The sequence below is a fragment of the Pollicipes pollicipes genome, unplaced genomic scaffold (genome assembly GCF_011947565.3).
Source record: "Pollicipes pollicipes isolate AB1234 unplaced genomic scaffold, Ppol_2.1 Scaffold_3087;HRSCAF=3621_pilon_pilon_pilon, whole genome shotgun sequence".
NCBI lineage: Eukaryota > Metazoa > Arthropoda > Thecostraca > Pollicipedomorpha > Pollicipedidae > Pollicipes > Pollicipes pollicipes.
The window spans coordinates 32,139,122-32,241,943 of NW_023596225.1; the positions used below are offsets into that span (position 1 = coordinate 32,139,122).

The 102,822-nt window shown below is 59.2% G+C and overlaps 3 protein-coding genes across 4 annotated transcripts; 1 reads left to right on the plus strand and 2 right to left on the minus strand.

Moving 5' to 3' along the window:
- Positions 1-39,748: 39,748 nt before the first annotated feature.
- On the minus strand, positions 39,749-48,908 carry LOC119090045 (2-amino-3-ketobutyrate coenzyme A ligase, mitochondrial-like). The gene is made up of 8 exons (XM_037212840.1): positions 48,893-48,908; positions 47,609-47,799; positions 45,112-45,213; positions 44,496-44,703; positions 43,626-43,809; positions 43,010-43,202; positions 42,212-42,389; positions 39,749-40,691 (listed from the first exon to the last, which is right to left on the minus strand). The coding sequence occupies exons 1-8, from the start codon at positions 48,906-48,908 to the stop codon at positions 40,534-40,536; spliced, it is 1,230 nt and encodes a 409-aa protein (XP_037068735.1). The 3' UTR covers positions 39,749-40,533.
- Positions 48,909-51,207: 2,299 nt separating this feature from the next.
- On the minus strand, positions 51,208-80,413 carry Madm (MLF1-adaptor molecule). The gene is made up of 12 exons (XM_037238929.1): positions 80,148-80,413; positions 67,306-67,389; positions 63,670-63,816; positions 60,829-60,959; positions 60,199-60,293; positions 59,903-60,004; positions 58,199-58,299; positions 57,540-57,729; positions 54,569-54,719; positions 54,014-54,206; positions 52,836-52,955; positions 51,208-52,284 (listed from the first exon to the last, which is right to left on the minus strand). Exons 1-12 carry the CDS (start codon positions 80,268-80,270, stop codon positions 52,201-52,203), a joined length of 1,521 nt encoding a protein of 506 aa, XP_037094824.1. The 5' UTR covers positions 80,271-80,413; the 3' UTR covers positions 51,208-52,200.
- A 5,719-nt stretch (positions 80,414-86,132) lies between these two features.
- On the plus strand, positions 86,133-89,412 carry ND-B12 (NADH dehydrogenase [ubiquinone] 1 beta subcomplex subunit 3). Of its 2 annotated transcripts, none has more exons than XM_037213551.1 (3): positions 86,133-86,338; positions 88,436-88,560; positions 89,100-89,412. In XM_037213551.1, the coding sequence occupies exons 2-3, from the start codon at positions 88,436-88,438 to the stop codon at positions 89,269-89,271; spliced, it is 297 nt and encodes a 98-aa protein (XP_037069446.1). In that variant the 5' UTR covers positions 86,133-86,338; the 3' UTR covers positions 89,272-89,412. The 2 variants fall into 2 exon arrangements, with proteins under 2 accessions (XP_037069446.1, XP_037069447.1); XM_037213552.1 differs by having other exon boundaries at positions 86,135-86,218.
- Positions 89,413-102,822: the final 13,410 nt, after the last annotated feature.

Here is a 102,822-nt window from a genome sequence, read left to right on the forward strand (position 1 = left end):
CAGTGAGTAGCGCCGGCGGTAACAGGGCGTTTCACAGCCGGTAACGGCCGCGTCAGCATCAAGGACCGCCTTGCGCCTCCAGTGAGTAGCACCGGCGGTAACAGGACGCCTCACAGCCGGTAACGGCCGCGTACAGCGCCGCCGGTAACAGGGCGGCGCTCCGCCGCGTAATGGCCGCATAATGAGCGGGCGAGGCGGCGGCGGCGGCGCCGCGAGGGCGGGCGGGAGTGTCCGGGACGAGTGGCCCGCCACCGGACGGCACATGGCCCGCCCGCACCCGCGCACGCACGCTCACAAAGAGACGGCTGCGCGCCGACGCAGCACCAGCCGGCGCAGAGCCGGACAGCCGCAGTGAAGGGAAGAGCGGTGCAAGAGCGGCGGAGTGGCGATGCGCGGGCCGCGACGCCGGCGCAGGCGGCGATGCAGTCAGCGCCGCCCGGGCGGGAGATTGCCTCATTACGTAGCGCTCCCGGCCGGCGACGGGCGGCGTCTTCATCGGGGGCGGCGTCCGCGGACGTCCCGGCGCCGCGGCCGGCCGTCGGCGTCCCGCCGCGTCGCGAGCGGCGGCGGCGGCGCGCGTGGCGCTCGGCGGGGCGGAGCGAGGGCGGGACGCTGACGCCCGTCCGGTGGCACCCCCGGCAGTCAGGCACGACTCGGGCCGCGCGCCGGCACCGGCGGCGGCGCGCGGACTCCGCGTCGGACCCTGGCATGGACTGACGGAGGAGTACGGGCTGCGTCAGGCTGACTCACAGAGCTTGGCCAGCAGCCCATCCCAGCTCATCCGTCCACGACGGCGATCTACTGTACGATGGATCGGACGCTGCGACCGCGTTATTTCCCACCCAACCAGGCATTTGGCCGCTGCAGGGCGCTACAGACGTGGCGACGTGTCACAGCTGGCCGCTGTCGTAACGGGGGCGTCACGATCGGCCCCAGCACAGCTCGCACCCCACACGCCACAGTGTTGTTCAGCGTTATATTCCGATGATCGCCATCCAGAGCGCCATGGCTACGAACCCACGGGGCCTAAGTCAAACCTCATGCCTCTGCCTAAGCCTAAGCCTGAGCCTGAGCCTGAGTCTAAGCCTAAGCCTAAACCCATGGCAATGCTCAAACCTGAGCTCATCAACCCGGACGGGCTGCCTCCGCAGGTACCTCACCAGCCACGTCTTTCAGATAATACGCAATAAGCAGGACTTGTTCCGGGTTGGAAGCCGAGTTAAGTCATGTTTTATCTTCTTTTTTTACCCACTTTGCAAAATGTTTCACACCAGCAGGTCAGTTGGGAGGTGGCTCCTTCCGACCTGGCCCCTACCCACCATTGCTAACCGTGAATTAACTTGCCGGTTGCGAATGACGTTTGCGAATCACTTTAATTCGATGGTGTGCGGTCAGCAGCCCTCGGACAAGCTGGCAACCGTACATTGCACCAGCACCATGACAAAAGCAAACACTTCCTGATAGTTCAGCACGGACAACGCCCGTTATCCTATCCAACTGAAGACCAGACAAAGCCGGTGCTATCGTTAGTGGCCGATCGGGGCGTTACCGCGTCCTCATGCTATCAGCATCGACACCGGACAATCGACCGCTATGAGCGAGCGCGCCACAGGTCACGGGTCGCAATACGCCGCATAGTCCGCCGCCGCGACGAACACACCGCGACTACCTCTCGGAAAGACCGAGGTCCCCCGACGGGCCCACGGGTCCCCGACGGGCCCATGGGACGGGTCCCCCAGGTCCAAAGGCCAGCGCAGAGAGCGCCGTGAAAGCGGGGACGCCTACCCAGCCGCGAAGCTGCCTCAGTAGAGCGGCCTCTCCGTCCGGAGCTGCCCGCCGCCCCGCACCGGCACCGGCGCCGGCATGGTTACAATCGTCCCCACCGGTGAGTGGATCGGTTACATTCCCTCCAGTCGATGACCGGGCTGGCGACGCGTGCCCCGGCCGGAAGCAGGCTGCTCGCACTCGCCCCAGCGGCGACCGAATTGGTGACCCCTCGCCGGCCGGTGACCGGCACCGTTCCGCTCGCCCCGGCCGGTGACGACAGCGGCGATCCCGGCCGAGAGAAACGGGCCGCGCTCGCCGCCGTGAGATCTCGCCGATCGATTGTTCACGAGCGACATAAACTGGCCAGGAGAACGGGCGGCCCCGCTGCCGGCCTCGCCGCTCCCAGCGGGCGCCGGGCCGGCCGGCCGGGCGGCGCGTGGCGACGCCGCGCCCGCCGACGGCCGATCGCCGATAACCAAGTCCAACTTCAGCTCCGACGATCAAGCTCTCGTGATCAGGGGGGCTCCAATTACGGAGATCGTCTGCGTCCAGGCCGAAGTGGCGACGTTCTGTGTCACAGAACGCGACCCTGTGAACGCGCGACATTCTGCGTCGCTGACATGAAAACTGTCTCCCCTGCACGCACGCCCCATTGTGCAGTTACTACCTGCCTCTGAACAGAGCCATTATTTCCCCAACAAAGCGCACCTTCACAGCGATCCCGCACGGAGCGCGTCCTCGGGCGGCGCTCGCCACGGCGACGGCATGCGTGCGCGAGCGTCGCCGCCCGCCGCGCCGCCGGCCTCCGGGACGCCGCGAGTCCCAGTGACCCCGAGGTCAGCGGCGGGTCGGCGGTGGACGCGGGTGGCGGGCCCGCTCCTGCCGCCGGCGCTAATTGCGCGCTGCGGCGAAGCGTGGGAGCCGCGGCGACCGGAACCGATCGCTCGTCCGCCAGTGGGACGCGCGATCGGTCCAGAGCGGGCCGCAGCCGCGGGAGCAGGTCACACGACACAGGGTAACGCGAGATCGGTCCAGAGCGGCCGCGGAGGTCACGTGACAGAGCGTAACGCTACGGGACGCGCGATCGGTCCAGAGCGAGCCGCGGGAGCAGGTCGCGTGACAAGGGGTAAAGTTGCGGAACGCGCGATCGGTCCGGAGCAGGGCCGCGGGAGCAGGTCCGTGGCGGGGGCAACGCTGCGGGACGCGCGATCGGCCCACAAGATTAAGGGACGTGATGCGGACACGGCACGCAGCACACCTCTCGGGTGGTCCATCGAACACGGGCCATGTGAGAGGTCAGGAGAACGCACAGACGTGCTGCAGGGTTGCGGGACGCGGTTTCGAAACACAGGTTACTGGACACCGACCCGGGTCACGTGACACGTGCCAAAACATCCGCGAGAAGTCCGGAGAAGTACACGAAAAAATCGCTCAACAATGGGGAAGCCGGTATCAATCGCGCGTAAACAGACACCAGGTCAACACGCCACCCTCTGATATCATACGCAAGCGCAGGTGGGGGCACCCCCAACCGCGCCCGCCGTCGCCCAGCCCCCGGACGCCCCCGCCTGCCGTCGCCTTCCGCACTGGAGGAGGGCCGTCGCCGGCCGGCGCCGGCTGACACGGTCGGCGACACGGCCTGGACGCGGTCGGCCGGCGGGCGGCCGACGAGCCCGCTAGCCGGGCCGTTCCGAGCCCGACCGGGCGCGCTCGGACGTGCATAACGTGCGCCAATTGGTTCCGGCCGGTGGCGTCCCCGGCGCCGGCGGCGCGCGCCCGAGCCGCCGTCACCGCGCTGCTGGCGTGTCAGCGCCGCCGCCGCCGCCGCCGCCACGATCGCGCCGGCAGCGCACCACATCCAGCCGCGCGGCGGCGTTCCGGCGCGCCGCGCCTCATTTGCACCCACGTCACAGCGGTGACGATCGGTCCGGGCAACACCTCCTCACTCCCTGGCCACACAGCGCGCGTGAGCCACATGTCGATGGCGCCCGTGAGGACTGTGGAGCGCCGCGACTGCACAGTCACGCGCTGCGCCCCGCCGGTGCCGGGCGGGGGCGGGGTGAGCGCGGCGCCGCCACCGGGCCGCGGCTGGGCCGGCGCGCCGGGGCCCCGCTTCGACGGCATTAGTGACGTCTCAGACAGCGCGGTCGGCTGATGTATTATGCAGCCGGCCGGCCGGCGGACCCGGCAGCGCAGGGGTCGGCGTCACTGGGAGCGGCCGGCGCCACCTGCACCGTCGACAAGGCCGGGTCGGCGGCACGGCACGGCCGAGGCCCGGTCCTGGCAGGGTGGAGCGCAGTGCTACGCCGGGCGCACGCGCGGCGCGGTCGCCTGACCGGGTCGGGAGGTGTCCCGTGCCAGACGGGACTCCGGACGGGCCGCCGACCGAGGCGCGACTGGCGGAGCCCTACTGCTGCCCCTCGAGCGACATCGACCGATCTCAGGCGACCGTCACTGACCTGTAACAACCTCGGATGACACTACAAGCTGTCCATCCTGGATGACTTCGATAACATTTACCAACATTTGGTCAGTGCCGACTGCGCTCTGCCGACCTTACCCGACCTGAGCTGACCACCCTCGACCTTGGCTGACCTCTGCCGACCTCTGTCAGGGTTGGCAAGCCTTGGTTCACCTCCATAAGCTGTAGCCGACCTTGGCCGACCTACGGCAGCATCAGAGGTGACGCCGCGCCGGCCCCGTGACGCCGACGCAGCGCCGTCCGCCGCTGCGCCGGCGGCGGCGGGCGGAAGCCGCGCCGGTTATCAACCCCGGCGCGCGCACGGCCGGCCGTCCACCGCGGCGCGTTCACACCGGCGACGGCGGGCCGCTGGGAAGGGCCGGCCGCGGCCGTGACGCCCGGCCGGCCGGCGTGACGGTGCCCCGCGCCAAGAGCGGCGCGCGCCGGCTCGGCCGCGGCCGCGGCGCCGGTCCGGCCGCGGCGCGGCCTTATACGGCGGCGTTCGCGGCGCCGCCCCGGAGCCGCCGCGGCGGATCGGTGCCCGGCGGCGACGCGCCCGCCCGGCAGTCGGCATTCCATCGAGCACGGAGTCGAGAGGGCTTTGGCACTGTCGGCTTTGAAGCTGTCCGCTTTTGCAGTGGTCGGCGCCCGCGGATTACCGCCGCGAGGTCTGCAGAGGCCGGTCACGGTCGGTTCCGCTGCGCACCGACGGCGGTCCGCCAGAGGACAAAGCGACAAATCTGCAAACGAGCGCCGTGATCTTGTCGGGGTGCCAGGACGTATCGGTCCTTTCTTCTCTAATGAAGCCTTGCGCGGAGCTCGGCTACCTCGCTGCAACAATGGAGCGCGCCGGGGTCGCTGTGGCCTCTATCGCGTATCTGGGACCGATATCGCGGCAACTGGGACCGATAAAAAGTAACCCAGCCGATTGCTACCACAGACAACGATCAAACCGAGACAGCCCTGAAAGCTGGGTCGGCGCGTTGTGGACGGTTCCCGTTGCCGGCCAGAAGCAACAACTGTTAACTGTTGTGGCGGCGGGGAGCGTGGCCAACACATTATCACCCGACCGTTATGCTGGGTCGGGTCTGAACCGCCGCTGCTGGCCGGCCGCGAGCTGTCCCCCCCCCCCCCCCCCCATCCACATCCGCGGCATGCGGCGATCCAACAGCACGCCACAGAGCTCGCCGCGCCAGGACCGCCGCCTCTGAGTCGTCTGCCGGTCGCCGTCTCTGATGACGCCGCCTGATGGGGCTCGATCCGGCCTGACCTGACCCCGAGGCGCCCGGTCCTGGTCACCGCCCGAAGACAGGCGCAGGGCTGACGAGTCTGACCTGACCTGACCTGACCTGACCTGGCCGGACCCGGACGCCGAGCATCTGCCAGCGACTCACACCAAGCTCTCGCCGCCGGGGCGCGGCCTGACCTGGCCCAGACGTCCGCCAGAGGTCGCCGTGTCAGCCGGAGCTCCGGAGGCTGGGCGCGGCCACACACCGATGACCCGCAGCGTCACGCGGCCATGACAGCCGCGACGGGCGCTGTGACAGCTGTGACGGGTGCGGCACCAGCGGAGCGCGCCGTCCGTCTCCATCCGTCAGCGGCGCGGATGGGGCGCCTCCCGCCGGGCGCCTCGGCGCACCTGCTCCGTGTCGGCCGACCGCCGCCTCCGCGGATCACCAGCCCCGTCCAGGGGTGAGCCGCGGCGCCCCTCCCCGCCCCGCCCCGGCGCGGCTTGCGCTCCGGGAGGTGGGCCGGGGTGGAGCCCCGCTCAGGGATCGGTCGCGGTCGCCGCGGCCACCAGCCGCCGCCGCAGCGAGCCAACCGGAAGGTGACCTCCGTCACCAGAGGTCGGCGCACCAGCCGGGGAGGTGACCTACGAGGCGAGCTCTGCCAGGCCGCCCAGCCTGCTGATGTCACTCACGTCTCCCGACGGAGCGAGTCGGCCCACCATTCAGCCGAGATCAGGGCTCAATCCCCGCCGCAGCCAACTTTCACTGGCCACGGCTTCCACTGGGAGGCAGCACCGCCACTGACCTTGCAGTTGCATGCGCCGGTAAATAACCAAGCACCGACAGCCGGCGCCCTCGCGCGGCGGGCCGCGGCGGGCCGCGGCGGGGTCAGGCTGTGGTCACCTGACCCGCACTGCCGCCGCAGTTTGCCAGGTCACGGACGCGTCGCCGATACCCGGGCCGGACAAGCCGCTGAGACGAGCCTCCGCGCCCCAGCCATGACGAGACGGGAGGCGCCGGCGGCCGCGCGTCGTTCATCGGATCTGGAGCGTTCCGCCGCGACGCGCTCTCTCGCGCGCCGCCGCCGGGCGGAGGTGACGCAGCGCCCGGCGGGAGCGGCACCGCCTCCGCCGAGCGCGGCACGCCGGCGGACGGCACCCTGGGCTGCCGCGCGCCGCGGCGGGGCGGGCGCGGTGCTCTCTCGCGAACGCCCGCGCCCCGCGCGGCAGGCCGAAAGTTCCAGTCATCGCTGCTGACGAGGGCGCTCGCCTGACGGCCGACGGGACGCCTGGGACCCGGTCACATATCACCCGCCGATTCTGTCACGCCGCAGTCGGCACGCGGTCGCAACACGCCGCGCGCGCGTGTCGCGACATGAGATATGTGACGCCCGATCACATTTCACCGCGTGTGCGATGCCACCGAATTTGTGGCCCCGGTCTCATGTCTCACGCGGCCGTGCGCCCGAAAGCCATGAGGCATGAGCGGCGCCGGGTCGCCTTTCACCAAAACGCGCGCCATGAGGAAAACATCGGGCCGGCGAGCCGGGCCCGGCCAGACGTCCGGGATTACAATCGAATTACTGTCAGCGGGCGCACGAACATCGCCCTGCAATCCAGCTGCCAGATAAGCATAAATGCTCCGTCAGTGGGCTTGCGTGCGGCTGGGCAGGCATTCATGGCGGATTGGGCCGGAGGTGAAACAAAACAGATCGGTCTGATCCGACGAACCAGTCCCAGACATCTGCATTAGGTGCCCTCTCATTGCGCATGCCGCACGAATTCATTGCAACTGCAACAATCCCACGGTATGGACGTTGCACGAATCGACGCCTATGTCTTGCTTCTCACACCAGGAAAAATCGTCTGGAGAAATCTGCGGCAGAAATCGCTGGCGGAAACTGTCCCCCTGGGAAAGCGGTCCGCTTGTTACCAAATCTCCATTGCGAAACGGGGCATCATTGCGAGATTCTCAGGTCCACAGCACAACCTAATGAACGGATTCTTACTGGGGTCCCCCAGAAACAACCTCCCCCCACCCCGACCAATGAATGTTTCTCGTATATACAGTCCCCATGAGCAGGCGACGTCCTTCACACCAACGGCACCGCATCGGCGCCCCCACATCCACGGCTTCGCGGTGCATCGATGCCCCACTCCCACTCTCCCCCCCCCCCCCTGGAACACTGGCCCAGCTGTACATTTTTGCCTGTGCGCCGCCCTCCAGCTGACAGGCGGCGCACCTGTGCATTTTTGGCGGTAGCAGCGGTTCGGTCTGTCTGTACCCACGGTGCCGCGCGGCAGCCCCGCCGCGTCCGCGCCGGCGACTCCGCCTGCAGAACGGCCCCGCGCAGCGCGGCCCGTCCAAAAATGAACACTCGACATGGGAGCGCGGCGCCGGCCGAGTTTTGCCGGGTCGGTGCGGCCTTGGGGTGGGTCCGGGCCGTACCTGGCCGTGGCCGGGCCGGCAGCAGCACCGGCGGGCGGAGCAGCACCGCCCGGCTAGGGCGGGGTCAGCCGCCCACCGACGACATCGGGCGAGGTCACACTGGGTCGGCTGGCGCCGGGTCACGAGGTCGGCTGGCGCCGGGTCCAGACGCGGCGGCGTCGCACTGGGCAGGTGTGAGGTCTAGGTTCGGTTGGACAGCACCATACGGACCTGGACGCTACAGGTCTGACACGTCCGGACACCGGTCCGACGCCGCTGGGCCACACGCGGCACGGGCACCGCCCACCGCCCGGCGGCCACACCAGGCCCCAAAGCGCCCCGCCTGGCGTCCGGACCAGGGGGGCGCAGGCCGCACCGCGACAGATAGCGCAGCGAAAAACGGCAGCCGGTGCCGGTGCCGGTCCTGGGCGGCGGCCCGCTGGTGACCCCGACCCGGCTTCGGCGTGTCCCTGCCGCAGAGCAAAAAACACGGCGAAAGCGACAACCAGGCCGGCGGGTTGATAGCTATCGGCCGAACACCCAACCGGCTCGAGCCAGGACCGGCATCCGGCTGGTTGCCGCGGGCGCGCTGCGCGCCTCCGCCGCACAGGTGCACCGTTCAGAAGCGAGCCGCCGTGGGAGCCGCGTCTCGCCGCATGGGAACGAGTACGCCGTGAAGGGCTCGTCGATACCGGCCAGGACTGCGATCTTGCGCCGCGGTACCGGTCTTCCTGGCAAAACACGACAGCCTCTAGAACCGTTTCAGCGATTTGTGTGAAGGCCGCGCGATTTTTGCGCGCACCTGATAACGTCGCAAAAATAAGCATCCCGTCTGTCTAAACATAGGCGCTAAGTGCCCAAAACGGCTTGCGGTATCAGCTGCGCCTTTGTGAAGGCCCCTCAGCGCCACAAATGCTCCGCCAGACGAAAAATGAGCTAAATCGTGTCACAGCCGAATCACGCCTCGAACCGAAAGTGATGTGGCTGGTTTCCACCGGCGGGCGATTGCCAGCACGCGAGCGCTTCCGCCGCCCCGTCAGATCCAGTCAGCAGCGGCGCCGGTGTGCGGTCGCTCAGGAGGGGGGAGGGGGGGGGGGGAAGAGGCTGCCGGGGCGGCCATCGGCAGCGCGCAAGTCCAGTCCGTACATTCCATTCTGCACACGCAGCGACGCAAAAGATCTGGCAGTCGGCGGCCTGCGGTGACGGGCGGGTGCTGCACGGGCAAGACAGACGGGAGGTCTTGACGCTGGCTCGCCCGAGGGGGGGGGGGGGGGCGTGGGGGATAAACGAACGTGAGGAAAGATTCCCCACCAACCGCCCGGGGAAAGCACAACACGCCCGCCCGCGCCCATGTCTATGGTAATCTGTTCGTGGCAGTCCGCAGTACAAGGTGACTCTCACAGTGAAGGCACACCGGGGCGATCGGAAATATTGGCAGCAATCCCTGAATGCGACTATAAGGCCCACAAGAGCCTGCCCAGCGGCCAGTGAAACAGAACAGAAAATACAGCTGCGTTACCCGAGAAGAGAACCCCGCTGGGTGGCCGGGGGCCAAACTCCCACATGATCTGCCTCGCCAACGTCGGGGTTTCTCCCACACGTCGCGCTGCGGCCACGGCCCGCGGAGGCGGCGTGGGCGCTCCTCATCGGCGCGCGCGGAGTGACCCGCCGCCGGGCACCGGTCAGCTGGGAGGATGACGCTGGCAGGGCCCGTCATCACCAGAGGCGCCGAGGTCACTTTCGCCGGCCTCCGCACGTGCCGATGCTGTATTAATCACGAGTGGAAACGCACGTCGGGAGAGCAGCAAACTAAACCGTGGGGTCGCATTAATCAAACGGCGCGCGGACCGGGCGCGGGCCCGCTCCCGCCGCCCGGGTCAGGTCAGGTCAGGTCAGCGCCGCCGCCGGCGCCCGCTCCCGTCGTGAAAGCGCGGTCCACGACAGCCGGGCGCGCTGCGCACCGCGCCGAGAGTGATGCTTCCGCAATCGCCGCCACTGCGTCGGACACGGCGCGTTTCATTTCCGGCGCGGCGTCGGCGCGGCTCGCCGCCTTTTCTAATGGTGAATTAATTACCGTCCGCGCGCTGCCGCCGACAGCGGCCGGCGCCGCGGGGTCGCCCTCGGCCGGTGACGGACGGCACAGGCGCCGCTGCCGAAGCGGGCGGATGACCGGCGACGGCGTGCTGCGAGCGGCGGGCACAACACACGCGCGCACGGGGCCGCCGCCAGGTCCGTCTCGCGCCCGGGGACAGCGGTCGGAGCCGTCGGCCGGTCCGCGTTCCCACCATGCGAACCGGCCGTGCTGAGACACTCCACGCGGCAGACGTTTGGAGCGAACGCCAGGCGGCCGACTGAGAACGACGCCCGACAGCAAGGTGAACAGGACTGAGACCGGAGACTGAGACTGTTGTCAAACGCCAGCAGTTGTGGCGGGGATTCAGCGAGCTGCCATGGTCAAACGAGCTTGTGAGTCTGAGCACCCACTCCTCTGCTGCAAAGTGATGGAACAGATGACCATGGTGTAGACAAAGACACTGAGGATGCACGTGGCGAGCGTGGAGACCGCCCCCACGCCGGAGATCCCTCTCCGAGATGTCGCCATATACGCCTGGTTCTCCGCGTCGCACGCCACGTACACGAGGGATTATCACTCGATCACGCCGACATCAGCGAGACGAGCTCTGGTGCGATCGAGCCACACCGACGGCAGGTCACAGTTCCTGGAAGCCCGCACCCAGCCGGCGGCGACTGCAACAACAAGGTCAGGATAGCGCCGTACCAACAGATAACGGACCTCCCGCGCCGCCTGCGCTGGTCGAGTGAAGGGCTCTCCAGCGGCCGCGGTCCGCTGGCGGAGGCCCGGGACTTGCCCGACGAGGGCCCTCGGGACCGACGCCGCTCGCCGCCGCCTCGGAATGCGAGCGGACGAGAAGGCGGCGCGGCCCAACCCGGCGACGGCTCGGACATCCGAGGGGCGCGCGCCCGTTAGACGAAAATGCCGCACGGCGCCGCGGCGGCGGCGAAAATATGTCGGCGACTCTTGAAGTCTGCTTGTGGCCGCGAGCGGCGCCCGCTGCGCTGACCGGGGTCGCACCGCTGACCGCAGCCCTCGCCACCGGGCGGCGACAGCCCGGCAGTGCCGACCGCGCGCGGGTGACGCCACCGGAGCCGTGTCCTCTCACTCCGCCGGGACACCGGAGCCGGGTCACGTGAGCTGACCGCCGCCGGAGCATCACCCGACCAGCGTCACAGGGCTGGAGCAGGGTGCGGCTAAACGAAAGGGTCGAAAGGGTCGAAAGTTCCGGAACAACACCCTGGCGGCGTCACGTTTGCTGCCGCGCCTAGACGCGCCCGTGGTGAGCGTCAAAAGCAACACTACAACTCGCACCCGTTTCAGATCGCATCGTGAAGGCATGTGAGCAGGACATGAGTCAGTTTTACACAAGCTTTTTATGCCATGCCATTGATGAATAGGAACGGCGGGCCAACACCGCTGGCTGACGCTCAGTACGTCCGCACCGCGCGAATGACTACTACGAGCATAACCCGTCGCTCTGTGTTACCCCACCCCGAGGGCATCGAGGCGAGCCTGGGCCAGACCGCTCCCCTGGCAGCGGACGGTCCGGGTCGCCCCGCCCGGGCGCCTCCGACCGTGACGTCCGGTCGGCCGGCCCAACAATGGGCGCGGCCGCGCACGCAGCCCGTCCGACCGCGCAGGCGTGCGTGCATATCGGCCGGGAGGATCTGGCGGCGGCGAGCGGGCCGCCGCCGCGTCGCTGCGGGATAATGTGCGCCACGCACGCGGTCACAGCGCGAGCGCCAAGGCCGCGCCGCCTCGGAGGCCTACCTCCGGACAGCTGGGAAAGGTAGCGACGGCGGTCCGCTGCGTGGATGGATGATGGAGGGGCCCTGAGGAGGTCTCCGGCGCGGCGGGAGGCCGCCGGCACAGATCGCATCGCGGGACGATGCCGGCAGATGTACTCGCGCGCGCGCGCGGGTGGCGGCCCATGGCGCACGCGGCCAGCGCGGGGTGGGTGGCAGCGAGCGCCAGCGGCCCGAGGCCACGCCAAGGCCACCCAATTTCCGTGAACGGGCGGGCACGGCCGCTTGGACTCCCCGCGCGGGGTCAGGAAGTGGAGTCACGCCCCCGTCGGTCCGCTGGCCGCTCCCGCAGCAGCGGGCCGTCCGCCTCGCAGGCATGGGACGGGTGCCGCCGCTGACTCCGTCTCCGCTCGGACACGGTCGAGCGGCCAGCGTTGCGGCATCGACGCTCGCTCCCCACCTGACCGGGCGCAGCCCAGCTCGCGCGGGGGCAGGGGTCGCGCCGCCCGCCGGCCGCGTCTCGGCCTGTTTATCCCGCTCGGTCCCAGGGTCGAGCGGGGCGCCGCGCCATCGCCAGCGCGCTGCAGACACACCACCGCCCGGCACTGTTTGTCAATTGAGCTGTTGAGAGCGTTCAATGTCAACACGGCAGCCGGCTGGAGGCCGCGGCGGCAGCAGCGGCGTGACGTCAGCGCCACTGGAGCCGGGCTGGCGGCGCCCGCAGCGCGACGCCACCTCTCCCGCGACCTTGTCGCCGGCGGCGTGTTGTTGCGGCCGGGGGCGGCGCCGGCCTGGCCCGTCCCGTGTTACCGAGCCGAGCCGGACCTGACCGGCCGGGTTACCGGCCGCGCGATGTGCCACCAGCGGCCGGCGGCCCGGCTCGCGCACAATGGACCGTTTTCCCAGACAATGGATTCCAGTATACGCTCACCTACTTTCTGGCGGGTGGCCGGACGCCATCGCCGGTTTTTGCGCGCCCGATGCGCCGCAGGGCGCGGCCGGGGTCGCGGGTCAGGTCAAGTCAGGTCAGCCGGCCCGGCAGCGGCCACACCGCGGTCTGCCGAGCGAGCCAGGACCATGAGAAGCATCACAGTAGCCGGTCCGCAGCCCTGCTCATGACACGGCCCCGGCCCATGAACGAGCGGCGTCCAATCCTAGCCACCACGCCCGTCCCCCGAACCGAAAGCCCATCCGTCCAACGAGCCCACTCGCCTCTCAGCAACCGTCCATTCCGCAAATCCGCTGGTGGATGCGCTGGGGCCGCCCGGCCGGCTGCGCCGTGGTCCGGCGCGGCGTCGACAGCTCCAGCGCGAGCGTTCCCCGGCTCGCGTCTGCAGCGGCAGCGGAGGGCGGCGCTCGGCACCCGGCCGCAGATACACATCGACACGTGCACGAGGAAGGCGCGACAGACGGCGGCGACCCTGAACCGCCGCTGCCGCGTAGTTGTCAGTCAAATGCGACGCTCGCCGCCTGCAAAGCGGGCCCGATTGGTAGCTGCATGCCACTGCAGGCGACAGATCACGGGGGTCGGATTGTCGTTGCCGACCGCCGCGGCCGCGGCCGGCCCGGCGGCGAGCAGCTGCTGGCGCTGGCGTCGCGGCGGCAGCTGCCGGAGCGCGGCGGGCCGTGTGCAGCCGGCTCGGCGAAGCAGCGGCCGTTCAGCCTCGCGCCGCCGCGCTCTCTCTGCGGCCAGCCGAGACGAACGCCAGGCGGCGGCGCGCGAGCAGTATCCGCCGCCGTGCCCGCGACGGCGGCGGCGGCGGCGGCGGCCCAGAGCCGGCCGGCGTCGGCGGCGCCGCTCATTGCTCCTCTCGATCTGACGGACCGGCGATAGGCGCGGCCCACCCCGTCCGAGGCGTCGCCGGAGGCCGCCGCGTGTCCGGACCGCCGCTAACGGGGCCGCCGTGCGCGGCGCGGTGCCAATCAGCCGACCCGCCCGACGCGGCCAGGCGACATGCCGGCCGCGCCGGCCCGACCCGGGCCGGGCGTGCCCACGTTCCCGGGCCCGGAGTCCGCGGACGGGTCTCTGAGACACGGACGCTTTGGAAGCCGGTCGGCCGGGTGATTACACGCGGAAGTCTGGCCCAGACGCCCCGGGCGGAGTCCATCTTATACGACACGCGACGGCGATTTGGCGAGGGGGCGGGGGGGGGGGGGGGCGAGGCGAGCAAATCGACCACAGTTGTCGCCGCGCCCTTAATCCCCGCGAAGGCAGCGGGCGATGCGGCCCTCGAGCGGAGAGCCGTCGCGTGGGCGCCGCCCGGACCGGACTGCCGCGGCCGTTCTCACCGCGGCGTGACATCGGGTTACGATCCCCCGGCAAGACCGCAACCGCCGCGCCGAGCACGCCGCTCGGAGACATTAGAGCCGACGGGCGAGATTCCAATTAACGGTACAGCCGACAGGACAACTGAGGCACTTCCGGCGTTACATACCGCCGGCGCGCGCAAACACGGGTCGGGCCGGGCGCACGCGCCGGAAGCGGGGTCGAAGGTGCGCCGGCCCGGCTCTCCACCGGAGCCCGACGGCGCCCCGACGCGCGCTGGGATTGATGCCGGCGAGCGACGGCGGCGCCGAAGCTCAGCGTCGCAGGCAGAAGGCTGACTCATGAGCAGGAGGCCGCGGGTCCCGGTTTTACTGCCCAGATGTGATTAGTTTCCCCGATGTAATCGTATGGCGTTGTCGTGCAAGACCACAGCCGTTACCGGCAGGTGCACGTGAAACCAGCTCGCAGCCACAAAGACCACGGCGCTCGAAACTTCGTCAAATCACAGAACCAGACGAGGCCATTTGAGCTTCTGGATGGGTCACACGCCACCTCGTGTCGCCCCATCCGCGCACCATCGGCCGCTGGTCGCTGCTCAGTCTCCTGAGACTGTGCAGCGCCCGGCGCCGGCGCCGTCGCCGTCTGCCGGGCTCAGCACCGGCAGCTGAGCGGCTGCGGGCCGGCAGACGAGCCGCCAGGGGACGGCGTCCGGACGTGCCGACCGGGCCTGCTCTCCGGGCCGGGGCCGGCCGGCGTCCCCCGCAGCGCCGCTGCAAATCACCGGGACACGCCCCGCCCCGCCTGGCTGCAGCGGCCGGCGCGGGGCGCCCTCGGCCGGTTGTCGACAGCCGGCGCGCCGCCGCCGCCGCTGAAGCCCCGCCAGCCGCTGCAGACCCGCGGCGCCCCGGCGTCCGCCGCGAACACGCCGGGTCCGCCGGAGCCGTCTCTGCGCACGGGCTGTGTCCGGTGCGGCCACGAGAAGCGGCGCCGCTCGCGCCGCCCGCCTGTGAGGTCCGATCGGCGTCTGACCTAACCCGACCTGGCTGACCGGGCGGCACCGCGCAGGGACGTCAGCGCAGCCTCGCTGAGTCAGCCAGATCACGACGCCACGGTGCCGCATCGCCATCGGTGCTGGTTCAGCGCGCCGGCCGGCCCATCTGTGGCACGTCTGATGGCGTCCACCTGGCCGCCTCGGACGCGGCCGTCACCGCGGCCAGAAGCGGCCGCCGGCGGATATCCGGCCACGCGTCGCTGACACGCGTCTGTCGGCCTTGCAAGGCTGCGTGAGCCGCGGTGGCCAGCTGGCCGGCGAACAGATGGGCGCCCGCTGTCGACGGCCGTGCCGCGTCACTTTCAATTTCCTCCGCCCACCCGCTGCGCGCGTCGACGCCGGGCCTGTTCACGGCGCCCCTCCCGCCCCACCTCAGCAGAGACTGTCAGGGTCGCGCGTCAGGTCATGTCAGGACAAGTCAGGTCGGGTCAGGTCACGGGGTCACGTCCACAGCGTCCGGTCCGGCCGGGACAGGGGAGGCCGCCGAGCCGGTCCGCCGCCCGGACCCGCCGCCCGCGCCGCGGCATGCGGGCGTGCATGCCGCCAGCTCGCGAGGCTCGGGGCAGCCGGGCGGTTCGAACCGGTCTCAGCCGGCCAGCTGATCCCAAGGCGACAAGGCGGGCGGCCGGCCGTCCCGCCGCGCCGCCCGCGCCGCGGTGCCTCGCCATGGCAGGCATCGCGTGTAGTCAAAAGGGGTGTCAAACCCCGTGAGCCGCGCCGGCGGAGGCAGATCGCTCCGACCGGCCCTGACCGGGGCGGGGCGGCGCCGCTGCCTCCCTGAGCGCGCGTCTCTCTCGGCGCCGCCGTCGGTCGCGGCTGCCACAGCGGGCCGGCCATGCCGCACGACTCCGGTACCGCAGTACCCGACGGCGCTGGCCGGTCGGCCGTGGCGGTGACGAGGTGGCATCCGCGGCGTGTCGCGTGGTGCCGCGCGACGCCCGCCGGGCGAGCCGTGACAAATGTGTCCAGCAGCTTCAAGGTGGGGCTCGAGTCATCAATCCCGCGCGTAGCGACGTTTTCACGGAAACTCTGTCACGCACATCGGATGCCATTGATAAACATGGAACGGGGCTTTCTGGAGAGCAAAAAAAAAAAATGGCCCGCGTCTCTACACTGTGAAATATTAACGTTTTTACAACCTGAAGAGGTTTATGCGGAGTTTGTGACACGATTCATCATTTGGATTCTAACAAAGATTGAAACCTGGGTCTTGCCGAAAACATCAAACACCAGAGGGAGCCGCGCCGTCATGGCGTGGCAGGGTGATGGGTCCGACTCATTTGAAACCGTTGAATAATGCATGTGTTCTTAGAAATCGTTTAAAAGTCAATTACATGACAAGCAGCGAAATCATGAGTGATCGGCGGCGAACAATGTTACCGGGCTTAACTTCGCTAAGGGCTCCTGTTTAACGTACACATAGGTCTCTGTTTAAGTCTTGGCTGATTGCTCGCCATCTAGGTGGCAAAATAGGAAAGATGTGGTTATATGTACCAGGCGTTTTAAATAATCCCGCAATATGTGAATTCCACGAGCACGGTTGCAATATTAAAACCATTTTACCATGGACAAGCTGTCCACCACGCCGTAACCAGCTACAGCACGGGTTGGTATGGATCATTGGCTAGCGACCACGACTGCCGTTATCCCTCTCATATTGCCAACATGCTGCCCCGTGCTTCCACATGAACCCACCACGCCACTTCTGATTCGCTGAAAGCGCCCGGGTGAGGCTGAAGCCCCGGCGAGCCTCCCAAAGCGAACAGCACGGTCGGCGCCCGGCACCGTCGCCTCCCTCCCGCAGCGGCCGGCCGCAAAGTATGATTCGTCACGCACGCGTCCATTTCGGTCCTTTCAGGGCCCGTCCGTATCAATCGGACCCATCGGGCGCCGCCATCCGTCGCCGGCGGAGATCCGATCTGACAACAACAGGTGTTCCGCGCCGGGCGACGCGGCGAGCGGCGGCGCCACTCATGCCGGCCACAAGTGTGGCTGGCCCGGCCAGGGCCGCGGCCGGCCGGCCGGCCGGGCCGCGTGCGGCGCCGGCGCCGTCCGCCCTGCCGCCGCGCGCACGCACACAGACAGACTGAGCTCGCCAGGCCAGGCGCCCGGCGCGTTTTATTAAAGCCATCGCGCGTTCGGCCGCCGTCCGACTATCACAAACGGCAAGGCCGCGATCTCGGCCGCCAGCGACACACACGGCACACACGTCTACACACACACCCACAAACAGGCGGTTCATCGCCGGTCACGGCGGCGACGACGGCGCACGCGTCCCGCTCACGAGCGTCCGCCGGCGTCGCGGCGCGCCGCCCGATCCGCCACGCACCGGCCGGCGCTGCGACAAAAAGGTTGCGCGACTAACGGTCGGACGGCGCGGGCCGCGACCCCGCCGCCGCCGCCGCTGCCGCCGCCGCCGAGGCGTCTACGCGCGGCCGCGCCGCCTTCAGCTTGCGGCGCAGGCTCTTGCGCGAGGGCGTGCGCGCACGCGCAGCGCGCTTGGTCGCCTTGCTGGGACGTCTGGCGCGCTCGGGCGGCGGCGGCGGCGGCGCGTTCACCAGCTCGGACCAGAGCGGCCGGTCCGTGTCGCTGATGAGCGGCCGCCGACTCTGACGCTCCGACTCCTCCAGCCAGCGCGTGATCGGGTTCTGGCGGCTGAAGGCGAACGGCACGCGCGGCGTCGCGGCCGGCGTCGCCGCCTCCTCGGCCGGCTCGGCCTCGGCCCCAGCCTCGGCCAGCGGCAGCCGCGCCAGCCGCTGGCACAGCTCGTCGTCGGGCGCGGCCGACGCGGCCGGGTCCAGCCGGCGCGCCGCCTTCTTGGCTTTCTTGCCGGACAGCCGGCGCAGGCTGCGGCGCAGGTTGTCGCGCGTGGCGACGACGGTGGGTGGGCGGCGGCGCGCGGCGGCGCGCGCCCACCGACCCTCCGCCTCCGCTCCGTCCAGCCGCGACGGCTTCTCCATCGAGTGCACGCCCGACGTGCACGACGAGCCGAACGTGGAGGTGACGGGCAGGGCGGGCTCGTCGGCCGGCGGCGTGGCCGGCTCGCCGCTCCAGCGGCGCGGCGCCGGCTCCGGCTTGGCGCCCGGCAGCGGCGAGTCGAACGGCACCGACTTGCCCTCGAGCGAGAAGTTGCGCGAGCCGCGCTTGTCGGCGCGGCCGGTCGCTGGCTTGTCGAGGGTGTCGTCGTCGCTGATCTGGATCCAGTCCGTGTACGAGATAGTTCCCTGAGATTGGGTCGACTGGCTGCCGAGCGTGCCGGCAGGATCGCCCTCCGCCGGCGCCGCCTCCTCGGCGCCCTCCTCCGCGTCCACATAGTAGATGCCGCGGTTGGTCACCACGGCCTTCTGGCGCGCCGCCCGCCGGCCCGAGCGGCGCATCGACGCCTTCTTGAAGGAGGTGCTGCGCGCGAAGCGCGAGAGTGTGACGTCATCCTCAGGCCGCTTCCTGCCCGAGAACATGCGGCGCAGCTTCTCCAGGGTGCCCTTCATGGCGGTGGTGGCAGCATGCCGACCCGCACGGCGCAGCGGCCCGCGCGCGCGCCCCTCACTCGCACAAGTCCCCGGCCGCTCTCGCCCGCCGGCAGCGCGCCGCCAGCACTGCGGCCCGACAGCAGCGGCGCGGCGGCCGCGGCGGCGGCGGCGACGGTGCTGCCGCCACGCGGCGGCCGCCGCGGACGTTACCCCCGGCAGGCCGCGGCGGCGACGCCGCGACCTTGGTGGGAACGGCAGAGTCCCCCTGAGAACGGCCGTCTGTTTACGCTGGAGGTGGCGCCACCACCACCGGGACGTCCGTGCCGGCCGGTGGGGGCGCCGCGGGTATTTCTGGCCCCGCTGGGCGAGCGATGGGCAGGGTGTAATCCCCGCATGCCTGTGGACCCTTGGAGGGCTGGCACAATGGGCGCCCCTCGCGGAGAAAGGATTGAAGGGCTATACGGCTGTCAAGAGATTGAAGCTGGAGAGGAGATCGGAGTTGCCACAGTAATAAAGAGGCTTATACTTAAAGAAACAAAGCACAACGTTGCAGCAGGCGTTCAATGCTCCTGCGCTTTTAGGACAGCAACGGATCGGAGGCAACAGCTGTAAAGCCGAACATAAGGAACAGGCTGGAAGGCCGGGGCCATGACCGAGCCTCGCACCTGCTCCATAGACCACGAACCCGCCCCCCGTCCACCGGCATCCAGCAGTGAGTTGGTCCTGTCGCGTGACGCTGGCTATTCCCCGGTGCAAACGGCCCGCCGCCGCAGCAGGTCAGCTGCGGCGTCTGCGGGGCACGGCGAGCCCAGGCTGAAGTGGCCGCGCATCGCGCTCCGCTCGTCGGCGTGGCACGCTGCCAGGAAGCCTTTGTCCCGGCAATCCCGGCACATCGCTTGACCCGACGAACACACGGGCGCACACTGCCCTGGAGGAACCGACGAAGCGACCAATGACGTCATTCCAGCGAAGCCATCCACGTCAACTTCTGCCACGGCTGACTTTAATGAAGATTTCAAGGATCACCAGCATCCTTCCGAAACTACATGAGCGATGCTTAGTTGAGATCGACCAAGCGCAAGGCGTTATCTGCGGAATATTAAGCAGACTGAGCCCCGCCGCGCTGACCGGTCCAAGCTGCGGCGCGTCATATCATTACTCAACCCCATGCATGAAGTACAGCCGGTTTAGATGAGCGGAAGTCCAAAGGCCCACTCTCCGCCCGCGTTGTTCGCGCTGATGGCGCATTTCCACACCCACACCCACACCAGTGCCTTCCTTTGTCCTACGCCCGGCGGACAGCGCCTCTGCCGTAAATTGCACCCCCTGCCTGGGAAACAGCACTAAATGCTCCCTTCATCACCAGAATTACGGTCGGTCCGCCTCTCGACATCAATCTAAATCCCACGCGGTGCATTCCGAGTAGTGCCGGCAGATACGGCGGTCGTGATTGGCGCGCCACCTGTTAATCGCGTCGCGTATTACAGGTTACCAAAAACGGCACCAGTGGCAGACTCCGAGCGCACGTAAAAGTAGTTACTAGACACAAATACCCTGGCAAATGAAAGTTAATATTCAGCATCATAAGCACACGTGCTTGTCGTTGCCATAAGAAACACCGCGAGTCGCTAAGATCCCGCATTCCGGAACACATTCGCCAGCATACGGCGAAGAACAGATCTAAATCCGTACAGTAACGATTCCCGCGTGCACCAACGGGCGTCGCACACAACCGCTGTCCAACATGACAGCTTGCCGTAATCACATCGACGGACAGCGCAGACGCACCATACGTGTCCTGAAGGCTAATCGATCAAGCGGCGCACAAAGAAACATTAATGGCTTATCTGCCAGCCTGCCAAACCAATCAGCAGCGGGCTGTCGCCCTGGCCGTTAGACCGGAGTGTCCGGGATCGGCGGCTAGCAAAAACTGCTCCGTAAGGCCGGACAGACCGGTACGCCCGGCCAGGCTCGGCGCCGGGCCCGCACCACAACACCCGTGTCCAGGTCCGGCCGCCGCAGACGTGGCGCGGTCGGTCGGCTCCGCTCGCCGCTCCCCTCCCCTCGGCCCCCCAGGAGTCGGTGCCGACGGGCGGGCCGCGCCGACGAGCGAGCCGCCCGGCCCGCTCCGCCGGCACCGGCCGGATTGGCCGGCGGCGCGCAGAGAGCGGGCGGCCCGGGTCACCCGCGGGCGGCAGTGGGTCCCCGGAGGAGGGAGAGCGGGGAGCGCGGATGGAGCTCGGCCGTGCGCACACGGCCGCAGTTCGCCGGAGACGTCCGTTGCCGCCGGGCTCGCGGGACCGCACCGCGGCCGGCGGCGGTCACCGGCGGGCGGCGGTGGGCGGGAGCGGGGGCGGGGGCGGGGCACCGCAGTCGGCCGGCTATCGACGGCGGAAGCGGCGGCGCCGGCCGATCGATGGCGGCACCTCGGCGCCGCCGCCGCACGCAGCCGGGCCGCGCCACGGCGCCACGCACACCGCCCCCGGCCCGGCCCCGTGCACCGACGGCCGCCCGACGCCCACCGGGCTGGGAGGGGGAGGGCGGGGGAGGGGGGGGGGGGGGGGGGTCGCCAACACTGGGCGGACAGCTGACGGAGCAGCCGTGCCGCACATGCAATAACATGCGTCACATATGCTCTGTTTTTTGCTCCTATGACAGGCGTTGAATAGGGTGAGGGCTTGCCCGGTTAAGTCAAGCTGCGTCAAAAGCCACTGGAAATGAATTGTGAAGTTGAATTCATTCGGAAGATTTCCCCTATGCCTCGAGCACGCGATGACGTACATCCGGCTCCTCTCCTCTTTCCTCCGACAAGGACAGGCAGAGGAAATCACCGGAAGAATGTATAGCAGTCTGAATATACATGAGCTAGAAGGAGGACGCGGTCGCCGACCGAAACAAGCTAATCTTCAACGGAGGGCAAGGCTGTCGCGGGGGACAGAGCTGAACAAAGCGATGTGTGGACTGGACGTGAGGCAAACACTTATAGCTGCCACGATTTGTGTTTTTGTGGAAGGAGGTGCTTCGAACGTGAGGTCGTTACAGGCACGAGAGGTTGTTAAAATGAAGCAGGCCCAAGCTGTGTTTCGTGTGCTTTGAAGATGTTCAAACGAATAGCAGATCAAAGCAAAAGAGACTACAGGACGAAGTAGATTTGATGATTCTCCGATTCGTTGGTAAGACAAAGGGTGGGACTGCGGTGAATCATTTTTGCGTGCACATGCACATATGTCAGCTGGCACCTAGCCAACCACGCGGCAATGGACGCGACTGCGGGGGGGGGGGGAGGCATAAATACATCATGACGGACACACGGTTACCACCGATTGTGTTCCCTTCCGTGAGCGCACTCGTTAGTGGTGTTCTAATGAGGCCGGAATGAAGGGCGGGGTTAGAATGGGTTGAATACCGTCGCCGCCAGCCAGTGCTCAAGCCCATTTCTTTATGAACACGACTCGTTTATGAGACAACGAGAAAAGGATCCGCTGCTCCCTCGAAACTGGAGGACTGATGGCAAAACTAGGAGAATGGAGCCCCTATAACTGCAAAAGGCCACCCCAACCGTGGTTGATGATATGGAGCGGGGGCACCAGGGGGCGCGTTAAGTAAGCGGCGGGAGTCACGGCCGGCCCTGACCTCCAGCGGCGGCGGCGGCGACCCGCCCGCGGCGCCCTCGCACGCGCCCGACACCAGAAGCCGTCCGCGGCCCGCGGCGGCGGCAGGTGCCGCAGCACAGCACCAAGGCCGGTCGGGGCGCAGCTGGCGCGGCGGCCGTGCCGGCCCGCTCCACAGCAGACGCAGCCGCCGCCGCCGCCCGACGGCCGTAACGATGATCGGTAGCGGGCCGCTGAGCAGACGCCAAGGTCGCCGCTCAGATCTGAACAGCCGCGTCTCACAGCTTCATCTGGTCGCGTTCCGTGTTGCTGGGTGTCTGAGGGGCGCTGCCGGGTCCGAGTGGCCGACGAGCAGCGGCGGGTGGCAAGGCAGGGCTATGAGGTCGTGACCTCTTCTTAGGAGTAAAGCGAAGATACCGCGAGGAGTAACAGTTGTGCGGGCTCCACAAAATTCGTCAGCGCCCAAAAATCACGGGCGGTTCTGTACGCCACCGGGACGCCCAACAGCATCAGAGCTCTAAATGTATCACCCCCCAAAAACGTCGGAGCCTCAAGAACACCGAGGGCTCCAGACCTCCGAGGACGGAAAAACCACAGTGGCCCCGGGAAGAGGCGGGGCCGGTATCGCACAGATGTCTGTACAAGCGTTGCAGACCACTTCGCACCTCATTCCACCGCATTCAACCGCCGACGACTGTTTCGGACCCGTGGCATAATGCATGACAGATCACAAAACAGAGCACATGCAGTCGCACCGCATGCCATTCTAGGCCCACTTTAAGTCTTCCGACCAGAACTTGAGAAGGTTAAAAAGTATTTGCGGCGATCACCATCCAGCTTTGTAGGGCACTTGTGCAGCGCCCACAAACTACGTCACCCTGACGTCATCCCGGATGCGCGTCTGCAGCCCGGCGCCGGCCGGCCGGCCACTCCGGAGTGTCCACGGAGTGCCGCCGAGCCTGAGCGTCCGGGCACGGGGCGCGTCGGCGTGGCCACTGCACCGTCAGCGGCCCCGGCCGGCGCCGACACCGGGCCGCCGCCGCAGCCGGACCGGCTCCCGCTGACGCCCGCCCCGCCGCGGCCCACCGACCCGGCCGCCCGCGCGCGCTCAGCGGCGGGCAGGCCCGACGGTCGGCCAGACGGGCGGTGCGGAACCACGCGGATGGGCGGGCGGCCGTGGCACGGACAATCGAGGACCGGTCGGCGGTGACCGCCGGCGAGCGGGACGGCGATGACCTGTGGCGCTTGTTATTGACGCGGCAGCACGGCGCCATCTGTGACGGTGGCGTCCGTCTGCCAGCGCTCGGGAGGAATAACTGCTCCAATGTTGACAGCAAAGGCTTTGCCACATCAGGAGAGGCTTTGTCACAAGCTGGCTTAGCTTGGCCACAAGCTACATGTGCTAGTTATGCATTAGGAGAGCTCACTTGTAAGCTACCAGCAGAAGTGAAAGGATATGGGCAATGCCGTTTTTAAAATGGTGTATCTTGAGCATGCCAGTCAGTCCAGAGCATGTTTATCATGATTGACGGACACAAATTACGTGCACATGAATAGGACCAGCTAGCGCGACAGCCGACTAATCTCACCGTGTCGCCCGGCGCCCAGCAACACCGCCACACCCCGTGCTGCCCCACTTCCCGGCGGTGGCCGGACCCAGAGGGTCGGCCACTGGACACCTCCCACCCCTCGTCCCCATAGCACGCCCGCCCCGGAGCACCAGCCGACCGGGCACGCCCCTCCCCTCTCTCCCGGCGGTGGCCGGACCCAGAGGGTCGGCAACCGGACACCCTCCACCCCTCGACCCCGCAGCACGCCCGCCCCGGAGCACCAGCCCACCGGGCGCACCCTCTCCCCTCCCCAGCGGTGCCCACACACCGACTCTGGAGGATGACGGCAAGCAGATGACGCTGGGCAAACATGACCGAACGAGGCAAGAGCTCGTCCGACACCAACCCTCAAGCACAGAAACGCTGATGGTTCCTCTCATGGTTGACATCTCAGATTGTCACGTAGGCAGAGGCACGCTTATATGCACACGCAGAAGGGGCTCCACTAGGGCAAGGAGGTGAAGTTGACGCACTGGGCCAAAGGGCACCGTTCTGAGATCGGGCAGGGAGCCCGCGCGAGCAGAGTACTCTTAGTACGGCGAAATATGTCCTCGTAAGCAGGATTCGACCATTCAAAAACAAGGAAATTTGCACGGCTGTTACGGTTCCCAAAACCACGATCACAAAGTTACACTGAACTGGTCTTAACATTGCCTTGAAATTGCAAAGTGACGATACAACTAGTGTTAAAATATTGCCCTGGAATTCCAACGAGCTCTGACTACCCTTATCCCAAATTTGTACAATTGACCGCAAGCTTATCATCCTGGAGGTCTACTGCATGCCGAGCAGGCTGCCGACATGTTTTCCACGGGATTCGCGTTGAGAGTTCAGCTCGTTACTGCCTAGCGCTGCTACCGCGCTACGCTGGCCGCTCGAGCGCCGCACGCCACACGCCATTGAGCTGATCTGAACCGACGTCCCAGCGCAGACAAACACAAGGTTTATGGAAAACGGGCCGGTTCCAACCTCAAGCTACTTGTCGTCGGTTTCGTCAGGCCCCGTGCGCTAACATGACTCTCTCCTAAGGACGTGGGGGGGGGGGGGGGGAGCGGGGCGGTGGCGGACAGAGGCAGCTGTGCACCAGCCCGCCCCGCCCCCCTCCGCACAGCACTCTACTGATGCCAGTCACGCGGCGTCGCGGGGCGGTCCGGAACAGACTGCGGCCGGCGGGCGCCCAGACCGGCCGCGGCGCCCGTCTCGGCGGCATGTGAGCGGGCAGTTACGGTGTGTACGTGACACGGTGGGGCAAGATGGGGAAGCATGCAGTAACTCAAACACAGCTCAGTCAGCTTTGAAACTGCAAACGTGAAACCGGAATTCCAGACGCTGTATCATGTTGAATTGCAGACCGGTCCCAGCATTGGTGTCATCGCATCCGTCCCACACAACTTACGTGATCGCAGTTGAGTCATGATTTTAGGCCCGTCACCCGCGTCACCGTGTCCGCATTGTCACCATAGGTAAGTCCATGGAGACACAGACATACAGACATACAGACATACAGCACAAGCTTTCTCAGCGCCAGGAACTGCTTCAGTGACGCTCGCCAGCCTTCGTTCCCGCGCCATCCCCGGAGGACAGCACTCGGAACAGTCGCATCTCGCCGGTGCGGCCCGGGGGAGCCACGCCGACGCCGGGCCGGGCCGGGGCCGAGCAAGCGCGAGGCCCGAGCAGCGAGCCCGAGCCCGAGCCCGAGCCCGAGCCCGAGCCCGAGCCCGAGCCCGAGCCCGAGCCCGAGCCCGAGCCCGAGCCGAGCCGAGCCGAGCCGAGCCGAGCCGAGCCGAGCCGAGCCGGGTCCGGGTCGGTCCGCTAAGCAAACAGCTCCGTTTCGGCGGGCGGCGGCGGCGGGCGGCGGTGGCGGCGGCGGCGGAGGGCCGTGTTTACGCTGAGGGCCGGCTGCCAGCGCCGGTCGGGCGCGGAGCCGGCCGGCCGGCCGTCTGTCGGCACCTGATGGTCGCCCCGCCGGGCAGCCCGACCCCCGGGCGGGGAGCGTCGCCCGCACCGCGCCCTCTCAGCGGAGCGCAGGCGCAGCGCGGCAGCACTGCCAGAATCTGGCACTAGCGCCCGAGTACAGCCTTCTCTCCGAGACGCCCGGGTCCGTGGGTGTAGCCGGAGCCATCGCGCCGCGCCGCACCGCCGCTGAGGAGCCGCACACCTCTGGCCGAGTGGACGCCAGACTGTGGCCGGCCGGCCGGCGGCTCCCGGCGGCAGGCATCACCTTGTTGGGGCTGGCAGGTCGCGGGGTGGGGTCCGCGCCGGTCACGTGACCGGGCGCATCAGCTGCACTTGCAGCGGGGCGGGGCGCGCCCGGCCCGGCGAGCCCCGTCACCCGAGGTCTGCCGCCGGATCGGGCCCAGCTCGGCAATGGCGGCGAGCGCTGCGTATTCGATTGCAAATATGAGTCGGTGGAGATGCAATGTGGTCGGAGCACCACTAAATCAGCACTTGTGCGCGGAATGTGGGTGTGTGCAAGTATGTTCTTCGGCACATTGTGATCAAAGGATTGCAACAGCAGATCGCCTCGTGATTTATTTCAGACAGATCCTCTTGGCATCTGGTCTGCATGCTAACGGCCTTAAAACCAATAAGACCCTGTCAGCATGCGAAATGTTTGGGTTATCTTAAATATTTGTTCCACCCCATCACAGTCACAAACATAATAAAGAGAGTTGTATATCAACGCTACAACAGCTTTGAGCTAACTGGGTGGTGTCGTTTTGGAAAATCTAGTGGAGAAACATATTTTTACAGTAAATTTATTTCATAATCTCAATTTCTCAATGCCCTCAATCTTATGCATTTCGCTATCACTTACCCACACAACTGCACTTGAAACGTCCAGCAAAATCCTCTCATCACAAAAAATACGCATCATCTCACCAAACACACCCCATGCCAGCAAGACACAAGCCTTACTTTACGTTACACAGACTTCTTGTCTCCCTGCTTCCAGTCATTTGAGTCGCAATGCATGTAATCCGGCTTTAGATGAAACGTGGTTTCGAAGGGAATGCAACAAGCGTATTCGTAAAATCAATAATTTTCTGTTGGGAGTAGTGGGAACGGGTTAATCGCACAGCCTTCTTCACTCTGCATCTTCCAATGCTGTATGGAAGACGGTTTGAAAACATGCTCTTTAAAGCCACACCTCAGGAAGGCCTGTTCCAAAATACCTTGTGTGCTGAACTCGTTCTGATTCCACCAATACTTCTTTTGGACAGTTATCAGTGCACAGTTATTTAAAGTACTTCTGATGATGACCGAGTCTCACAAATACCCACGCGTGCATACACCGATCGTGCCTTTCGCTGGGAACTATCCGATCGCTTTCATCTTGAACGTCACGCCCGGTCTCTCAGCCACTTGGAAACGGAGCATCGGTAAACACGCCTTCGTGACTGGCCGCTGACATGTGCCACACACGCCCACCAGTATATACAGCTGCAGGGTTAACAACGTATCGTATCGCAGCCCCATTGACTGGCGTGGCACGCGATAACAAAAACTTTTCGTCGAAGGGCTCGCTTATCTTGATCACATGCGTTTTGCATAGTATTCGCCGAAAACGAGAGAAACAGCGCAAATAGCTATGACAGATACTAAGGCCGCATGCGAGCAACGAAGGCATTCTTCTTTGGCTTGTTCCAAACTCCTAGACTTGTGAAATGCATTGACATTCACAGCACCAAGTCATAGTCAAAGCTAGCTGCAAATATTTTACTAGCAGTCAGACCAAACATAATTAGCAACACTCGGCAAGATCTGCGCGTCACTTGAGCTGGCTAATTGGCTCGCTCAGCGCGTCCAGGGACGGCACGGCTAAACAAGGTCGTCAGGCGGCAACACGGTTGCCAAGCACTGAAAATGGCAACCTGAATGGTCTTCCAGACAGCCGTCCCCGTGCTTGGAACAGTACACGGAACGTTTAATAGCCCTCGTGGCAAATTAGTACTCATGTAACGAGGCGAAGGTTTACACTGTCTCGCTGCCGCATGAACCCCCCCCCCCCCCCCGAACACATCCACGTCCACACGCTTCTCTTCCGCGCACCGTCGCTCTACGCGAGCGTTCAGTGCCAGGCGGGCGCGCTCGCCACTGGCAGCCATCGAACGGTTATACTTTCGACGGCGCTCTGACCTCTAACAGGTCGGGCCACCACCACTGGTTTGCCGTGCACGGGTCTTCAGCCCAGCCAGGACGTGCCCGGAGTAATGCGGTGGCTACACCTACCAATGCACACGGAAACCTTCGAAACTCTACACAAGGAGCTGGGAGCCGCACGGCAGGGCTATCAGGACACGATATCTCGCCCAGGAGCATATCAGGACCTGGAACCAGCCCAGCAAAAACTACAAAAACCCCACGTAGGCAAGCGTTATCGATAGAACCTTCAGCACTAGTAACAAAGTAAGCGTGGTACGCCCAGCCTGCTGCTACAGCTGTCGGCACTGCCACCCAACGGAGCGCTTCCAGCGTTCGGGCGTGAGCTGAAATGGCCGCCGGCGTGCCCCAGTCGTGATGCACGAGACCCGAGCGAGCCGAGCGATTCAGCGCTCGTCGGTGCCGCTGGCGTGACCGGCGGCCGGCCGCGGGGTCGGCAGCGCGTCACCAGCAGTCGCGCCCCGGCCGCCGCGCCCGTCCGCAAACTGATGTGAATTAATGACGGAGCGATACGCCGTGTTCGGAACGGGCCTACGCCAGCTTTCCCTGAGCGTGAGCATCGCCAGACACAGTTGGCTGTCGCCAGCGCCGGAGAACGACATGTTTGACTGGTGGTTTTGTTTACAGAGGCCAAGCCATCCGCAGCCCGTGAGCCTGGTGCGCAACGCGAGCCCGTGCCGGGCGCAGCCTATCGGTGCGCCGCTGCTGCATATCAGCTGATGATTGGCTCCGATAGGCTGAAGACGTGCAGCGGCTGCCACTTCGTCTCAGGCAAGACCGCCACGCCGCCCGGCACGGCCGCGCGCTACGCTCGCGGTCGAAGAGCCGCGGGAGTGGACCCCCCCCCCCCCCCCCCGCCGTGAGTGCCTTTGCACCGCCGCGGCATCGCCAGTCTCGCGCCACGCTGCGGTCTGGTGCCGCCGCGTTACGTACTCGGCAGTGAGTCACCAGCGCCGGCGGCAGGCAGTCGCCTCCGAGTCCACGCCCTCACCTGCCCACGGACACAGCGGAAATCACCACACCGACAAGGCCACATGCACCCTGGCGGGCGGACCGCACGGCGCGCACCAAACCCGTCCGGAGCAGCCGGCGCCTGCACGTGGCGACAAGCATGGTGCCCGCCTCCACACATGGTCTCTGCGAGCACGTACACACCCTGCCGGCACTGCAGCGGTACGTGGAAGACGAGCGCGCTGGTTCTCCGCGGGTCGAGCGGTGCTACGCTCCGCCGAGGTGCGAGGCGAGCTATCGAGCCCCGACGCCGCGGGCCCTGCCCTCTCCCCCCTCCCCCCCCCCCCCCCCCACCACCCCGTGTCGTGGCCGGGTCCTCACACCCTAGCCCGCAATCACTGGACCAGGGCCGTGCCACAGCCCCGAGCGTATGGGGCCGGGTCTTCCGTAGTTAATTGGTTATTTAATAGACCACAATGGAGTTGGTGTTACGCTTCGCGAGGAGCAGGGGGAGGGCATGCCCATTCCTCTTCCTGAATCCGCCGGCCGGCAGCCTACCAGCTGAAAGCCCCGCGCCACTGGGTAGGACGGAGGAGAAGGAGGGCGCACTCGACGCTGTCACCCCCCGCCGCCGCCGCCGGCGGAGGCAGTGACATCATGCGTGGACGCCGCGAGCGGCATGGTGTGCCGGCGGAGCGGCCCGGCCACCCGCGCGGCGCGAGCGAGTGGACGCCGCCGAGACCGGCACAGCGGGCCCGGCTCGAGTGCGCTACGTGATGTGAAAATAAACTACCCGAGACCGGCTGCAAAAGGAGGCCACGCAGCCACCGATGACGAGGAAAGAAAGCTGACGGCGGGGAAAATGTAAGCACGTGGCAAAAGTAGGAAAATCGGAACCACAAAAGCACAGGCGCAAGAACCCCCAAAATGCCACCGAACGGGGATTGGGACGTTTTTTATCGCCTCAACATGTGACGTCGGAAAGAATCCCAAGTTGGGGAATCCCAAGTTGGGGAATCCCAAGTTGGAAAATTCCACGTTGGGGAATCCCAAGTTGACAAACTTCTAGGTTGGGGAATCAGACTGCCCCCGGTTTTTAAGTCATCGGGCACAAATGTACGCAACACAAGATCCTCCATGTGGGGGCTGGCTAACTTCAGTCAGAACAAGAGTACAATTTCAATATGAGGGAAGGCCCTCAAGGCGGCCATTCCGGAAATGACCTACAGTTCGCACGCATCGGGCAGCTGGAATCTCGAGAAGTGAGCACCGCGGGGGGCCGGTAGGGCGATCCTAGGCGCCCGCCGCACCGCGGAGGCCCGCACCATCAGCCGGCCGGCCGAAGTGGCCATCGCCGATGACCGCTGTCCGCTGGGCCAGGCCTCCCCGCCAGTCCGGCGCCGCTCTGGCCGTGGCCGCCACGGCACAAACGAGGTGATTCTGGCCCGCACCTTTCCGGCGGCGGCGCCGCAGGTGTGCAGCCGGTCGACACGGTCTGCCGGGGGCCGGGTGTGGGTGACGAGTCCCCTCCCCCTGGCCGAGCCGCGCTCGTGCCGTGCCGGTGCGCCGCCGCCGGGTCGAGCGCCCCTGTCACGGTCACGAGCGGCGACAATACCCGTCCCCCTCTCTCGTGCACGCGGCGCCGGACCGGCCGCGTGCAGGGGTCCGCCGCCGCCGGGTGCGGCGGGATCGGCAGCCGCCACCGGCTCAGGTGCCCTGTTGGGCTTGGCTCCGGCGTCCGCTGCTGCCTGCGCGTCAAAGGCCGCCTCTCGTGCCAAGCACAACCGTCTTCCAAGGACGTTTTGATGAATGGAATACGCCGAACAGCAGTGATTGAGCCCTCTCCCAATTACACTCGGCGACTCACGAAAACAACGCGCCTCGCGCCAACAACAATTGGGTCATACAACTTTGAAACCATTATCCCCGCCGAACCACCTGCCGTGCCTCAGCAGCCGTGGTCGAATCAAGCGCCTTTGAAACGCGACGCGCTTCACCCACAAACTCCGAGCGTCGAGCCGAACTGCCGTCGACTGTCAGCGCCGTCAACTGCCGGCGTATGAGCACTGCGACCGGCAGTAACTCCCGACCATAAAACGCATCTGGCGCAGAGTGGGCGGCCGGCGACAGCATACGACTCGGCCGGCCTAGGACGCCGTCCCGGGCCGCCCCGCCGACAGGTGAAGAGCCGCGCCACAAAGGCGAACGACTCAGCTTCTTCGCGCAGCGGAGTGTGGCGGTGTGTACCGTTTGTCATCGCGCGAGAGGCGAGGACAAAAGCACTCCAGCCGACCGGCAGCCGCGCACCGGTGCCTGCGAACATCTCGGGGGCCGGGACTCGGCGCCGCTCCGCCTCCGTCATCCGGCCTGCCCGGCCGGGACAGTGCGGCCGGCGGTCGGCTGTGTCGCTGCCGGGTCCATCGATCCCATCTCGGCCGGCGCCGCCGACACGGCCACCCAAGGACAACAGGCGCGGGGGCGGCCTGCAAGCGGCGGCGCCGTCCTCCCCCGCCGCCGGCCGCGGCGCAGTCAGCGGGCCCGCCGCGTCCGACCGCTGACTCAGCCGCCGCCGCCAGGTGCCGCTCGCCGGAACACCAGCCCGAGAGCTCCGCGCGCCAGTGACGGCGGCGGCCCGCCGCCGACCTCCCGGGACAGTCGGCCTAGCGCTGCATAATGCATAGGCGCGGGAGAGATGGGCGGAGAGGACTGGCCACGGCCCACCTCCAAGTTGGCGCAAACACAAACCTTATGGCGCAGCGCGGAAAGCATTGGATTTAACAGGAGTGTCGCCCATGCATTTTTCGGGGAGTTTCTGCGCCCCTGGCACGCCATGCACGCGCCGGGTCGTGGAAACGGCCTGCAACAATTGGCGGATCAAACCCCTTCTGGTATCGGCCGGGTTCATGCACCACCAGTTAATGTTAACCTTTCACAAGAAGTGGGAAGGCCGTGACCCCCTCGATGAGGGGCACCGGTTCCCACGCCTGTGTCCACGCGAACGGCGCTATCAGCTCCACTGCGCACTCGCCGTCGTGCCGCGGTCAGTGCCGCCCGACGACATGACGGCCAGCACGGCCTCCGGCAGCAACTCCGGGGGGGGGGGGGCGCTCACTCCGGCAAGGCCCGGCCGGCGCCCGCTGACGGCCTGGCCGGCGCCGCTGACGGTCCGGCCGGCGCCCGCTGACGGCCCTGTCGGCGCCCCGCTGACGGCCCGGCCGGCGCCCGCTGACGGCCCTGTCGGCGCCCGCTGACGGCCCTGCCGGCGCCCGCTGACGGTCCGGCCGGCGCCCGCTGACGGTCCGGCCGGCGCCCGCTGACGGCCCTGTCGGCGCCCGCTGACGGCCCGGCCGGCGCCCGCTGATGGCCTGGCCGGCGCCGCTGACGGTCCGGCCGGCGCCCGCTGACGGTCCGGCCGGCGCCCGCTGACGGCCCTGTCGGCGCCCGCTGACGGTCCGGCCGGCGCCCGCTGACGGCCCTGTCGACGCCCGCTGACGGTCTGGACGGCGCCCGCTGACGGTCCGGCCGGCGGCCGCGGTCACCGCCCACCAGCGACGGCGCGACACGGCCGACCGAGCGACGAGTGACCGGCGCGGGGGCGTCATTATCGCCGTCCGCCCAAGGTATCCACCGGCGGCCGATTACCGGCCGATGATTCACAGCAGCGCGGCTCCTCACGCCGCCGAGCGTCAGCCGCTGAGTGTGAGCCGACCGAGATCGGCCGGCCGGCGTCGCTGTCGGCCGAGAGAGGCATCGACTCTCACCGGGGCGCCGGCTCCGTGGCGGTCTCGCCACCACATCGAGGAGGATGTGGCGGCGGCGTCTGGCGCGACGTGACGTGATGGCGGGCGTGACGTTCAGGGTCGTCCGTAGGCGAATCTTCGGGGGTAGGGGCGATCTTCCTAACGGTGACAGGGTCCGCAGCCGCTTGATGACCGTCCCAGGGAAGAAAGGGGGACGGGCCGGCCACCCGTGTGCGTAGTCTACCCCTGAACACCTGAGGAAGGACGCGACGATCGGCCCGCCGGGTCCCGAGTCTTCCGAACCTTCGCGAGGACAAGGGAGCGCGCCTCCGAGGACGGGAGGACAATCCAACTGTCCGTGTCCGCAGCCGGACGCCACGCGCCGCCGACGTCTCCCCGGCCGCTCGGTCTCAAGGTCCTCGGCCGTCCGTCCGGCCGGCCGGGTCACCTGCGGCCCGCTTCCGGCCGCGCACAAAGGGGCACGGGTCGCCGACCCACCGCCGCCCGGCTGCAGCTGGTGCGGCTGAGCAGACGGGCTGACATCGCCGGTGCGAGGTCAGCGTTCTAGGTTCTCCACGACGCTCTGAGACCCCGGGCAACTTGTTCTCAAAACGTCGTGGCCGATAGTGTCCTTTTCCGCACACTAATTCAACCATAGCGCCCGGCACACACCTAGCCGGCCCTGAATTCATTACGATTAATGCCACATTAGCGCTTGTTGGAGGCTGCCACTAGTGAGTAGTCAAAGGCTGAATCAAGTCACTCAGTGTTCATGAATATTAAACACCTGTGCACTGCAGTGTGACGTTTCTAAAAACTGCGTTCAGGTTAACACACATCCCAAAATGCGCACATGCATAAGGGAGTTCCTATCACTGGGTGAAATTTCATCCCGAAACAGGCTGTGCATGCGGACAAAATGCCTACTTGCAGTCAATGTCCTCTGCTATTGCACTGGTTTGCGGATGTTTTGCCTCCGGTTGCGTTATTTTTAGGTGATCCATGTTAAAAATGGGCACCCGTTCTCAAAATTATGTACAGCTTTATAAATGGAACATCACCTCCCATCGTGTGCCTGCGGTTTTTATGTTGGCACGCAGCTGTACTTTCCGGTCGGGCAGTGTTCTTAGTTCTCGCTTTCGTACTTGTGCTCACGGACGTTGGGTCCAAAAACGAAACGTTGTCACCATACCCGGACATGGAAAGGAGCTGGCTCAGGACACGCAGCGCTCTCGGGGGGAGCGTCGGGTTGGAATTGACGCCGATATCGGCATGTTTGGACGAGCCACAGCTGGGTGATAAGGCCTGGGAGGGAGCCGGCGCATCGGTGCACGTGCACCACGCACACATACACACACACACACACCATCCCCCCTCCCCCCCCCCCTCCACTCCCATCGCGGCAATCGTCAATGTTAGCACATGGTTCATCGGCGTTCCTTTCTGTCGGGGGCGACTACATGTCGGTAGCGCCTGGACTCCTTGCTCGTTCGCTCTATTGCAAGAAAGCGCCCGCGGTACTTTTCAGTCACCAAAACAATCGATGGAACGCTACACACACTGATATGGTCACTACATCCGGAAGTTGTCAGCCCCCACGTCATCGTTGTCAACGGCTTCCAGCTCCACGCAGGCACACCAAAGAGCGTCACAGGCCCGCCGCCCCCGCAGTCGCCAAGCCGGCAGTGCTGCCAAACACGCTGGATGGAACAGAATCAATCACAAAGTATGATAACTTTTCATCCCAACTGCAATTAGCCTGAAGTCATCAAATGTGAGCGAACGTGGAAAGCCATTGCATAATTGCCTGTTTGGTCTAATTTTAGGAGAAAAATTCAGCCTAACATTCGGAGTTCCATATCCTTTTTTAGAACTATCAATTCTTCTTTGTGTGATGGCAAGTATGTCATTAAAGGGAATATTCCACATTTGAAAATATTGAGGCAAGCATCAGATATGATGGAATGAGCTCACTTATGTCCATTTGCAAGCATACTTTTAAGAGAAAAAGACTGCACCAGACAACACCATTTCTGTATTTAGTAAATATGCTCCTAAAAATGTCATTTCTTATTGCATTATTGCACCTTGATACACACACGAACACTGATATGCAATACTGATTGAGGGCCAGTTGGTGGGCGTTGTGTCTGAAAATCATGCTAAAAAAATGATAAATATGAATGACTCAATAATGATACTTTTCTGGGCCACAAATGCACCACAAATGGGATGGTAGAAATTGAATGTTGTTATAATGGCTTCATAGATGCCTGGATAGCCTTGGAACAATCCCTCCCCCCCCCCCACTCAAATTAGTTTGCAAATCTTTGGGGCATGTACCTCAGAACCTACAGGGGTTTAGGTCTTAAGGGGGGCAGGGCTGTGAACTGCACTGAATGATTCTAAATGTCTGTTTCAGTTCAAAACCCCATACAAATGTGGAACACTCACCTGGTATTTTGTGAACACCCTTTGAGACATGCATGATGAGCTATATTATGTAACAATGTCTGCCAGCATTCCAGCAGATGAACACAAACCCGAGGAAGAATATGACTTTACTAGCATCATCAGATGCATGGACTCAGCACATTGTGGGATTTAATATTTGCGAGACTAGCCAGTCCTTCGGAATTTGCAATAAAATCAGCTGCTGAGGCCATATGAAATTGCCTGCCTATCTCTCCCAGGCAGGAGGGAAGGTTAGGAATGAAATCCTGTGCCTACCTGCTGTTTCCCATGGCATGCAGCTTGACCACACTACTGGCACTCTGATCTACAATACTGGGGGCAGCTGCATTCAACACAAATGATATCAACCACACAGGTCAAGTCAAAAAGTATGTTCAGACCCAGCTCAATAAGTGGCATTTTTGCCTTAGGGTCCAGAGCTGAACCTCTGACAAACAACTGCAGATTCCATATATTATTGTATTTGATGCATGACAGGAGTTCTGAATACTGAAACATTGTATGGAAATGCATAATAGACCTGAAACTCTATATATCATGTGCAATCAAAAGGTGTTCAGATGTTGAAAAGGAACAGGTACTTTACCTGCAGCAGTCGCAAAGATAACATTGGCCTGGCACTTACTTTCTGCTTCACAACCAGAATCAGCACCAAAAAAGTGTCATCATGTGAAGTGCATCAACTTCCCAACAATTAACTTGTAGTTTTGGGCACAACAAAGCTGGCTTTTCTGAGGCAACAGTACAGAAAGACTGAAATGAATCATCCTAGCATCCATCTCTCAAATCATAACTTGGCATGAGTGTTATATGATTTTTTTATATTAACAAAGTGTGGATACAAAAGCATACTCCACCACTAGTGCTTTCTGTGCACCACCACTGAGCTTTAAGCTATTACTAACAAACAAAACACCAACAGCAACTACCAATTGCCTTGCGCTGTTAAGGCCTTGCTGTAAATACATCTCAAGATCTTTAATAAATGTGCTGACTTGATTCAATGTCATGCTGTGTCAAACACTGCATGTTTTTTTACATCCTAATGTTCATGATGCATTTAAATGTCCTTGTAAATATACATCACAAATGTGTTCATGTCACAAGATTAAACAGGCTAAAATAAGCAGAAAAACACCTTAAAATTCCAGTTCCAATGCACCTAAACATACCAGGGACCAACTGCACTTTGGCAAAATAAAGCATTGTTGATCACTATTTGATTCTACCATCATTTGTACAATTTTCAGTGGCATCCTTTTTCAGTTTGTGTCCTATATGAGCATAACAAGTACACCACCTGTGACTGCAGTTGTATTAAGTGATCCACTATGAATCACTTCACTGCTCATATCTGGTTCTAAGCCAAATATTTCATTCCAGTGACAAATATTGCAAACCCAAGCAGCAGTACCTTGCTGAAATAAAGCACAAAGGTATTCAAGACAACAATGGTATTAGCTGACCCAATCCATCAAAAACAGGGCCATTCCTGTCAGAAAAGTACGCCACACCTTTCCATCATTACGAAAATGCCCCAGCAGAAAAGACCAAAAACCCACCTTCTGATAGTTCCAGTTCCAGCTCAGCCAGCCTCTCCTTGACATCGTCCGGTACTTTGGATGGATCCAGGTCCCCGGCAGACATGGTGCAGGCTAGCTGAAGATCGTACCATCAAGTACAATCACACATCAGCTACCACAGAAAACCAACAAAACCAAAATCAATATAAAACCCACTCCACTTCACGCCATCTCACGGACGAGCACATCCCCGCACGCGCACCGCGAACGCCATAGTTCTAACGTTAGAGATGGATCAACTATACCTTAAATTTCCTAGAGGTGGACAAAGAAATCCAGTACTCTTGTACTGTAAACAAAACTAGTTGCCTGCTGGTTTTTTTTTTAAGGAACCGTTTGCGAACACGTTTGACACACAAGCCTATGAGCCGCCAATAGCAAAGCACCGAATTTAGTCAGTACAGTGTCTGTTACCATACTGGCCGTGGTCCTTAATGCAGGTGTCGTTCCGCTACCCGGCTGAGGTCCATTTCTGTACACGGTCACAGCTAGGTCCTCCGACCTCTGAGCAAAAGTAAGTATGTTATTTGATCTCGGACATCATGTGTGACCATCTGAACGACTCTGACCAAGCTAAGCATTAAAACCTGGATCCCGTAGTCTAAAGGGGGCGTGAGCCTCTGAGTAGCCCCGGTCGGATCCAGATGAGACGTGCCAGACGTGACCGTCCGATCGGACGATTCATTCGTTCAGCGTCGCTCATCAGCAACCCTGATATCGATGTTACCGGGGGGGATTCTCGGAACAGCCTCGATCAGCTCCTCCAGCAGAGGACTTTCCCTCTGAGCTGCCTCAGTCATATTCAGCCGCCCCTGGAGTGACTCTGAGATCAGCCCTGAGCATGTCCGGCCGACGACTTGTCCCTCTGAGCTGCCCCAGCCACATCCAGCCGTATGAGACGCGATTCTGAAATCGGCCCTGAGCATGTCCGACCGACGACTTGGCTCTCTGAGCTGCCCCAGCCACATCCAGGCGTATGAGACTTGACTCTGACATCAGTCCTAAGCATGTCCGGCCGACGACTTGGCTCTCTGAGCTGCCCCAGCCACATCTAGCCGCCGTGGTGTGACTCCGAGATCAGCCTTGAGCATGTCCGGCCGACGACTTGGCTCTCTGAGCTGCCCCAGCCACATCCAGGCGTATGAGACTTGACTCTGACATCAGTCCTAAGCATGTCCGGCCGACGACTTGGCTCTCTGAGCTGCCCCAGCCACATCCAGCCGCCGTGGTGTGACTCCGAGATCAGCCCTGAGCATGTCCGGCCGACGACTTGGCCCTTTGAGTTGCTCCAGCCACATCCAGCCGCCCCTGGCGTGATTCTGATATCAGCCCTGAGATCGACCTCAAGAACACTATCTACAACCACAGCTTCAACGTAGCCGTCCGCGCAGCTCTGACAGCACCCAGCTGTGCACCGACGCGACCCTCTGACCGGCGGCCTCAGTCACACCCGGCCGGCCCGAACAACCCAGCCCTCCGACCGGCGCAGTCCCGCCCCGCCGCTGCGGGCAGGTGAGTCGGCAGCGGCCGCCGTGGCGAGAGTGGCGCGCAGCCGGCCGCCGCCGCGGGCGACGTGACTCACAGGCAGGTATGCACGAGCGGCGGCCGGCGCACACACCTACATCCGGCAGCCGGCGGCGGCCGAGCGTCCAGGTCACCCCGACCTGGGCCGCCTAACCTAACCTAACCTAACCAGGCCGCCCCGGCGTGGGTAGGGACACGGGGCGCCGCCCGGAGGGGAGCCTGTTAAGGCCCGGGTACGGGAGCAGATACGAGAGTACTGTCGATCGCTTATCTGCTAAGGCCGGTTGTTTGCCGGTACGCGGAAATGGTCGGCGGTTTCGTGTGAGCGGCGTCTGTAGATGTGGGCAGCTCCTGCCCACTTAGCAGCACTTTCATTTCGGGTGCACCGGGCAGGTTTCTTCCACCTTTCCCATGTAACGCATCAGTCGTTTCAACCCGCCGTTAGCTGTGTCGCTGAGGTCTCGCCACAGCCAAGCGACTGTCCACGTATCCCCGAGACAAAAGAGGTTTCACTCAGAACGTTCTGCGTTCCTTGAGGGCCAGAGATCCTCAAACGGCCTGCACCACCCGAGACCGTCAGGGGTCTGCAGAGGATGCCGGGATTAAAAGGGACCGTGAAATGATCGAGGGAGCTCGGACAGTAACAGGATCTAAGAGAGCTGCCGATCGCTAGGGTACATACAAGAGGCGATCACAAACGGCATTGATACAGAGCTGTTGAGGATCGGATACAGCCAAAAATTTAAAGATAAACAAGCGTGATTCGTGGACGGTTCAGCTGGCAGCAAGGTGACCGGATTCATGCGTAGGTCGACTCCTATTTTCCATTTACTCCTACTCTATCGACAGCAGGAAACCATTCAGTAAGAATAGGTTTCGGAATCAGCCAAGTCTTCCCAAGCCAGAATCCAAATGTTGAAAACTTTTTTTGTGTGGTCCTTTGGGTATATGTACCGTGAGTCGGAGTCGACATGGTTTGCGAAAGTGAATCTAAGACAAGTCGTGCTCATTCATAAGCTGCTTGAATGCTGCTCGCCGCAGAGCTTGAACCGAGTTTGAGGGCGAGACCTGGCCTTCAGTTGAATACATGCGTGGGCAGCTGGAAGGCTGGCATAGACCTCATGCCAGCCAATGCTGCAAGTCATTTACATGGCTGGGCCTGATCAGACAGACGTGGAGGAATCATCATGAAACGGTTGTGGGGGGGGGGGGGCACAGGAGGTTTCTTGTCGTCAATACTTGAAGATATATATATATATATATATATATATATATATATATATATATATATATTGCTCATCTTGACGTTTCGCTTACCTTTAAGTTTCGTGGGCATCGAGCAACTTCGAAGACCCCTTCCCCTTATAACGCTTTGCTTATTTCGATTGCCCGTCGGTCTTGCCGCCGGGCCCTCACTGCAACCAAGCGACTAATTGAAACCGTTTAACAAAATTATTTTAATAATTTTTCAACCGAGCAGCGCCGTATGACCATGTCTAACCTTCGAGTTTTCCAGTTAGGCCTTCCACCTCTCCACACCGCCGGGATGGGATCGGCGGACTGCTCAACATGCTACTCCAGAGAGAGAGATGCGGGCTTATTCTTTATTTCGCGCACGTGCGCTCATGCATAAGCATGATATGGTGAGTGCGCGAAAGTCTACGTGCGCCTGCGGTGTGTGCTTTCCTTGGGTATGTACACAAGCGGCCCACTTCTCAGAAGTGTGCTATCCTGACACCACGGGACTTCGATGCATCACGCGTTGGCAATTCTAATACATTACATGCAGGTACTTCTTGTCCAACTAGCAACCTGAGCTGTGATAAAATACGCGTGAATATCATGGCACCGCACGTCACACTCCAAAGCCCTCAATACACCTCGTGTCACGGAAGCTATGCCAGCCCGCAGCACGCTGCTACCATGGCTTGAAAGCACCGGACATGTCGATGAGGCCCGGAAGGACATCTGACACTACATTATATTGCACACGACGAACTTCCGAAAAACCATTATCAATGCATCATCTTTAGAGGATGCCCCACCACGCCGAACAATGACAACGCAACACATAAAAAAAACGGGAATAGTCGCATCGAGTTCCAACAATGTACAGTTACTCACTAGGTGCGACACCCGGTCACCAAATGCCCATCAAATGCAAAGTCACAGAACCCAACACGGCGCCACATCCACCGTCCGCCTGGCGGTCGCTCTCCACACTGCCGAACGCAACTCGACCGCCGGCCGTCGGCGGCAGCACCGGCGGCCGCCCTGGCAGTCGGCTTCAGTCCACGCAGACCCAGCAGCCCGGCCAGATCCCAGGCCGCCCCTCCTTCAAGACGGGGAGCGGAGGGGACCACCGTCGCCGCGACGCGCGGCTCACGCGATGACCCCGAACTGGCGTCCGACCTCAACGAAGGCGGCCACGGCGCGGTCCACCTCCTCGTCCGAGTGGCAGGCCGACAGCTGCACACGGATGCGCGCCTTGCCCTTGGGCACCACCGGGTAGCTGAAGCCGATCACGTAGATGCCGCGCTCTGCGGACGGCGAGAGGGGTGAGCACGCCGCACTGCCAAGCGACTGACACGCCGCGTCCCCGCCGCACGAGCGTGCGCCTCGGAAACACCAAACATCCCCGTGCTTAACTACCGGACACAAACATACGGTTCTGGGAATCACCTGCCCGCTACAAGGCCAGAGATCAGCACTGGCCCCGCGTGTCCGAGGAGAGCAACCCCATCAGTTACAGACGCCGGGGCGGTGGTGCAGTCCCCCCCCCCCCCTCTCCAGCGACAGAGCCAGACGCGTCAGGGTTACGGAAGGACATCAGTACCGGGCGCTGACATGGCAAGGGACTCCGGAGCGGGCCGAGACACACTGAAGGCATCCGGGTGAAGGCATAATCGAGGTTAACAAGCAGTACGACAGTTCTATTGCTGATGATACATTCAGCAGCAAGTAAAATATCTTGAAATTCCATTGGGCGTCGAAATGCTCTGCACCATAGGCAGCAGGTATGGACCAAAGTCACAAAACTTGATCAAATCCCAAGTCAGAGCATCAGCCTTTTCAGCCTGCCACCTGCTGTTTTCAGCCTGCTAGCGCGTTCCAGCCCACTCTGTTCAAGAGCTGGATTCCGAACCCCAAGCCTAAGGTGCAAGGCCGACCTGAAGCGACTGATACCAAATCTCAGGTCCCATCTCAAACTGAGTTAATGTAATCAATCATAACTGAGCCAAACCCATTTTAACACAGGTCGTCTGTAAGTCCAGCATGCCTCTTTCAAAGCATGAGCTTACCACCGACATGAATCTCATCTCATAGTTCAATAATAGTAAACGTCGTCTGATCTAGGTGCTAGCTGTGGCTCGAGCCAAGTCTGAGGCTCAAAAATTGGGGGCTGCATGAGGAGTCCTGCATCAACTCCGAATTCGAACAGACTCACACCTACCCGTGACCGGCAACACCCCCCGGGACCCGCGACCCTCGCGCGGTCATCAGTTTCCCCCCCCCCCCCCCCTCGGACCTACCGAGCATAACGTCAGCCATGTCGGAGGCCAGACTCACACCTACCCGTGACCGGCAGCACCCCCCGAGACCCGCAACCTCGCGCGGTCACCAGTCCCCCCCCCCCCAGACCTACAGAGCATAGCGTCAGCCATGTCGGAGGCCAGACTCACACCTACCCCTGACCGGCAGCACCCCCGGAACCCGCGACCCTCGCGCGGTCATCAGTCCCCCCCCCGGACCTACCGAACATAGTGTCGGCATGTCGCGCGATCACCAGTCCCCTCCCCCAGACCTACCGGAGCATAACGTCGGCCATGTCGGAGACCAGACTCACACCTACCCGTGACCGGCAGTACCCCCCGAGACCCGCGACCTCGCGCGATCACCAGTCCCCCCTCCCCCCCCCCCCCCCCCCCCGGACCTACCGAGTATAGCGTCGGCCACGTCGGAGACCAGACTCACACCTACCCGTGACCGGCAGCAACCCCGGGACCCGCGACCTCGCGCGGTCACCAGTCCCCTCCCCTCCCCCCCCCCCCGGACCTACCGAGCATAGCGTCGGCCATGTCGGAGGCCAGCCGGGCGTCTCCGAGCATGACGGGCGCGATCGGGTGATCGTCGCCCGCCAGTTGGAAGCCAGCCGCCGCCATGTGCTGGCGGAAGCGGTGCGTGTTGCGAGCCACGCGCGCCGTCAGCTCCGATGATGTCATCAGCATGTCGAACACCTGCAACGGGCGGCGCAGGCTTAACGAGCGAGACAGTGTCAAGGAAGCGGTTGGTGAGTCAGCGTAAGAAATAGCGGTTACAATTCGCGTGAGACCCAGGTCGCGGGTCATATATACTGGACGTCGTGCATGTACTGAAGATCACAGTACACACGAATGATGCACAATGAAACCAAACAGAACACCTTTCTTGCATGACCTCCCGAATGTCGGGTGTAAGCGATATAATTCATCCGTTTGTTTCATTTGCCGACAATTTCTGGTACACTATCTTTACACCCACATTACCCAGACGCGTCGATGACGAAAAGGACGTAGAATAACCTGCGCTCTATTTGCCACGACACTGCACCACTGCCAGGAACACGCGGCTTCAATGGGCTTTCTCCACACACGCACGCGTCCACCTGACTAAAACTGAGGTGTCTGCTCGCAATCAAGTCAGACGGCAGGAGGTTTCGAGCGTCAGCATTGGCTGCGGCGACAAAGCGTTTGGCCTACGGGGGCTTGGCGTCACAGGCATGGCTTAGCCAGAAGGCTATCCACGGCCGGGCTTCCGCACAGTTCCACACAGCTGGCACACGCCTGACAACCATCCGCGTCCCTTGCGAGACCCGGACCTTGCTGGCGCAGGCCACCACCGGCGGCGGCAGCGAGTTGGAGAAGAGGTAGGGCCGCGAGCGCTGGCGCAGCAGGTCGATCAGCTGGCGCGGTCCGGTGGTGTAGCCGCCCGCCGCGCCGCCCAGCGCCTTGCCCAGGGTCGTGTTGATGATGTCCACCGAGCCCTGCAGGCCGAAGTGCTCCTCCGTACCCCTGGCGAGGCGCGCGGGACGGCGAGTCGGACCGGGCGGCAGCGTGTCCGTACGGCACACGACGCTTGGTCTGACACCGCCACGCACACTCCGACTCAGGCGACACCACGCGACAGTCGCCCTGGTTGGTGAGAAGAGGATGCTTAACGCCTGCCTACATTTGAGGCGCCTGCACCAGGGACAATGCACCGTTCGATTTAACCCTCTTTAATGTTTATTGGTCCACCTATATGGCCTGTATTGCCCAGCAAATGGACAACAGGCAATTCAATCCTCGATTTCACAAGATCACTCCGACGCTCACGCTAAACGATGGCGCTTCCTCGCTCCAATCTCGCGCCCGCCCGTCCACCCGGGAAGCTGGGGGCACCAGGCCCGTTTGACCCGGCCCGCCGCTGGCCGGGGGCGGCGCCGTCTCCCTCACCGGCCCGTGGCGCCGAAGAAGCCGGTGGTGTGGCACTCGTCGAGGAAGACGAGCGCGCCGTACTGCTGTGCCAGCGCCACGATCTCGGGCAGGGGGCAGACGTTGCCGTCCATGCTGAACACGCCGTCGGTGACGATCAGTCGCATGCGTGCCGACTGCGCCTCCTGCAGTTTCGCCTCCAGGTCTGACGGGGAGGGGCAGAACTAGAGACAACACGCCGGGTCCGGTGAGGGGAGGCACGCGTACGAGGAGGGACGCAGCTAGAGACAGCATTCCGGGTCCGGTGAGGACAGGCACTCTGGTGGGGAGGAGCACGGCTAGACAACACACCGGGCCCAGTGAGGAGAGGCACCCGCGCGAGGAGAGGCAGTGCTAGAGACAACACCTCGGGTCCGGTGAGGAGAGACACTCGGGCGAGGAGGGGCGCAGCTAGAGACAACACACCAAAGCTACAGCAGAAGCTTCGAACAGCCGAAGTTATAAGTACACACAGGATCTGGCGAAGGACAATCCCACAAACACAAATCACACAAGCCAAGGCACCTATCACAGATCACATTTCGGGAGAAGACTGACATCCTCCGGACTACAACCCGAGCGATGGCTGTGGTGATGCCTAATGAGGAGGCAAATACCTGAGTTTAGTTTTGTGACAAAATTAGCCATATTCTACGAGTTCTCCCACGCACTTTGGGGCCTAGGACTACGGAAGTTACAGCCAACCGATAACGGCACTCGTCAACTGTACTCTAAATAATCTAAACACACATTTCACATCAGACATGGGCACACATACACGCCTGTCCCACGACAAATGTCCCGAAGCCGGCCGACGCTCAGTTTTGCACAGCTCGTGCCCTGGTGGCCTACCCTTCATGTCCTTGTGCTTGTAGCGGTACTTCTGCGCCTTGCAGAGCCGGATGCCGTCGATGATGGAGGCGTGGTTGAGCTCGTCCGAAAGCACGGCATCCTCAGGCGTCAGCAGCACCTCGAACAGACCAGCGTTGGCGTCGAAGCAGCTGGCATACAGGATGGTGTCCTCGCGACCGTGGAACGTGGAGATCTTCTCCTCCAGCTCCTGCGGCGCAACGCGACGTGGGACGGCGGAACACTTGATGCACAAAACAGCGCGATTTTCTGCACGAGCACTTACCTGAGACTACCAAATTTACTACAGCAAAAGACAAAAAACTCAGTGTTTTGATGCCCACATATTTGTACCGGACACCGAAAAAGATCGAAAAGGGTGCTTCACGCAACACGTTCGTGACACGAGCGAATCACAGGACAAATAGTGACTTGTGGGCTCGCGGTCATTTCCACCGCTCAACAAAATACTTGGTCATGGTCGCGAAAACAACTAGACACCGGTACAAACAGCTCCATTTCAGGCCTTTAATTGAGCCGGTGGTGAGTTTGGCCGGACATGGCCCGCCGTGACGTCACGGGTCGGAGCCCCGGAGAGCCAATGAGAGCCGGTGCTGACCTTGTGGATGTCCTGGGTGCCGCAGATGAAGCGGACGGAGCTGAGGCCGGCGCCATACTTTTCTAGAGCGTCCTTCCCGGCCTGCACCACCTCTGGATGGCTCTGGAATGGATCCGCTGACGTCAGACCGCGCGAGCGCCCAGGGCCGCTCAGAGAGGTCAGCATAGCAATTGATCTGCCGACAACGATGAATTGGGTAATGGATTCCGAGTCGTACAAACTGTGTGCTCCCTTAATGCACTTTCGGCGGAAAAGCTACGTCCATTTTCACGTGCACAATATGGACCTTACGTCCATTCAGAAGAAAATCAGGTCAAATCCCGCGGAGATCGGAGCCATCACTCCAAGCTTCATCAAGCCCGTTTCGCTCCGGCTGCGATTATGAAGGACACTTGAGTCCGGCTTCGAGGAACTTGTCAAGAATAAACAAGCCATGCAGTCACGCCGGAAGACGTGCCGTCGTGTTTTGACAGCCTCGGTTCCAGTGGCCGTCCGCGGCTGGTCGCTGGGGGCCCCGCGGCCCGTTTCAAGATCACATCACACGACTTGGCGGCCGGCGACGGCACGTCAAATGAGGCGAATCGCCGCTGGCGGGACCAGACTCGCCGGCCGGCATTGCTGGCTGGCGGCTGCCAGCCGTGCCCACGGCCGCCGCTGGTGCTAGGGCCGGCCACTGTGACTGCAGACCGGCCGCACCCGCCGGCTGGCACTGCTGGCTGGCGGCCACCAGCCGTGCCCACGGCCGCCGCTGGTGCTAGGGCCGGCCACTGTACCAGCAGACAGGCCGTGTCTGCCGGCCGGCACCGCTGGCTGGCGGCTGCCAGCCGTGCCCACGGCCGCCGCTGGTGCTAGGGCCGGCCGCTGTGACCGCAGACCGGCCGCACCCGCCGGCTGGCACTGCTGGCTGGCGGCCACCAGCCGTGCCCACGGCCGCCGCTGGTGCTAGGGCCGGCCGCTGCACCCGCAGACCGGCCGCGCCCACGGCCGTCGCTGGTGCTAGGGCCGGCCGCTGTACCAGCAGACAGGCCGTGTCCGCCGGCCGGCACCGCTGGCTGGCGGCCGCCAGCCGCGCCCACGGCCGTCGCTGGCGCTAGGGCCGGCCGCTGTACCCGCAGACCGGTCCTGCCCACGGCTGATGACTCCACCCACCGCCGGCCGTCAGGTCCACAGAGAATGGCTGTGTCGGTGGCAAGTTTACAGCTGTAGATTGTGTCCGGTGGGGAGTCGTTCACGGTGTGATAGCATCATACTGGCATTAAAACCGACAGCCCATCCGGACGTCTCAGTCAGGGACACGGAAAAGCACGGTCTAGCGAACAAATAATTATGCCCGAGCATGACATGTGGTGTCATTGTGTTGTGGAGTGCGACCATAACATTATCGACACATCGATGAACACCAAATGTAAAAAAAAACAGTGTTCATGCCCAAGCACACTCTGGATTTGTATTTCATTTTGCATCATGCGAAAAACCAAAGTTGACGCCAACAGACAAAATCAGGAGGGTGGTTGCCGGTCGAGGAAGATTCACACTACTTTTCGAAGACAGCGCTTGATCAGCACATAACTCAGGGTCTCTAACACCACAAACGTGCCGCACGCCGGGACCAACTAAGGAACGACACAACAAGCCATACGAAGCTGGGAACAACGCACACCGTTCTGCGCTACGACCATTCAGCCCGGTAACATTCGCGCAAACGACAGCGCGCTCCGTGCCATGCCGCAGAAGACGTTTCAGCTGCGTGCCACCATTCGGCAGTCCCCGGCCATGATGCGGAGGGTGCAAGCCACTCGGACGGCGGCGGAGTCGAGTGAAGCGGCGTGCGCCACCCGCCGGCACCGCTCGAGAACTGCGCCGCCTCCGCGCTGGCTGCTGGCGTCCGCACCGCAAGGTCAGTGTGCTCACAGAGCACGGCAGTGGCGCGCGCGTGGGCGGCAGCCGCCCGGTCCGACCTGCTCTCGACGACAATGTCCCGCGGCTTAAGTTCAGGCCGTCGTTGTCCGCACGTCTTTCTAACAAACCTCAGCAAAGAGCGATGTGTATGCCCCCACCAAGACTGTTCTTCTGCGCAGTGGATCAGCGCCATTTGCCGAAGCTCAGCCCATACCGGACAGCGGCACGCGCGGCGCACACCGGCCGCCAAACTCGGCCACGACACACCAGAGAGCCCCGTCACATCACGACGCGTGGCAGCTCCGACCCCGGCCTCTAGCGGCGGCGGCGTGCGCATCATTAACCCCCGCCAACGGCCGGTGAGCGGCCGTCCGCGTTCACAGCGTGCAGTCAGCTCGCAGCCCGCCACTCTGCCCCGCATCCCTCTCAGCACTCACGCATGCGCATTCGGTGCCCGGTGGGGTGCGGGGGTGGGAGGTGGGCGAGGTGGAGGACGTGCCGGACAAACGCCCCGCATGCGGTGCAAGCGGGCCACCCGCGCCCAGCGCCGAGACGCATCTCTCCCCGGTGCACTGCCGGCCACACATGCATGCCTTACGGAGAGACCCAGGTAATTATTGGCGCAGAAGTTGAGCACGCTGCCGTCGCGGCCGCGCACGTGGATCGCCGCGTCCTGCTTGGACGTGATGACGCGCTCCGTCTTCCAGGTGCCCGCCCCGCGTATGTCCTCCAGCTGGGCGTCCAGCAGGGCGCGCGCGGCGGCCAGCGCGCTCTGGCGCCGGGCCGGCGGTACCAGCTGACCGGCGCGGACGGCACGCGCGCCTGTCACCAGCGGCCCGGCACGTGCTCAGACAGGGGCAGTGTTGGCAGTGACCCAGTGTCAAGCTCAGGTCTCACAGGCGCTGGCTGGGAGAATGAATGCACTGGAATGGGTCTGCTGTTCCGGGAACAGGCCGGAAGAAGGTGCGTCGATACTGGGGGCAGGACTTGTATGCGTCAATACTTGGGGCAGGATGTATGTGCTCTGTAGCAGTCCAGCTCAAATGATGCCACAGTCCCTGGAGAGCACTGGAGCTAGATTTAGCAGAATGTCCTGAGTCCAAGGGCCCCAGGATGTGTTCTTTGGAGCTCCAGCTAGGCCATTACAGCCTCTGCCTGCACAGGATCTACTGGGGCACACCTGATGGCAGTCCCTGAAGTTGGATTGAGACTCATCCCTGGGTGAGATCCAGCATGCAACTGAGAGATGTTCCCATGTCAAAGTGGGCCCACAACACTGCATCTGCTTATAATCTCTGGGGTCAGATTTCATTTTTAGTGCAAAATAGGTTTTCACATACTTTTTGGGTCCCACAAATTGGCTATGGGCAGATATCATGCTGCAACACATGCAGCTTCAGATTGGTGACAGTCCCTTAGCATGGTGTTACCATTAATGACACTGATCCCCTATGCAAGACCACAGGATGCATAAGTTGCTTCATGTGGTAATGCTCCCTGTCATGCAGGTTCCTCATGCATGACATGTCACATAGGTCCCTGCACCTGTTTCCATCATGTTCATGTGATAGCCATGCTTAAACATGACTCATGGACAAAATTGGAGCAGCCTGCAATGGCTCAGATGTTTAACATTAATGCAGTCTGAATCTGGTCTTCCTTATGGATCAGATTCAACATACTATGTGACAGATACTCTTCCATAACAAAATAGCATCTAAAAGAAAAATTGGCCTGTTGATTCTACTTCTAAGTTTGTTATCATCACCATGAACATGCAGGTCTGATTGTGGAATTACATCTAAGTAGTAAGTTGTTAACGCTTTTGGTGGTGAACAGCCACTGGCAGGTCATTAACTATTAGCTTAAGTGGTTGACTTGCCATTCTTCTTAAACATGTTGGTTGCACAAGGTTTTTCCAAAAGTTGAAGGTAATGATGAAAACTTGTGCAACAATGTCCTATCAAATTGTTTAATATTGCCTAAATCTGACTGAAGCCGCAATGTTGCCTCTTGTTAATTTTCATGGTGTGAGAGGAAAGGAGAGCATCAACTACATGTTCAGAGCATAAGCATAAGAGTGTGGTTGGTGTTGACCACTTCACAGCCATTTCAATATATGAATACCAGCAGTGGCTCCTGCACTGTCCCTGGGGATATCTTGCAATGATGTTTTGCAGTGCTAGGAGTTCTTTACCCATAGCTATCCTTGGCTTCTCTCAGAGAATCACAAACAAAATTGGAAGCTGCAAGCATACAACATGGAACAGGCTGCAATTCAGCATTTTCCACACATGCAAAGGCAAAAACAAAAACAAAATTCACCAGACCATTCTAGGAATATGGGTAGAATCAGAACTAGGACTATGGTTCAAAGTACATGAATGGTTGGGAGTTGCAGTAAGGTATTATTATATGCCATCTCTCCATGTCACTATTATGCCAGACATGTTTAGCATAACATGCATGATTTGCGGTCTACCCCCGAGTGCCATATTCAAGATAAAGTTTACACATTTGCTACACACTGCTTGTCACACCCAGCTTTTGTGGAATGGTGCAGTATGTCTATTGATATTACACAGTGTTTTTATGCTATAGTGTATGCCTCTAAGCCTGGGACTGTTATCCATCTGCTCATGGCCACTTATTGGACAGGATTGTTCAGCTGCTTGGGTTTCCCAGTTTCAAATTGACACTTGTTTCATATACAAAGGCACAGAGATACAATGCTGCAGCAGAGGCATGGTGTTCCTCGAACCGCGTGGTTAACAATACGCCCTTAACGGAAAATTTGCAGTATTCAGTCCTAATTTGTGGAAATTGAGACATTTGACAATTATCCCACCTGCTGGGAGTGATAATACATTACCAGTTAATCGAACTGACCTGATCTGACGAATGAAAGCATCATAAACTGTGTTCCCATATTGAACGCACTGTCCGATACCGGCTCCGCCCCCTCAGCAGTACTCGCCGCTGGCACGGGCAAGGATGTGAGGACGAGCACTGGAACCGACTGCACAAAAAGCAACGCAAATGTCGCATTCGCGCCATCCGTCTTGTGAACCCTTGCCACCAAATATGCCTAAATGTCCATGGGCGCGCGACAAACGCCCATTCCCACCTATTCCCTATCTGGAATATATTGCTTTGCACCCCCACACCTCACCTCTTGGTGATGTTGCTGGGTTAGCAAAACATTTGGATGGTCACTTTTTTGGGTGTGAATCCGGGATTCACCGAAATGGAGGTCATTTACATTTTACAAGGCGCTATCGCGGCATAGGGTCATACAGTCTGCTGGCCCCGTTACTCCAAATTGAATATCACCTTATTCATCCCTTCTCGCATATCGGTCGCGAAAGCAAGCGCGCTAGAAAAGCTTGCTGTTGAAACTTTATCATCAGTGAGACGCTGAACATGTTGCAAACAGGATCCTTGGTAGGTGCTGTTCAAGCTTTGGGAGCCTCCCCATGGATTCAAACAGAAGCCCATGGGAGGGGGAGGTTACGCCTTCTTCCATCCCAAACACACAAAGACCTCTGTTGGACCCGGCCCTGTTACCGATTTGCAAACCAGTTTAACTAATAAACTCGTTATTTTCAACTGTGCAGGTGTATAAATGCCTTTTAACAACATCTTTGCATGGGACCCATAGAGGAAAATCGTCTTCCAGCGCCATGAAAGCGGTCCGCGATTCAGTCGTTACTCCTTGGAAGAAAACGGGCATGCAGATCGCAACTCGGTCGCCACTACAGGCGTGAATTGCAAACGCCGCGGCATTACAAATGCTTTGTCAAATGCCTACATCGCGCCGACCATGACAACGACCCACTGATGGTTCGCGCGTATCCGGCACGAGCGCCAGATTGAAGATGCCTACCATCCCCTGAACCTTTCTGATATTTCCAATCTTTTTCACACCGTGCTGAGCGAACTCCAAGGAATGACTTCCGAGACAATGTCGCAGCCATGAACGGCGTGAACCCGCGAGACATCAAAGATGCCCATTGGCTGAGCCAACGGCTTCACGTTTAACGGACCTTTACCGCAGAGCCGGGCCTGGGACGCAATGCATACCAACCGCCCTCTTACTGGCCAGGAACCAGAGCACCACATGTGCAAAACCCTGTCCGCATCCAGCCACGTCGACAAGCCTTGCCCGCATCAAGCCATATCAATACAAACACACACTGCCAGCACGTTAACCGAACTGTATTCATTAAATAAAGATAAAAACGGGCAAATCCGAGTTTCGTTTACAGGTTATCAGTAATGAAACTCACATTGACCGAACTTTCGCCTAAATATTTTCGAACGACCGGAACGCTCAGGCTGCCGGTGCCGACAAAACCACTCCACAGATGGCAGCACTGCTGGAGCGGGTCCTATTTCAAGCACTGGCAAGGTTCAGGCGGAAGGCGAATGCGTGTGGCGGCTAGCCGGCCCGCAGCCGATGCTGTCCACTAGTGGAATCTAAAGGGAATGCCATATTGTCGGTTGCGGTAGAAAACCTTACGTAAACGCGTTCCAAGGCAAGGGTCGCCCGGCGGCCACGCAGGGCGCGTCACGCAGTGCGCACCCCTGCCGCGGCGCCCCGGGAGCGGCGGCGGCCGGGCCGCGCCACCTGTGCGTGCGTTCCGCAGCTACTCTCAGAGAGCTATACTGTACAGTGCTGCTGTGCGCAGCAGTGGGCGGCGCCGCGCCGTCGGCCAGACGCCCGGGCAAGCGGGCGCAGCCACCCCTCCCCTGCCCTTCGAAGTGTCTTGCGTGCGCCTGAGCAGGCAGCTCCGCCGTCGGCCAGACCCCGCGCCACGGCGTCCAGCCTGCGCCTTTTGATTCCACGCACGTCCGTACAGAACTCAAGCAATCCAAGCGTAGCACTAAGCTCATCATAATCTGTCCTGAGAAACAGCGCACACTCGGGTGGGGCACTCACGCAGGCCGCGGGGGCGCCCGCGGCCCCGGCCGCTCCCGGTCCTCACAGTACCCGCACGGCGCCGCGGCGCGCTCTCAGAACAGCGACCGCACTCAGTCTATACACGGGCCTCGCGCGGGCCGCCGCGCGCGCGCGCGCGCGCGCGCAAATAAACCGCTTGGACCCAGGGCGCGCGGCGGAGAGCAGGCGGCGGAAGACGGCATCGGCGGGCGAGATTCTACGGCCGTCGCGGCGCGGCGCGGCGGCCGTTAGCTGGCCGGCACGACGGCCGGCTGCACACGCAGTGCCCGCAGCCGGCCGTCGATCAGCTTGGTCAGCTCGTCCCGGTTCATCTGGAACGGAGCGGCGGCCGGTCAGCGGCGGCGGCGGCGCCAGGTCGCCGGGAGAGGTCAGAGGGCCGTAGGAGGCGAGGCCAGAGTGTCACGACGCGAGCCAAGAGATTCGCGAGGCGGGGCGCGGCTTCGCAGAGCAAGACGCCAACTCAAAAGACGCCAGGCATCTTCGCCAGACACGGACGGAGAGACTGCTTCATCGCAACGCTGCCCGTCCCATCCCAGTTCACTGGACACCATTCATCAACCATACTCTCAGCACAAGCTCGCCGTTTTCGGACCGTAAAGCAGTTGACGTCAACCCCTTTCGCTATAGATGCGTAAAATGGTGCGCGTTGATGGCGAAAAACGGAGACCGCTTCTCCTTGACGGGGCTTCTCACCTTAATATCTCCATCCAGACATTGCACCACTTGGCAGCAGTAACACCCCTCCCCCTCCCCCCATACGCCCCAGCCTGTCCCATCACACTTCTCTCCGAGCTCACCACCACCACCACCACCACCACCACCAGCCGGACACGCCGGCGGCCCACTCCGCCCGGCGCCTCACCTCGTTCACGAGGCCGTGTCTGACCAGCTCGTCGGTGAGCAGTGAGCCAGAGTCGTCGGGCGCCAGTCGGCACGACAGCTGCCGGTTGGTCTTGTCGTCCAGCCGCAGGAACAGCACCAGCTGGCGGCGGTCGAGCGCCCGCGCGCAAGGTCAGGGGCGGCGGCCGTCGGCGAACGCACGTCGACTACAGCGCGGCGACAACGGCGGATGGCCCAAGAGAGCGCCGAGCGCCGAGCGGCGACGGCGGCCAAGGGCGCTGGGAGACCCGTGTGAGATGAGTCGGAAGGTCGCCGCGGTCACAGACCTCGCTCACGCGCGGGCTGGACCGACTGGGCGCTGCGCAGAGCTGCGTCGCATGCTCACGGTGACACTCCATGGAGAACGCGTGACGTTTCGGCACAGTCCATTACGTTCAGAAAATGTAACGTGCGCCAAAAGATGGCCAATGATCATTGGACATTTTCCGCAGAACGAAACTGTGCTGTCGCGATAATGGCCACTGCCGAAACGTACAGCAAAACTACACAGAGAAATTCCATTCAGGACATACATACAGCATAATAAAATGAAAAATCCGCTTGAAGGTCTAGGCATCTAGTGTATGCAAATTCATCTCACCGCTTCCAGCCAATATGAGCAATGTAAGCCAAGCGATTAATTGTAGCAGTTTATCACATTAAGTGTCCAAAGGCTTTATATGACCAACGAAATCATTGCGAAAGTAGCACGATCAACAAGCAAATGAACAGCGCAAACTAGCCAGCAAGATACAGCAAAGGGAAACAGCGGAGGCTGCAAGGATTGGACATAGAAACCAAAACAGTGTTTCAGAACACAGGCAGCGTTTTTTCGAACACAGATTGAAGAACAGGAAACAAGCAAGAGGGAGGCGTTCAATATAATGCCTCAAGATACCAACACACTTGAAAAGAGCAAACTCAAATCAGACAACTTGTGGCCAACAAGAGAACCCAGCGACAAGCATGCTCGACCCAACCAAGCACCAACCACCACAACCGAGCAGCGTCAACAACAGAGCACACCATCCTGAGGAGCACGCCTGGCGTCAGCGAACGCGGACACGGCAGCCAGCCCCGCCGCGCGCGTCCGCGAGCCGGAGGCAGACAGAGCGGGCGCCGGCGCCGAGCGGGCCGGCACCGGAGCGCGCCGGCCTTTACCGTCAAGCTGGCGTCGAGCGCTGGGTCCGACTTGACCTCGCACATCATGGTGACCACCTTGCGGCCCTCCCGCTCCGACGGCTCCGGCGTGTCCGAGTGCACCGACTCGATGGTGTCGGGGCTGGCGGCGCGCGCCTGAGTGACGGGCGGCGGCGGCGGCGGCGCGTACGCCGTCAGCGGGTAGATGCCGACCCTGCCGAGAAGGTCCGCGGTCAGCCCCGGCCGCGCGCCCGGAGCGAGGTCACGGGACACACACAGGCAGCGGGTGGTCATCCCCCCCCTCCCTCTTGGCAGTTTCTGTTCACACAAGCGGAGCAGCGCGCTCCCCCGACGGCCACAAGCTACAGCCACGACTCTCGCCCTGGACTCTGCATCTGTGTCGGGGTTAGCCTGGCTAGAGCAGTGCTGCACGCATAGCGATCCCACCTATGGCAGCGCAGCAGCGGTGACAGGGCTCAGGCACGGCTGCCGGCTCTCTCCGCTGGCAATGAACCGAAACCACGCGCACGCGCCGCAGCCGAGCGGCCGCGCCGCGCCGCCGCTCGACCCGCTTACCGGACGTCCTCGACGAATTTGCCGATGTTCTCGGCCGAGGTGACGTCCTGCACGCGCAGCTGGGTGGGCTCCTGGCCCTCGTGGCGCATCTCAGCGATCACCAGGTCCGGACTCAGGTTACAGTACACCTCGGCGTCCTCGGGGCTGATGTCTGCGGCAGGGAGGGCGCCGCGTCACGCCCGCCGCGCGCGCTCCACACGCGCCGGACGGCACACACACACACACACACAGAGAGAGACACCAGCGTACAGTATACATGGCCGGCAGCTGTCCGCGTCACCGTTCGCCGCCATTTCAGCGGAGGATGTCGGCGGCAGTCGACGAGAATTGACAGCAGCGAAGACTTTGTAACGGGCCGTCGGCAGCGCCACTGCCTGCAGGGCGGATGCCGGTGCTTCGTAGACGTATTGCAATCCTGTTTTATCTAGGTCCTCCACCTTCGCCGACGATCATCGCAGAAGATATCGAAGAAGCTCAAATGCGGGAAAACCCGCCCGGAACCCACGAGCGCTGGCCATTTCATTTGCCGGTCACTGGCGCTGGCGCTCAGGTGCTGGCCTAAGGTCACTGACCTGGTACCGACCTGGATACCAGTCCTGAAAGGAGTTCTAGAGGGCTGTCCCACGTTAAGTCCCGCCGGCTAATCGCTTCTGTAATGTAAAATTCTTCCCATACACGACAGGTTAATATATCTCCGGATGAGTGCTTCATCACCAGGCCATCATCTTCGTCTCACCACGTCCACAAGGGGACCCTCTTCGGGGTCGTGGTCCATTAACTTTTATGTCCGTGACATCTATGCAAAGCGCCTACCGTTAAATTCTTGGAATGGTGCTGGTTTCTGTCCGCCCTTCCTCGGTACATCCAATTACGGCCTCTCAACGGACGCTCAACCATGCCGTGAGACCACACCCATGGCGCTTCCCGGCACCGCGCTACCGCCACCTACCGAGCGCAACCACAATCATCAGTTCTCGGTCTGCCGCGCGGCGGGTTTCCACACGGAATTGACCGCGCCGGCCGACCGGATCGCCCAAAGAAAGCCGGTCGATGACCAGGGACAACCAGCGACCAACCACAAACGAACGGACCTCTCACATTGACGTGCCGCCGTATTGACGGCCGGGCACGAGACGGCCGCTCGATACTCAATACCCGTCCCCGGACGCGGTCGGCAGTGCCGGCAACGCTGGCGTCACGCCACGGGCCGGACCGGCCGGGCCGGGCCGCCACGGCCCCGGCGGCTGTGGGCGGGACCGACGCCCGGTGCCACCGCCCGGACGGCGGGCCGACTCCGTGCCTCCGGGGGTTTCATCGACGCCGGTCGCTACTGACTTCGTTCCAGCGGCCGAGCCGAGCTCGCAGGCTTAATTGAGTTGGTCCACGGCTCAGTGATGATGGTGATGCTCGGGACTTTCCGGCCTATCACTCTGATGGGGTGTTTAAACTTGGAGCGGCTAGACCTCGCATGCGTCAAGGAACATGCACTTCTGGATGTCTAATGCACCTATCAGCTAAATCCAGTGCGTCTGTCATGTCTCACAACATGCTATATGTTAATCCTCGGCATGTAATGGCCCTCCCCGTTCAAATCCAAGTAATGCATTTTTCGTAGCAGTTGCGTCTTTTTGACGGTCTCCGGACGGCAGTGAGAGTTGCGCCATTCAAACACCATCTTAACGATCACGCTTGATTTCACCGCTTTTAGTCCTCGAGTAATTCTGAAACTCTCCACTCATGTCGTTCGTAACGTGCACAGCCTTCGCTCTGAACTATGGACTCGCCTTGGACTGGACGCACTCGTCTCGGACTGGATGGACTCTGTCCGTCCAACTTTCAGTCTGAACAAACGCCACTAACAGCGATAATACGGAGGAGGGAGGGGGAGGCCATGAAAACATCGTCACACATCTCTTGTGCGCTACGCCGGCCGTCAACGCCGTCCAATCTGGCATCCCTGCATGTGGTCGTCAGCAGCTGTGACCGCCCATCGTCCCCATGCCAACACCTGCTCGGTGCTGCGCGGACTCTGCTCCCAGGCTGGCCAACCACTGAGCCATGTGGACGATAATGTAATCAACTCATGACTGGGGAGGGCACGAAAACCCTTGAAACCAATTGCAGATGTCTTCGGCTAGCAAAACAAGACGGCCAGATGGGCAATTCTTATTAAGTTTGAGAGAATCTGGCTGCGAATGGGCAACGCGCAATCTTCCCTATGATCTAGACCCAACGAACCAGTCTCTTCACCAGGACTCTAACATTCAATTCATACCCCGCATATTTCGCACCGGATCTAGAAAACCATGCGTGTGAAGACCGTCTAATATCAGGCGAATGTTTGCGTCAAATCCAGGTACAGCAAGCCCTGTTACGTCCAACTTACACACACTCTGCACGTTAAAACCACATACCAGACGAACCTGCGCAGTAATCGTCGCCACTGCTCGCCCTCCAGCGTCACGTCCACCCCCGTCCACCTCTCCCGAACCCGTCCACCCCACCTGAGCCCCGTCCATCATCGCCCCAGCCCAGCCCACCTCTCCCGAACCCGCCCACCCCACCCGGGCCCCGTCCATCCCCGCCCGAGCCCAGCCCACCTCTCCAGAGCCCCGTCCATCACCGCTCACCCCAACCGGGCCCCGTCCACCCCACCTGAGCCCGTTCGCCTCCGCCTGAGCCTCATCCACCTCCGTCAGAGCTCCGTCTCCACCCTCCCCTCCCACCCGACCCCGTCCACCTCCGTACGGGTCCCCTCCTCACCCTCTCCACCCACCCGACCCTGTCCACCTCCTTACGGGTCTCGTCCTCACCCCCCCCCCCCTCCCACCCGACCCCGTCCACCTCCGTCCGAGCCCCGTCCCCACCCTCTCCTCCCACCCGACCCTGTCCACCTCCATAAGGGTCTCGTCTCCACCCTCCAGCCCAGCCCCCGTCCCCCTCCACCCTGCCCGTCGCTGCGGCCACTCACTGGGGTCGTTGACGACGGCGTGCGCGGCCAGCAGCTTGAGTGTGGGCACCTCGAAGAGGATCGGGTGGAAGAGCAGCTGGCGCGCCGTGGGTCGGCTCTCCGGGTCGGGCCGCAGGCACGCGCGGATGAAGTCCTTCTGCGCGTCATGCTCCAGACTCTCGATTGTGTTGTGGATGTTCTCTTTGGTGACCTGCGGCCGGGAGCGTGGCGCCACGTCAGACGAGGTCACCGGCGGCGGCGACGGCGGGGCAAGGGCGGCGCCGGGCTGGTGACGTCACGGGTCGTCAGCAGCACTGTCGTTCACCGGACGCGGCCCGGTGACGCCGGTCGGATCACGCCGGCCACTGCAGCCTGTCCTCCGCAAGGTGCAGCCGAACCTCGGCACCCAGACGATTGCAGCAGCAGCGGTCGCAGTAACAGCACGAACAAACACGGCGCAGTTCGCTGCACATTCGCGTCGTCCTACCCCAGGGCGACCTTTGGCGACGCGGGGTATCCCCGACGACCGCTGGCGGCCCAGCGTGGCCTCTGGTGTCGCAGCCGACCAGCCACCGGCGCACGCGTCACCGGAGTCTGGTGCACGTCACCAGCCACTGACGCGAGTGTCGTCATCAGCCAGGCCGCGGCTGGGAGGCGGGACCGAGCGACGCGGGCCTCACCGGCGTGCCGGAGTCGCCGTTGCCCTGGATCTCCAGCGCCGCGATCTCCAGCGCGCACATGCCGAACGAGTAGATGTCCGACTTGCTGGTGCGCTCGTCGCCTGCGGGGCGCCGGCAGATGGAGGGGCGAGTCAGCGGGGCGACGGGGTCGGACGGAGCGCACGCAGTCGCGGAGCCGTCGCGGCGCGTGCAGAGTCAACACGGCAGCAACCACTGCGGCGCGGGCACACGGCGACGACGGTTCCACGGCTACGCTGGGCCCCGCGGCTATACGCCACTGCACTGTCGGCTGTCGGGCCGTGCCAGGTTATGCAGGTGCGCAGCGACACGCCTGAGACGCTACGGCGACCAGAGGTACAAGCTGCAACAACAGCCCGTGATTGTCCGACGCACTCATTCGCATGGTTCGTCCGGGTCCCTCAACGCCCCAAGGTGGTCACACAAAGCCGGGGGCTGCCAAAAACGACGCCGACGCATATTCCATTACATAAGATTTATGTATATTACAAGGCATAAACACTGGACATGTCGCGTGTGGACAGACCCACAGCCGCCAGACAGTCTGTCCGCGAAGGTCACGCGTGTGCTGCTGTTTTCTGGCGTCTGTTATCGTGAGAAGCGTGCGCACATGTCAGCGGCCCCCTGGCCGGCGCCTCGCTGGACATCCGCGATACGCGCCCGCCGGCGCCTCCCGGACCTGGCACGAGTGCCGTGGGAACTGAGCGCGATCGCGGAAGCAGAGCAAACAAATCCCCCGCGGCGAAACACTCCCAGGAGCGCGCCGACGAGGAAGCCGGACCGGTGGACCACAGCGTCGCTGCGCAGGTAACGGCGGAGCGGGAGACCACAACGTCGCTGCGAGGGTAACGGTGGAGCAGGGGACCACAGCGTCGCTGCGAGGGTAACAGTGGCTCGGCGGTCCACAGCGTCGCTCCGAGGGCAACAGTGGATCGGGCGGATCACAGCGCCGCTGCGGGGGTAACAGTGGATCGGGCGGATCACAGCGCCGCTGCGAGGGTAACAGTGGACCGGGCGATCACAGCCCCGCTGCGAGGGTAACAGTGGACCGGGCGATCGCAGCGTCGCTGCCAGGGTAACAGTGGCTCGGCGGTCCACAGCGTCGCTCCGAGGGCAACAGTGGATCGGACGGATCACAGCGCCGCTGCGGGGGTAACAGTGGATCGGGCGGATCACAGCGCCGCTGCGGGGGAAACAGTGGATCGGGCGGATCACAGCGCCGCTGCGAGGGTAACAGTGGATCGGGCGGATCACAGCGCCGCTGCGGGGGAAACAGTGGATCGGGCGGATCACAGCGCCGCTGCGAGGGTAACAGTGGATCGGGCGGATCACAGCGCCGCTGCGAGGGTAACAGTGGATCGGGCGGATCACAGCGCCGCTGCGAGGGTAACAGTGGATCGGGCGGATCACAGCGCCGCTGCGAGGGTAACAGTGGATCGGTGGTCCAGGCGTCACGTGTGGATGGCGCCATGTGTCACGTCACCATGTCGGCGAACGGTCCGAGGTTCGGAGCCTGACCTCGCATAGGACGTAGTACGGTCTCCGTCTCCACCAGTGGGCCGACGGGCTGACCCCCGCCCGGGGGCAGCTCAGACACCCTCAGTCCTCCCCGCCCCTCCTCTCTCTCCCTCTCTCTCAGGCAGCGACAGGTGCTCTGCCGGCGTCTCCCGGCGCCGCCCCACTTACCGGCCGTCCGCACCACCTCCTCCGGCGCCATGAAGTGGGCGTTCTTCAGGAACTGCGCCGGCCGCACCGTCTTCACGTGCTGATGGATGACGTCGGGCGCCGCTGCAAGCACGGAGCGGCGCGTCAGACGACGCTCGGCGGCGCGGGCCGCCGGGGCGGCGCCCGGCCGGCCGGAGCTCGCTCTTACAGCTAGCGCCCTAGACGGCGGTGGCGGGCGCGCGAGGCGCACGCGCGCGGCGGCGGCGCCGGCCGCGCGGGTGCGCCCCGCGCACGCGCGCCTCTCTGGGGGACTGTACCTGAGCCGATCTTGAGCAGGCCGTTGTGTTGAATGAACATTGAATCACAGGTTAGGTTGCCGTGAATGATCGGCGGCGAGCTCGAATGGAAGTAGCTGAAACAAGAACCAAGCGCGTGTCACAGGCGCACACCGCCCTGCCGTCGGCGGCAGGTCTGGTCTGAGTTCGATCCGGTCTGGCGCAGTCCGGTCTGATCCAGTTCAGTCTGCTCCGGTCCGGTCTGCTCCGGTCGGCCTGCTCCAGTCCAACACCGGCGGGATCGACTCCTCTGCCGGCCGGCGGTCGCTCGCCTCGCCCGAGCAACGGCCGCTGCCGCGCCATCGTCGTTGGCAGCGGCGGCGGCGGCGGCAGCGCACCCCACTGCCGCCGCGCCCGGCACCAGCGCGCCTGTCTGCACAGCGGGTCAGAACACACACGCACACGCGCGCGTGCGCGCGTACGAGCAGACAGGCGCCCAAGGCGGCCGGACCGAGCAGTGCACCCCACCTCGCGAGCCGTACTCTCTCCTCTCTCTCAGCGGTGCTGACAGCAGCGGCGCGAGTTCACCGCGGGGGGTGGCAGCGTGGTGGCGCCGGGCGACCGGCGGGGGGTGCGCGGGTGGCGCCGCCGCTCATCGGGCCACATCCGTACCTCAGGGCCCACAAGACCTGGCGGCACCAGCGCTTCCACGACTCGATCGCCATCTTCTTCTTGGAGGCGCGCGTGCGCTTCAGGAAGTGCTTCATCGAGCCAGACGACATGTACTCGGTGATGAAGTTGACCTGCCGGCAGCGGCTACGTTAGGACGTGTCGTCCGACCGGTAACACTAGTTTGGGAGGAGAGGGGGCTGAGGCCGGACCGCCAGCGACGCAGAACACAAAACAAGCTGAGCCGCACAACCGCACGCCGGCGCCGACGCCGGCAAAGCCCACTCGTGCCCATCAGCTGCTGCCGGCAACGTTCGACACCGCGGCCGCCTTCCGTCCCCTGACCCCGGCCGACTCGCCCCGCGGGGGCCAACGCCGGGCGCCGCCGCCGCTGGCGCGCCCACAGGCGGCGGCGGGGCGACGCCATCCATTAATGCCGGCGCGGCGCCGCGTGTCACCCGGCGCCGCCGCCCAGCGGGGCCAACAGAAACAGGGCCTGGCGACGGTCCGCTACAGCGTAGTCGTCGGCCCGCGCGCCGTCCGCGCCCCAGCGACGGGGTCCAGCCGGCGCGGGTCAAGCCGGCGGCCACGCCATGGATCAGAGGAACTGCGCCGCTTTATGACGCCGTTGTGTGCGTGCGACGGGTTTCCACAGATGTCGATATCACAGTCACGTGACCGTGACCCATGGCCTTTGGCCCTCTCAGGCACAAAATAATCATCGTTGTCGGGGCACCGCTCGATCCATAAACAAGTCCTGCCCCGGTGTCGGCCCATCAACAACAAAGCGTGACAGTGCCGTGCCTCCACACCGTGACCGGCAACATGACGTTGCTTCCGGTGTCGCCGCTCGGCCCGCGACTCTGGCATTGCCACTTTGACTACAACTGCTGAGACTCTGACTACGACTCTGAGTGTGACGCCGCCTCCTCCCGGCAGGCGGCCGTCCGTGTCGCCAGCCGAGGCCGTCGCAGTGCGACGCTGCCCCGCCGCCGTTGAGTGGCCAGACGGCGCCGGGCGGGCGGTGGCCGCAGGTGTCCGGTGGCTGCGCCGGGGGCCGCTGCTGGGCGCGTCTAGACAGCAGCCGTGGCGGGCGTGGCCCGAGACCGGCCCCGCCCGGCCGACACACACACACAAACACACCTGGGGACACGTCAGCGCACGCGACAGACGGCCGGGGCGGCGCGGGAGCCGGTCGATGACGCGACCTCCGCCGTCGGCCGGACCGCGGCGGAGCGTCGGACCCGCCGCCGGGTCACCGGGTCGGGGCAGGGCGCCGACCGGCCGCCCAGCGTGCGCCGGCCCGTTAGGCGGCTCCGGCTCCGGCTCCAGCAGCCAGTGTCGCCCCGCGGCCGGGCCCGCCCTCTCTCCGGCCCGGCGCCCGTCACCACTCCCGCAGCCGACAGACAGCCGGGCCGGCTCCGGCTCCGGCTCCAGCAGCCAGTGTCGCCCCGCGGCCGGACCCGCCCTCTCTCCGGCCCGGCGCCCGTCACCACTCCCGCAGCCGACAGACAGCCGGGCCGGCGTCGGCACCGCGGCAGCTCGGTGTGCTGCCATCGGAGGCCACGTGGACACCCCCGAGGCTGCAAACAAGCCCATACGTGACAAAAGAGCCACAGGTGAAACTCCACGGAGGCCTGCTCTTACAATCTCCTTAACGCACCGAACTCAAGCTCTCCCCCACCCCGGACCTGGGCACGCCGCTTTCGAGTTTACCGCCCCATTTGTCGGCATACCCTCCACGGAGCGTCATAGCTATTGCGGATCGCCATGTCTACGCGACCCAAACAACCAAATAATGTAGCCATGCGGGCACTGCGACTCGACGTCAGCTTTCCTCACCGCAGTACCATCACCAAGACGACCTTGGAGCACAAGATTGGACCGACTACAAGATTGGAATGCTACTTTCCTCACACACCAAAGGCAAACAAATTTAGTTAAAGAACGATTAAAGCACGGGAAGTTTCATGAGCACAGCAATACGACACGTTCGGGGCAAGTTAAAGCATAGCTGGAACTACACTTCCAGAGCGTTGCCGTACTGTCTTCAGCGTTCTTGCTACGCTGGTCCGCATACAGTAGGCACGACACAGCCAAGCAAGCTGTGTCGCGCTCCAGATACACAGCTATCTGACAAACTCGCAAGGATCCGGCCAACACATCAAATGCAACTTTTCCCAAAAATGCAAAGACAGTCGACAACAAACTCATGAACTTGAAAGCGACTGTTCCATGACAGCGATCTTGTACTTAATGCAGTGCACTCAGGAATTGGATGAGATTTGATGAGTTGTTCCGCATGCATTTTGGGCAGACTCGCTTGTATGTCGATCGAGGCTCGTGTACTTCGCTCAAGGCTCAAGGCTTGGGTCAAGGCTCGCCCGTCGCGAAGGCCTTCTGTTAACTGCTTTCTGTTTTGACTTCCTGCTACAATCGTCCTTCGTGATTGCGGTTGTGATTGTGGTGTGCTTTTGTGATATTGTCGTCCTATGTGATCGGGATGGTGACATGGCAGCAAACTCACGTACCGTGCACAGTCTAGATCGCCTCATCACATTGAGCTTCAGAAACATCAACGTTGACGACGCCCCACATACGGGGGATACGGTGCGTGTGCACCGTATGCCTGGCAACCAATGCGCGTGTGGTTCACTGAACTCCGCCAAACTTCCCCAAACAGGCCAACTGTACCCCGCTCGGGTCAAAACAATATCGGCCGCCGCATCAGGCTCCCTGCGCCATCAGTTTTAATCAAGATCACCCGACACGGAACTCGCTCCAAAGCGGGCCAGGCCGGTCGGCTGGCGTCAGCGGCGCCGGCCACGCCGCGTGCCCACTCACCCGAGGCTTGTCCGTCTTGTCCGGCTGGTCGAACCAGTACTTGTGGAAGCCCACGATGTTCGGGTGGTCGATCGACTGCAGACTGTCGAAGATGGACGATATCCGCGCCATGTACTTCTTGCAGTTCTTGTTCTCCGAGAACCGCACCTGTAGCGACAGGGACGAGGGTGCGGTGAGCGCGTCGGCCGCGACAGGCGCTCAATCGAGGTCACGCGACTCGCCGAGGCCCATTCCTGGCCTGGCAAAGACACGTTCTGTCCGTGGTCACCAACTGTCATGGAGCCGCCTCCTGCCTTGAAACCATGCTATCTGACATGAACTTTCTCAGTGAGCCTTCTCACTGAGACGCATTACTGTGTCGGCAGCCACTCTTTGTCCGTGGTCAGCAACTGCCCTTCGGCTGACTGCAGCTGGCCCCTGTCTATTCGTGTCAATTAATCAGCATAGCGATGCAGGTTCGTCATGTCCATTTGCATCCGTTACAACGTAATCTATAAATTGGAGTGCCTAAAATATCCATTTGGCACGAACCGAGGCACGGCCCAGACAGCCATCGAATATTAACCGGGTGCATGCATGTCATCGCTCATCTACAGACGGCGGCTCCGCACGGCAGGCTAATCCCAAACAGATGTCATGACGTCATGCCACGCCCAGCGCCGAGTGACTGGCGTCCGGTTTTTTTTCACAGCGGTTCCCGATGGCGAGGCGACACTAAGGGTTCCCGGGACGCGTCAGGGACCGCCCGTTCCCAGAACGTTCGCAAGGGTGGCGATTAGCGCCTCCGCTGCCGGGGCATCGCGTCCGCCCCGACGGGGGCGTGGCGACGGCGGGTCAGTCGTGTGTCTCGCGGGCGAGGGCACCGGCAGACCAGCACCGGGAGCGGCGGCGGCGGCGGCCGGCGTCGGAGCGGCGGCCGGCAGGCTTCGCCCGCGACCCCGGACGACGCAATCTGCTGGCGCGAGCGCCCGCCCTGACGTGTGTCCGCACAACAGGATTCATGATCGGACCCAGCGCCACGGTGTTGATCAGACATGCCAACGTGAATCAACTCGTTGCTAATAGACCAAGCCCGTTCTCAGAAGAGCCTACGAGATCGCGCCGCCCCACTTGACTGACGGGAAGCCCCAAGAACGCCGCCGCAGCCGGCTGTCTAATCTGTCCTTAAACCGGTCAGAACTAAGTGGGTGGCTCGGCGACCCAGTAGCGGGGCGGTTCGTGTCGGGTCGGGTCTAAGCCGGTGTTGCTCGTCTTAAGACGGTGTTGTTCGGGCCGACTCGGATCACTCTCCGGCGCCCCGCGCCCGATCACGGCCGCGTAATGGCCGGCCGACAATGGCCCGGCGTCCGGCTCGCCTCCGACACGGGACCCCGATCACGTGGCAAGGTCCGGCATCCAATTACGCCGCTACATGCCATCGGCGCAGCCGCGTGCCAGCGACATGGGAACCAAACCGCCGAACCTCTGAAAACCTAACCCCTTATGGGCAGACGTGCCTGTAACTTTTGCGGACGGTTGCCATCCAGCGCGAGCGGGCTGTGAGCGTTTGTCGGGCCGCGAAAAGTCGGGCTCCAGGCGCTAGTCTTCTTCCCCAGAGCGTGACCGCGGTGTGGCAGGACCCGCTCCGCCTCACTTCAGCATCGCCGCACACACCAGCTGTGACGGCACCGGTGCCGGGCCTGCCGCGCGCCCAGCGTGCGCGCCGAGCCCCCACCGCCCTCTCCGTTGACGTGCTGTCCCGCTCACCCGGCGCGCGCGCCGAACCCCCTCCGCCCTCTCCGTCGTCCTGCTGCCCGCTCGCCCTGCGCGCGCGCCGAGCCCCCACCGCCCTCTCCGTCGTCCTGCTACCCGCTCGCCCAGCGTGCGCGCCGAGCCCCCTCCACCCTCTCTTTCGTCCTGCTGCCCGCTCGCCCTGCGCGCGCGCCGAGCCGCCACCGCCCTCTCCGTCGTCCTGCCGCCCGCTCACCCAGCGTGCGCACCGAACCCCCGTCGCCCTCTCCGTCGTCCTGCTGCCCGCTCGCCCTGCGCGTGCGCCGAGCCCCCTCCGCCCTCTCCGTCGTCCTGCCGCCGTTGCGCACGTGAGACGTGGCGCCCTGCGCATCGGCCCCGAGGCTGAGGCCTCGCCGCCGTCCGGGTGGTGCGGCCAGCCGCTACTGCGCTTCGCCGGCTCCAAAAGACAGATTTGCGCGCTATTTTGGCGGCGTCGTCACCGCAGAGGCGGGCCGAACGCCAGCCAGGTGGCGGCGGCGAGGGCGGCGTGACGGGACGGTACAGCCGCCGCTCCGGCCCGGCCGCGGAGCCGGAGCCGACCTCGGCCGGAGGTAGACCCCGGCGCTGGCCGGAGAGCCGCGCGGGCGCCGACCGCCCACAGCCACGAGGACTGGTCTGGGGCTTTGGTGTCTGCGACCTGCGATCAGTACAGCTAATGCTACCGTGCATAGCTGCTGTCGGACTGCTTGAAGACTGAGTTTGTGCTTAAAATAACTGAGCCCGTAGACAGTGATCTAAAGTAACATAACGGTGAGACTTAAGAATAGAACAGCACACGACGGTGTTGAACGCCTCAGATGACGTCCTGTGATTGTTACCACGTGCTGGAATATGGGGGCGTGGATCAATGCCATGACATTAATTTTTTCACTTAGCATTAGCTGCACCCCATTTACAGATACGGCCAAACATTATTTTCCGCACTTACCTGCAGCCTCGCCGCGGGTTCGGAACCATCCCTTTGATACACTGGCCACCGGAGGTCGATGGCTGAGCCGGGGTTGAGGCGAGCTTTCAGCACCAGATGCACATGGTCTGAGCAGGCCGCGACATATGTTTGCCAAACGGCAGCTCGAGTTGCCGCAGAGGCAAGTGACGCCCACTACAGGTTCAAAGTTTGAGGCTGATTGTAAAGTTTTGTGTTCCCGGCGGAAGGGTGACAGGGTTCACTCCCAAACTGCATGCAAGGCATACCCCTCGCACCAAGTGTACCTACATTCGGAATACCAGCCAACACACGATGCGCACCCTTAACGCTTGTCATCGACATAGGTACGCCTATTTGTGGCTCTCATTGCATGCACAGCCATTCGGCCCGCTTTGTACGCATTACGCTGCAGACCTGGCACCCGACCGGACCTTCCCTAACCGGTGCAGTCTTCTGGTGACGCTGCTCGTCAGTGCACGCGCTACACAGCGCTCATACAAAAACGTTGTCATCGTGCTCCTTCGTGCACTGGGCCCAATGCAAGACCGTTCTGGAGGTTTACTTTCTGATTTGTGCCAGAATTATGCTCGTTACGCTGTGGTAAATCCCAAAGTTTTGACCTCAACCATGAGAGACGGCTGATCGGCGTCCGCATTCACATGGCAGTGTATGGCAGTCAACGGAGTTGTTCCGGGATGAGAAGCTGCTTTAAAGAATATAAACTTCCCGCCCGTTCTACGAAAACAAACTGGCAATCTCTGCTATAGCTCATTGATTGCCTCTAAAAGCCTTCTCCCGCACCGTTGTCGCTTCAGCCGCTCTCGTCGTACGCTAGGATACCCCAGACCCTGTGCCCTGCCGGCACGCCGGTCATCCCCGACAGCGGCGCGCGCGCGCGCACTGCGCACGTCAGAGGGCGTCTCAAGGCCGGCACTCACCTCGTTCCAGACGACCTCCACTCCGTTGTCGGTGTCCATGGCCAGGAAGGAGTAGTCGATGCCGGGCACGGCCTGCTGCTTCACCTGCGGGCAGACGGGGAGGGTCAGGCGCTGACCTCAGGTCACCGGGCACACCAGAGGTCAGGCACCAGATCGGGCCCTGACAAAGGATGAGGCGAGTCCGCGTGCTATGAGAGACCGTCGTTCCGTGACGGCAGTGCTGACGTCACGGCACTCTCGAACTGCAGCGGCACCTCGGACTCGCCAGCGCCCAGGCCGTGACAACAAATCCTCGTCGGCGCGCTGGCGGCTTCCAAACAAGGAGGCCGCCCAACATGGCGCCCGGTACGGCTGCACCCTGGCGGGCAGATCGGACATGATTGTGTTGGATCGGCATGCCGGGGAAGCGGCGCCCCAGACATGAAGGCCGGTACCGAGGAAAAAACACTGCCCACCAACCAGATGACGACACCGGGCCAGGGCTGCCCGGTGGCCACGAGACCTCCCAGCACCCAGACGTATGACGCAACCCTGGCGCCGCACCGCTGTTATGCCAACCCGTTCCCGGAACGGGTGCCGACGAGGATTGCGCACGGCGCATCCCCGCTACTTTTGGCGCGGTACGGGGGGCTTAGCGTGGGGAGCAGGATTACCGTCCGCCCAGGAATGCAAGCGCCCCTCGGGGCCACAGGTACCACAAACGGCCGCCGGAAGCGTGCGGAGTCAGGCGGGCGCCAGTCTGAGTCACCGACGGCGCGGCAGTCGGCGACGCTCGTCGGTGACTCTCGGGGCCTGCCCCCGTCCGGGGAGCGGGGCGGCGGGCCGGTCTCTGGGCGCCCGACCGGCACGAGAGCTCGTGTTGCGCGCCGAGCGGCGGCAGCTGGGCCGGCTGCAGGCCCGCGGCAGGCGACCCGGCGAGGCGCCGACCTCCACCTTGCGCGGCAATACCAACAGTTACGTTGTTTACATAAGGATGCACGGGTAACGCATCAGTGCGGCAGCCTCGGCGCGGTGTGGAGCGAGGGAAAGGTTAACGGTGCCCCGGCTTTGAGCTTGGCTTTCACGACCCAAAACGCGATCTGACAGCTGTGCGTTCACGCCCGTCTCCCAGGGATCCCGACAGCTGCCAGGTCGGTCGTGGGAGTCACGGGGAACTCCGACCGCCGCTCACAGCACGCCGAGCGACGACGCGCCAGACGAGACGGCCGGAAGAGCCAGGCCAGGTCCGGATATAGCCGGTCAAAACCGGTCGCATCCGGACAGAGCTGGGGAGGTCCGGCTGGAGAGGGGCGGAGCCTGGGGACGTCGACGCGCCAGGGAGACCGGCAGGGCAGAGCCGACGAGGGACGGGAGGGCGAGGGCAGATCAGACCAAACCGAGATGGACAGGAACGGAGCGAAATCGATCGCGACAAGCAGGCACGAACGAGGCGGACAGCGGCGTCGCTGCAGGGCCAGACGGCGGCTGACGGGGGTCCGAGCGGCCCGGCCGCGCCGCTCCGGTGGACAGCTCGCCGTTCTCGACGGGCCAGCTGGCGCCGGCGCCGCCGCCGCGACAGGCGGCGCGAATACCGCGGCAGGTCGGCGCCACGGAGTCACGCGGTGCCCCGCACGCAAACACCGCCGCTGGCCGAGCGCCTGGCGCTGCCCCTCAACGCTCCGCGGCCTCTCGCACCTGTGCATCGGCCGTGCGCGGAGGACGCTCGTCAGACACTGGTCAGGAAGTGTTCGTCGCGCGTCCCCCTTTCAAAAGCGGACTAACTTTCCGCGCATCGCACGTCCGCTGCGCAATATCGCAGGTCATTTCCAAGTATGATCGCTTTCGGCGCCAGATGGCAGGCCGATAGGCCCAGCCCGAGCCACAATTGGCGCTGGTCAGGCGCCCCGTGTGGTAGTACTCGTCCCGAGCCCCCAGTCGGATTTAGCCACATTGCATCAGTCGGTCCGATTTGCCGCCGGTCCGTTACCTTGACGTCGTCAGTCCCCCCTCCCCCCATGTCTTCCATCGTTGCCTTGGTGCCAGAGAGGCCCGGTTGACTAATCCCATTCAAGGCAGCGCGGGCCCCGGCGCGGGTGCGGCTGCACGTGCGGTCCCGCGAGGCCGACACCGGTCACCCACCCCCGCCGGTCCGCTACCGGCGACCAGGGGCGGGCCGGCGCGCGCCGCGCGCACGGCTCAGTGCCGCTGTCCGCGTCCCGGTGCCGGCTGCGCACCTGTCCGCGAGGCTCAACCTCTCCGTCGGTGGGGTCCGACACGAGCGTGCCGTGGCGCCGGCCCCGGACCAGCAGGCGATCGATCAGCGCACCCGCTCCCCTCCATCTCGCGGCTGCCTCCGCCCCTGCCGCTGCGCGCCGCTCCCCGCCGCCGGGCCGCGCGCCGGCGCCTCCACGCGCACGCACACCGCACGCAGCCCGACATAGCGCGGCGCGCCGGGCGGTTATCGCCCCGGGCCGATAGCCTATCACCGGGCGGCGGTGCCCTGTGACCCCGCTCGGCGGGCGAAGCGGGGAGGGGTCGTCCACCCGGGCGGCGCGCGTGGCTCGGTCCTCAGCCGGCTGTTGGCGACCCGGGGCGGCAGGGACGACCGTCCGCCCCCCCCCCCCCCTGCCCCATCGCTGCTGATCAGACGAACTCACTGCGGGACCGAGCGACGGTCGGCGCTCCCATCCCCCACGTAAGCTCCCGCAAGGTCCCCCAGAGGATGCAGGTGGACTGAAGCTGGCTCGAGTGACCGGTGAGCCATCGGGCACAGGGCACTTTGTGAGACTGATGACAGCGCGTGCACAGCGCGCACCCAAGCGGCCACAAAACTCAGCCGCTGAAATGCTCTGTACTGTTCGGCATAGTTCCCCAGCTACCGCTCTCGACACGCTAGAACCTACTCTACGGAGCACGCTCGCGGCGTGCCCCCTTCCCCAGAACCACATACTGCGGGCGCGCTGAACCCATCACGTGCGCATCTAGTACCCGGAGCACACAAGCCCGCCACCGCCACCGCCGCCACCGCCACCGCCACCGGCACCGCCGCCGCCGCCGCCGCCTGTCTCGCGCCGGCGGCACCGTGACTGAGCGGGGCCGCTCGGCCCCAGCCCCGAGCCTCGGCCGTCCGACGCCGGCCTAGGTCGGGCCGGAAGGCCGACTCGAACCGCACGCGATTCCAGACGTCCGCTGCGTGCAAGGAGGAGGAGGCGGAGCGACACGGCGGCGCCGGTGGCGCCTCGGCCCAGGGGAGAAGGAGAGGGGAGGGCGACGCTATAGGAGAGAGATAAGGTTGGATGAGATCTGTCAAACCGAGAGAAATCGAAGGACCACTGGCCAGAGGCCCTAACATCGTTCACTGCAAGACCAGCAAGTGAACCGCAAAATTTAATTCTTGGATTACTTGACAGTGGGGACTGCGTCCGTGCTACAGCGGCTGAGGCGCCAAAGGGAGAAAAGACTAGCCCACAAGAGAACAGGCAAAGGTTGAGCGGGCAGTGAAATCGCAACAAAAAGCACGTCGTCAGAACATCGAAACACATGGCATGCAACATCAAGTATTTAATAAAAAACTGGTTTGTTTCTATGGCGAGGTCCGAGCCCACTGACACTGGCAGCCCGGAGGTAGGGGCAGTTTCAATTTCCAAATTCCGACTGGCTCTGACGCTGGTGCTCCGCCCCACTTCTCACTACTAAGTGCTGGTTCTCAGCCCCAGTTATCAGTTTCCAGCGCTGGTTCTCAGCCTCAGTTCTCAGTTCTCAGCGCTGATTCTCAGCCGTAATGACCTCAGAAGCCGAGGTGCCCCCCGGAACAATCGCTCGACTAGCTCTGGAGGACACACAACGACAGGGGTTCTGACAAACGCTGCTTCACCAATGACAGCCATCAAACAAAACTCCACTTCAGAGCGAGAAACCGTACGGAAAAAAATCAAGATACAAAACCGCTGGCTGGTAGCCCAGACCCCGGTCAGGCGAACGTGCGTCGACGACCGCGAGACCGAAGATGGCGCCGGCTTCTCCGGACCATGTTTTTACTTGCCCCTAGGCCAGCCTGGCAGGCGTCCGGCTTTCTCCACGAAACGTTCGCTGCTCCCCTTGAGACCGGTGTCTGCCCGTCCCTATTTCGCACGTGGCAACCGGCTGCAAGCGGACCGTCAAACGCCGACCGAATCAGCTGCCGTCGGTCGATGTCCCTCCCTTCCTAACCCCACGTGATTCACCACGGCCCACGCTGCGAACGGAGGGGGGGGGGGGGGGGGCAACGCGGCAGCGCGTAGCTGGCGGATGAGAATAGGCGGCCACGCTCACGGGAGCGGAGGGCAAAGGCGGACATATTGGGAAGGCAGGCACCGGTCAAACATAGGCGCAAGTTCGACGCCAGCTCCCCGACAAACAGATAAAAAGCGCATATCGTGCGCTCTCATGGGTTCCGTTATTAATGCTGTCTGGCGGTCATACCAAGGGGAAGTTACGGTGCATCATTATCCTTGGGAGATCATTCACGGGAGCCGGACGTGGGAGTTGTAACGTTAGAACGGGGCGGAGGACTCCTACAATTATACCTAGCCCATGAGATACCGCGGTGTTGATAGTGATTTGGCACTCTGTACAGACAAATTGGTGCAATCTGTGGGGCTCCTAGTGGGGCGCGTGCGCTCTCGTTTCACGCGACCGTTTCAAGGAAGAAAGGAGGGCACCGACGAGCAAAAGCAAGCACTGCATGGCCTCGTCTGCAGACAGAGGCATAATTCAGTATTCTGGGTTTCGAACTTCTAACCAACACCACGGAAAACTTGTCCTTACTCCAAACGCTTACCAGAACTAGCACCAGTCACCCATAATCAGACGTCCTCGCCCTACAGCAAATGTAACAGCCCTCAGTACCGCCGCAACAATCAAAAGACTCTTCCCGAATCAGCGGGTGGGACGCGGTTCGCAGCCTGGTCCGCGTGTCGGCCCGCCACGGCTGCCCTAGCGGGGCGGGGCGCCGCGGCCCGGCGGGCGCGTGTCGGCCCGCAACGGCGCCCTAGCGGGGCGGGGCGCCGCGGCCCGGCAGGCGCGCGTCGGCCCGCAACGGCGCCCTAGCGGGGAGGGGCGCCGCGGCCCGGCGGGCGCGCGTTGCAGCGGCCAGCACCTGCCAGTCTGAGCTGGCCGGCACCTGTCTGAGTATGAGAAGGCCGGCACCTGTCTGAGTCTGAGTAGGCCGGCGCCGGCCTGAGTCACGCTGACCCTCATCCCGGCAATCGAGATAAAGACCGGGTCCACGGATCGGCGCGGTCAGCGCAGCGTCCGGCCAATGACACGACTGGCGCCGCGTGCTCGATGTTCCGCTCCCAAGCGGACGTCACGGGAGGCTTCACGGGAGGCGGTCCGGTCAAACCAACACACGTCACAGAGTGATGCCTTCGAATGAAAACAGAACGGCTCATCACTCGCGGCCGTCGGTGACTTCACCGCTGTAATTTCGCATGACAGTTTGTCATCATTCCGTGCGCGATTAGCGCGCAAGATAGCCAGATGCTGCCAGCGAGCAAGACTCAACAAAACGTCAGATAGTGCAGGAATGCCCGGCTCTCGGAATCGGCCAATTAGCCTTATCTGAGGCCAGAGCACGTACAGAGGGCAAGGCCGGTCGGCGGCGGCGCGCCGGCACTCCTCCGTCGGCCGACCGGCCGCATTTGGCTCGGCTTCGCTGCGCCGGAGGCGGCCGACTGGCGTGAGTCAGCGCTAACATCGAGGGCCGGCGGCGGCGGCGGCGGTGGCGGCGGCCGCCGCCGCTGCCGCCGGTCGGCTGGCCTTGCTGCCGGCGCCGGCGGAGCGCGGCTCGTGACCGCGCCAGACGGGCCGCGCCACTTCCTGGAGCGCGCGCGCCGCCGCCGCCGCCGCCGCCGGCAGCAGCTCGCAGACGGCGGCTCCGAGGCGCGGCGGCACGGCGCCGGCCGTCAGGAGATGCCGGCCGGCGCCGCAGGTCGTGGCGTGTCGCGACGGCCGTCAGGAGACGCCGGCCGGCGCCGCAGGTCGTGGCATGTCGTGACGGCCGTCAGGAGACGCCGGCCGGCGCCGCAGCTCGTGGCGTGTCGTGACGGCGCTCCCACGTCGATCGGTGTGAACCGCGCCGTGCAAATCCACGAACGGAACAATCGCAAACGCCACCGGGTCCAGCAATGTCGGCGGCCACGGCAGGGCTTGACTCACGGCTAGCTCACCACTTTCTCCGAACCGTGGCTTTTTCGAGTTCCGAGGTTGATTTCATCGAGCACCGACTCAACCGCAAGGAAGCGTCCATGCCAGTCGGGCGCCGTCTGCCCCGCGCCGAACTGCGGGCCACAGCCGTGGTCGCGAGGGCAGGGGGCAGGTTTTTCGTAACGACTGGGGAGAGGCCACCACGGGATCCACAGCAAAGCCTTTAAACTCTACGCTCACAGGTCGCAAACACGGGAGATCTCCACGCGCACATATGGCTAGGTAAGCTGGCTACAAAGCTTTGTCGTCTCAAAGCTCAAAGCTCCCCAAAGACAAACAAAGCTCCCCATGTCGTCTCCGGCCGCCGCCGCTGGCTGCGGTTCAACGGCCGCACGGAGCGCGACCCAGACCAAGGCCGCGGCGTCGTCTGTGGCGCGCCGCAGCCTCCCTGGCCGTCACCGGTGCGACCAAGGTCGCAGACGTGTGTGCACGGTACCCATAAACACGCGGCGCACGGCACGACACTGCGGAGAGCGGCGCCGCGCTGCGCAGAGCGTCGACTCACGGACGGCGGCGTGGCTGGAGCAGGGGTGGCAGCGGAGAGTGGCGCGGAGGGGGGGGGGGGGGGGGGGGGGCGATCGTGCCGGGGACTGCGGCCGGGCGCTCGGCTCGGCTTTGGGCACATCTCGACAAGTCTTGTCAGTGGCAACAGTCACAAAAACAGTGATTTTTGACGATTTGGAAAGAAACTACGAAAATAATCCGATCGATTCATTCCTGAGGTCACAGTTATAAAGACCCTCCTCCTGCAGCGGAAACCCGTCTTCCAATATCCCCATCATGCACCTGCGGGGGGCGTCCGGTACACTGGTCAACGCCCCATACCAAGCAATCACTCTGACGGACCTGAAATTGCAGAGGCTCATAATGCTGATGAGTAATACTAACAACACTGGCGCAAACCCAGGATGACTGTTGAGTGGGAGGTTGGCTTATTCGTACCGGAAAATAGACTGAGGAAAAGCGCACAGCGCGCAATGACATTGTGCATTGTGCATTGAGTGCACTCAACATAAAAACACCATTTCGTACTTCGCTACTTCGCAAAGGTACGCTCGAGACTTCCCTGCTGGCAGCGAAACACGGCAAAGGCTTGCGCAATTCCGCGCAACAACCGCAACCACTGCGTAATATCGATTCACGTGAGACCTTGACTGACGCGACCGGCAGCGATCCTGCTTTACTCCCGCCAGCAGCGGCGCAGCCGGGGGCACTTAGCCGCCCACACCCTGCCACTCACAGAGACCATTCATTCTCCGACTGCGTCGCTAGGAGCGCGTGCTGCCGCACGTCCGCCCCATCACGGGATGTTCGCCGGCGGCGGCGGCGGCGCGACCGCGTCCGCCCGGTAACCGCCCGCCGGTGTCTGCGGTCCTCCCGCGGGACGCCCGGGTCGTCCCGTCCCGGGCGTCGGCGCCCCCCCCCCCCCCCCCCACCCCTCCCCGCCGCGTCGCGCCAAGGTCATGGGCGCGTCATGGGCGTGCGCCGCCGGCGGCGACACACGGCGGACGGGTGAGGCAGGACCACGTGACAGGCGGCACCGCCGGTGGTCGCGCCGCCGCTCAGGGCTCACGTCGCCGGCGGCGAACTAAGTCCATGAGCCGATTTTCGGCGTCTTAGCTTTCCGCTTTTCAGTGTTTCCAGGACTGATCCTAGCGATGTGTACATATTGATCGCGTATCACACTATATTTATCATGTTTTTTTATCGTGTAACTTGTAACCAATACACAAATCAAACACGTAACCAATTAACTCAAATCAAACATTACGCCTACCCATGAAACGATTCGTAGTACATACATGACGTGACATATACTGCTGGTGCGAGACACACCCTGGACGCGGAGGGAGCATATCCACCTTCGAGGGATGCATTGCTTCACCCGCCACTTCTGTACACCCACGACCCTTTCCGTCACGGCCCGCAGCTGTGACAGTGAGCACGTCTGACGGAGACGAGGCGGATGGTGGTGGGCGTGCGACGGTTCGGCCGGGGGCGGCGCTGCTGCCTGATTGGTGACGTCACGGCCGTCTGGCGTCGGTCCACCGGTCTCATGGCGCCATCGACGGGCCAAGGCCGGCGCCGAGTTGGACCGCCAGCCGATGCGGCGCCAGACGGCAACTCCGCCCGGACGTCGCGGCGGCGCTGGCCGGGCGTGCTACCGTGCTCGGCGGCGGTCGAGACCGGGCCTCGCACACCACCAAGACACCCAGCAGCACGGGGGCGCCGCCGGGACGGGACGCCGGCCGGGACGGGACGTCCGTCGGGACGGGACGTCGGCCGGGACGGGACGTCGGTCGGGACGGGACGTCGGTCGGGACGGGACGTCGGTCGGGACGGGACGTCGGTCGGGACGGGACGTCGGTCGGGACGGGACGTCGGTCGGGACGGGACGTCGGCCGGGACGGGACGTCGGCCGGGACGGGACGTCGGCCGGGACGGGACGTCGGCCGGGACGGGACGCCGGCCGGGACGGGACGTCGGCCGGGACGGGACGTCGGCCGGGACGGGATGTCGGCCGGGACGGGACGTCAGACGGGACGGGACGCCAGGCGGGACATCACCCCAGTCAGGCGGCAGCTCCCGCCGGCGACAGCACCACAGCAGACACCGATCGTCATCAGCGGAGCATCACCGACGCCAGCCGAGGCGGCCGTCACACCAGCACGCGGCGTGACGAGCCCCGGTGGTTACCCGCGGATGGCGGACGCGTATCTCTGGGGCGATGCGATACCCCGCCAGTACCCCCCGGAGGTGATACGGCCGGGGTCATCAGGTCCGGACGCCAGTCGGCGGCGATTTGGCCACTCGCCGGGGCGCGAGACGACCAGGCCGACTCGCCGGCTCGTCAGCGCAGCGGCCTGCCGGCTCGTCAGCGCAGCGGCCTAGACGGCTGCCAACACACCGCAGCCGCGCCGAGCGAACCTCAGCTGCCGTTACCCGACACTGCGGCGGCGGCGCGAGCGGCGGAAGTCCGGCTGGAGGGACTCTGTGACGTCGGGGCCGCCGGGAAGAAACAGCGCGCAAGTTTACGCAGTCTTGGTGCGCGGAGTCTACTCCGCTGCGGAGTTTTCCTGGTTCCGGGAGGCTTTAAATAAACCTGTTTGAAGTGTGGAACATTAGCAGCCTCTCGAATAGAGCCTGACGAAGCCCAGCACCTTGTACCCCCCAACGCCGCCTCGTCGCCGTATCAGTGTCCTGTTTTCAAAAATAAGCCAGCGCGCTATTCCACCGTGACCCGGGGGGCGAGACCAACTGAACATGCCTGCTGTCGCCGGAGCGAGGCACCAATAGAGGACACCTGGAACAGCCGAGTTCCAGGTATGTAGAGACCACTGTTTCACGGCCGGTGACGAGGCTGTCTGGGAGCCCGGCCTTGGCCCACACGACCGCAAGGCTGGGTAACTCGACCGCGAGTCTGGCTCTGATGTCCGGGCACTGTGGCTACATTCAGCCACTTGAGATGTCAATAATGTCGACGTCTTTACCCTGTCGTTCCAGTGCTGTGTGGGGGTTCACTGTTTGTTACCTCATCCTTTGCTCCCGATCGGCCATCAGCATCGAGCTGGACAGCGCCCAGCCCAGCATATCAGCACCTCGGCTGGGGGTTAGCAAGCAAGCAAAACCATACTTGCCTAGCAGCCGGCAAAGCGGGGTGGGATGATCATGTACAACAGCCCAGGAGTCTGATAGCAAGACCTTATATCGAGCTGAGCAAAACAACAAAAACAAACTGATACCGGGGGGGAAATACTCCAAAGAATTCATTCACTTCACTCCAGGAAAGACAGAATACAGGAACTCGCACTCAAACGAGAATAGAGCCATTAGACCCGCCAGAGGCACTCCAAGAACTTGAGCGCACTCTCCGGTAATTGCCGCGAAGCTAATTAATCTCTTGTCATACACATCGGACTTGCATTTAATTGCTTTAAAGCGCTACATACGAATTCCCTTATCCTCTAGTGTCCCACTCAAAGTTATCGGATGACGTGGAGACGAATATGGTTCGCGTCATAAACAATTCCGTGTCACTGATCCAGTCAGATAACACGGAAACGCCCAGACATTTACCACCCCCGACCAGTGACGTCACCAGCCACGCATTCACGAGGTCCTTGAGCACAGAGCGCTCCAGCCGGAGGCGATGCCTGTTCGGCAGCGGGACCGGCCCGTCCGGCGAGCCCTGCTACAGACCTCCGCCCGCTCCCACGGCGGGGCTGCCGTCGGGTCACGGCGGAGCGCTGTTGGGGGGGGGGGGGGGGGTCGAGCCGTGTGACCTACCCTGGCCGAGGCAGCCGGACACGTCCCCGTCCCAGGGTCAGCCAGAGACCTCGCAGCAAGCAGAAGCCTGTCCGTCGTTACAGCAGTCGTCCACCGCCTCCACCGACCACAGCACCACCATTCGCGCCATGCGTCCCCTCGAACCCCTTCCCCGCCAGCGTGCCGGCCTGACGACGTTGGCGTCGATTTGGGTGTACCGACGCCTCGACGCAGACGATCGGCTGCCGTGGTGACCTCACGCGGCTGCCGTGGTGACCTCACACAGCTGCCGTGGTGACCTCATACCGCGCCCGTGCGGCACATGTCAGAGGCCGCCGCGCTCCACCAGCGCCCGGAAACGCGGCGGTCGCGGGCGTCGCGCCGCCAGCCAGCGGCGCCGACATGCCGCCGCCGCCTGGCCAGGCCGTGTCCGGAGAAACGGCACAGGCCGCCGCCGGCCGCGGCGCTCTGCGCTGAGGCAAGCGGGACGGCCGGCCGCAGACGTCCAGCCTTGCCCGCCGCCGTGACGTCACCGCACGCGCTCTGTCGCAGGTCGTGGGGCGGTGGGAGGCCGCCGCAGCTGCGGTCGGCACGCCCGGCACGGTCCGGGCAGACTTGGGAAATGTTGGCGCGTTGCTGAGGTTCAGTAAGCTAGCTTTGTAGCAGTTATGTCTACTTACTCACATGTTTGTTCCAGCATTATATACAATGAACATCTTGAAAGGTCACCACAAAACTTGACTAGGAATGCTAAAAATGGGGGACAGACTGACCTTGTGTAAAAAACAGGCATTCAAAAGACTTTAACCAGTGATGTATTTTAAGAAACCATTCCACTGCTAAAGGCTACTGGGTGCTCTACAAAGAAGTGTAAGTGCCTGTATGTTTCTTGCCTTTGACAGCAGCAGTCCTTTTCTACAATTTACAATCGCCCATCCACTGTGTTGAGAACTAAGGCCTCCAAGGCCAATAAGGCCACTAAGGCCACCAAGGCCTTCATTGAAATGCATCAAACTTGCAGTGGTTCCAAATCCACAAATGGCTTGGTTATGCATGGCACATACCAACAGAATGTACATGGTGTGGCAGTCATCAAACCATATGTGTGTGGTCCAGGGGAGCAGGAATGGGAGCGAGAGTCAAAGTGGGAGTGGAAGTGGGCGTGGGAGTGGGGGTGCGAGTGTGAATGGAGGTGCAGATGGGCGTGGGGTTGGGGGTTTATGAGTCAGTCCCCAAACTCAGTTTAAACTTTGGTCCTCCTGATGTGGCTTGCATTCCTGCACTGACAATTCCATGCATAATTAATTCATGCATAAATAAATGCATGGAAGCACAGAGTACTTACCAGAAACTATAATACAAAATTACTTATCATACAAGTATAGTGATACATAATAATACAAAATTGATAATCAAGTGCATCATCTTCATATGGATGCAGTGTCAGAGCATATCATAAGATGAAAGTAGCAGCAAGTAATGCACACAACACTCTGGGTGCAGGTATGGTCAGGTTGGGTCAGATCAGGTTATTGTAGGATCAGTGGACTGTGTTTCTTCCATTTTCAACCCAAAAGAAATGCAGAGACATGTGTCCTGTACTGTGAAAGTGTAAGCCATGGCCTTTGATGGTGAGCTGATGAGGCTGACTATGTGCCAGATGGAATGCTACAAAGTCCAGGGCATCTTATTCCTGCTAACATAAAGTTACCACTAACCATAGTATGAAAGAAAAACAAACCTGATAATGATAATGCAGCAACAAGGTGGAATGTTTAAAGTAAGGTACCCTTGCATTCAGGAGTGTGGGTCCCTATTCAGTTGTGTGGCTTTGGCCTACCCACCATCCTTGAAAAGAAACAGGGACAGGGCAATTAAATTACCTATTTGTTAGCATATTTTAGGGGTGGGTTTGTCATTATTGACAGTTTAGTCTGCCTTTCTCCCTCACCCCCATAGTGAAACAATATTCCTGCCCACATTCAGACTATGATTAAATAGCGTGCTCCATCCAGGCTAGCACTCAATGGCATTATTTCACGCTGCCCCAATGACAGTGCCTCTGCAATGATATCTTAAGTTCATGGTTATTGCTCAGGAAGAAAGCAGGGCCCCTCCAGAAATTAAAATACTGACATTTCAGTTTTGAAGCATGCAGGACTGCATCATGGAAAAAAGACACCTAACTTGGTAGATATCCCAGGTAATGAGCAGCAACAGCTGGTGCACAGATAGGTAGGATAGGACATCTAACCACAGATAGGAACTTTCATGCAACCAGCCACAAAACAAATTGCTGGAGGTCTAATCCACACAAAACGTGAATGCATACAGAGCACGTCAAAACTTACTTGTTGCCGAAGCTTCGTAATGGTTCCACACGGACTGTACTCAAGGAACTCGTCCTCATCCTCCGAATCCTCATTCAGCTTCTCCCTGGCCGAGGTCGCTTCCTTTTCAGCCGTGACAGCCATGATGTGGAAGTACGAAATGAGACTCAAGGGCTGGAAGTGAGATCGGAGAGGGCTGGGATCTTCACTGGTCAACCATCGCTCCCATCACGGACCTTCCACGACCCCCCCTCGCTGCACCAGCCTCATAAATGCCGCAGCAGCTACAGCAACGAATGCGTCGCTTCTGCCCAATTACCACCAGACGCAAGGTCGCATTCCTGATTGGTCGATATTCCCAGACAAGAGATGGAAATTGTTCCGAATGTGCCTAAACATTGAGCCGTTCTTATTATCAGCTTACAAAAAATGGTACCAAATGTAAAAATTTATCCACTTAAAATTCGTTGAAATTTTTTTTCAAAATCCACTTCTTCGTTTACAAACACTATTGAAGCCTTATTGTGAACATAGCATCTCTATATCTTATGAAAGGGCTGGGCAGAGCACCACGCCATCTATACAACAAAAATAAAGTGTGTAATGTGTGGCCATCCGTTAGATGTTCACACCTTTGGGCATCTCTTACGCATTCCTGCGGATAAAAGAACACCACCACTGGCAAAAATGTGTTGCCATACCCAGAGAGGCTCAGACCCCTACAGTTGCCCTAGCTGTACTATTGTTGTTTTAGGGGAGACATGGTAACAGTGTACCAGTTGTTTCAAGGAGATATGTCGCTGTCGGAAGAGTCCCTGACAAGCACAACTCGGAGGTGATGAGAGAACACCAATGGAAGCTCAGAAAACCTCGAGCTAGAACTCTCGTCCGTCGTGAATCATTCAGCACGAGGGTTGAAATAACAAGTCAACAACCTTTGTTAGAGAATGTCGACACCGTGTGTGATTGCCCTTGTGAGCTAACCCCAAAACCGAGTACCGCTTTTATTTTCGTCTGGTCCTTCGTAATACACTAGTGGGGTTAAATTAGCCTAGCTCGACGAGAGTATGGTCGAGTAGCTTACTGAGCCCGTACAGGTTAGGAACTCTACCAAACATCGACAGGAGAGATCACTGCATTCATGACGCCATCACCAATAAAGGAAATAGTTCAATCACTTGCTCATACTGGGTCGCCACGAAACAAGAAAGCTGACAAAGAAAACAATGTCGACACACGTAATTATACGTGCTTAAGAGTTATGTTGCAAATCATCAACTGACATCTGATATTATGTCACTTCCGGTACTTTTCAGGGACAAGCCTGTCTTCAAGCGGTCACAGATGGATCGGGTATTGCTGGCTGCAACGCTGGGCAATGGTGTTTCGCGGACAGTTTAAATGCATGGGAGTCGATGTCGCTTTCGGGGTTGGATATGTTTGATAATAATTGAACCTAATGAGTTGATCTGCTCAGACCACAGGTAACTGGAAATTGCGCGCCCGGAAAAAATTGAGCGTCGTGTTCTCCCGACGTGAACAATAAAGTTCATCTGACGCTTCCGAGATTGAAAGAACAAGTCATAGTGCATGGAACACAATGAGACGTACAACCGCCGCCGTTGTTGCATGACTTCCGCTGCCGCTGCAAAACACCCATGCTCAGGCGGATGCAACGCCACCACAGGGACAGTCCCTGACCGGCGACACATGACTGATAACTCTTCGACCGGCGCCTGGTCACCAGATACGCTCACCTCAGACACAAATAGCCTCGGCCGTATTTTGACGGTACATCTCCTGGTTCTTTCCGCAGGCCGTTTATGGATGGCATTGAGTAATGCAGCCTTGCAGCAAGGACTCTCATCCATTAGTCACATCGAACGCAACTTTCGCATCGCCTTCAGAGCAACATTTACATCTACCTTGATACTACCTGACGACAAAAACGGATTTGAACCTGCTCATCCCGGTTTTCGTGCATTTCAGATTTGGTGTCAATTTAGTATCATATGGACAAAACATGATGTCCGGCGTCGCAGTCTCTGTAGGCCGTGAGACTTCGACCCATGGCTATTAGGTGGCGACCAGCGGGCGGACAAAAACGATATTGTTTCTGCAAGAAGCACCTTTGAAAGCTTTAGGTTGTCAATTCGTACGTTCAGAAGGGAACCCTTGAGCATGTTTCACCTGTGCAATTTTTGAGTTAAATAGGGACGTACTAGGATTCACAGCGCCACGAACGGGTGCAGAAATTTTGTGGTGGAACTAGACAAGTACGGGTAGAAGCTCTATGTTGGTGCTGCTCTCGTTATAAATCTGTTCAAAAAATAACTCAAAACTTTGCCGGTGGAATATACCTGCTCCCTAGCCTATTCTCTGACCGGTATGAACTGCTTTTGGAAGACTTTCGGAAGCATTTGTTTCGCATGTTGATTCCGAACAAAAATGGACGTTCTGGTTTGTGCTTACATTGTATCTTATTTTTAGCCTCCTTTTGACCCTGCCTTTTGCAAACTAAGGACATCTTCACCCTTTTCGGGGAAATGCCCAGTGGATTGAACATTAGAAGGTGCATTATGTTTCCAGGTCAAGGCCTAAAGTAAAAGGTCATTCTGTTACAGCACGGGATGCCTGCCGGCCGCCATGTTGGCGACACAAGCGTGAGGTCCCGAGGTTGATACGGAAGCCCTGCAGAGGGATCAGTCACACATGTTTTGTTTGCCTGCTGCCGGAGCCCCTGACCCGGGATATGTCCCGCATAGACGCAGACGCCCCCGTTGGCGCAACAAGATTATTTATCGTTGCAGGGAACCAATAATTGGCACAGGTACTTCAGCTCAGCATAACAATGCCTTGGCTGAAATGGGATGGAGTTGTGTACTGGGGCTCCGGACTGCCACTGGGCCTTCCAACTGACCCATTGTGAATTCACATTGTAGACACTCATATCAACTTGCATTATCAAAGGACGTCGACTAACACAAGAGGTCCTATAGTATTCGCGGTTCTGTCCCTGTCTCTGTTCAGCAAACGTTCCCCTGGCCGACTTGGAGCCCCTTGCCAATACAGGACCCTTGTTAGGCACTGTGGTCCTCAGACAGGCACAGGGAACCCCTAATTGACTCAGGGGGCCGACTGATGAAAAGCGCGGTCCCCGACCTTATACTTGCTTGAGAAATGGCCCCTGAGTCCGAGACCCGATGCTGGAGCAATCTGGTGGTAGATCCGTCGCGTGTCACGGTCATTAACACGCGCCCAGGTGGCCGGTTGGATACCCTTCGCTCGGGTGGCTGGGGGTGGGGGTCAATTTGACCCCCGAGATCTCTGGAACTAAGAGAGCTAGAGACGCGAAATTTACAGGGTGTGTTGACCTGCACGTGAACTCCCTTAGGCCAAGGTTTGACATTCCCAGGTTGACCTTTGTGTCAAATAAGGTCAAACAAGGTCCAATTCCAGGTTCGTCTCCAAAGGATCCCTAGAACCTAGATAGCTGTTCCAAGCAAAAGGTCACACGATCATCTAGGGTCAGTGACCTTGTCTGACCTTTTGGATGTCACGGTGACCAAAATCGTACGAGACTGCTTTGAGTTCTGCATTTGGATAAGCGACAAAGGTTACGCTATGCAGTATGTTTCTAAAAACATAATGTTGACCTGGCTCATTGTATGTCAGTGGCCTATTCTGAACTTATGGAAGCCTATGAAAGGTGTATAATGCGGTTTTTGTCATCAACAAAATGGAAATGAGCACCAGAAACTACCTCATACAGCAAGCCCTAGAGTAATAAATCAGGTTGGTATTAACTTTGGTATGACCTGCATACCTGACCATAGGTCAATGTAATTTGCTCATTCAATTGTTTTGTTGCCTAAGAAAGTATCTCATATATTTTTGGTGCCGTCTAAAACTCCGTTGCTGGATAAGATTAAGCGATTCTATAGAAATTACCTGCGCTGAAACCATGGTCTGACTTTGACCTTCCATAGATCAGCGACCTTAAAAGGTAAATCTTTTTTATGCCAGACGATCCGCTATTTAATTGTCTATGGTGAGGGAAAATTTGGCGCAGCTACACCGCGCCATTTGGAAACCATTCCGGAAAAACCTTTGGGGTGTTAATTTGACCCCCACCCGAGCGCCTGTCAGGCCTTCACCACTGGGGCGTAAATTCGCAAAATGGGTTTGAGGGAGGGCGCTGAGCGAGGAAAAGCTGAGCGAAAAAAGAAGAAAAACAGACTGTCTAAACCAAGTCTCAGTAATCGACATAGGTTTGATGTAACGTGGGCTCAGACGTTGTTGGACGCGTACGGATCCGGGAGTGAAGAGTGTGAGCTGATGGGCGCAACTATTAAAGGCTGCCACGGAAACCCTCAGCTGGTATCCGTAGCGCGGGCTACAGGCTGCCGAGCAGCACTCACATTAGGCATGTTCGGCGGCTAGTGTCGTTTTGGTGGTCACTGTTGGGCGATTGCTGCTATCGTTTTAGTCGGCTGATGTGGATCGTCAGGTGCTTGTATCTGTTCCATCGAATATTCATGCAGCAGTGGATGTCGGCATATTTCGAGAGTTGTTCCGAAAATAAACGGCAGGTCCTAGGTCATGTTTTTTGGGTCCTACAGCTTGACCACTTATTTTCATCGTCTGATGAGATGCCGTGGCAAAGTGACATAACTTGCTGCAATATGTGGAACTTCAGTCATGGCTGATTAATGCCAAAAAACACGTAGACATCGCACAAATTCAGACCAACATAGGCCCATGGCGAGCCCACGGCCGGTGAGGATTTGGATCGGTCCATCACAGCCGACAAGGTGGATGCATTGGTGGTGGACGCCAATGGCTTCTCGGCCGAGTTCCGGGGTGACGCTCGTGCCTGGACGGTGTAGTGTCCCCGTACACCCCCCTTCCCAGCGTTGCCCTGGATCAGCATGTGACAGATCCAGGATAATGCTGGGTCTACCCATGACGGAACCAGGACGCAGCCGCGGTGACGGAAGACTCGGAGGATGGAACAGACGGTTGTTTGGAAGCGGGCGGACGGTAGGTGAACGATGTCCTCTCGGCTTGGCAGCGGTGCGCTTACGCTTACGTTTGCACTAGTCACCCGCGCAAGTGGCACTGACATGGCCGGCGTGTGGCCGTAGTGAACATGCCACGGATGTAAGCCGTACCTACAGCTGTGACTCGACCGGCGGCTGTGGCCGTACCAAACGTCCATTCGGTCGCAGGCGGCACTACTGCCTCACGCGGCTAGGGTTCGGCTTGACTGTGGGACCGTCCGTAGAAAAGGCCCTGGATCGGGTTATCCTGGTGCAGGACCCAGGCGTGGTACAGGCCCTGGCTCCGATGTGGGCGAATTACTGGTCAATGGAGACCAGACCAGAGCTGAGGGCGGTACATCACTTCGGTCTCCTCTTCGGTATTGAGTGTAAACCGCCAGCGCGTGCGGAGGATGGTGCAGAGCTGCATGACCTGCACACACAGCGCGCGGCCGCCGGTGAGGTGCTTTGGTTGCGTGACACTGCCATCGCCCTGCCAACAGAGCGTGTAACCCTCCTCACTGTGTTTGGTGTGGCCCGCTGGTGCATCGCTAGCTGTCCAGTCAAGCTCAGCCGGGTCGTCCAGATCCGGGATCCGGGACGGTATGACCTCCAGACTGGCTCTGGCTGGAGGGCCGTTAGCATCCGCGGGTGGATGCCACAGAAAGCGGCGACGGCAAAGGAGCGAAAACGGTGAGCGTGACATCATCTGACATGAATAATATAACATTTGGCAAAAACGTCGGCATCAATGCAAAAAAAGCAATAGCTATTCACTCCAAAACTTTCATGCAATAGCCAGGTGGATGAAGCCAATAGGCGAGCAATTATTCCGTTCAAAGGATTACACAACGCACGAGACCGTACACAGCGCCTTCAGATGTAAGACTCTAGTGACGTCACTCTGACGTTGAGCGGATGGGGCGTTAAAATCGACGGATGGTTCCACTCCATTTTCACGGGCTTGGTCCGGAGCCAGAGGGGTTAAGATTTGCGAGTAGAGGCATTTCCATCGCCGTGGGCATTTCGTTGTTCGTCAACAACGCAGAGGTGATATAGTAATACATATTCGACATACTTTATTCAGATAATATTCTTCCTGTCAAAAAGTTATCAGTGGTCACGGATTGTCGAAGCAGCAACTGACCTCGCTTTCATAGTGCGGGCAAGGTTCGTGGCCAAAGCCTGGGGTGGTATGCGCTTCTATTTGTTGTGAGATTTTGTATCCGACCCTCCCTCATTTTTTATACTTGTGCGTGGTGATGCTTTGTCCTTATCATGTTGTTGTGCTTGGTTTGACAATATTAATGTTTTGTATTCATGCCATGCCCATTAAATGTCAAGCTGCTTTTGTTGAATCAGATTGTGTGCTCCAAAATTATGAATGGGTGCCACCATTCTCAGGCAGTAATATTGCACCATGAAACAGAGAAATTTATGTGAAATGGTACAGCACTTAACTGTGTGGAGGTATGTCAAATCAGTGAAAGGTTCTGCACTACTTTTTTCCAAATCAGATTTTGTACTCTCCAGTTTGGCTAATTGAAACACATGTCATTTCAAAATGTCATTTTCAAGCCAGGCTATCCCTCCGAGATGCCAGTTTGCCCCTTACAATTCTGATATGTCCCCTTCATTCTCCATATCAGAGATGAGAGTACACTAATGTTCCAAGGAGTCTTGCTGGGGCTGCTTTTTACACACTGCTTCCAGGGCCTTATGCAATAATGGGTGCCTGCCAAAAGATAGTAGGCACCCTTTCTATATTTAGCTCTGAAATGAGGTTCTGCAGTCAAGTTCTCAGATCACTAGGTTGATGCAGGGCATTTTACTTGTGAGTAGATAGATGACCTTCAAACCCTATATAAACATCTGTTTACTGTTGAAGACTTTTAGGTTGGTAGATGAGTGAGAATCAGAAGAATTCTTAGGGGTGCACACATTTTTTGGTGTGAGCAAATATCAGGTTGGTAGAAAGGAAGGAAAAAAGGTGAACATTGAGCAAGAGCTACCTTTCACCTGCCACTGCCAACCTCTCTTTTCCTCCTTTCCTTTCCTCACTCCTCATCTGATGGGTCTGAATGCCTTAGATATATTTTTATTAAAAGAGCTATATGTTTTTTGTTGCAATGCTACCTTTTGTAATATATGCTTATTTCCCATTGACCTTAAAGTCTCAATTTATCACAACTCAAAGAGAGAGCTATAATAGGAATATATTCATCAAGTAAAGAGTATGCCTCAACTTTTCACATTTTTCACCTTTCACATTGCCCTGCATATTTCCCAGTAGATCAGTTGGAATGTCTCCATTCTGATCTATGAAAATATGGCAGTCATTTTTCAGTTGTCTCCCAAGCAAAGTTGGAGCATTGTGACTGGTAAAATCCTTTGAAGGAAGTGGCCTTTGTGATGTTAGACAATGAAAGGCATGCAGGTACAGGAGCAAGCTTAGTATATGATTTGCCGGCCTTTAATGCAGTCTATTTGTTGTGCCCCTGCCAAAGCCATGCATTGCTCATGTCCATATGTATTGTATGGATGTTAAGCCTTTTAGAATGTGGTGGACCTGATCATTTTTCCTTTACATTTAGATCATGTTGTATGATATCATGGAATGCCTTTCATAATCCTGCATATGAGGACATCTAGGACGTGACGCTTGTTGTATGTTTGTGATACCCTCCTGACCCTTAATGTGTGTGCTGCTGATTTGTGTCATAAATCATGGCATGTTGCTGCGTGTTGTGTCGGCTGAAAACTTGCCACAGCTTTATTTGATGTGAACTCCCTATTTGGCAGGATTTAAGTCTTTGGAACATTTTCTTGTGTGTGATCCGTGAATAAAAAACAACATCCTCTGCTGTAGGTTTATATTGTTTGCTTTATGGACATAAGCGATGCAGTGTGTGGGATCATGGCTTGAATATGGGCGGTTGGTTTATCAACAAGGGTATGGGCCTCGAAGCCGTGACCTCGTGTCGGCTGAAAACTTGCCACAGCTTTATTTGATGTGAACTCCCTATTTGGCAGGATTTAAGTCTTTGGAACATTTTCTTGTGTGTGATCCGTGAATAAAAAACAACATCCTCTGCTGTAGGTTTATATTGTTTGCTTTATGGACATAAGCGATGCAGTGTGTGGGATCATGGCTTGAATATGGGCGGTTGGTTTATCAACAAGGGTATGGGCCTCGAAGCCGTGACCTCGTGCGTCGAGCCTTAGGTGGGTAGATGATAGCTGCCGGTGTTTTTTTCCTGCTGCCAGATGGGTGGAGGCGGCAGGCCATATGAGATCCCCGACTGGCGCAAGTACAAGGTGGAGGACGCCCCCGAGCTGGTCAACGTACGGAACGCGCTGGCGCAAAAGGGCCTCAAGGACCCCTGGTTGCGGTGCGTGCCGTTGCCCTGGATGCATCTGCGCCATCCATTGGCAGCGTGACTGTGACTGGCGATCTTTCTGCATTACTTGACTGTTGATGTACGACAAAAAACTGGTTGCCAAGTTCATGTCATTTCCAAGGTATCTTCTTAAATGCGACGGACGAAAGGGGTTTCTTAATGACACTAAATAAGTTTTTTTTTGGTCTCGTGCCTCTGTGATCGAAATTATTTTGACATGCTGGTCTGGGTATGAACAGCTTGAGCAGTATTTTACCCCATGCGATTATGCGTGATACTGCATACTTTGCAGACGTTTGTTTATCACTCGTCCTGCGTCGCACTGCTGCCCCTTCAGACGCGAGAAACACTTCGTACGTGATAGTCTCGACAAAACGAGACGCACCTACCGCGACCGTTTGCACTAGTGTTGCCGTCAGAGTCCCTGTTTTTATTCGACCGCCGTTGTGAACACTAGTGCGGTTGCTGTAGGGGACTGGGATGACGCCACCTTCCGCACGTTCACCCGCTGGAATGGGCGCATCCCGCAGGAACGAGGTGTGGAAGTACGACCAGAAGATGTTCCTGACGCCGAACGAGCGCATGACACGCTTCTTCTTCCGCGGCTTCAAGTACGCGGCGGCGGCGATGGTGGTGACGATCGTGGCCGACAAGATCGGCCTGCTCGGCTCCGATGACCACCACGGTTCTGGCCACCACTGACGCCGCCCGCCCGCTAGCTCTCTTGTGTGTTAATGGATCTAGTGGGTCCGCGAAAGTCAGGTGCTCATAGGGAAGTGTTGGAAGCGGCGGTGTGTCCGCCATGTGGCCGGTTGAGAGAGAAATGGAATATATTGTGAACGTGGATGCGCCGTGGTCTCTTCTTGGTGCTATGTAGGCCTTTGTTGACCCAGCAATGTGTACGCGCACACGTATTGATGAGCGAGAACTCTCAATGCATAATGCCGAAATGTTTTTCAGGGACACTCCCTCCCAGTGAGGGCGGCTTCTCTTAAATATCGTAGAAATATTATGTGTCCAGAGCCCTTCTCGGCATCATCGCGAAACATCCGAGTCGACCGCACTAACAGAGCAAGCCCAGCTCAGCGGGCAGTTTGTGGATGGAGATTGTAGAATGATGCTGCGATGCCGTGGCGGAGCCGTCCCCATGTCAGACTGGCTTACTCGGCTGGTTCGAATGAGCCCGGAAATAAGCCTGGCTCACAAGGACTGTGCAAGGACAAGGACTCAAGGACAAGGACGCACAATGACCTGAGGAAAGACGCCCGTCCCAGGGGTGGGAGGGGGCTAGAAGCTGCGAATGCGGAAAGGCGTTGGCATCCCTTCGCGCCTCCGTAACAGTACGGACCGTGTGTGAACCGGGAAATATATGCCGGACTGCGCACCGTACGCCGCAGATGTGCCCGCGCATAGATTTCAAGTTTATAGATATTTTGAGTAGATGCACTCATGAGTGGATTTACTCAAGTCCGAGCATGAACGGTATGTCAACAAAGGAAAGCCCATGCGATCATCTCATAGAACGTTGCATACTCTACTAAAACGCACATTGTAATCTCGGTAGAGTGGCGATGCTTTCTTCACTTAATTCACACATTTGGTTCGAACATGAAATAGGACGCGTGTTAACCCACTCATGAGTGCGTCTGCTCAGAACTGCTCTGCTTACAGTGGTTTAGATCTGAATGGATGTACACAGGCGCGGCATTCTGCGCATGTACACCCAGGAGTGGATTTCAGCAGACGAGCTGTTCTGTGTAGATGCATTCATGACGTGATCCACACAGAAGCGCCATTCCGTGTAAATCCGCCTGCGAGTGAATTTAAGCAGCGTTCTGTGCAGGTGCACTCATGACGTGATTTGACCTGTATCTCGTGCAATCATTAAGTTTTGCAGGCTCAACATATCTTTTAGATCCATTTTTGTCAATTTTGAGGCATTAGTAACTGCCCATAGATAAACAAATTTCAGATCATGGTGGTCTAATGTGTGAGCTTAAGATTAATGAATCACTCAGAACTTTCTGACTGGATGAACCGGAATCGGATCCCCCATTTTACTACACCAAGAAGCCCCTTTTCTGTATCATGAGGATAATTTTATGAATAAGGTAATCTAGAGCATGTATGCACTCCTGATCAGTAGGCCCAATGTTATGTTAAGGAGGTCATTTTGCTGGCTTGGGAGGCACTCCCTAACAAACTAGGAATAAAACATTCTGAGTTAAGAAACACTATATTCAGGAGCCCATTTCTGGAATAGAGGCTTCTTTCATGGATTAGATGGCCGCAGTTCCGGATCAGAATGCCCTGTTTTGAGTTAACGGAATCCCCTTGACTGCAATTGGAGACCCCTTCGTAAATCGAAAGTGTCGTATTCTGGATTGGGAGGCCCCTCTCTGTATCAGAAGGCTCTCCTTGGACAAAAGATTCTGTTATAGGATATAACTATTTACGGCACTGCAGGAGGCCCCTGTGAGGTGGCCATCTAGAAAATCCATACCCCTCCCCCCCCCCCTCACTCAAAAGCCGTGGTGGCGCTCCTGGTGTCATCTGCATTATGGTGCGGCCTGCACAGAAGACAGAGCGTATTCAACGGAGCAAACTGGCGAAATGATTTATGATTTACTGAAATGAAGAAAGGAGTTGATTCGAACAGTCGAACAAATGCGCAAAGAGGTGATAAAATGAACACCTGTCCATGCACGTGGAAAGCCCATTGTTTAATATATATTTTAATGTATATGCAAGAGAGAGAGAGAGAGAGAGAGAGAGAGAGAGAGAGAGAGAGAGAGAGAGAGAGAGAGAGAGAGGGAAATATATATATATATATATATATATATATATATATATATATATATATATATATATATATATAATACATGTGTGTGTGTGTGTGTGTGTGTGTGTGTGTGTGTGTGTGTGTGTGTGTGTGTGCTTTCTATCACAGATGTGATTTGACACCATCAATAACGCATCAGCGTTTGTCATGAGAAACGAGTACTCCTGGCTCGCTGATGTAGCTAGGGATTAAGGTGATGAATAGGGCATTTTGATGGTTAATGTGGCCAATTTGGTCACCTATTTAAAAACAGGGTGGTAAATTATCATCTGTTACGCCAGAATCACGTTTTGCTCCATCGGTCATTAAGTGATACTAAAGGATACTTGTGATAGCTTGAGATGCTTTTGTATCATCTGAAAATTTTACTCATTTCACTTGCATTACAAGGGGTGTCGATTTTTGCAACTAACTGGGGAGGCCTAGCCAAGGGCCTGACATCCTAGCCTGCCCTCATTTTTTCACGATGGTTTAATATAAATATATGTTGAAAAAACGAGTGGTTTATTTAACGCTCATTGTTTTATCAAATGGCTCTCAATCCTGGCAGCGTAGGAGACATTCAGAGCCAAATCAAAAAGGGGATGGGCACTGGAGATACGTGTCTCTTCTGATCGGAAAGTAAAGGCGCACTCTGCAGACCGCCATGGTGCCGAAGGCGTTCTTCTATGGTGGCCATGGGCGGCAGGACAAATTTTTGATTACAATGAACGGACACGAGGTTAGCCGTGAAGGATTTGGGTCAGCCCCGCACTCCGGAGCTTTTATTGTTAATTCTCAAGCCTTTGCTTGTCTTATGGTCATACGTGTGTTAAGTAGATTGCTTCGTTTATCCGCTTGGCTGATTTCATTTTTAGCTTGCAGTTATCAGCGCCAAACACGACTTTTTATTACGGTGGGAGAGGTGCTCTAGTCTTGATAGGTGCACTGTTATATGCGGAGAGGCCATGCCTTTACGGGAGAGTAAACATCTGGCTTCATTAACGGGTCCAGATATCTGGTTTGTGCGTTAAGCCATTTGGTCAGCTTTCACAAGCTACACAAATTTTAGATTTGTCGTTAGATGTAGGCCACAGCGCCCTCGTGTAAAGCAGTGCTGCTTTATTTAAGGTACTACCTTGGTGGGACGTGTGAGTGGTACGCGAACGTTCGGCCTGATTTTAGCACAACTTCATGTCATGGCATAACAACGCATCTTGACGAATAACCGTATGAGATCGAGGTCTAAAGCTGGCAACTTTAATTTAGTGCATACAATGCGGTGTTAAAACAGCGCTGAGGATAAGCTTGATAAATCTGTGCCGCATGAAATGCAGGCGTTGTTGGGACTACCATGTACACACACATTACTAGATTTATACTGCGCATCGACGGCACGCGAAAATGCCCATTGAATGAACTTCAGATGCTGCACGCAGCTTAAGTTTCATGTGGACTAGTTGTTCATCAAGAGACGTGACAGACACACCTACAAAGTGATTCACCGAAATGAATAAGAACGCGCGCGGTAATACTGTTGCCGCACCGGTGAGTTATTTTAAGCCTGCAGCTTCCTCTTAAGTTTCTGTCTGTATGATCAAGAGAGGCACAATGAGCGTCAAAGTTTATCTATTAAAGCATGTTCTTGAGTGAAAGGGCCATTTCGTTTTGAGCTCAGCCTGGTTTTTAGAGCTGAGTCCAAGGTTAGTGAGATTCTTTGCCGAACTACATGCATTTCTAATTAATCGATAAGGCAGTAGTAACAATCTTATTCCTCGTAGAAAAACCAGGAGAATGGTCGGCGGGAAACGTCTTTCAAAACGGATCATTTATTGACAGCATGCCTTCATCAAAATAATTCGTTCCGATAGAGGCATGGTGCCGAAATATGAACGCAGCTATCTCTCCATTATTCTGGTGTTTCTAGCAGGAATAAGGCTACTACTACTGTATTATGTATGCGCATGATGTTCCTCGTAAATGCACTTAACTACTCACGTAATGTGTAATAAATTTTGTAAAGCAAAAAGCATCTAAAATACCCGGCATCTCTTTTGTAAAAAACTATTTTTGAGGAGAAATCTAGTAGTGAGCGCATCCCATCGGGTGCAGATTACGAAAATGTCATCGATGCACGTTCTAAAATGGCTGGCGTGAGTGAAGCACAACATGCATGCTATAGCACCTGCAGGCATACTGATTGCACTTTTGTTGGCCGCAAAACACTCGTCGAGCTCCACCAAAGGTACCATAATGATAGCCGGAATTTCCTCGAGATGATGGCCCGATCACACCTCACAATAGCCGCTCCATCGCCTATCAGCCATCGTGTTTATCCCGCGGGGATCGTCCGCGAGACGCGCTCGGTTACGAGAACTGAGGCGCAGCCGGGCACCGCGGCGCCTCCACGACGTACCGCGACATGATTACAGCGATCTTGCGGCGCTCGGCGAGCGGAATGGTAGGTAATAGTTTCATGAAATGTGCATAGTATAAGGCAGCCTTCAACGCAAACACGAATAATTGGGTCATAAAGACAGTATGAAGTAAGTCAGTGTATTTGCATTAAAAGACTCTCAGGGCAGAAGCTTTAATCGGCAGGATGAACACAAAAGGCGAACGCAAACGGCTATACAGAAGCTTATATCACACTGTAAAATGCTATATGCATTTATAGCTTTGTACCCACCTTGCATACTTCCGATTGTTCTCTTTACTTCTACGAGCACATAACGTAAATAACGCAAGGCAAATTTTTTGAGTCATATGATACACCCAACACGTACTGCTCAGCTTCATTAGTATCGTTGGAGATCCCAGGGCCTCTTCCGAGTTGATATCCATCGGCTCTAACGAGGCTATGTCTTCCTCATGATCAACTTCCATCGGAGTATCGCTCGATTCATTGCCTGAAGGGGCTCCCACCGAGCCTGCATTCTGCTCGGGATTTTCAATATCCATAGATGTATCCATATGATCGACAACCATCGGCATATCTATATCACTGTCAACAGACATGCTGACATCAATATCCGTCATGTTGTTCGTCTCCGCCAGGTCAGTGTAAGAGATGAGCGTTGTTCGAGCCATTTAAATCAACTATAAAGCTATGGTCCGGCTCCTCTGTATTTATAGGCGTGTGTGCACACATGTTATGCATGTATGTGCATAAACGTTATGTGTATTATGTTATGTTATGTTACATATGTGCACATACGTTGCCTAATGAAGGCTGTCTCCTTCAAAAAGATGGTGGTAAATTTTCATTCACTATGTCAGAATCGTGTTTTGTGCAATTACTCATTGAGTGATACTTAATTACGGAAACTTTTGATAGCCTGAAGTGCTTTTGTACCATCTAAAAATTCTACTCATTTCACTTCCATTTCAAGGGGTTTCGATTTTTGTACTTTATTGGGGGCCTAGCCTAGGGCTTGACGTCCTAGCCTGCCGCCATTTTTTTGCACGATGGGTGGATGGAAATGTTTGTTGACAAAAGCGAGTTGCTTATTTAACGCCCATATTTTCGATCAAATACTTCTCAATCTAAGCAGCGTAGGAGACATTCAGAGCCGGATCAAAAAGGGGTTGGGCACTGGAGATACGCGTCTCTTCTGATCGGAAAGTAAAGGCGCACTCTGCAGACCGCCATGGCGCCGAAGGCGCTCTTCTATGGTGGCCATGGGCGGCAGGATGAATTTTTGATTACAATGAACGGACACGAGGTTAGCCGTGAAGGATTTGGGTCAGCCCCGCACTCCGGAGCTTTTATTGTTAATTCTCAAGCCTTTGCTTGTCTTATGGTCATACGTGTGTTAAGTAGATTGCTTCGTTTATCCGCTTGGCTGATTTCATTTTTAGCTTGCAGTTATCAGCGCCAAACACGACTTTTTGTTACGGTGGGAGAGGTGCTCCAGTCTTGATATGTGCAGTGTTATATGCGGAGAGGCTATGCCTTTACGGTAGAGTAAACATCTGGCTTCATTAACGGGCCCAGCCATCTGGTTTGTGCACGAAGCCATTTGGTCAGCTTTTACAAGTTACCAAAATTTTAGATTTGTCGTTAGATGTTGGCCACAGCGCCCTCGTGTAAAGCAGTGCTGCTTTATTTAAGGTACTACCTTGGTGGGACGTGTGAGTGGTGCGCGAACGTTTCGGTCTGATTTTAGCACAACTTCATGTCATGGCATAACAACGCATCTTGACGAATAACCGTATGGGATCGAGGCCTAAAGCTGGCAACTTTAATTTAGTGCATACAATGCGCTGTTAAAACAGCGCTGAGGATAAGCTTGCTAAATCTGTGCCGCATGAAATGCAGGCGTTGTTGGGACTACTATGTGCATGCATATTACTAGATTTATACTGCGCATCGACGGCACGCGAAAATGCCCATTGAATGAACGTCAGATGTTGCACGCAATTTAGTTTCATGTGGACTAGTTGTTTATCAAGAGACGTAACAGACACACCTACGAAGTGATTCACCGAAATGAGTAAGAATGCGCGCGGTAATATTGTTGCCGCACCGGTAAACATTCTTCTCCAATGCGGTCACAAAGATTCATTTAAAGGGAATGTTCCCCACTTGAAGGCAATATCACTGGCACAAATTGAAATAGGCTCACTTATAACTTTAGGTATAATTTTAAGTAGAAAAGATTGCTCTTGACAACACAATTTTTCGGTTTAGTAAATATGCTTCTCAATACGTCATGGTCTGATAACGTCAGCGTGCATTTCACAGCTTCGAGTGATAGCCAATTTATGGCCTCTATGCCTGGAAATCGTTCCACAAAGGCCAGTTTATATTACAATCGGTTATTATATTTTTCTTGGCCTTGATCGCCACATCGCCGATGAAATGGCAAGATTTAAAGAACTCTAATATGACAACATGGATGTCTGGGTGGTCTGGAAATAGCTTCCTCGAAATAGTCTGCACATATTCGCGGGCGCTTAGCCCAAAAACTGAAGGGGGGGGGGGGGTCTAGGTCTTAAGAAGGGCAGGGCTGTTAGCTGCACCGAATGCTCTTCAAGGTGGCTATTTCCGTTCAATACCCCGTATAATTGCGAAGCACTTCCCTTAACCGGTCCCGCAAGCTAACTAGTTGATGTTTAAGGTGCTGGCGCCTAAGTAAACGAAATACTTTATAGGTCAAGGGTGCTTCTTTTCTGAAGATCTGCCAGCCCGCTCTGGCTGCCTAGTTGTGGCACTAACCGTGAAAAACTGTTAACAGTGGCAATTCCATCTTGAACGCTTCTTTTCGGTAATGCGAAGCATCACAATCACACGCGCGACGCGACACGTTTCTCTGGTCGGTTGGTCGTCGAGACGCACCAATTTCTTGTCCCTGCGACTGCGAGCTTCCGCACTGTGGCCGCAGTTGAAAACGGCTGCCCATCGGCTATGCCGTGGGTTGCAATTTCAAGTCATGCAAAACCAATGGGGCTAAATGTGGCCCTTCCGTCTCGCATAACCCCGGAATCGCGGAACGCAGCGGCTTGCGTTCTATCAATGAGAAATCACCTCGTGCACCGACGCGCACGAGATGTGTCTCAATCTCAAAACAGATTGGGAGTAATATAACATATAAATATAACAGGGAGTGCATTGTTTGGGTTGAAACAAAGCAGCGCAGCGTGAAAAGAAATTGTGCAGCGAGGGGCCTCCCTCACCTTTCAGCGCTTATAATACTATCAGGATGTCCCTCTCCTCCACCCCATGGAGACAGCCCAGGGACTACAGAGTCGGTTCGCCTTTAACGAACTTTGGCGCAGTTGCCTGTTCGAGTGAAATGTGGAAACGCACGCAAACATACGCCGCTGTTGGGAATCCCTGGCCTCCAGTGCTGGCTTAAGAGCGCGCAGTTACTGCATAATGCCCGATTTACTGCTTTGGAAGTCGTTTTTGCAAATGATTGAGGAGGGGGGAGGGGAGCTCGGTAGAGGACCCGGCGTCCGAATCCGGCCTAATGTCCGTATCTTTGATAGAATATTCCTTACTTTAGGCCGCATAGCAGTCAGACAATGATAAATCAAGGGGGGGGGGGCAGGGCACTGGAGGCACCTGCCACTCCTGATCGCAAAGTAAATGCGCCCTTCTAGAGGCTGCCGGAGAGGGCCGGCAGCACGTATTTTGTTGTTGTGGGGAACGAATACGTTGGGACGAGATTATTTTTGTATTTGGGGGCGGGGAGGGAGATATGGTTAGACATGAAGGATGACATGCCATGACATACCCGTAACCTAAAGCCTTTCAGCTTTACTTTTCAAACTTTTGCCTGTCTTGTGGCCCTACGTGTGGCCCCAGCGGGCATGATGACATATGGTCATAAATGCCCGTTGGATGGATGAACGCCACACTGCGCGAGCAATTTTAGTTTTATCTGGGCTAGTTTTCTATAAGCACGAAAAGTAATCGCGGACCAACCTACAAAATGATGAACCGGAATGCCTAAGATTGTGAATGAATGACTAGATCATATTTGCCGCACACGGCAGTATTCTTCTCTTATGCAGTCTGAAAGTTGTTCGTCAACACAACTTTTTGAGTCCCCTGAAGATGGCGAAGGAACAAATCTAAGTATTAAAAAAAAAAACATTGGGTGTGTGAGCTCAAGCGAAAATGAAATTTTACGCAAACACGAACGCAAAACCTCAAATACTGCACAAACGAAAAATGCCTTTGAGTTATGTTGAGACTGCAGTTTTCTCTTAAGCTTCTGTCTCTGTGATCAAGAGAATCAAAATGAGCGTCAAAGTTTATCTGTTAAAGCATGTTCTTGAGTGAATGGGCGGTTTGGTTTTGAGCTCGGCCTGGTTTTTATAGCTGACCGAAGGTTAGTGAGGTTCTTTGCCGTACTACATTCATTTCTAATGAATCCATAAGGCAGTAGTAATAATCTTGTTCTTCGTAGAAAAAACCAGGAGAATGGTCGGCGGGAAACGTTTTTCAAAACGGATCATTTATTGGCAGCATACCTTCATCAAAATAATTCGTTCCGATAAAGGCATGGTGCCGAAATATTAACGTAGCTACCTCTCCATTTTTCTGGTGTTTCTAACAGAAATAAGGCTACTACTTCTGTATTATGTATGCGCATGATGTTCTTCGTGAATGCACTTAATCACTCAGGTAATGGGTAATAAATTTTCTAAAACAAAAAGCATCTAAAATACCCGGTATCTCTTTTGTAAAAAAACTATCTATTTTTTAGGAGAAATCTAGTAGTGAGCGCATCCTATGAGTGCAGATTACAAGAATGTCATCGATGCACGTTCTAAAATGGCTGTTGTAAATAAAACACAGCATGCATGCTATAGCGTCGCAGGCGTACTGATTGCAGTTTTGCTGGCCGCAAAACACTCGTCGAGCCCCACCAAAGGTGACGTATCATAATGATAGCCAGCATTTCCTCGAGATGATGGCCCGACACACCCCACAATAGCCGCCCCATCGCCCATCAGCGATCGTGTTTATCCCGCGGGGATCGTCCGCGAGACGCGCTCGGTTACGAGAACTGAGGCGCAGCCGGGCACCACGGCGCCTCCACGACATACCGCGACATGATTACAGCGATCTTGCGGCGCTCGGCGAGCGGGATGGTAGGTAATAGTTTCATGAAATGTGTATAATATAGGGCAGCATTCAAACGCAAACACGAACAATTGTGTCTTAAAGACGGTATGAATGGATTCAGTGTATTTGCATTAAACGACTCTCGGACAAAAGCTTTCATCGGCAGGATAAGCACAAAAGGCGAACCCAAACGGTCATATAGAAGCTTATATCACACTATAATATGTTATGTGCATTTATAGCTTTTTACCTAGCTTGCCTACTTCAGATTGTTCTCTTTACTTCTACGAGCACATAACGTAATAATGCAAGGCAAACTACTTGAGTCATATGATACACGCAACACGTACTGCTCAGGTCCATTGATATCGTTGGAGATCCCAGCGCGTCTTCCGAGTTGATATCCATCGGCTCTACCGAGGCTATGTCTTCCTCATGATCAACTTCCATCGGAGTCTCACTCGATTCATTGTCTGAAGAGGATCCCACTGATCCTGTATTCCGCTCGGGATTTTCAATATCCATAGATGTATCCATATGATCGACAACCATCGGCATATCTATATCATTGTCAACAGACATGCTGACATCAATATCCGTCTTGTTGTTCATCTCCGCCAGGCCAGTGTAAGAGATGAGCGTTGTTCGAGCCATTTAAATCAACTATAAAATTATGGTCCTGCTCCTCTGTATTTATAGGCGTGTATACACATATATGTCTCCTTTAAAAAGATGGTAAATTTTCAGTTACTATGTCAGAATCGCGTTTTGCGCAATTTCTTATCGAGTCATACTTCACTACGGAAACTTTTGATAGCTTGAAGTGCTTTCGTACCATCTAAAAATTCTACTCATTTCACTTCCATTTCAAGGGGTTTCGATTTTTGTACTTTATTGGGGGCCTAGCCTAGGGCTTGACGTCCTAGCCTGCCGCCATTTTTTTGCACGATGGGTGGATGGAAATGTTTGTTGACAAAAGCGAGTTGCTTATTTAACGCCCATATTTTCGATCAAATACTTCTCAATCTAAGCAGCGTAGGAGACATTCAGAGCCGGATCAAAAAGGGGTTGGGCACTGGAGATACGCGTCTCTTCTGATCGGAAAGTAAAGGCGCACTCTGCAGACCGCCATGGTGCCGAAGGCGCTCTTCTATGGTGGCCATGGGCGGCAGGGTGAATTTTTGATTACAATGAACGGGCATGAGGTTAGCCATAAACGATTTGGGTCAGCCTTGTACCCCGGAGCTTTTCGCGTTATCTCTCAAGCCTTTGCTTGTCTTATCGGCATACGTGTGCTATGTAGATTGCTTCGTTTATCCGCTTGGCTGATTTCATTTTTAGCTTGCAGTTATCAGCGCCAAACACGACTTTTTATTACAGTGGGAGAGGTGCTCTAGTCTTGATAGGTGCACTGTTATATGCGGAGAGGCCATGCCTTTACGGGAGAGTAAACATCTGGCTTCATTAACGGGTCCAGATATCTGGTTTGTGCGTTAAGCCATTTGGTCAGATTTCACAAGCTACACAAATTTTAGATTTGTCGTTGGATGTAGGCCACAGCGCCCTCGTGTAAAGCAGTGCTGCTTTATTTAAGGTACTACCTTGGTGGGACGTGTGAGTGGTACGCGAACGTTCGGTCTGATTTTAGCACAAATTCATGTCATGGCATAACAACGCATCTTGACGAATAACCGTATGGGATCGAGGCCTAAAGCTGGCAACTTTAATTTAGTGCATACAATGCGCTGTTAAAACAGCGCTGAGGGTAAGCTTGCTAAATCTGTGCCGCATGAAATGCAGGCGTTGTTGGGACTACCATGTGCATGCATATTACTAGATTTATACTGCGCATCGACGGCACGCAAAAATGCCCATTGAATGAACGTCAGATGTTGCACGCAATTTAGTTTCATGTGGACTAGTTGTTCATCAAGAGACGTAACAGACACACCTACGAAGTGATTCACCGAAATGAATAAGAATGCGCGCGGTGATATTGTTGCCGCACCGATAAACATTCTTCTCCAATGCGGTCTCAAAGATTCATTTAAAGGGAATGTTCCGCACTTGAAGGCAATATCACTGGCACAAATTGAAATAGGCTCACCTATTACTTTGGGTGGAATTTCAAGTAGAAAAGACTGCTCCTGACAACATGATTTTTCGGTTTAGTAAATATGCTTCTCAATACGCCATGGTTTGATAACGTCAGCGTGCATTGCAGAGCATCGATTGATCGCCAATTTATGGCCGCTATGCCTGGAAATCGTGCCAAAAAGGCCAGTTTATATTACAGTCGGCAATTATATTTTTCTTGGCCTTGATCGCCACATGGCCGATGAAATGGCAAGATTTAAAGGACGCTAATATGGCAACATGGATGTCTGGGTGGTCTGGAAATAACTTCCTCGAAATAGTCTGCACATATTCGCGGGCGCTTAGTCCAAAAACTGGAGGGGGGGGGGGGTCTAGGTCTTAAGAAGGGCAGGGCTGTTAGCTGCACCGAATGCTCTTCAAGGTGGCTATTTCCGTTCAATACCCTATATATGTGCGAAGCACTTCCCTTAACCGGTTCCGCAAGCTAACTGGCTGGTGTTTAAGGTGCTGGTGCCTAAGTAAACGAAATGCTTCATTGGTCAAGGGTACTTCTTTTCTGAAGATCTGCCAGCCTGCTCTGGCTGCCTAGTTGTGGCACTAAACGTGAAAAAATTGTTAACAGTGACAAATCCATCTTGAACGCTTCTGTTTCGGTAACGCGAGGCATCACAATCACACACGCGACGCGACACGTTTCTCTGGTCGGTTGGTCGTCGAGACGCACCAATTTCTTGTCCCTGCGACTGCGAGCTTCCGTTCTGTGGCCGCGGTTGAAAACGGCTGCCCATCGGCTATGTCGTGGGTTGCATTTTCAAGTCATGCAAAACCAATGGGGCTTAACGTGGCTCTTCCGTCCCGCGCAACTCCGGAATCGCGGAACGCAGCGGCTTGCGTTCTATCAGTGAGAAATCACCTCGTGCACCGACGCGCACGAGATGTGTCTCAATCTCAAAACAGATTGGGAGTAATATAACATATAAATATAACAGGGAGTGCATTGTTTGGGTTGAAACAAAGCAGCGCAGCGTGAAGAGAAATTGTGCAGCGAGGGGCCTCCCTCACCTTTCAGCGCTTATAATAATGTCAGGATGTCCCATTCCTCCACCCTATGGAGACAGCCCATGGACTACAGAGTCGGTTCGCCTTTAACGAACTGTGGCGCAGTTGCCTGTTCGAGTGAAATGTGGAAACGCACGCAAACATACGCCGCTGTTGGGAATCCCTGGCCTCCAGTGCTGGCTTAAGAGCGCACAGTTACTGCATAATGCCCGATTTACTGCTTTGGAAGTCGTTTTTGCATATGATTGAGGAGGGGGGAGGGGAGCTCGATAGAGGACCCGGCTTCCGAATCCGGCCCCCGCCATTTTTTGTATAATGAATTTAGGGCACTTTATTTTTTAAAAGGAAACTTTGTATCTATAATGTCCATATCTTTGATGGAATATTAGTTGCGGCTTATTTAAGCCGCAACTATTTATGCGGCTTAATTTAAGCCGCATAGCAGTCAGACAATGATAAATCAAGGGGGGGGGGGGCAGGTCACTGGAGGCACCTGCCACTCCTGATCGCAAAGTAAATGTGCCCTTCTAGAGGCTGCCGGAAAGGGCCGGCAGCACGTATTTTTGTTGTTGTGGGGAACGAGTACGTTGGGACGAGAATATTTTTGGATTTGGGGACGGGGAGGGAGATATGGTTAGACATGAAGGATGACATGCCATGACGTACCCCGTAACCTAAAGTTTTTCAGCTTTAC

Coding starts and splice junctions, on each gene's coding strand:
- LOC119090045 (XM_037212840.1), bottom strand. Junction 45,214..47,608: donor ATAATTACCTGGGTCTCTCC/GTAAGGCATGCA, acceptor GATCCATTCCAG/AGCCATCCAGAGGTGGTGCA. Junction 43,203..43,625: donor TTCTTCGGCGCCACGGGCCG/GTGAGGGAGACG, acceptor GCGCCTCGCCAG/GGGTACGGAGGAGCACTTCG.
- ND-B12 (XM_037213551.1), top strand. CDS start 88,436: ATGGGTGGAGGCGGCAGGCCATATGAGATCCCCGACTGGCGCAAGTAC. Junction 88,561..89,099: donor CTCAAGGACCCCTGGTTGCG/GTGCGTGCCGTT, acceptor CGCATCCCGCAG/GAACGAGGTGTGGAAGTACG.
- Madm (XM_037238929.1), bottom strand. CDS start 80,270: ATGGCTGTCACGGCTGAAAAGGAAGCGACCTCGGCCAGGGAGAAGCTG. Junction 60,294..60,828: donor CAGGTCTTGTGGGCCCTGAG/GTACGGATGTGG, acceptor TTCTTGTTTCAG/CTACTTCCATTCGAGCTCGC. Junction 58,300..59,902: donor GGAGGTGGTGCGGACGGCCG/GTAAGTGGGGCG, acceptor GGCGCCCCGCAG/GCGACGAGCGCACCAGCAAG.